Source organism: Buteo buteo, chromosome 5 (genome assembly GCF_964188355.1).
Source record: "Buteo buteo chromosome 5, bButBut1.hap1.1, whole genome shotgun sequence".
Lineage (NCBI taxonomy): Eukaryota > Metazoa > Chordata > Aves > Accipitriformes > Accipitridae > Buteo > Buteo buteo.
Genome location: NC_134175.1, coordinates 10,723,227 through 10,860,067, shown reverse-complemented (window position 1 = coordinate 10,860,067; position 136,841 = coordinate 10,723,227). Strand labels below are relative to the sequence as shown.

The window sequence follows — 136,841 nt, the reverse complement described above, 5'->3', positions numbered from 1 at the left end:
CTGAGCACAGGCTGGACAACAGCCTTCTGGAGCTGACCCACGCGCACCCCCATGACGTGGCGGTGACCCTCCTGCGCTGTGCCCCATCGTGCGACAGGTACAGGGCCCACCTGCCTTTCGAGCCCATCAGGCTGTAGAGCCTGTCGCAGGTGGGCTGTCAGAGAGACGGAGATTTTCAGGACCTTCCGGCCCCTCCGTTTCCCAGCCCTGGCACGACAGCCCCAGAGCCCGCTGCCGTGCTCCCTCCCTGCCCCTCAAGGCACCGTCGCTCGGCTGCCTGCTGCCCGCAGGGGCAGGCCTGCTGGGTGCTGCTGGCGAGGGGCAGTGGGCAGAGGCAAGGCCGGCAGCCAGCCCCAGCCCCCGCGGTTGCCCAGGCCGCGGCGCTGTGGCCAAGACCCCTCTGACACAGAGCTCTGGGCCTGCAGAGCTGCTGCGACCATGTGGAGGGTGATGGTCTCCGGGAGGAGCACTGCAGAGCAGGTGCTGCGGGAGCTGGTCTGCGTGCTGGAGGACTGGCCGCTGCACAGCACGTGCACCTCCGATGGGGACAGCGCAGATGTCTTTGCCCTGGCTGTGAGTTTCTGGCCCAGGCCTTTGCTCGCCCCCAGGGTCGCCTCTCCGGGCGGCTCTCCATCCCCCCCCACCGCTGCATCTCCCTGCCTCACGCGGTGGGCTGGAAACCTGGGTTAGGGGCAGGTGTAGGGGCAGCCAGGGCGGGTGCTCCCCCTGCGTCTCCCGTGGCCCAGGGCAGCGCCTGAGCCTCACCCTCCCGTGCTCGGGCCCTGCCGTGGGGACATCTCGGCACTGAGCGCTGTCTCTGGGCGGTTTGTTTTCTGCAGGCAACCAGGGTGCTGCAGGAGATCCTCCGGCTGCCCAGGCGCCCACGGAGGTTGGACGTGCTTTTCCCCCGCATCTTCCTGGCTCTGCTCTGCCAAATTTTCTTTGCCACAAAGCAGATGCCAGAGGAGGTCGATACCTTCTGGAGGGGATGCCAGCAGGAAGGCTGCCCTCCCACCAACCCCAGCAGGTGCTCCACTCCGGTCCTCCCATCCCTCCCGTGGCCCCGGAGCCAGGGCCTGGGCTCCCAGCGTGACCTGGGCTTTGCTCTGCACACAGATTTGCAATGCTGACTGTGAAAGCACTGCTCTGCCGCCTAGACTATGACGATATGGTGTTTGAAGTTGAATGTAAGCGTGGCTGGGACACCCTCCTCAGCGCTGAGACCCACCATTGTGCAATGGGTCTGCTGGCCAGGTAAGAACCCCCTCGTCCCCGCTCCCCCCGCCATTTCTCCCCCGCACATTCACTGGGGCGCCCCGCACAATCCCCTTGGTCGTGGGTGAGAGGGACTTGTCACCAAGGGATGGCCCAGCAGATTAGAAAAGCCTGGGAGAGGTGGGTGCATACGAGACGCCACCTCCCAGAGCACCAGTGTCCCCTCCCGTGGGGCCTGGGCTGACGGCACAGAGTGGGGGGGGTCTGTCTACAGGCAGCCCTACTGACGGCAGCCCGCCGGGGCAGGGCAGGGTGCACTGAGGGCCAGCGACAGAGCCTGGGGGACACGAGTGCCCTGTGGGCAGGAAAGGGGTCTTCCCAGAAGGGAAGGCTTCAGGGCAGGAAGGGTGTTTTGCCAGTCTCCTCCCCAAAAGGAGCCTGCTGGTGTTGGCCATGCCTTTCTCCTGGCGAGGGGCGGTGGAGAAAGACCAGGCCTCTGTGAGTCAGTCCGGGGAGAGGTTTGCCCACCCTGCTCGGCGTCAACGGTGCCTTCTTCCCCCTGCCAGACAGGTGTGTGGTATCTCGAGGAGGTTGTGTTACAGGATCGCAGGCCACCTTGTCAAGCTGCTCAGGAGGAAGAAGCAACTCTGGGAGGTCCCCGCCATGGCGTTCCTTGTCGAGGTGAGCCTGGTGGCGAGTGCTGCCTCGCTGACCCGGCTCTCACCACTACTCTGCCCTCTCGTAGCCGCAGCTGCGGGGGGAGCCCAGTCAGTGGAGCTGGGGCAGAGGGTGGACTCCGCTGCGTGCCCTCGGCCCCTTGCTGCTGGGGTGACACTTGTCCCCAGCTGTGTTTCGTGCCTGCCTTGTGCCAGCTCTCGCTCTCCCATCGCGGCTCCTCAAAGTCCGAGGAATCAGAGGCTGCTGAGGGCTGGGAGGCACAGCAGAGCACGTGAGCGACCTGCACCGTGTGCCCCGCGGCACAGGGCAGGGAGCCCAGGGGGTCTGCGCAGCCGCTGCTGCCTTTGGGCTCGGCTGACTGGGACGGTACCCGCGCCCTGTGCTGCTGGCTGGACCCAGCCCTGTGCGGTGGTGGAGTCCTGCTGGCCAGGCACCCCTGTCACTGCTCTGTGTCTTTCAGCTCCTGGTCTACCCTAACGTAAGGCGTTGGGGTGACAACATCCTGCAGCTCGTCCCAACGTACCTGCAGAGCAAGTGCAGAGTGATGCGTCGCCTGGTGCTCAGAGGCCTCCTGGCGCTCTGCAAGACACCCTTGATGGTGAGAAGGGGCAGCCGGCTGAAGGTGTGCTGGCAGCGTGGGGCTGGGTAACACAGTAGCTTGGACTTGGCTGGGCTTCGGGAGCTGTGGCAGCTGCTCCCAGCTCTCCTGGCTCCCCGTTCACCTGCCCGAGTCCTTCGGGGCAGGCCTTTGGCTTCTGGGCCCCGAGGCAGTGGTGTGGGGTTGAACCTCTGGAGCGGTTTTGGCAGTGCAGCCATTCATGGATTCACAGCACAGCACTGTGTTCCACACAGGCCAGAAGAATGCAGCCCCTGCTGCAAAGGCTCATAGACTTACTGATGGATGCAGACGGGGAGGTGGTTGGGATGTCCCTCTCCGTGCTCAGCAAGGTGCTCCGGGCCACAGGCATCCCAATTGGCAGCCCCATCACTCTGCAGCTGGCTGATAGGCTCCGGCCACTCTTTGACAGCGTAAGGCTTTGTGCCCCTCACCACGGGCGCTGGGTGCTGCTGGGAAACTTTGCGCCCTGTGGCTTGTCAGACCCGTGCCCAGGTGGGCCGGGAGCAGCCGGTGCTGAGGTCTTGCCCTCGTCCTTTCCACCAGGACACCAACCACGTGCAACTGCTCTCCATGCACCTCTTCCGAGATGTGATGGAGTTTGTAGTGGAAGAGGGAAAAAAGCCGCTGAAGCAGCACGTGCACCGGAGCCTGATCCCGCTGCTTTGCCACTTGCATGATGAGAACCAGCACGTGGCAGAGGTGAGGATTTCCGAGCTGCCGGTGTCCCCGTGGCAGGTGGCTCAGCTGCCTCCTGCCCTGGCGCCTCGCGGACTGCAGCGCTCCAGCCTCCCCCTGTCCTTGACTACAGAGCAGCAGCTCTGGGGGACCTCTGTCCTGCTGCCCTGGCAGCACCAGGTGCCCGAGATGGGGCTTGAGCCACTCCTCTGCCCGGGTGCCAAACCTGTCGACAGACACGTTCCCCAGCTGCTGCATCTTCCCACCAGGGGCCAGGACAGGCCCCGAGCCTTGCCCACGTGCAGGGGACACAGGTCCTGTGTGCGGGGCAGCGGTGCCATCTCCCAGTCTCTGCTGCTCTGCAGGCCTCTCGGGAAACCCTGCTTCAAGCTATCAAGTTCCTGAAGAACAGGAAGCTCCAGCAGCTGCTGGAGAGGGAGCAGACATGGGTGGTTGGCAAGTACCTGGTAAGGATGGCCCCAACGCCCCAGTCCCAGCCTGGAAAAGCCCCCTGCCCCCAGTGCCCAGTGCGTGGGGCTGGCAGCTGTGCCCTGCCCGCTGCTGCAGCCCATCGCCACCAGCCTGCCCCCCACACACGCTCCCTTCCCTCGGGCGTGTGGCCCCGTGGACTCTTCTCCAGGCTCCTCTCCCTCCTCGAGCCCCGGGTGCCGACGACGGAGCCCCAGCCCAGCTGGGCTTTGGCAGCAGGGTGGCACCGCGGCTCCCTGGGCAGCACCCAGCCCTCTGCTCCCTCCAAACCCCGGCACTGGCCGGCTGCTGGCTGGGCGTCAGGGGTGTCCTGGCAGGAAAGGCAGGGTGCAGGGAGCGCCCGACCTGGGGGCAGAGTCTGCACCAACCCTTCCCTCCATCCCCTTGTGCTCTCTCCAGCTGGCAGAGTACAGCAGCAGAGTGGACGAGTACCTGCAGCAGTGCGTGCTGTACCTGCAGAGCCCACAGGCATCCATGCGAGAGGCGGCCATCATGGTCCTTGGTGAGCCACAACTCCCCCGGGGTCCCTCCCTGCCCCACCGCAGCTTGGCCCCAGCCCCGGCTGCTGCACCGGCAGCAGGAATTGGCCCTGTGGCTGTGGAGCCCCGACTCCCCGATGCAGGGCCAGGGCACCCACGGGGCTCCCTGCCGCCCTCTCCCACCCCTGCCCTTGGGCGTCATGCTCTGGGAGGACCCCAGGCTCAGCCCTGCCAAGGGGAGGAGCGCTGCTGGGGCCAGCAGGATTTGTGACGGGCTGCGTGTTCCTAGGGCTTGCCGGGCGGCACGTGGCGCATCAGCAGGTGAAGCTCCAGGTCATCTACAAGGGTGAGTGAGGGCAGCAGGGTGGGTGTCAGTGGGGACTGGCAGGGAGGAGGAAAGACCCTGGGCTGGGAGCTGTGATCCCTGTCCCAGCTGGGGAGAGCTCTGCTCCTTGCACGGATGAGGGGCAGCGTGGGCAGAGCAGAGAGAGCTTTCAGGGGCACGTGGCGTTCGTGGCCAGCACCTTCCGGCTGATCCTGTCGGCCCCTGCTCCCTCCTGGCCATGGGAAGAGCTGGGTGGGGCGGCCCTGGCAGGAGGCGTTCCTGGGGTCCCCGCAGATCCGGGTTCTGACCTCGTCTCTCTTCCTCTCTGTCCCAGCCCTTCAAAGCACGACAAAAGACGTCAGCGACTCCGTCTCAAGCCTGGCAAGTCAAACCCTATTCCTGCTAAGAGCCGCAGAGAGAAATCCCCCCTCCAGATTCAGGCTGCAGGTGCTGCAAGAGCGATTCCGCAGGGCGTGGAGGAGGCGGCCTTCTCTCTGGGACATTGGCTTCCTGTGCTGCTGGAGCTCTGTGCAGAGCTGATCCCGGGAGCTCCGTGTGCTGGGGCCACCTGAGGCTGTGGGGAAGGCTGGGTGGCTCCTGGCCTCTCCCTGCCCAGGGATCAGCTCTTCTCTAAGAGCGCTTTCTTTCACCCCGGCGTGGGAATATGAAATCCATGTCATTCTACGCAGAGGCCCAGGAGCATGAAAGGGAGAGAACAATAAATGGCTTTTAGACCTGCGTAACTTCATACTTTCTGAGGGGAGCTGAACCTAACAGCTGTAGCTGCCAACACTGTGTACAGATGCAGAAACGAACCTCTGGAGGAAGAAAGAAAAAGAACAAAACCAAGCAAGGAAGCGATCGCATTTCTAGGCTGTGCGATCGGCTTTATTTCTGTAGCTTGTCCCAGGTAGTACGTGCTTTCCCAGGGCAGGACTTGGCCATCTTCTGGTGGTGGCGAGCAGCACGTGAATGGCTGTACCGCCAAATCTTGAGCTACTTCTCTTCTGCCCATCTTTTTCCAACCAGTGGGTCTTGCTTTGGTCCCCAGTATCCCCAGGGCATTGGGGAAGAGGAGAAAAAGGGTACTTGTGCTCAGCAACACTTGCCCAGGCATGCAACGTGGTAGGAAAGGTGGCCAGAAAGGCCTTCACCCTTCGGTTCTTCTGCTGAAGCCTCAACGCTTGCAACAAAGCTCACGGGCAGAGCGCCTGAAAAACTCGTCCTTGGAGATGCCCACAAATATTCTCGCAGCCCTGAACCGCCAGTTGTTTCCTGCCCGTGTGTTGCTGGCTGGATCGTTGAGGGGTCCGAGGTGCCTCCTTAGCCGGCGCCTGTGGAGCTCCTTCAGTGCTGTTCTGCTGTGGGGCAGGTTTTGCGGGCTGGGGGAGAGAGACCCTAAGGGGCCAGGGTGGTGGGAGGCCCTGAGAGGATGGGCTGGTGAAAGACCTTGAGGGGCCAGGGCGGTGGAGCGCCTTCAGGTGCATCAGGGCAGCGGGAGGCCCTGAGGGGACGGAGTGGCGGCAGGCCATGAAGGGCTGAGGTGCTGGGGAGGTCCTGAGGTGGCGACAGGAGGCCCTGAGGGCACACGGTGGCGGGAAGCCATGAGGGGACGGAGCGGTGGGAGGCTATGAGGGGACGGGGTGGTGGCACGACTTCAGGTGCATCAGGGCAGCGGGAGGCCCTGGGGGAATGGGGCGGCAGGAGGCCCAGAGGGGACAGGGGTGGCGGGAGGCCCTGAGGAGGCGGGGGGTGGGCAGCCCTGAGAGGACGGGGTGGCGGGAGGCCGTCAGGAGCCCCCACGCAGCCACCTCGTTCCTTGCCACCCTGCTTCCGTGGTGCTTGCCCGCGGCGTCTCCCATCCCTGCGGCTGAAGCCCTCAAGGCTAGGCCTCGGCAGGATGGTGGGGATATCCCCCAACGTGCCTGGGCTGGCCTGGCTGGGGGAGAAGGAGGAGAAGGGGCATCCAGAGGGGCACGTCCGCTGGGTGCTGCCGGCGAGGGGCAGTGGGCAGAGGCAAGGCTGGCGGCCAGCCCGGGCCCCAGGGCTTGCCCAGGCCACGGCGCTGTGGCCGGGACCCTGCTCTGGGCCCGCAGAGCTGGCGTGACCATGTGGAGGGTGACGGTCTCTGAGCACGGGGCGGAGGAGGTGCTGCCTTCTTGCATTGGGTTTGTGTGGCGGGGCTTTCGTCCTGGGGAGGGGCTGCAGGGGTGGTTCCTGTGAGAAGCTGCTAGAAGCTTCCCCGGCTCTGGCCCAGGCCGAGCCCACCAGCGATGGTGGTAGCGCCTCTGGGATAACCAATTTAAGAGGGGAGACCTGCAGCGGGGAGGGGAGCGGGATGTGAGAGAAACCCCTATGCAGACAGCAAGGTTAGTGAAGGAGGAGGGGGAGGAGGTGCACTGGAGGAGGTGATTCACCTGTAGTCATATGTTTGAGTTACAGCGTCACCGTGGTGATACTACTCAATTTAGGGTCAAATACGATGCATTGTCCTTTAAGCAGGACCATTACTGAATAGTTTCACTATGTAGGCCTGGTTGCTTTGTATATACAATGCAGGCTTTGCCAGTGACTATACCCTTGAAGAAGGAACTAGACTGATAAGAAGGAAACATCCTGCTCCAGAAGGCACCGAAGGCTGGATGATTGCCAAAGAAGCATGAACTAGGGAAAAGTAAAGGTGGCAAAGGGAGATCATGACCACCAACTCAATTCAACACCCAAAAGACTTTCCTCCATGCACTCCTTGAGCATGTGCTGTAGAATAAAAGAACACTGTACTTTTAATTCAAAGTGGAGAAAACCTTAGCCCAATAGAAATGGTGGCAGATAAGTAACTAACAAAAATTATTTTGGGGAAGGACTTTGGAAACTAGGTGGGTGAATCTAAAACTATATAAATTGCTTGCTTGTTTAACTGCAGGGTGTGCTAGCTTTGTGGAATTACCATCTAGCACCCATCTTTGCACAAATGTGAAATAAATGATGTCTCTCCCGAGTGTGTGATTACTGGCTCATTGCATACCAGGTGATGAATCTGCTTTTCAGACAACACCTGCAGCCCCTGGTGCAACAGCAGGCTGTCCCCCTGCAGCCCATGGAGGTGAGCGGTGGAGAAGATGCCTATCTGCAGCCCATGGAAGATCCACACCGGAGCAGGTGGGTGCCCCCAAAGATGGCTATGACTCCATGGGAAAGCGTGCGCTACAGCAGTCTGTACCTGAAGGACTGCAGCCCACAGAAGGGACCCATGCTGGAGCAGCTCATGAAGAGCTGTAGCCCGCGGGAAGGACCCAGCGCCAAAGCAGGGGAATAGTGAAGAGTCCCCCCCCTGAGGAGGAAGGAGTGGCAGAGACAATGTGTGATGAACTGACTGCAACCCCCATTCCATGTCCTCCTGTGCCACTGCAGGGGAGGAGGTGGAGAAAATTGGGAGTGGAATTGAGCCCAGGAAGAAGGGAGGGATCGGGAGAAGGTGTTTTAAGGTTTGGTTTTATTTCTCATTATCCTGCTCTGATTTGATTGGTAACAAATTAAATTGATTTTGCTTTTTTTCCCCAAGTTGAGTCTGTTTTGCCCATGACCATAACTGGTGAGTGATCCCTCCCTGTCCTTGTGTCAATCCATGAGCTTTTTGTTATATTTTCTCCTCCCCATCCCACCCGGGGGGAGGAGTGAGCGAGCGGCCTCATGGTGCTTTGTTGCTGGCAGCTTAAACCATGACACTTCTGCATGTCTTTCCTTTGTGGAAACAAAACAGGGGAAAACCCAGGCCCTGAAGCAACCGGGACCCTCAGGAGAGAGTGACCAGCCGTGCCTGCTTTCTAGCAGCTGGCAGCAGTGCTGGACATACCCACACCCCGTGGCCTGGCTGCAGGTGCCAGCTGCTCTGCCAGCCTGCAAGAGCAAGAGGAGAGGAGAGGAAAAGCTTCTGCCTCCTGGGCACCCACTCTGTAGTGCTCACGTGTCATGTGGCAACATGTGGATGTGGTATGGCCCGCAGCTCCAGGCCATTTCTGTCCCCATGGCTGCTGGCGCATAGGCACTGGAGCTGCAAGAGCAGCTGCAAGACTCTTTTGACACAAGCACTGAGGTGAACAAGGGCAGGTCACAGCCAAAAGTCCTCCAGTGGGGTTCATAGAAACATAGAATCATAGAATCATTTAGGTTGGAAAAGACCTTTAAGATCATCAAGTCCAACCATCAACCATGCCCACTAAACCATGTCCTGAAGTGCCTTGTCGACGCGCTTTTTGAATACCTCCAGGGATGGTGACTCAACCGCTTCCCTGGGCAGCCTGTTCCAATGCCTGACAACCCTTTCAATAAAGAAATTTTGCCTAATATCCAATCTAAACCTCCCCTGCCGCAACTTGAGGCCATTTCCTCTCGTCCTACCTTTCTCCATCTGGCCTGGGTCTCAACACTGCAAAGAAAAAGCTGGCAGCAGGTTTTAGGAGAATGACCCTCAGGTAAGCTCCGTTCTCCTTTGAGCACCCTCAGTGCAACTCTTTTCCCACCTTGCAGGATGGGAGCAGCTCCAATCCCCACCATGGGAACACTTATCCCCCCACTTCCCTCCCTGCATGCTCATGCTCCCTCCATGCCGCTCCATCGCCTTACCTGCCTGACTCCTGCACACATCTCCCAGTGCCCGTGGGACGGCTGCAGGCAGGCATGTGCCAGCCCCATGAGCCCCAGCACCCTGCAGGATCAAAGCTCCTCTGAGCTTCTCAGGCTATCGCTTGCCCTGTCCATCCATGGCTGATGCACTCCTCGTGGGACTGCTTTCCCCAAAGAATGGGCAGCGCGTGGCTCTCCCACACGTGGATGGCAAGCCACGATAGGGAAGCATCCCCAGCAGCAGGGCTGGAGCAGACGGTGCTGGAAGGGGAAGGTGATGGTGGCCAGGGGAGCAGGGCTCCTTGTCCATCCTTCCTGGACCCCTCTGCCAGGGCAGATGGAGAAGCTCAGCCCTCACCAGGCAGGCACCATGTCACAGATGCTACACACGGCCTCAGGCACTCATGTTTGTGTGGCACAGTGGAGTGCACGTCCCCATGTGGGGATGTTGACTCTCAGACTGCGGGTCTCCCAGCTGGCCTCTCCTCTCTGGAGAGCTGGCCTGAGTGACTCCTAAAGCACTGCAGGAGCCCACAGCCTCACTGTTCACCCACCAGGTAATTGCCCTATGGAGCCATTTTGTCCCACGAGGTCTCGAGAAAACAACTTGCCATACTCAGAAGCTGGCAGGACCCAGCCTTGCTGTCCTGCAGCCTGCGTGGTGCTGCTGGGAGAGGTAACGGCTCCCATCCAGGCCACCCCCAAAGACTCCTGCACCTCCTGCAAGGCAGGCTGCACCCCTAGGTAGCCATTCCCAGCCCAGCTATGACAGCGGCAACCCATCTTGTTGGAGTAGCAGGATAAGCATCTCTGTTGCTGGTCAGGGTCTGTTGTTGTTTGCCTCCCTGAGATCAAACCTATCTGATTTTCCAGCAAGGCAGCAAGCACCCAGGGAAAAGGGGTCCTTGGCTGTGGAAGTCTGCTTTTACACACAACCACACTGCTGAGCGTGCACAAGACAGGCGAGCAGCTGAGAATGCATCTTGCTTGCCTTCTTCCAGAATATTTACCCCCCAGGCACCTGTAGAGGTTTTCTCCCCTGCATTCATTGCCTGGGAGCCCAGCTCAGCTGCTGGCTGCTGGCCTGTTCCTCAGCTCCTGGCTTGCTGCTGCAAAGATCAGCAGAGGGCAGGGCAATCCCACCAAAGGGTGACCAAGGACAATTCCCAGGAGCCAGGACATCCCACCACAGCGCCACAGAGAGCAGCTGTGGATGAAGAGGAGGCCAGGGTTCCCAGCCAACCTCCTCCTCGAGGAGGGTGCAGCCAGCCGGGCAGGGTCCCTGCCAGAAAATAGGCAGGGTGCCAATGAAGTTGCTCTCGGAGGTGCCAGAGGTCCTACTCTTGGCTTCAAACCTGCATCCTTTGGGGGAAAGGGAACAAGCCCACCTTGGGTAAGAGGCAGGCAGCACAACCCTGCTGTAGCAGCTGGCCCAGCCTGTGTGGAGGCTCCCCAGAGTGAGTGCAAGAGAGCCAGTGCCTCTCATGCTCCAGCCCTGACCTGCTTTGCAGGAGCTCACGCCCAGCTATGCTATGTGCAGGTAACAGGGTCTGTCAGCAGCCACAGCAAGAGGATGGACCAGGGCTGAGGTCCAGACAGGAGCAGCAGGAGAGGGGGCTGGAGGCAACACTGGGAGCAAAGCCGCAGCACGGACCTGAGGGGTCCATCCAGGAGATGGGGCCGGACAGAAAGACTAGCTACCTGCAACTTCTGTCCAAGGGCTATCCAGCAGATGGGCTGAACACAAGCTGTCTACCCCACAAGTATGAGGTACACACAGAAAACAGCACCTGAGATAAGCCACCTGTTACACAGGTCCAAGGTCCATTTGGAGACAGAGGGGTCAATAAACATGCCCTCATAAAGCTCAGGCCAGAACTAGGTGCTCACAGCTGAGCTGAAGTGAGCGCAGGGCCCACGGCTGGAGGATGTGTAGGTGGGGGCCCCAGGTGAGGCTGTTCAGGGTCATCAAGACACATTAGTGCCCTCAGGGGCCTGACACTTAGAACAACCGAAGGTTTGAGCTTGAGGCATGGGCCACCCAGTGCCTGAAGGGTTCAGGTCTGGTTGGGGCTACTCCTCAGGATGTGGGTTGAGGGGAGCTGTATGGCAATGGTGCCCATCCCCGTGTGTGGTCATGGTCAACTGCCTGTAGCCTGTTTCCCTGTACCTTTCTTCCAAAAGTGGAGTTTGTGGATGTTTTCTGGGGGTGATCTGCCGGTTCAGGGAAGGAGGAACAGCCAGGTACCATGTTTGTAGAGATGTTCCATCAGAGCCCAGAGTAGTTCCAACACTTGGTATCTTTGCTTCTGTGAAATCCCAGGTGCATCTGGGTCACCAAGCTTTGGAAAACATCATTGGGTGGCCAAGGCTGACTTGCTCATTTGCTCTCCTAGGTGCTTGGCTTTTAAGGCTCCTTGGCACTCTCCCAGTGAACGCACAGAGGGACCTCATCACCTGGAGATGCTCTTTCACCTTCCCAGCAGAAGGGTAGTAGAAAAAAAGCCAACTTTCCTACCCATGAATTGTAGCCAGAGAAATGAAGCGGATGAGCATCTGTCCAGCTGTGCTGCTGGGGCGATGTGCCAAAAAGCCAACTTCAGGGACTGGAGGCCAGGCGGGGTGGGGGTGGGGGTGCACCTTCTCCAGGGGCCTTGGGGAGGCTGCGGGGCGGGGGGAATGGAAGGCAGAGAAGTTGTGAAACCACACCACAGATAAGCAGCCTTCTTTCCGCAGCCGGCAGCCATGCTCATGCAGACCAGGAACTTCCAGATACCTGGATATGCAGTTTCAACTGCAGTTTCTTTTGCCGCCGGCGGTGGGGGGGGTGGTTTGGTATCCATGCCTGGAGGGTGTGCGGCTTCTCCAGCTTGCCAAGCGTGTCTGTCCTCTGCTGGCCAGGGTGCTCGCCGTGCTCCACAGGGTCCTGTGCCTTGCTGGCAAAAACACTGCAGGACCTGCCGAAAGCACGCCTGTGGGGATACATCTGCAAGGGTCTTTCCATGCCAGGAGGGCTGGGGCTGGGCTTTTATGGGAAAGCCTAGTGTCTCACCTGAGCACGTGAGCCCAACAGCTGGAGCTCTGAGAAGCGAGTTGAGATTAAAGAAAAATAATAACGAAATCACAGGAGGCAACGATACCAGCAAGTGCCCAAGGATCCCCCAGCCCCACGCTGCCCACACATCAGGCGCTTCCTCTCGCCTGCTGCCCACCGCCCAGCAGTGCCAGGCACTGCTTGAGAGCGGAGAGGGGAGCGCGGAGAGCTGCAAACCCACACCTGTGTCTTCTAGCTGCTGCATTTGGGGACAGTTGTGACACCTAAAGGTCTCTCTGGGAGAGATGGGGGCAGGATCAGTCCTTTCCCTGGTGCAGTCAGCCCAGGCATGGGAGGGAAGTGGAGAGGGCCCCTTCTTCCCCAGCTCCAGCAGACGCAAGGGCAGAAGTGGAAGTGCACAGCAAGCCTTCAGTGTCCAAGTTTGCACCTTGTTTCTCTGCGGGGGGGGGGGGGGGGGGGGGCTGGGGGGGGTGGAATTTGGCAGCTTGCCCTCTTTGGAAGGGGTCCAGCTGCCTTAGGAGAGAAATTCCTTACATAGCTTTGCTGTGAAGAAAGTGCTGACCTGTTCAGGGCCGTTTGCTGAGCAAGTGAAGACGAGCCAAAGGCAGCTCCTAAGTGCTGGGAGAAAATGGCCCGTTTTCTCATCACTGGGGTTAGGCAGCAGGTCAGGGGCTTTGGGGAAAGCGGTGCCTGGTGTCAGTTGCTTCATATGCTGTAAGCAACTCCACCTGGATGCCCTGATGCTTGCTGCCTTCACACACTGCTGGGGAGATGCTCCGACTACCATGTGGTAGGTGAGTATCGGAGGGTGAGTTGGCAGCTATGTCCAGGCTGCTTGGCAAGACACTGGTGCCCAGGACCTGCCTGTGGTGCTCTTTGAAACCCTGCCAGTCCCAGGGGTGAGACCCAGGAAACATGCAGAGAGCTGGAGTCTCAGGGTGGGGATGAGACGGTGGGTCAGAGGGGGGGTGTTTAGCTATGGCAGGACTTGGAGCACCTCTAGGGATGCTAGGGACATGCACAGGGCAGAGATGCTCTTCCTTCATCATAACAGAAGCAGGCTACTAGCACTGATAACTGCAGTGCCAGAGAGTATTTAAACCAGAAGCAGGTGGCTGGGGGAAGGCACCTGGTCTGGGCTGACGTGGGGACTGACGTAGGGAATGCGGCTAATGTTCAGTACACTTCTGAAAATGCCAGCAGGAAAATAAACAGAGCAAGTGCAATAAATAAGGAAGGCAAATCAGATCCCCTGCAGTGCCAGGAGAGCAGCCAGCGTGTGTCTGGGCAACAGAGCAAGGGGATACCTACACGTGCTCCCGCACCAATGCCAGACACCTAAAGCCAGATACTTACAGATTTTAGGGGAGACTGTAATAAGGGGGCACTTCAACTACCCACATGCGGACTGGATCAAAGTGTCAGGGGACAAGATATAAGGATAAAACCTTTGAATGCAGTACATGGTGCCATCCCCCCAGAAGCAGTCTGAGAACCACCAGGAGAAGATGCTTTTCTGGATCTGCTCTTGCACAGCACATGGGGCTTAGCTCTAGGCCAGCTGTGATACCACTTGGTTTTAATTTTACGGTAAGGAAGAGCAGGCTGAATAAATCCAGCATGTGGTTATTCAATTTCAAGACAAGAGACTGTGTAAAAATGAGGAAATGTGTCAAAAAAGAAAAAAACCAGGCCAATCCCAAACCTCTCAGCGGTGTGGTCCAGAAAGCCAGGGGCCTCCAAGCTTCCTGGAGGCTGTAGAAACATGCCTGATTAAGAGCCTCAGTAAAACATGGAGCAAAGAGCAAATAGGGCAAACCCGTAAAACCCCCGCACAGCTGATGGGAGAGAACGGGGAGCACAAGAAAAGGGTTGATGCTGAAGAGCAGAAGGCCTGCCAAAAGAACAGGAAAGCTGAAAAAACACAGCAAGTCAGAGACAAACAGGGAAGCAAGAGGGCTGGGAGCAGGCTTGAGGACTCTCCTGACAAATGTGCTCAAACCAGTGGTGAACAGCTCAGCAAATCTACTGCAGGGACCGGGAGGTGAGCAGGGAGCACAGGGATGGGATGGCCACAGGGGCAGGTCTTTGCCCTGGGGGCATTCCCACCCCCACCCATCCCAGTTCATTTTTTTTTCCCAGACAAGTGGGAAGGACTGATAAATTGAAATAAAAATCCTGGCGGGGTTATCCTGGAGAGACAAGCTAAATGTTAGTCAGTCCTGGACAGCTCAGAGGTTGCCAGCACCAGCCAGGCCAGAAAGGGATGGGGCACATTGGCTGTCAGCAGGCGTGTGGTCAGGTCCTAGCACTACCCTATGCAAGGTGGGTACGAGGATCCACGAGCGTGGGGATCTTCACAGGAGCAATCCTTCCCAGTGGCCAGATCCCCTCCCAGGCTGTGGGAAGCCTGGCAGTTCAGTGCATCCTGGCATGGGGAACTGCAGCAGAACCTCAGGGCATCCAGCCACTGAGCAGCTGGGGGCGGTCCAGTCCCGCAGAGCCAGCCAGCACAAGGTCCTCCATGGGGAGCTGGGAATTTCCTCTTTCCAAGGAGGAAACAGCTCCTATTTTGAGTCTTGCTGGAGCAAAAGACAGTCATTTCTTTTTTTTTTTTTTTTTTTTTCTCCCCAGCTGAGTCAAAGTTGACCGTTTCTCTCCAGGGGAGATGCTGAGTGCAGTCTGGGAGAGAAGAGATGGTAACCTCAGGGCTGCTGGGAGACTCCCCAAGGAAGCAGCACTGCCACATGCCAGGACCTTCAGTTTTGGGGCTGTTTGCTCTCAGCGTTACCTCCACACAGGAAAAACGCAGGCATGCTTCACCACTGACACAGCATCCCCAGGGCCCCTCTGGTCCCTCCTCCAGCCACCACCCTGCACTGCGACCCGTGTCCTCCTGCCCGCATCCCGCTCCCTGTGCCTGAGCCAGAGACAGCCATGACTTGCATACGGCCCGTCAGTGTTGTGCCTGGCAAGCCAACGGTGATGCTTATAGGGCTTTCCCTGAAATGGCAGCCTGGGCTCAGCCCCATTACTGTGCCAGACACTGCTCTCTCCTGGAGACCTTGTCTCGCCTGGCCCAATTTCAAGGCTCTCCCTTGAGCAAGCACCTGTCTGTCAATGCAGGAAGGAGGAGGAACGTGCTCTTTTTCTCATGTTAAAAATAAACTGCTTTTCAAGATGTCTCTCTGAAAGGCCTGTGGAAGGGAAGCAGGAATCAGGATCAGTTTGCTTGCTCTGTGGCTGCTGGCCCGGCTCACACCAATCAGGGCAGGCAGCCGTTGATTTGAACTGAACTGCACTTTCTGGGGGAAAACAGGGAGATGGATGTGGGAGCAGAGGTTGCTGGGGCACAGTGCCCACAGGCAGGGCATGCGAGGGGAGGGAGAGCCCAGGGGACTCTCCCAGCTGGGAGCTGGAGGCTGTGGGTGGCCCCTGCCAGCTGTAGGAGGGCCATGGAGGGGCTGGAGCTGGCAGCCAGGGTGTCCCAGTGTGGGAGGACTCCTCCCTTGCATGAGCAATTCAGGCATCACAGCCGACCGGGACTCTGGGGGATGGCTTCGGGACCTCTCCCAGACATGCTGGGTTTGGCAGAGCCGGGGACGACCGGTGTTCCCAGTGAGCCCCAGCCATGCAGAGGGATGGGGGCTTCAAGCAGGGCTCAGAGTGGGAAGGGGCAGAGGGGGAGCCAGTGTCCTCCCCTGGGTGGGTGATGGGAGCACAGGCTGGCATATATCTCCATGGGCAGCGACAAGGGATGCTGCTGGGGGATGCTGTGAGCCTGGCCTCTCTGTGGGCTGGTCCCCTCATACTCCCATAGTGTCTGTAGTCATCACATCAGGGATATTGGTGGGCACATGCCTGTCCAGGCTCTTTAGGACCTGTTCACGACCATAAATTTCTCTCCTCCCTTTCTAGCTGGTCCTATCCACCTTCCCATCCTACCCTGGCAGCAAGCACTGTGGCTGGGGACAGAAATGCCTGCTGGGATCTACTGTCAGCTTGTCTCCGCTGAGCTTCACCCACCAGCTCTGTGAGCGTGTAGCCCCCCATCATCCCTCCCTTCCACCCCCTCCTCCCCTCCCAGAGCCCCCGCCGGGTGGTCTCACTCACTCCTCAGGCAGCTGCTCCATCCTCTCCAGTGTTGCAGATGCTCCTCACCCCAGCTCCAAAGAGGGGTCCCTCTGAAGCTGTGGGGGACCAGCCCTGCACCTCGTACCTGGGATGCAGATGCACCAAGGTTTCACGTGGCTGCAGAGTTCTACCCTTCTTATCTTCCACTGGCGGTGTACAAGCGTGACTGCACAGCGGGAAGGGAAACAAGTGCCATTTCCCACAGCCAGTCAAGAGGCAGAGACCCAAAGGCGAGCTGCCGGGATGAGGCATGCAAGAAGCATCTGCCTCGTCCCCTTTCCCATGAAATGCTTCTCTCAGTCCTTCATCTGATGTGTGCTGAAGTATTGATTTTCCCCTGGAGTGGATGAGTCATGGAGAAGCCAGGAGAGAGCAGGAGCTGCTGGGGCACCCCAGGTGCCCGTGTCCGGTGGGGAGGCTGAGTGGGAGGGAGCAGGCACTGCCCAGGGGTGTGGGCAGGGAGCCGAAAAGATGCACCTGGTCTAAGGGTCTGGGGCTGGCTCTCTTCCTGCCAACACTGCATGGGGCTCCCCAGCCCTGGTGTAGGGAGGGGGATCCCTCCTCTGGTCCCCCTCCTCCTTCCCTGGGGAGGAGGTTACTGTGCGTAGAGGGGTGAGCTCTCAGCTGTGCCTCTGCTGAATTAGTGGCTGTGTATCTGCTGGCTCTGGAGCAAATGCTCTTGCTTGCCCTTCTCTCTCATGCGTCGCTCGGCTCTTTTATTGCTGATATCCAGCCTGGGAACAGGGCAAGCCATCTCCATCATGTTGCGACTCCACCAGATGAGACCTCTTCACAGCCCAGGGCCCAGGGAGAGAGGCAGTAGGTCCAGGACATGACTGGGGCTGGGATCCCCTGCCTGCCCAGCTGTATGTGCAGGGCTCCCGGCTCTGCGGTGGTGGTGGGGCTGCGGTGCCATGTGATGTGGGGGGGCTGCAGACAGGAGTCTGTCCTGTCCCTGCTGAGGTAGGAGGTGATGGTGCGATGGTCCCCTGGCCCCAGCTCACCTCCCTGACAAGCTGCAGCAACCCGCGCTGTCCCATCCTCCTCGCATCTGCAGGAGGGATGCAGGTGGGCTGCAAATCCTGGAGCATTTCTGCTGCCGGCCAGGCCTTTAGCCACCCCTGTGACACCTCTTTCTGCCCTCTGCAGCCCCTTGCTAATGTGTCCACCAGATCTGGCTGCTGGGGCCAGGCATGGTGCTGCTCCACTCCCAGCCTCCCCAACCTGGCTTAGCTCATCCCCCGCCTACATGGGTGGGTAACGCACTCCCCACTCAGCCAAGCTCTTGTGCTTGCCAGCTTTCCTCGTTGGAGGAATATCTGGATTTCCAATTATTCCCACTCCCTGCCTGAGCTCTTTGGGTCCTTCCCAAACGCCCACCTTCGTGGCTGGGCGTGCTTTACCTCCGGAAAGGAGGGATGCCTTTCACAGACCAAGATGCTGTCACATCATCCCTTGCCAGATCCTCACTGAAGGTGTCAGCTGAAGGGAGAGCATGGTGCTGCCCTTTGCTGCGGATAACCCTCCTGGACCAGCTCTTCCACTGCTGTCCTGGTGGGTCTAGGCCATCAGTGGACACGGGCTTCTGAGCCAGAGCAATGGATGTGGCAGAGAGATGCAAAACTGTCTGGTGCCAGTGGTCCTGAGTGCTCACACCCAGGGGCTGCAGCCGGGAGGAGGTGGCTTTAACACAGACAAATGGCACATCAAAAGTGGCAGGACTGGCCATGGCCACCGCTTGGGGATTGGTGCAGATGGGACAGCCCTGCCTGTCGGTGGTTTGCTGCTCCCTCCGCTTGCTGCAGCCTTTGTTTTTCTGCACGGACACTTGCCAAATATTGTCCTTTGCCTTCTTGTCCCTTATTGCCTCTTGGCCCCAGTCCTATGGCTCCGGCTGCTCCCCAGCCTCCTCACTAAGCCCCCTGTGGAAAAGCAAGGTGGCAGCAGGACTAAGCCCCCTGCCTGTATCCCAGCTGCAAGGCACAGGAGCATCTAAAGGCAACTGTGCACAAGCAATGTTTTTTCGGTGGTGGTGACAGTTCACGGTGTCTGCTGGCACCCCCACCTCTCCCACAGCATACAGGTCACAGCTCCTTAGGCCACCCAGCAGCCTGGGGACACGCTGCCCTTCACAGCGCAGGGGCAGCCGTCACGCCGAAGCCACTTCGGAAAGGGGACATGGACGCAGGCCATGCGTGCCAGCCCTGGAGCCCCTGCCAGGGACGTGCCTAGGCCACGGCAGCCAACATTTCCAACCCCTCCCCTCTGCCCAAAGGAGGGAAAAACAGGCCAGCCGTCCCGCAGGGTTGCCAGGGTGACATTTTTTTGGCTGCCGCACTGTCCCAGCCGCTGAGCTGGCAGGGGCTGTGTGCTGGGAGCTGGGGCAGCCCCTCTGTCCCTGCACCAGGGTGCCCCTGCGTGGGGCCACCCAGCAGCATGGGACCACCAGCTGCGGGATGCAGCCGGGAGGGAGTGGGTGGGAGCCAGGCGCAGGGGTGGGGGAACAGCAGGAACCCAGGAGGAGTCGTGCAGAGATGAAAAATGCCAAAACTTTGCTGGAGCTTGAAGCCTGTGGGGCAGGAGGGCCTTTTTGGCTGGGGTTTGGAAAGTCACGGCTGCAAGCGGCAGAGCGACCATCGGAGCACCGCTGGTTTCCATTTGGTCGGCTTTCAAAAGAGCTGCCTCCCTGGCAGCGTGTCCCGCCCTGCGGCGGGCAAAAAGCGTTTGTTTGCTTGGGAAAAGATGAGCCTCATTATCTGTCCTTCGTGGCTCTCAAACTTTAAAGCACAGCGGGAGGAAATTTTACGATGGGAAACTGCCCTGGTGTCAGCCAGGCGCTTTGCACAGAGGTCTGCTGAGGGGAGACAGCCCCACGGCGGTGGGGCCAGCGCTGGGGCACAGACCCACTGGTAGGCACAGGGAAGGCGGGAGGGCTGGCAGAAAGTGATGCACTTGAACCTGCCCCGTTTCCCTCCCTGGTGAACAAGCACAGCGGGAGCTGGGGGAGCACAGCCAGGCCAGGCAGAGCCCGGAGGTGCAGCGAGGAGGAAGTCTGGGCTGTAAAGCAGCTCCACATTCACCTGCACCTCGGTGCTCGCAGCGCCCAGCGATAACATCTCTGCTCTCGGTGAAGCACCGGCTGCATCAGTGTGTGGGAAGGTCCGGGCAGGCGGTCAGGGTAGCCCCGACCAGGTTCGTACCTCCCGGCCCACGCAGCACTGGTAACGATAGGAAGGGCCAGAGCCGCGTTTCCCTGCTGAGCGAGAGCAATCCTCGGAGCAGCCGCCCTGGAGCTGCCCATGGCATCTCTCACCCTGCGGGAACCGGAACGTTTACCCACCCTCTCCCATCAAGCCCATTAAAAGCTGGCTCACTTTGAAGAGACCGCCGCTATCGGGGAGGATCATTTTCTGTTTTCAAGGAGATTTTTCCAAGTACCATCCTTGCCCCAGGACTCTCCTCCCACTTGCTCCATGCTCTCTAGGCCCATCGGGACTCCTCCTGCAGCCCATCCACCCCTCCAAAAACCCTGCATGAAATGGCAGCCCAGTGACTCAGGGCTGCCACGTGTTGCTTTTTGTGTAGCTCAGGTATTTGGGCAATGCACATCAACGTCTACCTGGAGGAAAGGAATCCAGCTGCAGGAGAAGAAAGGGGTGGTAAATCATTCAGCATTCAGCCGGGAACACATAAATTTAACAGTCCCGACCACGTGAAATCATTCTGCACCCAAACAAAAGGCAGCTTCGGTGTCTATTCATCGCCCCCAGACTGGGGTCGTGCCGAGGGGCTGCCTGCCTTTGGCTCCGTGGTGCAAGGCGTGGTTAAAAGATTTATAGTTAAAAGACGGATAGTGATAGCGTGCACCGCTGCGAGCACGGAGCCGAGCAGCTGGATGTCATGGTTTATTCTGCTAGATCCAAACCGTGGCTTAGACTAAACACTGCCTCTGCCATCATCAGTGAATCACTTCTAGATCCCCTGGAAGTTTCCAGGGCTTGGATTTCAGAAGGTTGCTGCCGCGGGGCACTAAAATCCTGTGGAAGACAAAGCAAGGTGTGGCAGGTTTTGTGGGGATTATCCTGCCCTCCACGGGGCTGGGGCTGGAGGGAGATGAAAGGTGGGGTACTGGGAGGAGGTAAAAGCGGGCAGCAGCACCAGCTTTAACTCCTTTCCCTGCGCGGGAGAGGTGAGGTGAGGTCTGCTGCCGCCCGGCCTCTCGCACCAGGAGGGTGCTCCGGGCCCCCCAGGCCCCCCGTCCTGTCGGGGTGGGCTAGGTTCATCGCATGAACAGCCAGAGCGGCAGGGGAGGCTCGTGGGGTTCCCACGCCCCCCCCCCACGCAGTGGGGTGAAGCGAGGGGCCGCTGGGGTAGGGAAGAGCCAGGAGAGGAGGGCATGGGGTGCCCGGGTGGGAGCACCCTTCCCTGCTTGGTGCCCCCGGGGCTGGGATAGGGGAGAGGAGAGGGAATGAGCTCAGGTCGCTGATTCACTCCCGCCTTCAAGACCAGGCCTGGCCCGCCAGCCGAAACCCCTGGGCTTGGTGGAGCAGGAGGTGCCAGGGCAGGGCCGGGCTGCCGGTGCCCTTTGGGGGTGAGGGCGCTCCCCGGCGCCCCGGGGAGAGGATGCTCCTCGGGGAGAGATGCTGGGGGGGGGGGGGGGGAAGCCGTGCCGTGCCCCCCGCACACCGGATGCGCTGGGGCTGGCGCAGAGCCCGGACGCCCCGGGGAGGTGGGGGGGGGGGGGATGTCCCCGACCCCCTCCGTGCCGCAGGAGCCCAGCGGCCGTGCAAGCCCCGGGACCGGGGGGCTGGGGGCGGGCTGAGCCCCGGCCCCCGGCCCCCGCTCCGCCGCCAGCCCGGGGCGGGCCGCCCCTCCCCTCCCGTCCCGTCCCGTCCCTCCCCTCCCCGCCCCCCAGGCCGTGCCGTGCCGAGCCGAGCCCAGCCGAGCCGTGCCGCGCTGCCGGCAGCGAGCGGGCACCATGCGCCCAGGGTGAGCGACGGGGCCGGGGGGGCTGCCGGGGCTGCACCGGGACCCCGGAGCTGCCGGGGCTGGGGGGGGGCGCACCGGTAGCGTGGGAACCCCGGGGCAGCCGGGCTTGGGGCTCAGCGGGACCCCGGAGCTGCCGGGGCTGAGGGGGCACCGGTAGAGCGGGAGCCCCGAAGCCGCCGGGGCTGGGAGGCACCGGGATTTCGGTGCTGCCGAGGCTGGGGGGCACCGGTATACTGTGGGGCGACCCCGGGGGCGCCGGTACCGCAGGGACCCCGGAGCCACAGGTGCCGGGGTTCGCCGAGACTCCGGTGCACCGGTGCCGCCGAGGCGGGGGGGGGGGGGAACCGGTATATGGTGGGGACCCCGGGGGCAGCGGTACCGTGGGAACCCCCGAGCTGCCGGGGCGCCCTGGGGCTGCGGGAGTGGGGGGGCCCACCGGTTCGGCCCGGGGCTGCCGGGAGGGTGGGTAACCTCTTGCTCTCTTCTTCCCTTCCCGCAGGTGCCCCCCGCGGCGGCTGCTGCTGCTTGGGCTCTTTGTCCTGCTGGTCCCCGCCGCTTCCCAGGAGCCCGGTAATGTGGGCGGGATGTTGGGGAGGGGGGTCCCTACCGCCATGCCCGGGGTCTCCCGGACCCGTTTTCTGTCCTGAAGCCCCTCACCCCCTGGGATGCGCTGCGAACGTGGCCCTGCTCCCCGGCAGGCATGGGGTTGTGTGTCCCCTCGGGTTGAATGCTGCGCCCGGTCCGTGGTCCCCAAAGAGAAGGGTGGTGGGGGGAGAATAATGCAATGTTCCTCGTGGTCACTGAGGGTGGCAGGGTTGGGGTCCCGTGTGCCCCTGTCATTAACGGGGCACCGGGGAAGGATGCCAGGGAAATGCTGTGCCGGGCAACCCCTGAGAGATGCCTGGCTGCAGTGTGCTCGGAGGCTTTACTGGGGCGAGAGTGGTTTGCCTGGTCCGTTCTGGTTGTGGGACAGACGGGATGGCATTGCCCCAAAGTGGGCATGCTCCATGTGTTAGTGGTTTCTGCCGTGCCTGAAGAAGTCATCCCGGTGACTGTGTGTCCTTGGAAGCGTTGCGAGCGGTAGGAAGCCTTGAGCGTGTGCCCCAGGGATATGCAACACCTCCCACACTGCTCCCCAGCTTTCCCCTGCCTTTGGGGCTCAGTGAAACAACCCGCTCATCTCAATCTCAAACTGCTGGTGCCTCGGGAGAGGGGAATTCGGTGCTGATTCAGCTTTCCAGCCCTTTTTCCCCCACGGGGCACGTGAGCCGGTTCTCCCACTGCCTGAGCGCACGAGCTGCCTATTCTCCTGGTGAACTTTACCTCCCCGACGGGGAAGCTTCCTCCCGGCTGCCAGACCGGTTGAAAGCCCTCCTCCCCTTGCAGCCGGTCTCTGGATGCGTGCCCAGGATGAGGTGGCAGAGCACGCCACTGCTGACACAGGGACCCCCCGACCCCACTTTGCAGCTCAGGAACCCCATTTGCAAAAGCAGCTGAGCTGCAAGCGACGATCCAAAACCGGGCAAGGATGGCTTTTATCCGGGGTGATGTTCTGGCTGTCTTCTGCTTGTGCTGAGTGTTGTCAGCTTGCCAGCACGTTACGAGGCATGGCTCGTGCCCCCCTCTGTCGTCGTCTGCTGGGCAAGACGTGTTGGTAAGTGGCTGCCCCAGGTACAGGTGAGCTGGAAGTCGGACAGGCGTTGGGCCGTGAAATTGGTGGATCATTTGCTGGAGCAAGGCTTCATGTCATCTAGGAACAGCTCGAGCATGCCTGTGCGGAGGCTGGCTCTGCTGGCAGCTGGGTCACGTCGCGGAAAGGGAGAGAACGGCCTGGGCAGCGGGGATGCCCACCACTCCCAGAGCGTGTCTGGGAACAGTTGGAGAAGCTCTCAAAATGCCCCGAGCTGGCTTTGTGACTTTCCGTGTGTGGGTGCCTCCCTAGGGACCAAAGGAACAAAGCTCCCCTTGGAGCTCTTCAGAGATGGGAATATTATTCCTATGTCAAATCCTGAATTGACTATTTTAGGTCCCTGGAGACCGTCCAGCACGGCCAAACTGAGCTGGAGGGCCGGGAGCTGGTTCAACAGTGGTTACTCAGAGCTATTCATGCCCTTCTCCGCCCCCCCCCCCCCCCCCCCCACCTCCACCGGTGTCCCGGCTCCTGGCATGATATTGGGCATTGGACCCTTTGCCAAGCAGAAGCTGCATCCCCCCCCACCTTTGAGCAGCCAGACCAGGGGACCCCAAGGACACTTCACGTAGTGCGCAGAGGGGTTAAATGGTTAAATGTTGGGGGAGCACCGCTGGTGCCGGTCACCGCTGGCAGGGAGGTGCCCGTTTCACCCAGCTGACTTGGCGGTCTACCAAAGGCAGGCTGCGAATCGGGTTTTAAAAGAATTTGCAAGAGGGTTGGTGTGGCTTTTTTTTCTTTCCTTCTGTGGTTTTTTTGTGGTTTTTTTTGTTTGTTTTTTTTTTCCTTGGTTCAATGTCCAAGGACTGCAGGGCCTGTTCTGCCAGCCCTCCTTTGTGATGGCTCCTGGGACATGTTTGCTCTGAAGGCCGTCCTGGCATGGTGATAACCTTTCTGTTTATCTGCCTGCCTTGTAAATTTGGTGGCTTAGCTGTCCAGAGCTGGTCTTACATCTTATCACCAGATCTCTAGGATTCCTCAGGAAGAGCACGTAGCCACACAGGGGATGGGGATGCTGCAAGAATGCTTTCATGGGTCCAGTCCTGAGAGCGTGGGGGAACTGGGGCACGTGTAGGGCTATGGGTGTCCCCCCACGCACAGGCCAGCAGCCCAGGCTGGGTTGCATGCTGGGGAAATCCCCATTCCCAGGAAGGAGGACAGCCCTGGGACATGTCCCTGGAGATGGGGCATCTTCACCCTTAGGGGTTTACGAAGCTGGCCAGGGTCGCCCCAGTCTGGTGGTGGGGATGGCTACATGAGACAGCCTGACTTCATTCATCTTCTCTTGCATTGAGTTTCTCTGCATCGATTTGGGGCTGGGGAGGGCTGGTACATCAAGGTCTTGGCTAGTGATGATGAGGAGGATGCAGGCAGCACCTGGGAATTCAAGCTGCCTCCTCCCGCTGTTAATTATAGCAGGTGCTGGAGCTGCTTGCTGCCGGCGCAGAGGCTTGTGCCTGATTTTATTTCCATCTTCAATGGCTCGTTGGTCTCAATGGCTGGGATTCCTTGCAAGCACGTGCCTTCAAAGATGAAACAGGTGCTGCGCAAAGTGATTTACAGCCTGTGACATAACTGCTTTGGCATCAGTGCCTGGGGATTTTTGACAGGTGGATCGGAGCTTTCGCAAACATTATTTTAAGAATTTCTTCTAAAGACTAGGAGAAGGGCTGTGGCAAATCGGCCATGGGCAGCACCCACCAGCACGGGTTTGGCTTGGGGAGAGTTGGCACCTCTCAGCTCTGACAGCATCATTTGGCTGCTGAGGCCCCTGGGATGGGCTGGAGCAACTGGGGAGGATGCTGTGCTCGGCAGGCTCTGCGGGCTCTTCATCTCCTTATCAGCTGGTGGGACTTCTGTTTGCAAAACCTTATCTGGGCTGCCGCTCTCTGCCGTGGGAGCTGGTGGGGAGGGAAAGCCGCCCTGGGCTGCTGGCAGCTGGAAGGAGCCAAGCCTGTGGATGTCTTCCTGCAGCACTGCTGGATGCTCCTGGGGCTCTTGATCCATTCCCTGGCAGATGGATCCCATCCCTCCTGCCCGTCCTGAGGAGGAGGCGGCAGTGGAGATGAAGTGGCCCTGCTCGGATGGCACATTGGGACTGGAAACTTGGTTTAAAGAAACCTGAGTAGTCCTACAGAGCGGCTGTGCCCCCAGGCAGTTTTCTTCGCTTCCCTTGGTGCAAGCAACTTTTTCAAGCCCCAGTCCTAATTTTCTCGGTGGTTTTGTAGCTCTGTACCTGCACTCGGTCCGTCCACAGCATCCTTCTCCCAGAGCTCTGACTTGATTTTATGTTTATGTTTCCATGTGGGGAATGGGAGCAGCCCTGGTCTCTCCTGGCCCTGTGGAGCTGTGGGTGCCTGGGAGCTCCCCCCCACCCCGCTGGCCCCTGTCCCTGGGAGGACTGAGAGCTGAGCTGCTTTTCCCTGTGGCCGCTGAAAGATCCTGCACACACACTACCAGATCCCAGAGAAGCGGGGTTTCTGCTCTGAATAACAGCCTTTTTGCAACATGGCTTCTTTTTATTTTGGCCCACAGCTGCAATAACCTCTTCTTACTGTGTTTATGTCAGTACAATTTGGGTGCACTTAAACAGCAAACCTGAGCACTTGGAGAAGACAGAGGAACACATTTTCCAAGACTGTTTCAGGCGTTAATCGCGTGGCTTAAAAAATCCCTACCTAGATAACTGTGCTGCTGGGAAACAGTCTTTTCTCTAGTGGGGGATGTCACCACTTCTTTCTAAGGAGACAGGAGCATGTGGAGCAGGGAGCAAGCACAGGGGGAACGAAGACTGATCCAAAGCTGCATCTGCCCGTGAGCGCGGAGCCTGCAGAGGATGCTGAGGACCCGGGCGCATGGGCGACGTGGCCACCACTGTTTGCAAACCAGCCTCCTGGACAGCCTGGGGGGTGTCTGGTGAAGCTGAGGTCTGTCCTGGGTCATTTGGGATGGTGAGGGAGGGCTGTTCTCACCCCAGCTGGTACCATGGGATGCTACTGTTGTGTCCTGGGGCTTGTTGCAGCGGCTCTGGGAGGAAGGTCCCAAGCATGTGGGGCAACCTGCTCTTCTACGCAAGCCCAAGGTTATCACCCTTGTGCATCTGCAGTCTTACTAACTCACCTGCTCTTGCTTTATCATTATCTTTATCAGAATGGTTTGACTTGGGAAGGATCTCTGAAGATCACCTAGTCCAACCCCCCTGCCCCAGGCAGGGACATCTTTCACTAGGTCAGGTTGCTCAAAGCCCCATCCAACCTGACCTTGAACACTTTCAGTGATGGGGCATCCACAGCTTCTCTGGACAACCTGTTCCAGTGCTTCACCACCCTCATTGTAAAAGAATTTCTTTTTTGTGTCCAATTTAAACCTACCATCTTTGTTTAAAACCATTGCCCCTTGTCACTACAGACCCTGGTAAAAAGTCTCTGTCTTTCTTATAAGTCCCCTTGATATATTGAAAGGCTGCTGTAAGGTCTCCCTGGAGCCTTCTCTTCTCCAGGCTGAACAACCCCAACTCTCTCAGCCTCTCTCCATAGGAGAGGTGTTCTGGCCCTCCTCTGGACCCGCTCCAACAGGTCTGTCTATCTTGTGCTGGGGACCTTGGAGCTGGATGCAGTACGGCAGGTGGGATCTCATGAGTGTGGAGTGGAGGGGGAGAATTGCCTCCCTTGACCTGCTTGTTGTGCTTTCTACCTGCTCCTGCTCTGGTTTGTGCTCTTGGTTTAGGCTACCCTGCCGTGGACATACCCCTTTCCTTCTGAGCACTGCCTAGAGAATGGGCATCTGTTGTTCCCATTCCCCAGCCCCATGGGAAGCCCCATGGTCCATGCTGGTGTGCAACTCAGCAACGCATCCTTCCTGCGCTGGAGTTCTCGTGTTTCTCACCTGGGCTCCCTCCTGCTGCCTGAGGACTCCCTGAGCTCCCGTGACGGTGACAGACAGGCAGCCACCATAACCAGCTCAGTAGGGCCCCAGCAACTCTCCAGTTCAGTAAGGTCCACGCAGAGCCCTTTTCAGCCAGGAGAGATGTACCAGGGAAGTGGGTTCAAGGAGGGGTACTTGTCCTGTGTGTGGAGAGCAGAGGGAGAAGATCCTTCACCCACAGGCAACCTTCCCATGTTATTCCGGCTAATGCTTCCCTGCCTTGAGAGATGCTCTAAGCTTGGGGCTGCTTTGCAGAAGGTGACGTCTCTGGGAGGATGCATGGAGAGGGGGAGCTGGAGGAGACAGAGGAGGGATGGAGACGTGCAAACTGCTCACCTGGGGCTGGCAGGGGCTGCTGCACAGCTTTGCCGGCGAGGGCTTGCCTGCACCTTGCTGCTCCTGCTGTTGTTGGATGTGTGCGGTGCCAGATTCTCTCCTGCACCAGTCTGGTCTGTGGCGACCTTTAGGGATGACGCTCTAAGCCCTGAAATAACAATCCCAGCCAGTGTGCTGTGTCTCTTCCAAACTCTGATAGTTTACCAAGAAGAGAATTAATTCTGGCATTTCAGTAGAGAGTTCAAAGCGCTGAAGGAGACATCTGGGATTAAGTATCGGATGTATATCAGCAGCCCAGAGGTATGGGATTAATAAAGCATTTTAATGATCTGGCATATCTGATGACATTTGAAAAAGCATTGGAGATGAATCCTTTCCCAGAGCGTCCTGCACATCTCTCTGACTGTGTATAACAGCCTGGAGGCAGCATCTTCTGTAATGGATGGGGGGACTAGTGCTGGGCTTCACCTCACCCCATTGCTCCATCTCTTCTCTGCTCTCTGTGAGGTGCTCTCACTGGCTCTCCTGTCCTCCAGCCACGGTCCTCATCCCTCGGGTACCAAAGTGTGTGGAGCAGCGCTGCTGCTGTCCTCTGGGAAGAGGTGCCCTGTCCTGCTGAGTGCTGGTACTCAGAGGAGGCACTGATGGGTGGGAGGTGGTGGAGAAGAAATGTGCAACAGTGTTGGCTGGTACTGAATCTCCTTGAATATTGGGGAGTGGGAGAAAGTCCCTGACTTTGTGGATGGAGGAAGGTATGTGGTAGCAGCACGTGTGGTTTTTGGCTTTTAATGTGGGACTTGATTAGTCTAGAGAGCTTGTTGCAAAGATATAATTGAAGCAAGGAGCTGAACACGATTAGAAAATGGTTTGGACATTTGTACAGCTAATGGGGGCTTCTGGCATTGTGTTAATGTGAGTTTGGAGCCACTGGGAGAAACGTGAAAGTGGAGGCTGTGGGCGTGGGGAGAGCAGGAGTGGGCTTGAGGGCAAAAATGGGTCATGTTGGGTGGGAGCAAGCAGAGTGGAGAGGAAAGGATGTGGCAGAGGGGGAACCAGCAGAACCTGGGAAACTTGTGGCTGATACGGTCTGGGTGCCGTTTGTCCAGATTTGGGTTAATGCAGAGTTGTTCAGACATTTGTAAGGCCAGCTCCTGTGCTTGGAAAGCTCAGCTCTGCTATTAATGAGTGAGAAGCCTTCATTAAAGAGAAAGCCATTGGGTATCTTGTTGTGATATTGCAGCCTGATGTCCTGCATCCCTCCCGGTCACTGGGAGCAGGGTTGCCTGTGGGGTGGGTGGCAGCTCACCGGCACAGCCAGTGGGTTACCTTGGCGGTGCCAGGCACATTTGCCAGCTCTGCCCACGTAATTGCACGTCTCAGTGTTGTTCAGCATGTTTTCTCTTTCTCGTCTCTATTTCCTTCCCCACGGGCCAAAAAACCTCAACAGCCTTGAGGCGTGAGCGCAGTTAATAAACCTTTTGGGGGTGAAGGGATGGTTTCCACAAGCCAAAGGTGGGGTGGCTTTTGCCTTCCAGCAAGTGCTGGGGGCTGGAGGGGAGCAGGAACACCCCCCCACCCCCCCCCCAAAAGGGCTGCAGAATGGGGCTGCTCCGGGGACAAGGCTCCAGAGACTTGCTGTGCTCCCGGCTCTGACCGGCAGCGGCATTTGGCAGGAGCATCCCTGGCGCTGAGGGCTTTCTCAGCAAGCAACATCTGGTCCGGAACATCCCGTGTCTGCTGGTTTTCAGTTGAAAAGGTTGCTTTTGTGGAATTTTTATTGCTTTTTTTGGCATCGCCTCACAACCCTTTTCTAAGATGGAAATTGGTCATTAGTGGATTTTATTGTATTTTTATTTTATTCCCAAGCTCGATCTGCTGGTTTCCTCCTCCTGGGGGACTGGAAGATCTGGCTGTTCCTCTGACCCTGTCCCCAGGTTGTGGGAGGCTGCTCAAACAGCCTGGGGTGGGAATAGCAGCCAGGGCACCTGGAATTTGCAGCTCATCAGCATCACCATCCCCATGCTCTTCCCACCATCACCACTGGCATAAATCTCTGTCAGCCTGACAGCCCTTGAAGCTATCTCTGATTTTATAATTCACAAGTAAGCCACCTGCCTTCCCTCCAGTAAACACTGTAGTCAAACAAATTTATTCTTTTCCACCCTCCTCGTTAGTCTGTAACTTAACTGAGTTGGCAATTGTTGACTTTTGGATAAACTACACCTTTTTGATAACCCCAGATAAGCTGGCGGTGCTCGCTGCCTGCACCCATGCCATGGATGGTGGCCTGGGTCCTGTCCGCCTTCCCTCCAGTCCAGTGGCTTTCCCAGCCAAGGCAGTGCCACACTGGGGTGCATTTCCAGGGGAGGCAGGTCAAGAAGTCCGTGTTTGATGGGTGCACAAGGCTTCAGCCATTGCTCCTGCTGGTGGGTCCCGAGCCACCACTGCAGCTGGTGGTGCCAGATCAGGGGCTCTGTGTTTGTTCTGGTGTACAATAGGCTGTAATTTATTAAACAGGAGGCGATGCGGGATGGGGGAACGCAAGGGGTTGCTGAAATCCAGGGGCCTCCCCTTCTGGTGCCTATGTGGGACCCGTGCCTCTGGTGAGATTGGTCGTGCTGGGGTGTTTCATGTTCGGCCGTGTCTGCCAGCAGCGGAATTAGCAGGGTCCCCAGGGAAGGGGTGATGTGGACCCCTCTCCTAAGCACCTGTGGTCCAGGTTGGAGGGGTGATGCATGCAAGTCAGCGTAGGAAGGCACCCGCCAGCATGTTAGGGCGAAGGTGAAACGACGTCTTGTCTCGCTCTAAACCAACTTCCCAGGGTGGGAAGGCATCTTTTTGGCTTGGTCCTTCCCCTATTGCCCCAAAATGCTCTCCAGAGGGGCCAGGACCCTCATCTTGGGGGCACCTCAGCCCTTGCTGGGTGTGGATGGAGACCCTGGATTCAGCCTCAGTGGTGAGCACTCATGTGGCCAGCCTGGTCGGGGGGTGGCAGTCACTCTCGAGGCTCCTTGCCAAACCCCCGCATGGGGTCATCTCCCCACTCCCTCCTGAGGAGACCCCCTAGGACCTCTGTCCCACTCCCAACATTGTTCCCAGGGATGGGGTGCCCATAGCTGCTGTCCCTCCTTCCCTTTGGGCAGGGGGCTGTGCTGCTGCAAGGGGACGGGCTTGTCTGGACCCAGGACCTGCGGGTGACGTGGAGCCCCGGGACACCTCGTGTTACCCTCTCGCTGATGCCAGCCTCACCCCAGCTGGGTTCTGAAATGGCAGAAGGGCTTGTAGTGCCCACGTGCCCGGACTGTAAGCCTTCAATCCAGCGTTTGTTAGTGCGTGCTTGCAATTAATAACTGCTTGCATTGCTTACAAGATGAATTCACGCCCTGCTATTGAGTGCTGGGTCGTTCCCCCCTGGGAGGGGATGGGCATTCTCGGAGCCAGGAGGCCCCATGTTTTGTAAGGAGATTATGTCCTGCTGCATCATGAGTGGGGTTTCCCTCCCCAGAGTACTGGCATGGAGTACACGGCATGGCATCGCCCTCCTGGGAAATACCAGCACCAACGAGGCTGCTGGAGAGGCCTGATCCAGCACAGGCACAGACCCGATGGCTCAGCTCCCCGCAGCCTTATCAAGGGAGATGGACCCTTTCCAAGAGCATCCTGCGCATCTCTCTGCGTGCAGCCTGGAGGCAGCATCTTCTGCGATGAATGAGGGGCTGGTGCAGGGCTCCATCTCACCCCATCGCTCCATCTGTTCTCTGCTCTCTGTGGGCTGCTCTCACTGGCTCTCCTGTCTTCCAGCCACAGTCCCCATCCCCTGGGTACCAATGTGCGTGGGACCTCAGTGCTGCTGCCCTCTGGGAAGATGTGCCTCATCTTGCTGAAAGCCAGTGCTCAGAGGAGGCACTGATGTGTGCGAGGTGGTGTGAAAGAGATCTGCAACGATTTCAGCTGGTACTAAATCACCTTGAATATCAGGGAGTGGGGAGATAGTCCCAGCCCTTGGCATTGTGGGTGGAGGAAGGTGTGCAGCAGCAGCACGTGCATGGTTTTTGGCTTTTAATGTAGGACTTGATTAACCAGTTGTTATTTCTGCACCTGCTTTGGGGACCTCTGCACCTGGGGCTTGCTGTTAGATCTCTGCACGGGGACAAGCCTAGCACTCTGGCCCCCAAAGGCATCCTTGAGGCATGGGGAAACCTGGGCTGGCTCCTTAGGAGCAAGTGCCGCAGCCATGCTTCACCTGGAAGCCTGGAAAGTGGTGCTCATGGGGCCTCTCCTGGCAGACGGGTAAGCTGTCCCCACGCATCCCCATCCTGTGACCGTGCTTAGGCTGGCCTCTTGACTGCCAAAGTCCCTGGAGGGCTGGAGGCTGGGTCAGGCATTTTCTCTCCAGATAGCTTTTTGCAGGGATGACTTGCATTGGGTGATGTCCATGGGGAAGGGGGACAGTGGCACTGTCAGGGCAAGCTGCTCTCGGTCGGGTGACCCATCCTGGATTTTCTTGGGGTGGGTGGCAAAAGGGAAAGCTGTGTTTTTTAAGTTTTGGCATCAGGAAAAGAAAAGATGCCTGGAGGGAGTTTTCTAACCTCTTCGCACCAGGTAACCAGGGCACCATCTGATAAAAACCTGGTTTTTTTTATTTTGACAAGCTATTGCTTCTTTTTCGTGGGGAGATGAAGACATCAGGCCCTGAAGGTGGAGGATCTGGGGGAGTCCCGTCATCCCCCCGCCACGTGTGGTACCCGGTGGGCTGGGCTTTCTGTCGTATTACTTAGCAACGCAGGAGGCAGGAGAGGTTCAGTGCGTGGAATACCCTGCGGCCGCTCAATGGTTTGAGCAAGGATGCCACTCGCCGAGGTCAGCATTTGACCTCGCAGGGACTCCCCAGGGCTGGGCGGGAGTCTGTGGTAGCTGTAGTGTGGTCCCCTCCCAGCCAGAGATATCACTTGCTGCCGGACTGCCCCAACAGCACCCAAGGGGACGGGTCTCCTCGTGGCATCCTGCGAGGCTGGGATGCCACGCTGGGTCCAGCTGGCCACCGGCTGCTGCTGATGTTGGTGGCTCCTTCCCTACCTTCTCCTTGGGCTCAGCTGAAAGAGTTAAAACCATTTGAGAGGGGCCCCTAGAGGCAACTGCTGGAGGTAATAATCTTCTTTCGGCTCTTTTTTCTTTTCCCCTGCTAATTGCAGAGTTGACATCGTCCCCTCTCATGAAAGGCTCTTTTGTCGGCTGGGTTGCTTGGCAAAGCCTGGGCTTGGCAGCAGGTTGCAAGACCCGGGTCTGTCTCCTGCACATCCCTCTCCAGCAGCAGGTAGTGAAATGGCTCTTTCAGCAACAGTGATGTCCCTCCCTCTCTGGCTCCCATCTACAAAAAAAAAAAACCCCAAACCAAAACTACAAAAACCCCTCCTTTTAGCCAACGGCGCCCGATTTTCGCCCTGGTTCCACCTCGCGAGCGGAGGGAAAGGTCAGCCAGTCTAGACGCTAATCCGTCAAGTGTTGTATTTCTTCGCCCGCGGGTGTCCTAGCAACAGGATTAATGCAGCGGTGTAAGGCGGACATTGGCTGGGTCCTGCTCCATCCCAGGCTGGTGGTCCGGATGCGTGCCGCTCCGCATGGCCAGGCAGGGGGGAGAGGTGGGCTGGGCTCTGGGGGCAGCCCTGGCCCTTCTCCCTGCGCCTGCCCCAGGCTCTGCCGGCAGCTACTGGTGATTAGCTTCGTTCCAGCGGCAGGGAAATTTGGGAGACGGGTGATAAAACAGTCTTACAGATGTTTCGGCTGGCCTGCATCCATCCAGGGATGAGTGGGTCAGTGGTGAAGCATCTCTGCCCCCAGACCGACATCAACCCTGGTTTGGGGAGCACACTGGGATGGGATGCTCTGTGGACAGGTACAGCCCACCCGGTTGCGCCAGCTCCACTGTGGCTGTGCTGGGACCTCCGGACAGCCTGTGTCGCTGTAAATCTGACTCTCACAGTGGAAACAGGTCTCCCGGTACTTTCCCTGTGTCCCAACGCTTGAGTCTCCCACTACATCCCCAATGCGCTGACTGTGCTAACAGTCACTGTGCAGGGGTTGCTGTTAAGCTGCTGACATCCCTCTGGCCTTGGGGTGTTGCTGATGTGGTTTGGATTGATGAGCCAGTTTGGACTGATGAGTAAAAACCAGTTTGCTAGGGGAAGGGAGTAAAAATGTTTTCATTTCTTTCATTTTGCTGTTTAATCTTTTTTGGCACTGTTCAATCCCTTGATGACCCTGGTTTGCTTCCGAGTGTTGCTGGCGATGCTTCATTGCCCGTGCCTGGGTTCAGGGGTGCAGACAGTGCCAGCGTTTGGCACCCGAACATCCGATGGTGTTACCCCAATAGGTGCCATAGTGTGTTGGTGGGTGCTGCGCAGGAAGACCTGGCAGTCAGAGCCCCCCATGTACATGGTGCGGAGACACGGGGTAACTGCCCGCTGATAACATTGTCCCATTTTAATCTTTTTCAGTCCTTCCTCTGCTTCCCCCGCAGCCCCTTCCGGGCTTTTTCCTGCACTCCTTTCCTTGCAGAGGGGCCAGGGAGCATTTTCCCTGTAAGCCGTTCAAGCCTCCATCCCTCCCTTGCTATTCCCCCCATCCCATTGTGCTCCAAAATCCCCGAAAAGAGGGGTGCAAAACAACCCCCTCTGGCCAAAAGCAGTTGAAAGAACAAAATCTGGGTTTATTTAATCTTTGCCCTGCAGCTGTATCACTGCTCTGGCCAAGCAAGCGATGGAGCCGGGGTCAGCCAGGTATCAACACAACCCTGGGAGCTCCTCCAGGCTTCAGCATCCTTAAAAGCGGGGTGCTGGTCTGGTGGTGGGGCTCACCCCTGGAGGCGATGGAGCCTCCTCCATGCTCCGGCTGCTGGCTTTCCGCCCTGCAAGCGGCCACACGCTTTAATTAGGCGAGGGGCTGGCGGGGCTCCAGGGTTGGGAGAAGGGGTGTTCGTTCCCCATAAACCCCAGCCGGGTGCTGCAGGGACAGGCTGAAGCTTGCCCAGAGTCCCATAGCATAGCTCCTCCTGCCTACGTGGGTTTTTTTTTCTGCAGCTGGGGTGGGTTAAGTGGGGTTTTAGGAGCAGTGTCTTTTCTCCTGGGTGCTTAAAACAACAACCAATAAAGACCCACCCCAGCGAAACAGGCCGGTGACACTGTAAGGAAGGAAAGATGTTGCTCTGCTGATTTATGGGGCTTTTTTTATCTTTACAGGTCAGTGCTAGCATTTATGGAATTGGCCTTGCTGCAGGAAAAACTGGTTTCCAGCTTTCCCATTAGGAAGAAACTAATGCGATCGTGTAATTAAAATGCAGGAAAAAAAAAAAAAAAAGAAAAAACAATCCCAGAGCAGCTGGTTGTGGTGTTTAGCCAGGTCTTTGGTGTCTGCGTGTGTCCTCTGCCTTGTTCTGTCCTTGGTTGTGCTGCCTGCAGCCTGTGGTAGAAAATAAATGCATTTTTTTTGCTCTTTCTCTGGTCTTTCTGGCTCATGCGCCAGCCTGCAAAGCAAAAAAAAAAAAGAAATTTTGACCATGGGAGTGTTTTAATCCATCTTGAGGCACTTTCCAGTATTTTTATCACCTTGTCTGAGCTGGTGCCAGCACTGGGCTGGACTCCTGGTGGGCTGGGGAGGTTGGGACCATGGCTCCCCCATCCCATAAATGGGAAGTGATGGGTCCAGCTCATCCCCATTACAGCCCCCTTGCAGCAGGCAGCAGGGCAACGGCTGCCTGCAGGGGCTCATCCCAGGGGTCCAGGGTCCCCAGGGATGCCTGAGCTTTTTAGGAGGGGAGGAAAACCGTGCCTCCATGGGATTATTTCAATTTTTGCAGTTTCCTCTTTGCTGCTAGGCTGAGAAAGGACATGCCGTGTAGACTTGGATATTTGAGAGGTGATTATTTTCTCATCTGGGATGGCAATGGGTACCGCTCACTGGGGATGGGGGAAAGACCCCCTGCTATTTGGGGCACCTTGAACCCCAAGTATAGCTATTGGGAGCAAAATCATCCCAAATAGCTTCATTTTTTAGGGATGACTAAAAGGAGGTCCCTGAATGACGTACCCCGTGAGGCTCGCCCAGCCTTTTCAGCCCGCCCCCCGCTTTGAACCCTGTGGTATGTGAATTTTTGCTGGTGTCAGAGGGTCGGTGGCAGCAAAATCCCTCCCGGTTAAAGGGTGGGAATACCAGTGTGTGCAGCTTGGGATAATTACCAGTTGTCAGCAAAACAATAGTGGCATTGTAGGGCAGGAGCAAAGGGAAAGGGCCCCCGTCTTGCGCGTAATGTTACTTTTCTATTTACGTTGCCATAGTCTTCACTGAGAAATGGCCCTATTCTCTCTAATCCTCCTCTTCAGGCATGCCTGCTGGTTTTTTTTGTGTGGTTTGGGTTTTTTTTTTAACCCTTATCGTCCGGGAAAACAGCTTGTGGGGACCCATCTCCAGGGCACTATGCCGTGTGGCCGTCCTTGGCCGGTGGCACTGTGCCCATGGGCTGGCTGGCTTTGCTTTGGGATGCCGATGCTGGGGACGGTGCCCAGCTGTGGCACTGTACCCATGCTCAGGAGGGAACCAACCTGCTCCTGAATCTTCATCTGCATGCAAGCAGGAACCCAATTTACACCCATCCTTGTTCTTGACATCTGTCACGTTATAGATGGTAAACTCCAGTGCATTAAAGCTATTTATTGACATTTTATTTTGCTTTAAAACCAAGTGATTTGTTGAAAAGGGAATAATTGGTCAACCGATGGCTTTTGATCCCCATCTCCTGCTTGTGCTGAGAACAAGATCTCTCGCCTGGCATGTTTGGTTGTTGGTTGGAAAGGGATGATGTGTTTTATGGCCTCATCCAAGTCCTGTTGGCTTTCCGCAGTGCTGAAGGAAGCTAAAATACCTTCTCTCCACTTGCATGGAGCAGCAAAGTAGCCACTGACAACATTGACCTGTTTGACACCTTTAATATCTGTCTCCAGTGGTTCTTGGACTTTCTCAAAAGATCTAAATTTTGCTGCTTAACTTTCTGTGCCAGTGGAGACACAGACTGTCATCCTGGTAGGGAGTGTGGGATTTCAGCCTTGGCTGATATCAAGTTGTCATTGCTCAACTTAATTTCAAGGCATGCAACAGATTTGTTTTTTCTTTAGCATTGGGACATGTGCAGCTGGGTAGGTTCAAGGGCTGGATGATGCTTTCCCTGTTTAAGTGGCCCCTCATCCAGGCTGCTGACAAAAGCATTAAATAGCTTTGACCCCCAGCATCTACCCCCAAAGGGCCTGCTGGGCATCTCACCCCCTTGTATCCCCACGCTGGGGGACTGAAAGCTGTGGCGAGGTCTGGCATGAAGCGCGGTGCCCAGCAGACAACCCGGCGATGGGATGTGATGCCAAAGCAGGATGGCCAAGCTCAGCTGTCTGGTGCAGAGGAAACTTTGGAAAGAGCAGGGAAGTGATGCCAAAGTCGGCAGCACAGGCAAACTATTGTCTGAGGAGTGCAGAGAGGTGGAAGGACCACAGTGTGGACAAGGAGTCTTATTACGAGCACAGTCAGGGACTTTGAGAGGCTCCAAGTTAAACAAAGTCCCCTGCACTGCAGGAGGGCAGTGCTGACGAGACCGAGGCTGGTTAGATGAGCGGGAGATTGCAGCTGAAGTCCAAAACCAAAACCCCCTCCTGGATCCCTCTTTTCCTTTCCATTCCCTAGCAAAATAGTGTTTCTCGCCACCTGGCCCTGCAGCAACTGCCTGAGCTTGGATTTTGTTTGCCACAAGCCACACTGAGGATGAGGTTAATGAACCGCTGAGTGGGTTTCCCTCACCGTAAAGCTGCAGCGAAGCTCCGTAAAGCATCCACAAGCTGTGGCAGTTGCCTCTTGCAGCAGCATGGACCAGCTAGCACCAGGCATCCCCAGCTTGTGGCGGATGCAGGATGGATGCTGTACCGCTCCATCGTAGCTTCGGGTACTATTTCATTTGGCAGTTCTTCTGTGTTCTGTATGGTGAATTGTTTTTTTTTTTTGCCTGTGCTGGTATTTTCCTCTGCGCTAGAGTCCTGAAAAACAGCTGAGAATGGGCAACTCCCAGCTTTTGTCATGCAGCCTTGAAAGTTGGTGCAGGGTTATCCTCCAGCAGCGCTCCTTGACATTGGCGGCTTAGCATCCTGGGCTTAACATCCTGGCACGGTGCAGCATGCAAGCATGGTCGAGCAGTGTGCAGGGTATCCCTCAGGCCCTTTCCCGGTCCCTCTTGGTGCCCAGCCCTCTCCATGGCTGGGAATATGCTCATGGGAGTCATGTCCTGCTGTTTTGGGTTTCGTTGGCTTCTCTGCTGTGTGATGCTGACAGATTTCATTTGAGCTCTGGGGAAGCATACCACACCTGGGTAGCTTGTCCTCCACTTCTCGGCTTCGCTTTGTGCAAATGAGCAAGTTGCAATGGCATCGAGTCAGCTCGTAAACCCTCCATCCCAGCCCTGATCTCCCCTCATCCTGTGGCACAGCATCCATCCATGAGCCAGGATGCCGGGGTGCACTGGTCTCCCTGTATTTCTAGATAAATAGGTGCCTGGGAATAGGGACGCGCTCCCCAGCTGTGGACCCGCTCAGTCCCTCGCAGAGATGGGAACCGACCCCCAGTCTCCGATAACTGGGATAGGCCCTCCTGCCTGCCTGGACAGTGGTCAGTCATGGGCGCTGCTGGAGCCCCCTCAGCAGCCTGCCGGGGCAGGAATGCCAGGAACGCAATTGAAATTCGGGGCTTCCTGGAATTGTGGCTCCCCGGCTGAGCCAGAACCTTGCAGTGGGGGAAGGGGGGGGGGGGTGAGTCTTGTCTTTCCCCTCCAAGGAGCAATTAGTCTGCAAGGTGATTTATTAACGCGGAGGAGGGTGAGTGAGGGGGTCGCATTCCTTCCCTCCCGTCCCCCCACCTTATCTCTGGGCTGTCGGTCGGCCCCAGAGGGAGGCAAGTGATGGGAAGCAGAGCTGGTGGCCTCTGCGAAGGCAGGGCAGGGGGGGACCGGTGGTGGGGCTGGGGGCTACAGGTCACACCAAGCTCACCTTGCCTTTTAAAGACCTCCTTGCACTTTTAAAGACCTCCCTTGGGTTCCGCTGTACCCAGAGGTTGATGGCCCCTCTCTGCCATCTATCTCTTGAGGTAGCCAGGGCACCTCGCGGGGTGGCCAAAGTCACCCCAGCCCTGATTCCCTGCCCCTGCTGCCTTGTCCTCCTGCCCATGCGGATGGGGAAAAGGGAGACAGCAGCATCTCTTGGCTGTCCCTTCTCCAGCTCGGGGCTCCCGGTCTTTGCCGGAGAGTAATGAGTTACAAGGCAAACTCAAGATGCCTTTGGTGAGCTCTGCCCCTTGGTGCGCCCTTCCCAGGGGGCTCGACCCCCGCAAGTATTTTTAGCCACACTTGGAAGGAAGGCTGTTTGCTTTGCGCTTTGCTCACCCTGCCCGCTGCTATTGCCTGCATAATTTCCCATGAGAGCTGACAAAAATACTCCTTAGATGAGTAGGATGGATGCCCTGGGACAGCGGGTGCCTCTGTCTCTGCTCAGTTTGGGAGCAGGAGGAGGATGCAGGTACCAGCGGGGTCTGGGCATGGCCACTCTTCTTCCCTCCCAGAGTTATTTGATGGCTCCCCCAGGCAGTCGTGACATTTTCACAGTTTATCTTATCAAGGAATTTGCTGGGAGGATGTTTCTGGCTCTTCATGAGTAAATGTTTAGGAACGCTACGGTCCCAGGGGCTCAGCGGTGTTGCACAGCCAGAGGCGGGGGGGAAACGCTGGCCCAGAGGCAGGTCCCAGCAAACTGGCACCTGCATCATTTTTGGGGCCGTGATGGGTGCCGTCACTCATGCTGGCTCAGCTCCCGTGCGTTCTCGTCCCCAGCCCCTGCCTGCCTGTCTTCCTGGCTGAGCACCCGTCCATGGGCCGGGTCCCACCGTCTCTCCTCAGGGGCCGTCTCCGCACGGGACGTCAGCGGCTGAGGATGTGGCAATATCCTCAGCATGTGTCTCGATGAGGGCCTTTTAACTGTTGTTTGGGCTTTTAGATAAAGAACAGATTAAAATCCCAAACATTGGTAGGATTTATAGATACCATCTGCTGCTGACAGTCACTGAATTTTTCTGCTCGATGCATGCATGCTCCTACCTCCAGCATTTTGGCTGTGCCAGTGTCAACGTTTCCTTCCTTCCTCCCTTCCCCAGCAGCATCTGTGGAAGGGGAGATGTACGGATAGGGCATCAGAGGCAGTCCCAAGCAGTTGCTCTGCTGCGGTTTTGTGCCTTTTGGAGGTGGATGCTTTCTCGAGCACGCTACGGCAATGTTGCCATCACTGGTGGAAACCCGGCAAGCTTTCGGCAAGCTGCTGAAGTGCCAGCAGGCTCTGGAAAGGTCGTGGGGCTGTGGTGTGTTTGCATCCTGGGGCTGACCCCAGACATCCTTCCTGCTGGTTCCAGGGGGCCGTTTCATGGAGTACCCCCCCAATGCAATGCTGTGTGTGGGTCAGCGCGGCTGCTCCGAAAGGACTGGGGACATTTTGAGTGGTGGCCAAAAGCAAGAGGCGATTTCAGCCATCCTGTCTGAGGGCTGGGAGAAGTTGAGGCTGGACTCGGCAAACAGAAAATGGATAAATGGGGAAAATGGAGGCCAGTAATGGGCAAATTTGTTAATTAAAGCCCCCAATTGCTAACAGAGGCTCTCTGGGAGCTGTGCCATGGGGATGCTGTGAGCTCCATCCCTCCCCAGGTCCAGGAGCACGCGGCTGAGTAGGGGGTGCCTTGGGGGGTCTTTCCCTCTGACTCAATCTCTTGGCAGCGGGATCCGCTGTCAGCGTTAAAGCCCTTTCTGCAGCTGCACTTAATCTTTTTGGGCTCAAGGCTTTTCACCCCTCGGACCCAGGGTCCCCCACCAGTTTGCGGAGACTTTCCTTTGAGATGCGAGCAGGGGGAAGAAAGAAGCCGCACGTCACGACTCCCTGCCTGCACTCTGTCCGGCTGCACCCTGCAAAAACCGCTGCCGATCCCTGCCCACACCTCAGTGACTTCTGGGCTCATGGCCAGGATAGGAGGGGTCCCCGGTGTAACTGGGATGGATCATCACCCCTGATGGGGTGCAACAAAATGGGTCTCCTGAGGATGCTTCTGCGCTCTGCTCAGCCTGAGGCTCCCTCTGCTGTCCGTCTGCCTGTCCATCTGTCCATCCCTGCCTGCCCGGCTTTTGCTGGGGGGTCCAGCCTTGGACTGTGGAGGTGGAGGGTTTGCTGTGCTGGGCTTGGACAGGGTCCCTGTCCCCTCCCAAAAGGCTATGGGTAGAGCAACCTGGAGCTGCGCCCAGTGAGAGCTGAGGACGCAGGTTGGGGATGCAGCGCGTGCTGCAAAGCCTGGTACAGTCATGGCCAGGTTTGCTGTCCCTGGCCACCGCCATGGGCTGCTCCTATGGCACGGGGACATGCGTGGCCGCGTCACTTGAAACCCGTTTGCTTGGCCCCACTTTTGCCTCCAAAGAATAACATCATTATTCTTTAATTACTGATGGCATGCAGCAGGTCTGAAACCTGGGTGACAGGCTTTTTTCCCTTTTTCTCCCCCCTCTTTCCTCCCCTTTCCCCCCCTTCCTTTATTCTCCCCCCTCCTCCCACTTTTTCCCCCTCCTTTTCTTCTGGGACAGGACCAAGCCTGCAGCGAGCAGGGCAGACTCTTCCCCCTTTTCCAGGGGGACCAGGCTGCACCAGCAGATGCCGGACAGCGGTGGGAAGACACAGCCTGCCTGTTCAGGATAGAATTGGGACCAGATTGAGGGTCCAGTTTTGCTTTGAAAGAAATGCAAGGTCACGATGAGCTTCCGGCAGCATCCCCTGGAGTGTGCAAAGTGCTTTTTGAGAGCCTTTAGCCTAGATGACGCTAAAACAAGGGGTTTCCCCTGCTCTGCCAGCAAGCTGGCTGCTGTGGCTTCTCTTTGGGGAAATACCTCTACCAAAATATTTCACTGGCTGGTACATTCCCTGTCCCTGCCTTGCTGCTTGATCAGTGGCAGAACTGGGCATGCTGGGTCGGGATGGCCACCTGTGCCACCGGGCCAGCCTCCGAGCCCTTATTTTGGAAATCCTGCTGCCGAGAGGGGGTCAGCAGCACAGCCAGGGGACACAGATGCTGTAGCTTGTGGGGATGCCCCAGCCCTGGCTCCTTCCCCAGGAGCCGCCGGCGTGGAGGTGTGCAGTGAAACGAAGATCATTGACTTAACGAGGGCTGGCGGCAGCGGCCCCGCGCACAGGGAGGTCCCACAGGATTGCTGCTTTGCTCTGCTCTGCTATCGTGAGCTCCTAATCCCAGCAGAAGGGAGAAATGGGATTTTTTCCAGCTGGGCATCGTGTCTGCACACGCTTGGGGCACCCCAGCATGGTGCCACCATCGAAACCCTCCTGGCTGAGACGAGGCAGCTCATCGGGGCTCGTGATGCTCCCCCCTGGCTCCAGGAGCTGCCCTGGGGATGCTGCGTGGCTCCACGGGGCTTGGATTGCATCCTTGCCACAGGCTGTCACCCCACTTATCTCCCCCCAGTTTGGGGCAGAGGCCATGGGAACACCAAGCTTTTCCATCTGTCCTCCCCACCAGTGGGAGAGAAGCAGCAGTCACCGGCATCCCTCTCGGACGTGCCAAGGACATGAGGGGCGGTCCCGCACCCTGCCAGGATGCTGCACCCTAGCCCCAGGGGAGCAGAGCCGGGCGCAGCAGGGTCCCGTCCAAACACGCCGGGGCGGGTTGGCAGGCTGGCTCCTTTCATCAGGTTGATGGGAGCACATGAGCTTCGGGGGGGCTATATGGAAACTCTGATATACGGACAAAAATGCGTCCCGCATTCGATTAGTCGTGGGCTGTTCCACAACATGCACCCCTAACAGCATCAGTCATGGGGCAAGCCTATTAGCAACAGCATCCTTGCTGTGCCAACTACCATTTTAAGGGGAAAACTCACCCGTTTCACTTAAAAAGTAGTGTGGGAAATGTTGTGTAAAGCAAAATAGACATCTGAGCATTCGTTTCAGTGCTTTTCCTGAATATTTTCAAGCCAGAGCGTCAGGAGAGTTGCATCCCTTCCCAGTCCACAATGCGGGACCACAGTACTGCAGCCTGTGGCTTTCCCGGTCATGCAGCATCCTGTCTAGGGAGAGACAAAATTGTCACCTACCCGTCAATGTCCCTTCTCGGGGACACTTTTTGAGTCATAAAGGTGACTTGCCCAGTATCACAGCAAGAGCAGAATGGCAGTGCAGGCCATGAGTGTGCTTCATCCCCACAGGGGACTGGGGATGTGGTGGTCCCCAGGAACAGGGGTCATCATCTCCAGAGCACAGCAGCGCTGATGTGGGAAAATAAGCCAGATAAGTGGATTTTGGGGGAATTTTTTTAAGCTGGGGTGAAGAACAATTGAATTCTGGGGGGTATGGGAGAGCACCAGCGCTGCCCGGGGGAGATTTTCATCCCAGGCTTCAGGAAAACTCAAGTGTTCAAGGCTGCAATTGCTCAGACCTCCTGGCTTCGAGGCGTTGCTGGCGCATGATGCTCGCGGTGGGGGGGGGATCACAAGCTTCTCCCCTTGCTGTCCTGCGACAGCACATGGGGGGGTCCTGGCTCCCTAACCGAGCCGGGAAAGCAGCTTAAAAGCACTTGACTTTTGGGACTTGTGTTTCCGGCCGGTGGAAATCTTGGAAATGTTTTCTGGGATTTTTTTTCCCTCCTCGTTCTCATCTGCTCTGAGGTTATAACCTTTCCCTGCGAGCTGGAGCAGGGGTACCTGTGTGTCCCACCAAAACTGGGCATCTGTGGGGACCGTGTCCATGCATGACCCCCCTACGTACAGCTCTCTATGCCAGTAATTTAACCAGAGCCACCAAACAAGGAGAGAGGATTTAGGATTTCCAGGGCAGGAAGGAGTTAAAAAGCTGGTAGCAGCAGCTGGGACAGGGAACAGGGTGCGTCTGAGGACTGGCTCGGCTCCCAGAGGTTTTGGGGGGCTCAGGTGGGTTCCCAGCTGGGCGGCAGGGTCCCCGGGGGGCCGTGCCGGCTGCGGGGAGGCTGGCGCTCGGGAGAGGAGGGTTTGGCAGGGCCGGCGGTGCGGCCACTCCTCCTGCTCTGCTCCGGTTTGAAGGGTCGTGCGCCGGAGCTGGGGAGGAGAGAGCGATGTGAGTGCTCCGGGAGTGCGGCCGGGGCAAAACTCCTGCCTCTTCCCTCCTTTCCTTCCTCCGGCCTCTCCGTTTCAACCTCTGAAGCAACGGGACTCGTTTTGCCTTCCTGATGGCCCCGACGCCACCTCGCTTGGGCTTGCTGCTCCTCCTGGCTTGCTGCTTCTCCCCCTCTGAAATGCAGCTCCTGGACTGGGTTTGGGGCAGCACGAAGACCACGGGAAGCCCAGCGGTACCCAGCAAGGAAACTACAGCACCGGAGCCACTCGCCTCTGCAGCAGCTCCCACCCGCAGCGTGTCCCCAGGGACATGGGATGGCCAGGTGGTGGGGGACGTCACCACCCCACAGCGCCAGGAGCTGGATCCCAGCACAGCAACACCTATGGGCAAGGGGACCGCGGCCGAAAACACCGAGCAGTGGGACTGGAATGCCACGGGGCTGGTGGAGAGCACTGCACGGCCAAGCATTGCTCCTCCCCGCAGCACGTCACTTGCCCCTGACCAGGATGTGGCCAGCAGCTCCACCGATGACCCGCAGCTCTTGGGGACAGGGACCACCAAGGACCCACAGCTCCTGGGGACAGGGACCACCGAGGACCCACAGCTCCTGGGGACAGGGACCACCAAGGATCCACAGCTCCTGGGGACAGGGACCGCCGAGGACCCGCAGCTCCTGGGGACAGGGACCACCGAGGACCCGCAGTTCCTGGGGACGGGGACCCCCGCAGCGACCAGGACACAGGTGTCCTTGCAGAGACCGGCGGGTCCCCGGCCAGGTAGTGCCCCTTTTCCTTTCTCACCAGGTGACAGTACCCGTGATCAGGCGGTGCCATCCCGGGACCCCACGGCGCAACCACCCCGATACCACCATGGAGCATCGCCCGCCCCACCGAACCTGCGGCATGGCACCGGCCGCCGGGGGCTGGTGCTGGCTGGCATGAACGGGAGCCGGAGTCCTTCTTTGCCTAACAGGAGGGTGGCTAACGGTGTGGATCCTTCTCTTGCCAATAACTCCGGTCCTCTCGAGTTTGATTTACTAACCGCCACTATGCAACTCTACGGTAGTAGCGGCACAGGGCTCACATCCTTCTTACCCGGACTGATGCCACCGGCTGGCCGTTGCCTGCCCATCCCAACCCACCTGCCCTTCTGCAGCGTGCTGGGCACCAACCATTTCAGATTACCGAATTACCTCCGCCACAGCAGCGAGGCGGAAATTCGGGCCGCTTTGCATGAGTGGGAGGGGCTGCTTGAGTCGCGGTGCCATCGCTACGTGGAGTGGTTTCTCTGCTTGCTCCTGCTCCCCGGGTGTAGTGCCTCAGTCCCCGTAACCCCCCCGCCGTGCCAGGGCTTCTGCGAGGCCGTCAGAGACCTGTGTTGGATGCACTTGGCTGGCGGGCACCTGCCTCTGCCTTGTGATGCTCTCCCCGAGGAGGACGAAGGGTATTCTTGTGTCTTTATTAATGCTTCTGCAGGTAATGTGGCTGGGTGATGTCCATGTATTTGTGTGTGTGTCTCACCTCCCCAAACTCCCCCAGGTTTTTAGGCGCTGAGGGATGCTTCTGCCTTGTCCCCATGGGATGCTGCTGAGCCCAAAATCGCTTTCCATCCAGCCTCAGCTTCTTCAAACGGGGACCGCCAGCAGGTTTTGGCTCCCTCTGCAAAGCTGAGCACCACCATCCCCTCCTCGGGCTGTTTCACCCCAGGTGAAACACAGTGGCCGGTTAAAAGACAACATCCCGGTGGCCAGGACAAGAGATGCTCCCCACGCGCACCATGCTGGCATTCATGGCCAGTTTGCAGGTGCCGCAGTGCACAGCAAAAGGCTTTGGGGTGTCCATCCTGGGAGGGGGGTGCTTGCAGAGCTGGCAGCTCCCCGCAGGGACAGGGGAAGGACCAAGTCCCCACAGCCGCCTGACTGCAGCAGCATCTGGGGCCATGGCGGTGAGGAGGCTTCAAGGTGACCCGTGGCCATGGCTGCATGCTCCCCTCTCCCAGAGCGGCCCTTTGCCTTGGGGTTAATGATTTACCCAATGGCTAATGTTTGGTCCCCCCCTGCTTGGCAGGCAGGAGAGGTTACTTCGCCTCCAGCTTCATCATTAGGTGGTTGTGACCCTGCTGTACGTCAGCCAGGGATCAAGATGTGCTTCTTTGGCAGAGGGTTGAAAGGAAGGGAGCGGGGGGGCGGGGACTGGTGCTCGGAGAAATGCACATTGGGGTGTAAGAGCAAGAACACAGTTTGGGATGAAAGCAGGAGAGGGAGCTCACCGCTCCCCCCGCCGAGCCCTCTGAATGAGGCTGTGTTCCCGCGCCGGCCCCCCGTGCCCTCGGGTGATGGCCTGGGGCTGCTGGCCAGGAGCGGCGAGACACCCACTGCTGCCAGAGGGGCAATTTAGCAGGGGGCTGGCAGACAAGGGTCACATACATGGTCCTCTTCAGTGTCAAAGCGGCTCTGTTCGCCGGCCGACCCAGGGGGGTGCGGCAGGATCATGGCGATGCTTAGGGAGAAGCCCGCACTCCCAGACAGGCAGCATCGGGAATGGGTGGGGGATGCGGGGACTGTGGTGCACTCCATGGAGTGACTTGAGATGCTCCTGAGTGCCAGGGGTCCCCTGCATCCCAGCTGGGATGGGATGTGCGGGGCCATGCTGGCAGCCCTGGCTTGGGCCAGCCAAGAAGGTCAGGGCAGAGTGGGAAGGTGGCTTGGAACATCCCTGGGGCCTTTCCAATGGCAATGGAAAGGAGTCAATGGCTGGGTCGCTGTGGCCAGAGACATCCCTGCAGCTGTCCCGTGCCAGCACTCATCCCAAAATCGCTGCAGCGTCGACTGTCTCTGGCTCTCCGTGGTGGATGCTGCCGGTTTGCCACAGGGAGGAAGGGGGTGCAATATTTGGGCTTTGGGTGCCATTTGGAAAAAGCAGGCATGGCCTGAAAGGTTTGGGCTTGAGAAGGGGCACTTGGCTTTTGCAGGGGAACAGCCGTTTGAAGGGGTGTCCCCTTACTCCCCCTGCTCCCCAGGCCCCATCCAGCCTCGTAGCCCTGGCCTCCGCCTGCTTTGCACATTGCACAGGGGAAAGATGTGTCCCTGTTTGCTTGGAGAAGCACTGGCACCCAGCTCCCACCCTGGGCTCGGGGGCGAGTGGCATGTTTGGAGAGGAGGGAGGATCCCAGAGCCGTCTGAAATGCCAAGGGGAGCGTGGTTGAAAATTGCATTGCTAACAAAAGGCTCTTTCAGCCTGTCCCCTGTCATCCCAAGCCCTGGGGGCAGACGATGGCTTGTCTGGCTGCAGAAATTGCAGCGTTGGCTCTTACACTCTTACACCGGTGCGGACCCCCCGGCAGGAAGCTCTGGTTTCCTCTTCCCTTAAAGCTGTTGTGAATTTGGCTTCCTCCAGCCCAAGATAAGCTCCTTCCCTGCATCCTGGCGTTTGCAGTTGGCTTGGCCACAGCCGCCTGCTGCAGGGTGGCTGGGGATGACACGGTTGGGGACGGGGCAGTGGGAGCGAGCTTGTGGGGTGCCTGAGCATGGGGTGTCTCAAGGGTGGGTGCCAGGCTGGGGCTCGCTGTGGGCCCAGGGGAGCCCTGCTCGCTCGCCCCATCATTTTTTGTGTAGGGCTGCACACACCTGAGTGCAAAAGGATGCTGGGCTTCCAGGATCCAGATCCCCACAGCCGGTGAGGTAGAGGGGCTGGACTTAGCCCTTCCCCTCCGAGAAGGCTGGGGTTGCCCCATGGGAAGCCCAATCCTGGTGCAGGGCAGATGAGGGGCTTAGGGCTAGTGCAAGGCTGGGAGGGAGGTTTCCTCCCAGCCGGGTGCTCAGTTTTGGCGTGCCAAGCTTGGGATGGACTCGGGGCTTGGGGGAGCAGGATGGGCACTGAGCGGTTTCAGAGCAGCAGGCTCAGGAGAGGATCAGCGTGTCTAGCGTCTGGCAGAGAGAAAACTTGCCCGCACCTCTAATCAGTGGCATTTCTAATGTCCCCGCTGCCTGGGTCCCTGTCATGGGGCTGGTGCTGGCATCAGAGCTTGGCAGTGGGGGGAGGCTGGGGATGCTCCATGTGCACAGATACCCCCAGGCTTTGGAAGAGGCACCCAGGTTTTCATCTCCTCCCACCATCCCGAGAGATGTGTTTTCCTTCCAGGCTGGGCAAGGCTGGGCTGATTTCTTCTTTCTTCTTTTTTTTTCTCTTCTTATTTTTTTTAAGAGCTCTGGAGGAAAATGCCTGGCTCCAGAGCAGGGTGGAGGTTCCTGGCTGGTCCTCCTGGGCTCGGCACACCTCTGATAACCCCCCATTGCTCACCAGAGATGGAGTTGGGGACATTGAATTGTCTCAGCTCCGGCTCCTGACTCAGGATGGAGCTGAAATCGGCACCGAGCATCAGTTCCCAGTGCAGAGCCCTCAGCCATTTTGAAGCTGGGGTGGTTGGGTTTCCTCGCTCCCGGGAAACATGGAGTTAAAAAAAGCACCCGGCGTGCTCGCTCCCATCGAGTTGGCGCTTGCCTGAGTGGTTGACATAGGAGAGGAGGAATCCAGCGCCCGGTGTGTGGGCGATGAGGATGTGCCTGCTGCCAAAACAACGGGAGCTGGCGTACAGAGGGCCGGCTCGCCCCAGCCAGATGTTCAGCTGTGTCGGGTAGGAAAGACCGTCCTGAGCAGAACTTCCCCAAGCGCCTTGAGAAAAAGGAGTCAGGAAAGGAGGCGAGCTCCAAATTGAGATCATCTGGGAAGCTGATGAGGCGCGCCGTCTCGAGCCCCGTTCCCAGGGTGTTGCAAGGGGATGGCTCTGATTTATTCCCAGCCGGGGTGACCCCGTGAGCTTGTGCCAGGATGACGTGGGGGGTCGCCATGACCCTGGAGCGGGTATGGATGCAACACATTTCCTCGCGGCTCCATGGTTGTTCAGCATCCTGGTGCTCCAGCAGCATCCCCTGCATGTTGCTAGCATGGGCAAGATCCCTTTGGTTTTATCCCAACTCAGGGATGTTCCAGCTGTGGTTGGAGGACCAGCAGCAGGGAATGCATGGGATTTTGAGAGTCACATCCAAACAGTGCTGTGGGAGCAGCTTGAGGAGCATTGCTACCTTGGCCAACCCGCAGCCTGAAGGAGAATCCCGGGCCCTGGGGAGGGCGAGTGAAGGAAGCCACTGTAGAGTGGCATTTGGGGGAGGCATGGCCAGTGGTATCCCCCCAAGGCACCTTGATGAGAGTGACCATCCTCGCCAAGCCGGTTGTGACCATCCCCTTTCCCTTCCTTTTGCAGAGAACCTGAGCACCGAGGTCAGCCTCCTGGAGCTGATCGGAGACCCCCCACCGGAAGAGATCCTCAAAATTTATGGCCCTGACAACAACCCCGGCTATGTCTTCGGCCCTAACGCCAACACGGGCCAGGTGGCCCGGTACCACCTGCCAAGCCCTTTCTACCGGGACTTTTCCCTTCTGTTCCACATCCAGCCCACCACCCCCCGGGCTGGTGTGCTTTTTGCCATCACGGACTCCTCGCAGAGCATCATCTATGTGGGCGTCAAGCTCTCGGAGCTACAGGCAGGCAAGCAGAAAATCATCTTCTACTACACAGAGCCGGGCTCGCCAAGCTCATACGCGGCGGCCACCTTCACTGTGCCCACCTTGCTCAACCAGTGGACGCGCTTTGCCATCAGCGTGGAGGAGGATGAAGTAATTCTCTACCTGGACTGTGAGGAGCATGAGCGGGTCCGCTTCGAGCGCTCCCCGGATGAGATGGAGCTGGAAGATGGCTCCGGGCTCTTTGTTGCTCAGGCTGGAGGGGCCGACCCAGATAAATATCAGGTAAGGCCTCAGGTCACCCCAAGGAGCATCTCCAAGAAGGCTGGGTGAGGCTGGCAGGACGTGACACCAGCCTGTGTCTGTTGAACCAACTTCTTTGCCCAGAAGACTAACCAGCAGCCACGCGCCATGCATGGCCCTGGGGAAGGAGACACTTGAGATGGGGGGGAAGGGTGGCTTGAGATGCCACCAACTTTATTGTCTTGGGTCTCACCGAAGCAAAACTCTCAAGGTGGGCTGGCAGGAGGAGGTGGGGTTGCGCTACAGCAGCCACCGTTGCCCATGCCTTTTCCAACAAATGCACGGAGCCTCTTCAAATCTCCCCATAGCTAAAAATACCCAACTCCTTTCGTGGAGGAGCTGGTTTGGCTGGTAAAATGTCTCTCTTAGCTGGAAAAAATGCTTGGGCTGGAGCATATCTTTGTTGGCTGACGTTGGGCGGTATCTGCAGGAAGACTTTGGAGAGCAAGGAGAGAAGGTGATAGCTCAGCCTGTGATTTGAGCGTGACTTATGTTCTAGATAAAGGTTTATGGAAAGTGTGGGGAAAATGCCCAGCTGACATGGAAATCCCCCACGGTGGTTGAGGAGAGGAAAGTTCAGGATTGTACTGCCGGGTTTTGCCTGGGTTGAGCGTGGTTTGCCCAGCAACAGAGGCTCTGCCGAGTGGAACGATGCTTTTCCTGGGGAGCTTTGCAAAGCACATTTCTGAGCTTAAGCATCATCTTGATTAACGAGTGGTGCTGCCGCAGTCCCAGTTAAATGGCTTTGGGCAGGGAAAGCTCCCCCAGGAAGGGGTTAATTATTGATGGGCTGGAGACCGGTTTGCACTGGGATTCGGGTTGGTCCCTTGAGGTCTCAAGAGCAACTTTTTGCTCTTGAATGTACTGGGAGGGCCAGGTCATGGCTGTGGAAGAACTGCTCTCCCCAGCTGGAGAGGGCTTGGCACCATTTGGAAGGCAAAGCAACAGCCCAGAGCAGAGCAAAGCACTCCTGCCTCTCTAGCAGGTGATGCTCCTGAGCTTGCCAAGCACCCGATCCCACCGCCCGCCCCCAGTTTTCCCGTGGGGAATAGATGGCCATCGAGGGAAGGAGGCTGACTGCCTCAGCTGGCTGAGAGGAGAGCGGGGAGCGCAGGCTTGGACGTCTCCTTGGCATCTGACTGCCTCGTGGTATTTCCATTGCTGACCAGCCCTGACTTGCGTTATCTGGAACTAACAGGGCATCAAGCTGATTAAAACCTGGCCCTCAGTCAAGCCGCAAGATGAGCTGCTCGCAGGCAGCTGGAGGGCTGCTGGTGGGGTCTCAGCTGGCATCTGTGCTTCTTCCCGAGTTGCCTTTGTGTCAATGGCATGAAACCTGGAGGGGCAAAGCCTGCAGGTAATGCAGAAGCCCCTGGGACAGCAGATATCAAGGGGGTTACTGTAAATGGGGTCTCAGCTGGGGTCTGGCAGGAGGATTGGTTTGCAGCTGGATGCATGATAAGACCTATGATGCTGCTGCCCGCTTTATTGGGGCAAATGGGCTGCAAAGGGCCCTTATGACCATCCCTCGTGGGGATGCTTCGGTTCAGGGCTGGAACCGGATTATTTCTGATGCCTCTGGCAAGCCCCAGGACCAGGAAGGCCAGGCTGGAGTGTTGCATTTATTAAAGCTTGGGCTTGCTGCTGATGCTCAGCGGGGAGGAGAGGGATGGATTAGAGCTGGCTGTCATGAGGGCAAGCAGCTGGAGGAGGTCACAACCCACCTGGGGGGCATTTGCTTGGGGGGGGGATTTATAAATATTTTATGACTTTTTATATATATAAATATAATATAATATATTATATTTATTATATGCACATAGTATATTTATAATATATTCATATTATAATGCCATAGCCAACCTGGCTGAACTGCAGCTGCCCCTGATTCTTGTTTTCTTAAACCCAACGTGTTTCCTGACCGCAGCTCTCTTTCCTGGACATGGTGCGCTGTGCTTTCAAGTGAGCTCAAATATTATTTTAGGTGTCTTGCCCAGAGAACAGACACTGAGTGGGAGGTATCTGCCCTCTTCAAGCTCACCTCCCAGCATGGTCCCTGGCACCTCCCCGCCGGGATCAGAGGGATGGGCAGCATCCCATCCCAGCAGCATCCCTGCGTCCCATCCCAGCAGCGAGGACCTGGGCTGGGCTCTGAGATGTGCTGGGTGACTCTGCTCACCGTGGGAGCTGCGGGGTTCAGGTTGGTACCCACACACTGTCCCCAGCGAAGATGGAGATGCTGCCCTCCCAGGCAGCGCAGGGCATTTGTCTGGAGGCAGCAGCCTTAGGAAGGAATTTGTGGTGGTTTCTTGTATAAACAAGCAGCTTGGATGCACACAGTGCCTGTAAAACCCAAATAAATGGTAAGGAATTGTGGATTAGCCTGAGAAACACAAAACCGGGGCTGCAGCGGACTGGGACCTGCCAGTGGCCCTTGCTTGGAGCAGAGAAGCCGTCTGCCGCTGGGGAGCTCTCCAGAGAGGGGAATCATGGAGCATGGCCAAAAAGGTTCCTGTAAAAGCATTGTCGGCTGGCTGGCTGGCTGGATCCTGGCTGCTACCTCCGCTCAGCCTGCCTGGTGCCAGAACTGGCACATGGCTTTTTCCATGCCAGTGGTGCTGGGCACTGGGGCAGCAAGGTTGAAACGTCTCTGTGCTGGGTTATGAATGGATCTCAGGTGGAGAGCGCTCTCTGCACCAGGTGAAAGAGCCTCATGGAGCACTCGAGGACATGGTGGCTGAGCAGCCTGGCAGGTCACACCATGCCACAGGGTGGCTTGCGACACACCTCTGTCCATGGCACCCATCCATCCATGGCAGCCCTTGGCGTGGTTTCCTTCCAGGGGGTGATTGCTGATTTGAAGCTGCAAGGGGACCCACGGGCGGCTGAGCGCCAGTGCGAGGAAGAGGATGATGACACCGAGGAGGTGAGTGCTGGCAGCCTGGCTGGGGCAGGCTGGGGGGGGTGCTGCCTCATGCTCCTGGCTCACTCTTTGCCCTTCTCCCCGGGCAAATGCAGGTCTCCGGCGATTTCGGCAGCGGGGCAGAAGGTGGCCACCAACCCTCAGGGAAAGTCGGGGTGAGTTGGTGCCCACGGGTGTTGTGCTCAGTGGCAGGACCCCAAGATTTTAGGGATGCGGAGGACTGAGTGCCCTCCATGGTCGAGGTCCTGGGATGCCCGATGGGGTCCTGGCACCTGCCCCTTTTGGGAGAGTACTGGGAGGTGAACAGCACCGCAGTGTCCCCTTGTTGTTGGCACAGGGTGTCCCGGGGCTGGTGGATGCTGTCCCCGTCACTGCTCCCCCTGTGGTGGCAGGCAGTGGGCCAAGGAGCGGTGGGGGCTCCCCGCAGCAAGCCGAGAGGACCAGAGCAGAGGAGACGCTGCGGGTCTCCGCAGGAGGTAATGAAGGCAGTTTTCCCCTTCCCCACCATGCCAGCCAGCATACCAGTAGGGACATGGTGGGGTGGCCATCCCCAAACACGACCGGGTCCCTTTTCCCTTCCCGCAGGCACTGGCCCCAAAGGTGAAAAGGGAGAGAAGGGCGAACGTGGCCTGAAAGGGGACTCAGGGACCGGAGGCATCGTGGGGATGGGCAGTGTCAAGGGCGAAAAGGTGGGTGAGAGAGTGGACCCCAGGGGCTCAAGGATGCCGGTGACTGTGACGCGTTTGCGTTTGACACCTGCTCCTCTTTGTTTCTGTCCTGCAGGGGGAGAAAGGAGAACTGGGCATTAAGGTGAGCATCACTGGGGGAGCCGGGGCAAAGCCATGCCTGCCTGGGCTGCCACCCCTGGCGATGTACCACCAACCCCCATTTCACTCCCCAGGGCAGTGCTGGATTTGGCTACCCTGGCTCCAAGGGCCAGAAAGGGGAACCGGGTGAACCCGGCCCCCCTGGGACCCTCTCACGGCACGCCGATGGCTCAGTGGTAGAGCAGGTCACCGGTCCCCCAGGGCCACCAGGGAAGGATGGAGCCCCCGGCAGGGACGGCGAGCCCGTGAGTTGAGCCCTCCACCCTTTGGGTTTCCCCTCTCCCCCTACCGCTGCCTGCCTGCACACTGACCTCTCCCCTCTCTGCCATCCCTAGGGCGATCCTGGCGAGGACGGCAAACCTGTAAGTGGGGTGAGGGGGGTGGGGGGTGATGGTTGCCAGCCACCCCCTTGCCTTGCCACCCGCTGACCCCCCCCCTCCCCTTTGCAGGGCGATATGGGGCCCCAGGGGTTCCCCGGGACACCGGGCGAGCCTGGTCTGAAGGGGGAGAAGGTGAGTGCTGGTGCCAGTGTGGGGGGGACGGCACACGCCGCTGCCCCCCCTTCCTCTTGCCATTGATTTGGCTGCACTCGCAAACTGTACTCTCTCTGTGCTAGGGTGACCCAGGTGTGGGACCAAGGGGACCCCCTGGACCACCTGGCCCCCCAGGACCACCAGGACCCTTCTCCAAGCATGACAAGCTGGTGGGTACCCCCTGGGACATAGACATTTGGGGGGGTGATCCACCAAGACACAGAAGTGTGGGATGCTGCCATCATCCCTCAGGCAGAATCCCCGCACTTCTGGGTACCTTGACCCTGGTTGTCGATGCCTGACATCGCCCTCATGCTTCTCTCCCAGACCTTCATCGACATGGAGGGCTCTGGCTTCGGCGGCGACCTGGAGACCCTGCGGGTGAGTGCGGGTGAGTGCCTGTCCTGCTGGCAGGGAGTGGGGGAACACACTCAGCCATCATCCCATCCTTCTCTTCCAGGGTCCACGAGGGCCACCCGGTCCCCCAGGGCCACCCGGTGTGCCCGGTTTGCCAGGGGAGCCAGGACGGTTTGGGATGAACCACACGGACCTGCTGGGACCGCCGGGGCTGCCAGGCAGGGACGGGACCCCCGGGCCCCCAGGGCCAGCGGTATGTGTATGAGGTGTCCAAGGGGACCCATCCCAGGGCCACCCCATAGCAGTGGGGCTGTAACTGCCTCCTGTGGTGGTGGGGACCTCGGTGCCCACCAGCCCCATGGGCTCCCCCTGTGCTGGAGCCAGCTCCTGGGCATCTTGCAGGGTCCTCAGGGTCCTCCTGGAAGAGATGGGGCAGCTGGGCAGCCAGGGCCCAAAGGAGAGCAGGTGAGTGTCCCCTGTCCCCTGTCCTCTGGGAGCACATCACGGCTCCCCCACAGGGCAGCCAGCACCCCTGGCACATCCCCAGGAGGTCCCAGCTCCCTCCATCCCCAGGCTGAGGAGCACCAACCTGCTCCTGCCTGGAGCTGGGCAGCTGCTTCACACCCTCTTCTCCCTCCTTCTCCTCCCCAGGGCGACGTGGGCGACCTTGGCCTCCCCGGTGCACCAGGACCCAAGGTACTGTGCCTGGGGTGGGTTTCTTGGGGGGGTGTCCTATGTGCATTGCAGACTGGAAGCAGGGATGGGGCCTCGGGGGCCACCTCGTGCCGGAGTGGGAAGGGGGATGCTGGGATTTGGGTTCCTCCCAGAGCAGAACAGTGTTGCAGCTCAAGGGCGTGTGAAGCCGCTGACCGCCCACAGGATGCTTGCTGGGCTCCTGCCACCCTAACTTGGCTTTGCTCTGGGCACTGCCACCTTGGGAAATGGGCAGGAAAGGTGAGTGGGGTGTTTCGAGGCACAGAAGAGGGTTTGCTTGGGGGAGGTTGGGGTGTTGGGTGCCCACACCCCACCGGAAAATGCCCCATCTTCTGCGCATCAGTCTCCCTCCTGCCTACTTGAGCTTCTTTCTGCCCTGCATCCCCAAGGGTGGAGGCAGAGGCTTGCTGGGATACACATGCTTGCCCTCCCCTCCCTTGGGGGTCAGGATGCCCCTTGGGATCACCCATGCACCGCAGCCTGAGCCCTGGGCAAGACCCTCAAGAATTAAGGTTTCTTAATGCTGCCAGCACTGAGAGGGTAGATGGAGCAGCAGCGGGCATAAAGACTGATCCTGCCCCTCGGAGACCCGCAGCAAAGCGCAAGGATGCATGCGAGCATTCTCCTTCGGCACTGAGCTCTGCTGCAGCATCGGAGCCAGCGACATGTGCAAAAAAAAATTCGCATTTATGATTTTAGACGAGCCTCTGGTGGCCACCGTGCACATTGCATGGGGAGCTGGGGCCGTCCAAAGACAGCCAGGACCAAGGATGCGTGAGCTGGGCAATGCCCCTTCCTGCAAAGCCCCTCTGCCCTGGAGACAGGGGAACATCCATGTCCTGTCCCAAGGGGCGGTTTGGGGATATGGGAAGGGATGTGCTGCCTCCTGCTTGCAGGCTCCAGGCAGGGACCGTTGCCACCTCGTCTGTCCCCTTGTTTTTCTTGTCCCCTTTGCAGGGCAACAAGGGAGAAATGGGACCAGCAGGAGCCCCGGGAGAAATGGGTTTAGCTGGCCTTCCTGGGCCCATCGGACCCCGAGGGCCTCCAGGGCCCCCCGGTCCCCCAGGACCAGCGGGGAGAGGCTACGAGGCTGGATTTGTAAGTGATCACCCCTGTGATGGAGGGGGGGGATGAACCGGAGTGGGGGGCAGATGTGGCCCAGCCCATTCTCCCTCCCCCACCTAGGGCGACATGGAGGGCTCGGGGCTGCCGTTCACCGCTGGCTCCCCTGGACCACCCGGACCCGAAGGACCACAGGTAGCTCCGCTCTTGCCTCCGTCTTGGGCTGCCGGGGGCATCCCCTGCCATCATGTCCCCTGCCATCACCCGATGCTCATGGCCCCTTCTTGTTGCTTGCAGGGAGTGCCAGGACTGCCGGGGGTGAAGGTGAGGAGCCCTTCAAACACCTTCCTCGCCCTTCAAACACCTTCCTCGCCCTTCAAACACCTTCCTCGCCCTTTGCTCGAGCCAGCCACAGGAGCCTGGCTCCATCCTTGCAGGATGCCCACAGGCAGTCTGTGGGGATGCTCCTGCTCTGACAACTTCTTTCCTTGCAGGGGGAGGTTGGCAGCCCTGGGCAGCCCGGCTTGCCGGGACTGAAGGTAGGAGTGCCGGGAGATTGGGACGGGCTGTGTGCGAGCACCTGTGCTTGCAGGGCGCTGGGCAGGACCCCTGTGCTCCCCAACCTGGGACTGTCGGGAGGATGCTCCATACTGCATCCTGCCCTTTTCCACACCTCGTTGCAGGGAGACGCTGGCGTACCCGGCGTGGATGGCCGGCCCGGCCTGGAGGGCTTCCCCGGACCGCAGGTAGGAGCATCAGCCCCCCTTTTCCAGAAGCCCCCTCGCTCCAGGCACGGCACCCTTGATCGCTGCAGGGCCATTTGCAGCAGCTCCATCCCCAGCAGCCAAAATTCTGCCCCGCCGGTGCCTTCGGTGGTTCCCCTGCTCCAGGACCGGGCTCACCGCGTGCCAGGGGTGCCCACGCCGCTTGGGACCCCGTCCCCATCGGCTTGCCACCCTGCTCGCCACCACCTCCACCCAAAAGCATCCCAACCTGGCTCGCTGCCTGGACCTTGCAGACAGAGGGGGGTGGCCTGAAAGATTTTGCTGAGCCACAGGCAGGAGCGGGTCTCCGCTTGTAAGCCAGGGTCCGGCTGCGTGTGGTGCCAAGCGGGAAGCTCACCCCTCCCTGCTCCTCCTTCCAGGGACCCAAAGGTGACAGAGGCAGCCCCGGCGAGAAGGTAGGTGCCACCAGGCTGGGGATGGGGACTGGCCAGTGGTGGCCCTGGGGCTGATGGCTTGTGTCTTCCAGGGTGAGCGAGGCCAAGATGGTGTGGGGCTGCCCGGGCCCCCTGGTCCACCTGGTCCCCCTGGACAGGTCATTACTGTCTCTAATGAAGATGTAAGTGATGGCACCTGGCTTCACTGCAGCTGGGAGAAGCTAAAATTGGGGGGTTGGCAGGGGGGAGGGCCTGCCCAGCACCCATCCTGTGGAGGGACTGAGGGAGACCTCTCCAGGAGCTCTGACCTCTTCAGAGCAACGATCAGGGTGAAAAACCTCATTTTGTCTCTTTTTCCAGAAGTCTTTGGTGGCTTTGCCCGGTCCAGAGGTAGGTGCCCCCGGCCACCTGTGCCCACTCCTCAGCATTGCTGGGAGGGCATCCAGTTTCTTGGAAAGGAGGGTTTGCTCTTAAAAGCATCTCTGCTTCTCTCCGCAGGGCAGACCGGGTCACGCTGGCTTCCCGGTGAGTCGGTGGCAGGGCTGGGGACCACAGGGGTGGCCCCGGTGAAAGCTCTGGGCACACTTTGGTGAAGCCTCTGGTCACCGGTCCTGCCGCAGCACTACTGGGGTGGTGGTGATGGAGAGGGGGGCTGGGGTCTGCCTTTGGTGGGTCAGGGCTGACATGGGCTCTGTGCTCCTCCTTGCAGGGCCCGGTGGGACCGAAAGGCGACCGGGGGTCATCTGGTCCTCAGGGCTCCCCGGGGTTGAAGGTAACTGCTCTGGGCCACCTCCGCCCCGTGGGGTGGTCACAGTCCTGGTCCCCCGTCCTGACTGGCCACCGGGTCCCAGTGGTGATGCCAGCCCCACCACAGGAGGGAGCCTGGTCCCTCCATCTCCCCTCGTGCCTTCTCTTCTCTTGCAGGGGGAGAAAGGGGAGCCCGGCGTCATCATCAGCCCCGATGGGACCGTGGTCACTGCGAAGGTGAAAGGAGAAAAGGTGGGTGCGCTGCAGGAATGGGGGGCACGTCCCTGTGCAATGGGTGCCGGGTGGTCCCGGTTGTGATGCCCTTTCCCTCTCCGCTGTCCACAGGGGGAGCCGGGGCTGCGGGGACCGATGGGACCCTCGGTAAGTCACCATCAACATCCTCCTCGTATCCCACGGGGAGGAACGGGCCCAGTCCAGGGCAGAGGGGGACAGGGGGGTGCCCCTGCTCTGAGCACCCTCATCTTCATCTTCTCTCCCCTCCAGGGTCCTCATGGACGAGCAGGGATGAAGGGAGAGATCGGCTTTCCGGGCAGACCCGTAAGACCTGCTCCCGGTTTGTTTGTCCCTTCGGTCATCACCTCCTCCACTGCGTCCCCCCACCCCATTTGCGCATCTTGCACCCGCTGAACCCCAAACCCTATCGTGTCCCTGAGGGGCAGGGTGATGCCGAGGTGTTGGAGGTGACGCTGGGGCATCAGAAGTGACACTGGGGTGTCACCCTGGGGTTGGCAGGGGGTTGGGGATGAGGTTCATCTGCGCTGCTCATCCACAGGGACGTCCCGGCATGAATGGGCTGAAGGGTGAGAAGGGCGACCCCGCCGATGTCAGTAGCGTACTGGGCTTGCGGGTGAGCACTGCTGCAGCCCCCCTGGACTGCTGGCCCAGCAGACTGGGGGACCCAAATCCCTTTGGCAAAGGGCACATGCCTCCCTCTCTCAGGGGCTGGTTGACCCTCTGGGGCAGGGCATGGCCCTGTGTTCCCCTCACGGGGACTGTCCACTTTGCAGGACCCTGACACATCTTCTCTCTCCCTGCAGGGTCCCCCAGGGCCCCCAGGTCCCCCAGGGCCCCCTGGGCCACCCGGCAGCATAGTCTATGACAGCAGCAATGTGAGTAACAACACGGTCACCATGATGGGGGTGCTGAGGGCTGGTGACCAGGTCCTCCCGGTTGCCCCCTGCCTGGCTGGAGAGGACGGAGGATGCTCCCGTGGCATCCTGGCCAGGGCTGGCACAGGGGGCTGTCATCAGCATCACGTTGAGTGGAGGTCCTTGAGGATCCTGCTGTCTCTGTAGCCACTTCCTTTGCATCCCCGCAGGCCTTCAGCGACTCCAGCCATCCCGCGCTGCCAGCCTTCCCCGGTAAGGGGGTGTCCCTCTCCCAGCACCATCAGGGCAGTTCAGGGACCCCCAGCAAGGTGGGGTGGCGGGGAACACCCCCTCTGTTACAGCTGGAGCTGGGATGCTGCAGCGCTGAGATGGCATCTCTCTGCTGCTTCCCACAGGTTTCCACCAATTTCCAGGACAAAAGGGAGAGAAAGGTGATGCTGGAGCCCCGGGACCCCCAGGTAGGTGACCAGTCCCCACAGGCAGAGATGGGCAGAGGGTGACTCGTGTGCATCCCAGCTCTCCTCACCCCTCCTCTCCCTCTCCACAGGCCACTTCCCCTACGACCTGAGTCACTTCAGTGCCAGCCTGCGGGTAAGCCCTTTGCCCACTGGTGGTGGCTCATGGGGCTGGCACCTGGCATGATTTGGGGTACTGGGGTGCAGCCTGGCTGCTCGTCTTAAGGCTGTGCCATCCTGCAGGGTGACAAGGGGGATGCAGGTCCCAAGGGTGAGAAAGGCGAGTCAGGCAGCACCCCACTCTACGGTCCCAGCATCTCTGGGCTGCCAGGGCCTCCAGGGCCCCAGGGCTACCCTGGGCTGCCGGTGAGTACCCCATGGCGCAGCGGGTGAGGGGGGAACGGGGGGGTGCAGCATCCCTGGGTGCTTTGCTCCAGGGATGCTCTCTCGCATTGCCTAGGGTCCCAAGGGGGACAGTATCGTTGGGCCGCCAGGGCCTCCCGGACCTCAGGGCCCCCCTGGTATGGGATACGAGGGGCGGCAGGGCCCCCCTGGCCCTCCCGGCCCCCCTGGTCCACCCTCCTTCCCAGGTCCCCACAGACAAGGTGAGTACCTTCCCTATTGCATCCCCCCCGCCACCCTTGCATCCTTCCCTGCAGCCCCTGCTGCAGCCTTCTCCATCTCACCCTTCTTCCCCAGCTATCAGTATCCCTGGACCCCCTGGACCACCGGGACCCCCTGGACCACCAGGCACCAGTGGGATGTCCTTGGGGGTGAGTTGGGGCTCTGGGCAGGGGGTCGCCCACAGGCTGGCCGGCTGAGCCCTGAGCCACCCGCCGGGTTGTGCCTGCAGCTGCGGACCCTGCCGACCTACCAGGCGATGCTGAGCGCTGCGCACGAGCTGCCCGAGGGCGGCCTCGTCTTCCTGACCGACCGGCAAGAGCTCTACGTTCGCCTGCGCGGGGGCTTCCGACGGGTGCTGGTGAGTGGGGTTGGGTGGAGGAGCACCCCATCTTGGGTTGCACTGCCTGGCTCTAGGGGAGTGCAGACAGCATCGCCCTGGGGTTTTGGTGGTGTCTTTTGGCGATGCCCATGGGTCCCCCCAGCCATGCGCGAGGAAGGGGGCGAGGGGGCAGCTGGGATCTGATGTGCCATGCTCTTGCAGCTGGAGGAGCACACCCTGATCCCCAGTTCGGCTCTGGTGAGTTCCCTGTCCCCCGTGCCCATCCTCGTCCCCCGTGCCCATCCTCGTCCCCCGTGCCCATCCCCATCCTCCATCCTCATACATCCTCATCCTATCTCCAACCATCCCCGTCTCCATCCGCATCCCCATCTCCATCCATCTGCAACCATTCCCATCTCCATCCATCCTCAACCGTCTCCACCCCCACCTCCATCCTCATCCCCATTCCCACCTGGGGCAGCACCAACCCCCAGCCTGTCTCCGCCTCCCTCCCCAGGACAACGAGGTGTACGACAAGCCGCCCAGCATCCACTATGCCGGCCCCCAGCCCCCCCTCCAACCCCGCGGACCTCTGCACCCCCTCCACAACCACAGCCCCCCACCCACCGCCCGACCCTGGCACGGGGATGAGGTGGTGGCCAACCAGCACCGCCTGCCCGAGCAACCCCTGCTCCACCACCAGCACGAGCTCCTCAACAGCTACTACATCCACCGCCGGCCGGATCCGGCCCCCGTGGCCGCCCACGTGCACCAGGACTTCCAGCCTGCCGTGAGTGCCACGTGCCGGTTGAGGGGAGGTGGTGATGGTGGCCAAAGCCATGTCCCTCAAGCCCTGTTGTCCTCTCTTGGCAGCTTCACCTGGTGGCCCTGAACGCCCCGCTGAGCGGTGGCATGCGCGGCATCCGGGGCGCCGATTTCCAGTGCTTCCAGCAAGCCCGGCAGGTCGGGCTGGCCGGCACCTTCCGCGCCTTCCTCTCCTCCCGCCTGCAGGACCTCTACAGCATTGTGCGCAGGGCTGACCGCGCCGCCGTGCCCATTGTCAACCTCCGGGTACGTGTGTGTCCCCGTCCCCTTCCTGACACCCCAGGAGCTCCGAGAGCCGCAGAGCATCCCAAAGCCCCCATCCATCCACGTGGCAGTGACCGTGAAGCATCCCCTCCCCAGAGGCTGCTGGGGCTCAGAGCTCCCGTGATGCTCTCAGGGTGCAGGCAGGGCTGACCCTCCCCTCTTTCCACCCCTCCCCACCAGGACGAAGTGCTCTTCAGTAACTGGGAAGCCCTTTTCACGGGCAGCGGGGCCCCACTGCGAGCCGGCGCCCGCATCCTCTCCTTCGACGGCCGGGATGTCCTGCGGGATGTGGGATGGTGAGTGATGGGGAAAGTGGGGAGATGGGGTCCGTACTGGGGTGGGGGGGCAGCGGCATCCCCTCACCTTTCTCCTTTCCAGGCCGCAGAAGAGCATCTGGCACGGCTCGGATGCCAAGGGCCGGCGCTTGCCCGAGAGCTACTGTGAGACGTGGCGGACAGAGGAACGTGCTGTCACCGGCCAGGCTTCCTCGCTGGGCTCTGGCAAGCTGCTGGAGCAGATGGCCAGCAGCTGCCAGCACGCCTTCGTCGTCCTCTGCATCGAGAACAGCTTCATGACTGCCGCCAAAAAGTGACACCCTCCCGTCCCCTGGGTACCCCACATCTCCCTGGGGAGGGTCGGGCCAGCCTGCACCCTGGCACCCCTGTGGTCCTCAGCCCCCCCCCATGCACCTGCCCTCGCCCCGCAGGGTTTTCTTCTCCCGCAGACCTGAAGCCAAAGAGTATCGCCATCACCCCTGCCCTGGGTTGGCAGGGGCTCGCATCCTGCCTGGGGCAGGGCAGCCGTGGGCTGGCTGCCTTCCTCTTCCTCCTCCTCATTTCCCTCCACTTCTCTTCTAACTCCTAATATTTAACCACTTCAGCTTGCGTCTCCCACCTGCCTGGATGCTCTTCTCGGGGTGGCTGGGCGAGAGGATGCTTGGCAGGGAGATTTCAGCGCTGCCATGCGGTGTGCCCTCCTGGAAAGCCTGCGGGGGGGTTCTCTGACACCCCCCCAGCCCTGCACTGTCCTCGCCAGGAGCTCGGGGTTGGACCCAAATCCTTGCTGCTGGGGCCACGGGGTCTTCTCCAGCTGAAACCCAGGCACCCCACCCAAGCAAGGGACTGTCCCGTGGTGGTGCTGGGGCTCCCCCCAGATGGTCTCCACCCTCCCCAGGTAAGGACCATCCCACCCAGTCCCCCATCATCATCCTCACCAGTAGCTCACGAGCCCTGGGGGGGGGGGGGCTGGTCTCCCCAGTTCTCTCCGCACACCCTCGAGACCCCCGGCCGTCCCCCCACATCCCAGGTACAGCCACACTCAGGCCAGTGCACAGACCGGGGCAATGGGGTGGCCCCGACGTGGGGCCAGACGTGCCCTTGGCATGTGTTTACATGCATGTGCGTGTTGAGCATGCATGGTACCGAGGGCAGGCACTCCGCCATCGCCCCCCCCTCCCCGTGCCACCTTTGCTGCACTCCAAGGGCCAAGGGGCAGCAAAGCTAGTTTGAATTGTTGTGGGCAAATCCAAGGTGCTAAAAAACAAAAAAGAAAGAAAAAAAGGTAAATCTGTAACTAGCTTTTTATTATTGTATGGAAATTATTACCATAAAAGCTGTGCGAGTCACATGGTCTCTATTTCTTACAGTCTACTGTATTTTGTGTAATTAATGCAATTTAAAGCCTGTGGATTTTTTTTTTTTTTGGTCAGTTGTGTCCTATGAATCATTTTCTAAAGGCACTGAATAATAAAAAAATGTTATCCTCTTGTAGCCTGGCTCCGCACGATGATGGGGAGCTGGTGGCTGGGAGACCCCCCTGGACCCCATCCGTATCCCTGCGTGGTACCTGGCCATGGCAACCCTGCTCTGGTTGTGTTTGTGGATGGGGAGGGTACAGCCCTGCCCCCATGGAGCAGAAAACAGGTCCTAAGGGGTTACGTCCTCAACGGGCCAGTGCTGAAGACCAGTGGCAGGACAAGAGACTGAGCACACGGTGATGGCGACGCTCACTTACGGAGCTGAGACCTGGCCACTGTGGTCACCGTGCCGGCGCTCAGGCTCACATGGTGCCTGCCTCCAGGCTCTGCTCCTGTGCCGGCACCTCGGTGAGGAGCTGGCACGGCTCCTTGGGCAAGGCCGGCTCTGCCAGCTGCTTGTGGCGGCTGTGCCGGATGCCTACACAGACGGCCGCCACCAGGTAGACCACCGCCAGCAGTGTGAAGTAGCCAAAATACACGTAAAACTGCAAGAGAGTGGGGGGAAGAGAATGACACTTGAGGCCCCCCCCTTCATCCCACATCTTTAGGGGACCACCTCCATCCTCGGTGCCCCCGATCCCTACCTGGGGATGCACGGACAAGCCCAAGCCCCTCTTGTCGGCCACGATGATGGTGATGATGGTCTTCAGCACGATGGCAAAGAAGGTGTTGACTCCAAAGACCAGCGCGCAGAGCTCTTTGGAGAGGGAGGTAGCGATCTGGAAACTGGGAAAGAGGGGGTCACCAGTGAACCCCTGGTACCAGCTTGGCTGCCGGGGTGGGAGCAGGTCCCCAGGGGTACCACGCACATGGCAAGGGGCACCAGGAACTGGTAGGAGCCGCGGAAGAGGACGTAGGCAGCATAGCACAGCCAGATGTTGCTGGTGGTGTTCATGAGCAGGAGCAGCCCCGCCTGGAAAGCTGTCACCACCCCGATCACCAGCTCCGACCACAGCCTCCAGCGGATCTTCACGTAGCCGGCAGCTAAGGAGGCGCCAGCCCCTGGGGAGGGGATGAAGGATATTGTGAACACGTCACCAGCATGGGACCGCTTTGCGTCCCCCAGCCTAGCGACGCTCATCTCATCCACTGACGTTCATCTCATCACCACTGCCAAACCATTCCCTGCATCCCCCCAAATGCCACAAGGACTGCCATTCCCAGGAATGCAGCAGGACAGGGGTGTCCCCCCGCATCCCCGGTGTTCCCAGCCCAGGCGAGCATACCCAGCAGGGTGGAGGCAGCGTCCACCCCTCCATTGTACACCCGGCGGTTGTCCATGGTGGGGTAGATCTCTTTCCAGAGGATCTGCACATAGTACAGCACCAGGTAGTAACCGGCCGAGTTGAAGACCCACCACAAGGACCAGAGCCGGAGCTGGGGTTGCTTGGCCAACGCTCCCACCTCCCGCAGCATACGGCACAGCACCGCCTCCCGCCAGCCCCGCGTCCCCCCACCGCCATCCCCCCCGGCCATCTTGTCGAGCTCGGTGGGCACAGCCCCCTCAGGCCGATTGAAGAAGAGGCTGCGCCGGGGCCGCTCGAGGAAGAGGCTGAGGATGAGGCCGAAGCTGACGAAGCCCAACGAGATGTAGCTGAGGGTGAGGAAGGAGACACCCCCCAAGGTGACACAGAGCTGGCCCAGCACGGAGCTGGTGAAGACGCCCAGGAGGACGGCAGAGCGGGAGTAGCTGGCCATACGCTGGTAGCGGGATGGGGTGACGAGGGAGAAGATGTAGGAGGAGTAGGCGATGCGGGCGGCCATAGTGACGCTGTAGAAGAACTCCATCAGCTGCATGGCCAGGACAGAGGTGCCCAACACCAGCAGCAGCCAGATGGAGATGTGGCTCAGGCTCTGCAGCACCAGCACCGGCTTGTAGCGCAGGTAGTCCGTCAGCAGGAAGATGGGCACAAGCACAGCCATGTAGGAGTAGGTCATCACCGGTATGATCACGTTCGTCACCTGCCGTGCGTGCGAGGAGGTGCTGAGCACGGGACACATCCCTGGGGGATGGCCCCAGCCCAGAGGAATGCGGTTTGGGTGGCCATCAGCCACTGACCCCTGCTGCGGCACCTCGTTGGGGAGGAATGTGGCCCACAGCGCACTCAGCCAGGGGCCTGGCTGAGCCTCAGCCCCCTCCCGTGCCGGGAACACAGCATTCCCACGGATGCAGCAGCCTGCTGGGACCGGGGCCAGCGTCACTTGGTCAGAGGACGACGACATACAGTCCCTCCTCCTCTAACCCCATCGCTGCCAGCAGCCTGGTGGTGCCCAGCCCTGTGCCCCGCACCGTGCACCGTGCCAGCATGGGAGGGTCTCACCGGTGGGATGGGACAGGGCTTCTCCCAGCCTGGCACCCCCCTGCCACCCCACTGGCTGCCCAGGCGGGCAGAGATCAGGCATCGCCCCCCCTAAAGTGGCATCTAGCCTGGGCACAAGGTCTTACACAAGGGAAAGCTGAGCCTGGGGCTGAGGGGACAGGGTGACCTCGCAGCCCAGTGGGACAGGGACACACTGCTGGATGGACACATCCCACCTTCTCCCCCAGCCACCCAAAAAGCACCACCACATCTCACCGCACCCCTCCATACCCCAGGACCGTGAGAGGATGCTCCTGCCAGCCCCAGGGTGGTGACCATGAGCAGAAAGGGGGACACCGTGGGGGGACAGGCCGCCCAGGGCTCACCTCTGCCTGCGTGAAGTTCTTGTCAGCCCCCAGAAGATACGGGGTGACGAAGCTCTCCCCGGGCCGGATCTGTGTCATGAAGCCATAGAAGCAGAGGTAGAAGACTTGTAGCTTCCAGCGCTGGTCCAGCACAGTCTCCGATGCCGGCTTTTTGGCATCATCATCCTTCTCGGTCATGGCTCTGCCGGCTCTGCAGCGGGATGATGGCGTTATCCCGGGGACCGTCAGCTAGATGGGCTTTGCCGGGCCAGGCAGCCCCTCTCTGGCTGCAGGCACTCTCCGAAGCATCGAAAGCCACGTCGCTGCAGTTTCTGGGGAGAAAGCAGCATTTGGCACGGGCTCAAATTCCTCTATAATCGCAAAGCAAATAAATACCACTACCTTCTCCCCAGGAGATGTTCTTGCAAGAAGAAAAGCAGCCGCATGTCTTGCTGTGCAAAAGCAGGGGGGGGCCCATTTCGGGCGACATTTGTAAATCCTGTATAAAAGAGCCTGGATGCACGAAGTGCCCAGCTCTGGAGCGGGGCATTGCTCAGCTCCCATCACCTCCATTTTTCTCCCTTTTAAGAGTCAGTGGGGTTTTATCCCTTCCCCAAAGCAATGCTTCCCTCCAAGCTGAGTCGCTCCACTGCAGACCCAGAGGCAGAGGGATGCAGACGCCCTGTGCCAGGGATGCTCCGGAGGGAGACAGCAGCGGTCGCAGGGACCGTGCCGGTTGTGAAAGCGAGTTAATGTGCACACCGGGCGTGAGGCCACCCGTGTTATACATTAGCTGGGCGGTCAGCGCGACTTTAGCTGAGCCACAGGCGAGCAGCTGCCCATCGGCTGTCCCCTGGCAGGACACGATGCTTGGGTGGCATTGCCTGGCCTGGGGAGAATGCAAAATACCATGAGGTTCACAGTCTGGAGGGGGATTAAATGCTCAGATCCTGAGGTTTGGCCACAGGAAAGCTGGCAGTGCCGGGGAGGCCTGATTAGAGGTCACGGGATGAAGGCAGGGAAGGGAGAAGGCCTGGCCTGGCCGTCCTCCCAGTGTTCCCCTCTCCCACAACAAGTCACTGACAGCACTTTTCGAGCCATAAAAATCCACGTGTGCCAATCCATGGCGGGAGCAAGGTCTAGCAACCCAATTACCCTGCTAATCGCAGAATGACTAATCACGGTCATTAAAAGGAAGTCCACGGTCCCAGTCCGTGCCTCCCCTGGCTGCCATCATCCTGCACAGCGAGACTGGGGGGGCTCACCTCTGAAGAGCACCCCTTCCCAAGATAACGGACGCGGCTAACGGGGAAACGAGCCAGTGCTGGTGCCGGCAGGGGAAAGTCGGTCATGACTGAAACCAAAAGTGGCAGTGGGAATCAGAGTGCCCATTCACCCCAGCAAGTACTCACCGGTCCAGCGGCATTCCTATGGGATTTCAGCGCTGGTGCCTGAGCATCGTCAAAATGCACGCGTCCCGCAGCTCACAGCTGGGCAAACAGACCTTACCTCTTAAATAGGTCCCTGAGGAGCGGGGCAGGGATTCAGTTCCAGCCAGCTATTGCCCAGAGCCAGTGCCGCAGCCCCCCACTGCTGTGCCGGGAAGGACAAGGGTCAAGGAGCGGGGGCTAAACCCTCCCAAACACCCACCCCAGCACCATGCCATGCCCGCCTGCCTCGGGCCCAGCTGCAACTGCGTGGACTATGCCCCATCTCCCGCTCATTCCCAAGCTGGGCTGTGGATGTCAGTGATCGTCCCCTCCGGCAGCCGCTCCCCGTGGGGCAGCCCCCCAGCACATGCACTGGGACCCCGACAGGCTGTTTTCCACCCTCCGCTCCAAACCCATTTGGGAAGCAGATGCTTCCCGTTTCCTTTCGTGTCCATCCAGGATGGCTGCAACTGCTCATCCCTGGCCCAAAGGAAACCATCCACATTAAACCTGGGATAGAGTTCCATGCTGCTGTCCCAGTGCCACCGTCCCTGTCGGCTCCTAACTCCTGGCACGTGTGTCCCCACACATGCAGGGACTCCAGCCCCAAAGCTGTCCGGCCAGACCCAATTCCACCTCTCCAGACCTTCCACAAAGCTGCTACCACTCGAGGGGAGCGGGTGCGATTCCCAAGGGATGTTCCCAGCTCGGTGCTGTCATCCCTCTGCCCTGGTGCAAGCCAGGCAGAGGAGAGGGAGCAGAGCACGGGCGGTTATCACCGTGTGAACCTGGTTATCGCCAGGTTATCACGGCATGACCTTGACAAGGGATCACTCTCATGCTACACAGTTGTCAACCCGGGGCCAGGGGTGATGCAGGTGGCCGAGCTCAGGCACAGCTCCCCGGGGAGCCACGGCCACCGTGGTCCGGAGGGGACAGCCCTAAGGGGGGTGGGGGGGATGCTTTCCCCGCAGCTGCATGTCAGTAGCACAGAAGTAACGCCACGGAAGCATGACACGTTTTGTGGGCAGGTGCCGAGCAGGCGGGGGATGAAGGTGCACAAGTCCCTGAGGGATCTTGCCCAAAACAGGGGGAGGAAGTTCCCGAAAATACACCCTGGCCCACCGTGAGGGCACCTATCTGCCTCCCCCCCGCCCCCAGCACCAAGGGATGGGTGGCTCTTTCAGGTGCTCGGGGGGTGGTTTGGGGTGCGTGTGGCAGAGGAGGGTGTTGGGGGGGGGGGGGGGGTGCGCGGCACCAGCTCTCCCTGAGACAGAGCACGCCGCTTACCCTGGGGGCAACCCACATCCCCAGCATCCCGGACACCCCCAGGAGGGCGGACACCCACATCCCCGGCATCCCGGCCCCCCCCGGGGACACCCCACATCCCCGGTACTCCCGGTACCGCGGGCGGCCCAGCACCGGGGGCAGCCCAGAACCCCCGCAGCCCCGGCCGTACCTGGGGGGCGGTGGGCATGGGGGCGGCGGGCCGTACCCGGCCGGGAGCGGTGGGGGGGGGGGGGGGTCCCGGGGCTCCCCAGGGCGCTGCTGCTGCCGGAGCCGGATCCACAACAAGCTCGGGGGCAGGAGGAGGAGGAGAAGGAGGAGGAGAATGGGGGGGGGGGGGCCCTCGGGAAATGTAGTCGTGCCCCATGTGCGGGGAGGTGGAGGGACTACAAGCTCCACAGTGCAGCGGGCAGGAGGAAGGGGAGGAGGAGGCAGAGGAAGAGGAGGGGGAAGTAGAGAAGCAGAAGGAGAAGAAGGAGAAGCAGAAGGAGAAGAAGGAGAAGCAGAAGGAGAAGCAAAAGGAGAAGCAGAAGCAAAAGGAGAAGCAGAAGCAGAAGGAGGAGCTCGGCCACACCGGGGGGCAGAGCGCCATCGGCAGCTCGTAGTTGCGTGTCCGAGACGGGGGGGGGGGGAATCGCCCCCACCCCGAAAGCTCCTTCTCCGGCTCCTCCCAGCCGGGCTCAGCTCCCCGCCCATCTACCGTGGGCTGCGGGGTCCCGCATACCGCCAGGCTGGCTCGGCAGCACCCCCGGGGAGATGCTGCCCACCGCCTTGGTTCCCCCCCCCCTCCCCTCGCAGTGATTTAAGGCCTGCCCTGCCCGCTCCTCACTGCCCATAGCTGCTTGGATTTATTTCTGCACCCCCGTTTCTTACAGGGAGGGGAAGGGATTCGTTCCAGCCTGGGCCGTGTCCCTGGGGGTCCTGGACGTGCCGCTGCCCACCGGGCTCAGAGCAAAATTGCCGAAGCCTCTCTCCCCTCGGCACAGCCTGGCAGCAGCCCCCAAGATGCGCTTATGGGGTGAGACCCAAATGTCAGGACAAGGGGGACCGCACCAGTCTCAGAGGCGAGAGCATCCTTAGAGGCAAACCAAGCAGAGGTGGAGACCCTCAAGGATCGGGCCCCGGAGCTGGTGCCCCCATCTCCCGGGAGATGATGCATCTTCTGAGAGCATCTTCTCTCCCCCCTTTCCTCCCCCTCTCCCAGCACTTACCCTGCCAGAAGCAAATGCAACCTGACAGGGCTCGGCTACTCCGCTGAAATATTTATATGTTCCCGCCTGGAAGCGCGGCAGCGGGATCCCAGATGTCTGGGGATTGTCACACCCCACACTCCCCCTCCCGGGGCTGTGAGGGGTCCAGGCGGCCGCATCCCAGCCTGGGATCTTCCCACCCAGAGACCTCCCGTCCCATTGAGCGCCCCAACACCCATGCAAAGATGCTCACCGCCAAACCAGCATGGTGGGGGCTGGACCAGCATTTATCTCACTTGGGGTTTTCTCCTGCTTTTCTCAGCCAAAGTGATAGAGCCAGGGTGTGTTATTTAGGTGGGGCACATCCCAGGCCCTTTCTTTAATGACAGCACGTTTCCTTCCTGAAGCAGTTTCCTCTCTAGGGAGGAAACCAGGACAGCTTTGGTGCTGCAGAAGGAGTTGGCTCATGTCCCCTCCTAGGCTGGCACTGGTCCTGGGGACGATGGCAAGACCACAGCAGATGTGTCTGCAGGCCCCCCATGCCCACCATGTACCTCCCCCCAGGCAGGGGCACAGCCTTTGGTAGGACCTGTCTCTCCATCCCCTGATTGCCAGGACGGTGGCAGGGTTGGGTCCCTTCGTTATGTGCAGCAGGACCTGGGGGCAGGAGCACCCCAGGGTGTGGATCCAGGGTGATGCTGTGCACCTGGGCAGTGCTAGCACCCTGGGGGCACTGGTGGGCCTTAATAACCCTGAGCAGTGTCACCTGGACCCCCACCCACCCCAGTGTGTGTCCCTTGGCAAAGTCATGCTGCTGCTACCAGCCCCAGTCGCTGGCCGGACTCCCCCCAGCCCAGGATAGCAGCCAGGGGTGCAAGGGCCGGGCTGGCAGATGCATTTGTGCAAAGAAGACAGGGTGCTGGCAGCACAGGGCACCCCAGCCACCCATCCGATAGGTCAAATGGGGGGGGGGCAACCCCCCAGGCCCAAGGGCTGGCATCCCCCGGCGCCTGGCTGCTGGGGCTTGGAGCCGGGACTTGGCTTCAGCACGAAGGATGGGGCAGGGGCAGAACTGGGGCAGCGGCTCGGGCAGGGGCAGGATCAGGGCAGGGGCAGCGTCAGGGTCTGGTGCCGGCGCTGGGGAAGGGGCAGGCGCCTGAGCAGGGTCTGGGACACGGGCAGGGGCTTGAGCAGGAGCAGGGGCGAGGGCAGCGCAGGGACGGGGGCTGGGAAATGGGCAGTGGCTGGGGCGGAGAAGGTCAGGGGCTGGGAAAGGGACAGGGGCAGGGGTTTGGGTAGGGGTAGGGGTATTAGCTGGGGCCCGGCAGGGGCAACGGCCGGGGTAGGAGAGCGGCTGGGGCAGGCTTAGGGGCAGGAGCTGGGGCTGGGGCAGGGGGCGGCGGGGCGGGGCGGCGGGTGGGCCGGGCAGAGCCGGGGCGGGGAGGGCTGCGGGGACCGGGGCGGGGGGGGCCGGGCAGGGCTGCGGGGGCCGGGCAGAGCCGGGGGGGCCGGGCAGGGCTGCGGGGGCCGGGCAGAGCCGGGGGGGCCGGGCAGGGCTGCGGGGGCCGGGCCGGGCCGGGCACACCCGCTCGGCTCCCGCTGCCACCTCCCCGGGAGCGAGCCCCGCCGCGCCCTCCCGGCCCCCAACTCCGGCGCTCCCCTCCTCCTGCCCAGCCCTGCCTGCCCGTCCCTTCGTCGCTCCGTCCGTCCGTCCGTCCGTCCGGGGGCAGGTAGGGGTTTGCCTTCCCTGGGGCGTTGTTTTCTGGGGGGGGGGCGAGCTCGGGGCAGGGGGGTCCGGGACGGAGCACGCCGGTGCCGGAGGGGCTGCCCCGCACCGGACGGCCGCACGCTGCCCTCGCCCTGCTTCGGCCGGGTCCATCCTTGGGGTGGGGGGGTCACCCACGCGGGGACCCGGGTGGGGGGTGGCGGGACACATACGCACACACGCAACCGGCACCGCTCCGGGAACCGGCCCGGGAGCGGGAGGCGAGCACCCTCCAAACCCAGGGGTGGCTCCGCGGAGCGGTGAGTCCCCGGTGTCCCCGTCCCGAGGGGCTCCACACCCCCCCCCCCGCTATGCCCCGCCACCTCCCCGGGTGTGCATCTCTGCGAGGCTGCCGAGAGTTTTCCGTCCCTGACTCCCAGCCCGGGATGCTGCTTGGCTCGGCAAAGGCTGGCCTCTGCCAAAACAAGCCCCAAAGCGCTGTCCCTGTGGCCCTGGCCCACGAGCGGGGGTCCCCAAGGGAGGCGGCTTGCCAAGCCCCCCCGCCTGCCACTGCAGGAAGAAGCGCATGTGGGGACGGGTGATGGTAGGGATGCTGTGTGGCCAAGCCCTGGGTGGTGGCTTTTGGCTGGTGACTTTTGGGTGCCAGCATCCTGTGGGGTCCCACTGGTGTCGGTCTGGTGGTTGTTTCTGAGCCTGGGCTCCGGGTGTGCTGGTCACCACTGAGCTTCCTCACTGGTGCACCCAGCTGGGGCAGTGCATCCGCCCCAGCATCAGTGCTGGGGGGAGGAAGGGAGCCCAGGCCTTGTTTCTGGAGCACACACCTCGAAGTTTCCGCCGCAGTTAGGCAAATCATCTCCTGGGAGCCCATTTCCCCAGCTGGGACCTTTCTGTCCTTCCTCTGAAATTGGGCTGGTTCATCAGCATGTGCCTCAAGAGAGCACAGGGTGCCCTGTGCTGGGGTTGCTCCTCCATCCCCACATCACATGGAGCCAGATTGAGAGGGGTGGGTTTATTTGGATATCGCCCTTGGGGCAGAGGGCAGCCTTTATTGCCCAGCTCCTCTCGACGAGTCCCCCAGGGACTGGGTGAGGCCTTGCTGACCCGTCCTGGGGAGGGGGTGGCTCACGTCACCCTCCTCGCAGCAGCCCTGCCCTGTGCAGCATCCTCCGGTGGCCGCTGCACTGCAGAGCGTCCCCACCCCAGTGCAGATGCTGCATGGCCCCCCGGGAATGGCGCAGAGCCCCGCGCCGCAGGGCGTCCTCCCCCAGCTTGTGGCATGGCGAGCCTGGGGCAGATGGGGCAGCTCGGGGCTGCGATGCCCCAGGGGCTCCCACGGAGCTGGGGGTGTGGGGCAAAGCCGGGTGCTGTGGCCGCGCAGCGAGGTGCAAGCATCCCAGGCTTTCCTGGCCTGCAGCTGTGGACAGTGCACGCTCTCCATCCTTGCGAGAGGAGAGAGCGTCTGCGCATCCCTCAGGATGTGGTAGCAGGCGAGCGGGTGGTCCTGGTGGGAGATGCACCAGACACTGCTCTGTGCCAGGGTCTTGCGGGGGCTGGGAGGTGGACAGGGGTCCCCGAGAGTGGAGGGGATGGATAGCAGCACCTAATGCAGATCGGCTCCGTCTGTAAGCAAGCAGCATGGGGATGGATGGAGAGCCTCGTGGGAGGTGAAGAAGGCACCCAAAATCTCTGTGACCTGTTCCATGCTTTCTAGGAGCATTTCCATAGTGGCCTCTGGGAGGATGCGAGAGGGAAACCCCTGCCTGAGCTCACTTTAAATGATGGCCGAGGAGGTGTAGCTCTGCCATGGAATTCAGGGCAGGTGCCAAAACCGCTGCCAGACACTCCTGGGGTGGGTTGAGTGATGCTCAGCCCCTGTGCTGCCTCAGCCCCGGGTCCGTGGGGCTGCGCTGGGAGGCTCCAGCCCAGGTTAGTGGGTACAAATGTAACCCCTGGCTCCTTTCCTTTCTCTTTGCAGTGGCCTCAGGAGAGCATGGGCTTGTTTCAGGGCTGGAGCTGGCTTCCACCCAGCCGATGGTCACGCCTGCACGGCGAGGCTGGTGTGCTGCAGCCACCCCTGCATGCACGCTGTTCCTCCCACCGGGCAGAGCCTGGGGAGGGGGAATAAATGTCCCCAGACCCCCCCCCCCACCCCAGCTGCCACAGGGCTGCCCGTGGTGCCCTGATCCAGCCCTATGGGAAGGGGGCACCGTTCAGGCAGCTGCCTGCAGCGCTAATGGCAGCGCTTCCTCCCAGCCTCAGTGCTCTGCTGGAAGCGCTGCTTCTTCACCCTGCTAATTGGGGAGGTGAAATAATGGCACTAAGATGTGGCCAGCATACCCCCTGGTACCTGCTGGCTGCCTTTCCCTGCATGGAGGCTGCAGGGATGCCGGAGATGTGTGCCAGGCTGGGGGACAGCGTTTGTGTCCCTGGGGTGGACCCTTCACTCCCAGCCCTGGGGCAGTGATACCTGGGGCAGAGACAGGGGCATCCTTCATCCTCCTGCCCTGTCCCAGCACAGTGATGCCCATGGCCGTCAGCACAGCCAAGGGTTGAGGCTCTCACCTTTCTATGCTGCAGAAATAGGTCCACCTTTCATCAGGTTGGCAGGCAAGCTGGGTGCTACCCACCTCTCTGACTGCCTGTGGGGAAAACGCAAAGAAGAAAAACTCTTTTTAGCAGAGAAGGTCCCTCCTTTGAGCGTCCCCAAGGGGCTGTTTTGTGTTGAGGAGGGAATACAGGATTTTCCAGCGGGCAGGTTCCCCCCATTTTGGGGAAAGCCCATCAAGACTCGGCACTCCGATTGATGGGGAGCCCTTTACAGGAGCTACGGATGGTTGGCGACTTCCTAAATGAAGCAAGCACTCAGGAGTGCAAAAACTAAATGCTTTCCTCCAAAAATGGTATCATGAAGCGCTTTGAATTTTCCACCTTATTTTTCGGTTGCTTCTTCCCTTTGCCGAACCCCAAACTCTGGCCTGTTTGGACAGGCTTTGCGATGAGACACGCGGAAGAGAAATGCCATTCCCCAGCTGGGGGGAATGTGGTTCCAGCCCCCTTTGGTCTGGCAGCAGCCCATCACCAGGGTCTCATGGCATGTGCCCCCCAGCCCTGCCAGGGGACTGTTGGTATCGCGTCCACCAGCCTGGTGAGTGCACGTTGTGGGGAAACACAGGGTCAACCAGAGAAGGAGAAAGAGGGTCCGCATGCAAAGGCAAGCAGCCAGCCTCTCCCAGGAAGGGGTTAATCCTGGAGCTCCAGATCCAGTATCCTATTGCTGCCTGCTTTGGGTAAAAGCTTTTTTGGCTCCATTTCAAGGGCAGTGGCTGGAGGATGACTCATGCATCCCTGCCACCAAGGAGTAAACCCTCTTGTCCAGACTTTCCCAGCCCAAAGTGATGGTTTCCTGAAAATCCAAGTGCCCTGGAGGGCCCCGGTGTTTGGGAAAAGCTGCTTCCCAGCAGTGCTAGGACCCGCTTGTCCTTAGGGACTTGGGGTGGCAGCATCTCCGGCATGGATGCTGGGTGATGCTGAAGTGCTTGTGTGGGCGTCCCCAGGATGGGGACCTGCTGTGGTGGGCACAGGGTGAGTGACCAGCACAGGCACAGCCTGTCCGCACTCAGCTTGGGGTGGGAAGGGAGTAGGGTCTTTTTCTTAAAAGCCACTAAATGATAATAACTTAAGCAACGTATTTGGAAATGTAAGTGATGTGCTGCTGCAAGTGGAAGTAGCAAATGCTCTGCTTATTCCTGATGTTAGCGGCTGAGCTGCTGCTCACAGAGGGGTTTCTCACCCGGGATGTGTGGCTTTGCCGTGTGTGTGGTTTCGAGCTCCCCCCAACGTGTTCGTAGTGAACGTTGCACAAACACAGGACTCATGGAAACGCCGAACCACAGCCAGAGTGGGGCTAGGGGTGCTGCTGGGGGTCTCTGCCTTGAAAACGCCCACCTTGTGCAAGCACACCATGACATAGGCTCTGCCCCCCAGGTGTCCTCCCCCATGACATGGTTGCACATCTCTGGTTGCGACATCTTTGCCCCATCACCGTTGTGAGGATTTTGGGGGGGTTGCCGCTGAGCAACTGAGTGCCTTGCATTGCACTGGGGCACGTTGTTTGGAGGATGCTTTTGCCCCAGCGCAGCCTGACTCTCATCCCTTTTGTCTGCAGGGCAAGAGCCGCCCTGCCGGCTGCACCGTCACCTTCCCAACGCCGCCAGATGTGCCTCCGAGTCGCACTGAGCAGGAGATCGGCCCAGGGGGTAAGGAGGCAGGAATGGCCCCGACGCATGTCCGGGGCTGCCCAGGGGTCTCCAGGTGTGACGGTGGTATGTCCCCCCACTCCCCGGCACAGGTCACGCTGGCTGGCGGCAAGGCACATCAGACCGGCTCTGTGCTACCGAGGGGTGGTGTGTGGCCGCTCCATCCCTTCTTACCCAGGTGATGTTAGGAAGCTGGGTGATCTATGATGAGGTCCCTGCTGCCCGTTGTGCTCCTGAAATTATAAAAATGAGGACTTTGGGTGATGGCAGTGGATGAGGGCATGCAGGTTTGAGTACCTGAAGTGAACATCTCTCTTTTGTGTGTTTTGGGAAAGCCCACAGGAGAGCCCCTCCTGGTGTGCAGGCAAAAAAATGGAGGGCTTGGAAAAAGTTCTGAGGTTTCAGGGTGAAATTATTTCATGCCAGGCAGCCTAATTCATCTCTGGAGCAACGCTGCTCAGGGCAGGAGCTGGACCAGAGACCTCCAGAAATGCTCACAGCCTGACTCACTCTGTGACTCTAGCCTTCCTTCAACGATTCAGTACTTAAAGGCTTTTATTTGACTGATAACATGAAGGCAATGTTTTGGGGAGCAGAAGAGAGGAGACTCCCAGGGTATCTGTGAAACGAAGCCCTTCTCTGTGACGGTGCAGCTCCATGGGGCAGGCAAGCCTCTCCACTGTGGTTGCCTGTGGCCACTGCATGAAATGCACCTTGGGAATCTTGGGAAGCTGCAAAGCCCAAAGCCAGTGGGCAAAATCCATAGGTTTCAATATCTCATAGCTTTGGGGGAGAATCTCCTGATCTGGCTATGTTGGCTGCTTTGTGTCAGGGGAGGAGGGTGCCTTGGGGACACCCAGGGTGGGCTGCCTGAGCTTGTCAGGGTGAGAGATCTTGCAGGACACATGAGGCTGTGATGGGGAGGACGGTGAGTGCATGGCGAGGTGCAGAGAAGCAGCCCTGTAGCATCATCGGGGTTTTAGTGTCTGCTGAAAAATCCACCTAGGGGGACCTCTTCAGGCAGCTTGCTGGTCTGGACACCTCTGTGACTCAGTTTCCCCACTTGGAAAATGTGTTACCCCTCCAGGGGATTTTGGACACCAGCATATGGCCACGGGATAGATGAGTGAGGGACTTGAAGTTGCCTGGTTTTACTGCACAGCTTGGGTGGCCATGGTCCCCAGGGGCACACGCCGATAGCTCAACTTCTGTCTCCCAGGACATTTCGTTGCACGTGGGCTCTGCGCCGGGGGTCTGGCTCCCCAGGCAAGCAGCGGAAGTGATGCTGTGCCATCTGATGGTTGTTACACCTCAGCCAGGGCTTCACTGGGCTCTGCCAGCCATCCGTGCTCCTCCTTCAGAGGACCAGGGTGCAAACCATGCCCAGATGCCATGCGTCCCAGCCTGCATGGTCTCCATCCTCGCCCTGGATTGCAGCCTCCTCCTTTCAAGCGTTGATGAAAGCTAACGTGCCTGTCAACAACAGCTCTCCCTGCCGTGGCTAGAAAACACCCCAGAGTTTTGCGAGTAGAGCTGACAATATCTGGCGAGACGTTTTTCCCTTGCAAGCACGCAGCAATAGTTTTGCCAGCTCTTAAGCAAGGGAAGAGGGGCAATGATAAAGGATGGAAGGAAAAAAGCGAACCCAGATGAATGGAGGATGGCACCAAATTTGCTGACCTTGCTCTCGGTTGCTTGTGGAGCAGAAGGAAAATGAATAGGAGGGGGTTGGCTGCTTGTGAATGGCCCCGAGAGCAGGACAAGGCTGTGCAGACCCTGGGGTCTCCTTGGGCTGACCTTTGCTCTGGGGTCTTTTGGGCAGAAACACCCTTCTGAAATGCATGGGTGGTCTTGGCCATGGGTGATGTCCCAGGGAGCTGCTGGTGGCATCTGCTGCTGGGGCACGGCTCTGGCTCAAGCGCTTTGACATCGGCATGTTACATCACTCCTAATCCTTTTAGGGATGTCTAGGTTTTGAAGAGAGCATGTCTGGCTTTCCAAATCCCATCCTGAGGACCTAAACTAGCCCACTCCAATGGACCTAATTCCTGTCCTTCCCCAAAGGTGAGGAAGTACCAGGGATTCCACTGCATACGGTCCGTCTCATCCCAGTGATTGCTTCTAAGGCTTCCTAAGCCCACCAAGGACTTCTCATGTGCAGTGAACCCTCAGCCCTTCATGGCCAGGGAGCGCTCTGGAAGTTTTAAAAACTCACCAGTTTTCCCCAAAGAGACACCAGCTGCTGTGTCTCCCTTGGTAGGGCACTTAATGGCTTAGCTTGCTGTGACCTAAATGAAATGTCTGCTTGTGCCAAAACCAAGGTCTCCACTAGGTACCCAAGCCCCCAGCGCTGCCTCCTCCACCCTCAGGGATGCTGGGGTCCCTCCAGGTGCACCGGATGCTGCTGCTGTTTGCAGGAAGAGGGAGGAAAAAGCAAAAGGCCGAGCTTCCCCCTCTCACCAACCGATTTGTCCTCTAGGAGATTAGTCCCCTTCCCTGGCTTACGGGGGGATTTGCAGCCGCTCCATCTGCTCGAGCCCAGCCGGTCAGCGGGTGCCAGGGAGGAGTGGCTGGAGCCCAGCTGCTGTCTCCGCTCCTGGGCATCCCAGGCAAAGCCACCCCTGGGTTTGCACCCCGGGTTAGGCATTTCTGGCTATATCCATCGGAAAGGAGCAAAAACCCCCAGAGCTACACAGGTGAAAATTCCGCTTGCTACGTGGTTTAGACCCAAGGATGTTTGTCGATGAAGCTGTGTGGAGCAATGGCAAGTTTTTTAGGCTGTTGTTGGCTGGTAGAAAGCCTTGAGGATGCTCGAGGACCTCCTTCCACCCAGGATGGTCCCAAGGAGATGATTTCCCTGTAAAACCTGCATGGCTTTTGGGAAAGCAGGCAGGCAGGTGGGAAGGAAAGCATCTCAGTGCACGCTTTCCCAGGTGGACCCACAACCTGCCTACCGGGGTTTTGCGGGTAAATGGGGGGAGTTTGCTGGCTCACAGTGCTTTTAGAGCCAGGTTTTCCAGAGGGGAAAACCAGGAGGTGATAGAGATGATACAGGGCTCTCCTCCTCTCACTCTTTAGCTCCCATCTCATCACCAGGCACTGTTTGAAGATGGTGGGTAGCAAAGAGGCTTGAGCTAAGTTAGGGAAGAGCTGATGACAAGAGGGCTTATGGAGGCTGGATTTATAGGGACTGACTGAACTAGGTTTGTGGAAGCGGTGGGGGGGGCTGCTGGGTGATGCCGGGGGCCTGGGCTTTGCTGAGTGCCATCCTGCTCCCAGGCTGTGGGGACCATGGGACAGGATACCCTTTGCCCATGCCCGGATCCTGGCCGAGAGTGAGTCTGGTCTGCGCTGGACCCAGGAACATGCTCCCCCCACACCACTGCCTTTTCGGCAGGCATGGGGCCATGCAAGACCCAGCCAGACCCCCTCCAGGGATGCTCCTGGTGGGGCAGCTCTCAGAAAGCACTGCGTTTTCTTCTAACGTGGCAGAAAATCACAAAGAAGGGAGCTCCAGGCAGCGGAGATGAGATGCTGAGACACCAATGCCATCCCCATCCTGCTCACCCACTGCTGCAGAGCCCGGGGGGGGACTGGTTTCAGCCCCCCGTCTCCATTCTCCTTCCCTTGCTGTTTCACCAGGAATACCGATGGAGGCTGCCAGGTGTCAGCTCAGAAATCTTTTAACTTTACCTCGTCTCCCCAAATGGACAATGTCTCTGCTCATTAGGTACCCGCCCAGGGGGCAGATGTCAGCTCCGCTCATGGCTTTTCTCAGCTCATCTCTGCCGAGACTCGTGATGACTTCAGAGCGCTCAGGTCCCATCACGTCACGCCGGCTCCTGCCCGCGGGGCTGCCCACTCTGCCTGCCTGGCGGCTGTGCCGTCCCGGTGGCAGTTCACCTACAGCCCCCCCACCTTGGCCTCACCACCTCCCCATCTTGAGGAGTGGGGTTTTGAAGGATGTTTGTTAAAAGGCTGGAAAATAACAGGCACCGGTGGCATACGCGTGGTGTGCGTGTGTGTGTGTGTGTGCAGAGCTGGATTCGGTCTCCCTTGCCCAGGCAGCGCCTGGGAGGAGAAGCCATCTCTGAAGTCTGCCCTTTGAGGCTGATGCGTCCCGACAGCTTGTTCACTGGGACATTAAAATCATTGCCTCTGTCTGCGTAAAACACCCAGTAAGGCGGATGATGGGAACGCAGGTCAGGGGAGGATTGTTCTCTCCCCTGCGTGATGAGCGGCAGCACTGGAAACCCCAAGCAGCAGAACAAAGCAGATCCCAACGGTGCAGGGGCTGCTGCACCCTGACTGGATGGGTGTGGGCTCCCCTCCAACAGGAAGGGAGCCAGCAGCTGGGGGGGACGATGCAGGTGGAGCCATCTTGCTGAGGTTCCTGTCTATAAGCTCAGGGATTTGGTGGTACGGGGGGAGAACATCCCCATCCCATCCCATTCCATCCGGTGCATCCCTCACCAGCTGCACAGCATGTTTTCCCAAAGAGCTTGAGTTTTCCCTGGGGGCTTGCAGCAAAGCAAGAGGACATCTGCAAGCTCTCCGTGCTCTCTGCAGATCTTGGACCCCACACAGGTGCCCCATGGTCCCAAACACAGGGGCAAGCAAGATGCCCTATGGGCACAGACAGCCAAGTACTTGCAGGTGAGGGGAAGCTGAAGCCCACCTTGGCTGGCTGAGTTTGCAGGAGAGGCAGGCTGGGTGTTGGAGCAGGCTTTTTATTTTGGGGGGTGTGGTATGTAGTAGGGGATATGGGAGGACCTGCTGGTATTTGGGATGGTAGGATAGAGCAGCGTGGCAGGGTTCTGAGGGGGCTGCTTCTGCATCTCCAGCCCAGAGTAGGCACAGAGGTGGGGAGTCTCTGGGCAGGGCTGCTGAAAACCTGAGCAAGCCTTGCTTTGAGGGGCCCTTCACAATGATTCCTGGTGTGATCTGCTGGTTTGGGCTGGGCAGCAGGGCAGTGTGTGAGCTGGGGTGCACTGGACACCTACCAAGGCACTGCCAGGGGCATCCCCTGTGCCTAGATGCTGCTTTGGATGCCCACAGATGTGTCCTCAAGAGCAGTGCTCATTGGATCACTCTGCCTGAGCGAAAGCAGGGGAGTTGTCACGGCCCCGCGGGACCAGGCGCAGGACCTGCTGACATGTGGAAGTACCCATCAGCTCCCCTCCGAGGCTGCGCACAAGCAGGGAGCCACACACATTTTGTTCACCTTTGCATCCTATTGATGACACGTGGTCAAACCCTCTTCAGAGAACGTTTGGCCACGTCTCCATGATTCCTCCTTACCCACTCAAGATTAAATGCTGTGAAATTTTGAGTCCTCTGGAATGAGGTGGCTGAGTCCTCCAGTACACGTGGGTGGCATCAAGCTGAGGGTGCTGCTGAGCCCCTGGGGGGTGCTGTCCTGCATGTGGTCCCTGCTGCTCAAGGTGCTTGGTGCCTCTCTGGGATGAGTTAAGGATGTTGAAATGTCGTAGTCTACAAAGGTTGACTTTTGGGGGGACTGGCCACATCAATGTGTTGGAATTCATTGCATCCTGGGGTGCTTTTATCTGGGAGCAATAGGCGTGATTTTGCTGGTATCTGGACATGTCTGCCACTCTGCTGTTCACAGGTGGCTCCTTCAGCATCCTGGGTGACCCCTTGTGAACACTGCTGACCAAATTTGCTAATGGGACCTAGTCCATGAGAGCTAGCAGACGAGCTAGCCATGCAGGGATGGAGCCGTGCTCTCCACTGCCATGGATCAGGAGATAGAAAGCTTTCGGTGTGATAAGCTGGCTGGTGTCTTTCTCACAGCACCAATGCATGTTTCACTGGAGAGAAACAACGAGGAAAAAATATTGACTCCTCTGCTTGTACTGCCAGAGCAGACACAAGGTGCAGGGGCTTTAGCCGTGCTGGAGAGAGGATTTGGGAGATGATGGTGAGGATGATAGTCTACCAGGAGACCAAAAAGTTGCTTGTCCATAGCTTGTGATGCTGCCTTTTAAGACAACTCCTGACTGTCTTGCATTGGTCATTGATGAGCAAGATACCGCTGTTGTGTAATGTGGGGACACAGGCAGCTGCCACAGCCAGTGCCTCTTTGGCCATGGTGGTGCTGCTGGATGGCTGTGCCTGGCAGAGGTCTTCTAGAAACAGCCCCACAGGAGGTGTCAGGGGATGCTTAAAGCAGCATGTGCTTTGCAGTGCTGAGGTTTCTGCTTGGAGGCAGCTTTTTGATTACGTGAGGTGCTCTTGTACCCATGCTGGAACTGAGGTTGCCCCCAGCATGGCACTGGTCCTCTGGGAAATGCAAGTGTGTCCATACCTGGAGGTGACCTGCACCTTAATAGCAGAGAACATGAGTTAGGTGGCTAGAGGAGCATGCAACTCCTCTGTGTGGTTTGCACACCTGCTCTTGTGCATCTCAGGGGGCTGCAAGACATAGAAATAGCAGTTTTAGAGACTGGCTTACAATTCTGCACCAAACATTTAGAGGAAAAAGCTGTGCTAGAAGCAGGAGTTCCTGTGCGTGGGTGTGCATGTGGCACACAGTGCAAGACCATAGGGTTGTGGTTGGGATTTTACCATGCAGCATGTTGGTTTAAGGGTGGAAGGGCTGTAATGTAACAAGAAGCAGAGCTGCTGGGAGATGGACCAATATTTGATTAAGAAAACTGCTGACAAATTCTTTAATGACGCATTTCCTGAATGCTAAGCCTTGTCTTGGAATGAACTCAAACCTATGACCTAGAAGACAAATAAAAGTTTCTTTCCTTGTGAATTCATGGGCTGCGTTGCTGTGGGTCACTGCTCTGCACCCGTGTGGGCAGTGGGGAGGCAGGATGTGCCCATGGGGCTGGGGTGGAGGGTCTTGTGCCTGCACTGGTGCTGGGGAGAAAGAGGGGGGTTTCCTTGCAACCCCTTGTCCTTCCTGCATCCTGAATCCTTGTCTGAGCCCCCTTATTCCTGTGTATTTTGATGAAGCTGGTGCTGTGGTCAGGGTTTTTCCTTCTTTCTCTCAATACTGAAATCAGTGACCAGAAGTTTGTGCTGATTGGCATAAAATATTACCAAGGCTTCCTCTGCTCCGGGCTGTTCTGCCCTTGTGCTTCCTTGGATTGTTCTCGGCCATGGCAGCAGTGTTGGGAGGATGCTTTTGTGGGTTCTCAGGTTGGGGGGCTGACCGGGCATGCCGGGGTGCTGAGATGCCATGCTGTCTTCCAGGTCCTTCCCTGCTGCCTCTGCTGCTGACCCCCAGCCATCTGCCCCGTGGGATCCCCAGCCTGCCCCACTGCTCCTCCAACGGTGAGTCACAGTTCAGGTTTTTCATCTTTTCCAATTTTTTTTGGCTATTTGGGCTTGGTGGGGGTTTTTGTTCCCTCTCTGTCTTTTGAGAGTCCATGGGGAAGGATGTTACTATTGTGACAGTTAATGGGATTTAAAATTTATTTTCCTTGTGTAGGCTCAGTGGAGAGTAGTGAAGTTCCTCAGGGTCTGTTGTAGGACCTGTCCTGCTTGCAGGTGACACCACCTGGGGATGCAGTCGCTACCTTGGAGGACATGGCTGCCATTCAGAGAGGCATATAGGGTATTGTAGGGAAAAAACATTAATTCTGAGGACAGTTGATCGCTGAGAGAGGATGTGTAGTCTCCATCCTTGGAGGTTTACAAGCCCCAAAGGGATAACGTCCTGGGCAACCTGCTCTGATCTTAGGGCTGACACTGCTGTGAGCAGCAGGCAGGACCAAAGACTGACCTCAGGGGGTCCCATGGGCTCCCCCCCACTGATGGGCTCCTTCCCACAGCAGCGGCATCAACCCCTCGAGCCCAAGTCACTGGGGATGAGCACGGTGGTTGCTGAGTCACTAGGAAGAGGAAGGTTTCCCCTTATAACCCACAAACTGCCCTGGCATGTCAAGAGCAGTGCCAAGTCCAAGCAATGAGTGGGGCCTGCAGCTCACCCACCCTGCCACCCAAAGAATATTTTGGGCGACAGAGAGCTTTTTCTGCCCTCTGGCACTCAGCTTATTAACGGCTCAGGCTGCTCGATTGATTTTATTGACGGGTAATGCATGCCCCAGTTAACTTATTGGGAGCAGCAGCAAAAATAAAGCAATAAAAATAACCCAGCACCCATGTCACTGAAACGTGCTGGATTATTTCCATTGTGGTTTGATTTCTGGATGAAGCAGACCCCTGGCTCGTGCTCCCCCCATGGGGGCAGTTCCCACAGCTGGACTGCTGGGCTGTGGTCACCTGGGGGGTCTTGCTGGGGTCACGTCCCGGGGACCCCCTCCTCCACAGCTCAGCTCTTTGGATGACTTCCCTTGGTTCATGGATGCTGGGACAGACCCTGCCCAAACCTGCTCTGAAGGTAGAGAAAAATATAGGCATGGCTTTGCTGCCTGCCCCATAAACAAGCTGGAGGTGATGCTCCTGATCATTTTGACCCGCCCAACCCAACCCACGTTTTATTTCTCTCTGAAATTCACTTTTCCTGGACGGTAAGTGGCCATCAGGTGTCCTTCCTCTGCGCTGTGCCTAACCTCTGCCATGTCCTGGTCTGCAGGCTCGTGCCGCGAACCGCTGGTTTCCGCCCCGCACTCAGCATGCCCTTTTCTAGTGCAACTGGACCCTCCAAGGAATCACTCTGGAGCTCGAGGCCAACCTGCAGGGTAAGGTAAGGCAAGCTCAGTCCTTTCAGCTGCACCAAGGTCTCCCTTAGGCTATAAAATGCCTGCAGGGAGGCTGTGTTTGGGCTCTGCAGAGAGAGGTGCTGTGGCACTGCAGGGACTCGGCTCCCTGTGAGAGGCAATGCTGCAGCCTGGGCAAAAAAGGGAAGGGGTTTTTCTCCCTGCACAGTGCAATCCTGCTAGCAGGGCTTCTATGAGAGGTGTGTTTTGCTGCTGGGGCCTCTCTCTGCAAAGGGGCCAGCGCAGTCGTGCATCCATGCAGGCCTCCCGTCCTGCTGCCTCTGCCCCCGTTGTACTTGGCCGCCTGCTTTCCACCACGGTGGTCACAGGGGTCCATTAAAACCACCTAAAGAGCTAAGCTGGGAAGTGCGTAGACAGGGTCATTTTCATCAGCCACTCTGCTTTTGTTACTAAAATAGATCTGCTTTGGCCTGGGGCCATCGTGTTGTCCCAGGCATTGACTATCACAAATGGACGGCGGGGCAACATTTTCCATTAGTGAAGAGGACGACATGCGTCTCCGAGTGAGAAGACAGCTCCATAAAGCAGAAACGTTGTAGTGACAGACAAATCCACCTCTCTTCTCTCCCTTTCCTTTTAAAAGTGTCGCTAATCCCTGTTTTCTGCACAGAAAACCCTGGGAGAGACCGTCCAGAGCAACACTCTATACCTGCAACAAGATGGTGCATTTTGGATAAGGGGATAGAGGTTTCTCAGAGGAGCTGCAGGTGACCCAGTAAGGTGCAGCAGAGGTAGAACTTGCCCAAAAACCTGCAAGGAGGCTTGTCCATGGTCACTGGTGACGCGGTGGGTACTGGTTACGCCCGTTCTTGAGCATGTATCGTCTGAGGTCCGTGACCATCTGCAGCTCCCACGTGCTATGGGCAGCCTCTTACAAACACATCCATCTGTAGAGGGGCTTTTGCGGGGGTGGAGGGCAGCTTTGTCTTTCCTGCTGGTAGCCTGAAGGCCATGAGCTGAAGGAAGATGCACTTGGGAGTACATCCCTGGAGGCCCCTGCCTCTTCCCAGCTTGCTGTCATCTCCTTGAGCACAGCAGGTCTTGGGGAAGGGATCCCCATTGCCAACCCCAGGAAAACTGGGACATGTCCTTGCTGGGGGAGCTGAGTATCCAGCCTGGGATGAAGTCCCTAAACTGTCCTCCCACAAGTGCTCATAACCTAAATCTGTCCAGGAAGTGCATTCTATTCTCTGGCTTTAGTGAAGATAGTTTTCTGCAGTAAGTGGTTATTAAAGCATCATTTGGATGAACATCACAACATCCCACAGCTCCCACCTCCCTCCAGGAAGGTCTCCGACCTCCTTTCTCTGCCTTCCCATGCTCGCTGTCCAAGATCTCATCCCTTCTCCCAGGCCTGTGCCCCGGCCCCTCTCCCACATCCTCAGGCAGGAGGGAAGCCTGGTGCCCAGCTCTGCGCAAGCCAGCAGCTTCTGGCTCAAAATGCAAAGCAAGGTGTGGTTTTCATTTTAAATGCTAAGCCCTCTTCAAGGCTGTCTTGGACCTCTTGCCCCATGGGATTTCATCCTTTGAACTCAGAGCTGATGCTCTGTGTGCGGTATCATGACTTTTTTATAGAAAAACTATAGGTGCAGGGGACACCTGGAAGAGGACTCTGGTTTTGGAGACCACTTGGCACTGGGAAACTGCTGCTCCTCCATCTCACATCCAGGCAATGCAACGAGTGGTCACTGCTGATGCTGGGGGCTGGAGATGCTGTGGGGTTAGCAAGGTGCTCGGGTGGGAAGTGTCCATGCAGGCAAGGGGAAAAGGCTGTGACACGAGGCTGTGGGGTGGTGGTGGGGACATGCCCGCCAGTGGCAAACGATTTCCCAGTTTGACCCTTCTGCTTAATCTGAACTTGAAGGTGAACGAGCAAAGCTAGCGGCATTGATCTGGGATGCGGCTGATGAGTGCCGTGCCCTGCGGAGAGCTCAGCCCCCAGCGTCAGGTCCCTTTCTCACCATTTTTTTTCCTGCCTCCCCTTCACGCCTTTCCAAAGCGATCAGTCAGAGTGGGGCCTGGCGTGGCACCCCACGCCACTGACCTTGCTGGGGGCCAGGGAGACGCCATATAGGCGCCTGCGGAGAGCTGCCCCACTGTCTGAAGGGCTTCTCCCAGCCCCAGCTGCCTCTCCACTGCCGGTAAGCCTGGCATCTGCCTGCCATCAGCTCAGAGGTGCAGGGAGGCACATTTCTCATAGGTAATGAAGTTGTCTGCCGAGCCGCTTGCTGATTCTCCTGACTCAAGGGGTCCGATGTCTTAATGAGGTGTTTAATTCAGACTCGGCTTGCAGGGCAAAATGTAACTTGAAGCATCTCCACGCTGGTCTTAAATCTTTAGATAAAATGCTGTACGAACTGGCAAATTGTGTTTCTTTTACTCATTGGGAAACAAAACCTGAGGCTGGAAACCTAGAAATTGCCTTGGCTAATGTGTAGAAAGCTTGGTTTTGGGGGAAAGAAAGATGATATGCCTTCCCTCAACATCTTCCGTGCTTTAGCCACAGATTTTCTGCAGCTGAAAATAACAAACCATTTTAATCTAAGTATTGCTTGTTCTGATCTTTTAATCCAGCTTGCTTTCTATCGACAGAGTGGCCTAAAATTATTTCTCCGCCTGCCTCTCTATTATATAATTATTCAGAAGATTACTCGGGAATGAGATTTAACTGGGCATCACTGAGGAAGGATGAGGGGGCTGCAAACGGGGAGCTGCAGGGCTGGAAGGTGGGGCGGGGTTCTTCTCTCCCTTTGCACACCGGCCATCACAAAATGTGGGAGGGGAAAGCAGCGAGCTGAGTGCTTTTGGCTGTGTCCATAGTTTGCATTTGAGTATGGCAGGTTTCTTCCTTAGCTTATATTTGTTGGACTAAAATGCCCCATCATCTGGCTGGTGGCTGGAGAAGTGTGACCCTCCAAGCCAGAGGGGATTTCAGGTGAAGCCCTGCACTTCTCTGCACCATTTGGGGCATTTTATGGCTGTACTTCTGTCTTTGATAACAGCATGGTGAGACAGCGCGGCCTTGGGAAGGACCTGGAAATAGGGACTGTTCTCCTGATGCTTCTGGTCCCTCCCTGTGCAGAGCCATGGGGGGGGGAACAGCTGCAAGGGAGAATCAGCATCCAGGCTGAGTGCCGGGTCGGGATGTCGTGGAGATGCCAAGAAGGCATGGAGGTGGCCAGAGCTGTGCTTTTTCACCAAAGGCCAAGCTCAGCTGGTTCTTCGAGGAGCCTTAGGTGGTTACACTTAGATAAGAAGGGCTCAAGGCCTTGGATGATAGGATGGCTGGGGACAGCTGCTCTGCAGAAGTAACTTCACTGAAATTCAAGGGCAGATGCCAGAGGTAGTTTCACTTGGGGCTTTCCATTGGCAGGGGCGATGAACAGGCATATTGCTGGCACAAGATGGCACAGCCGAGGGATTTGCCAGGTGGAGACTCGGGTTGCCAGAAAAATGCAGCTTCTGACTGGCGTGACCCATGGGCTTGAGCTTTGACAGAAAAAACAAGATGTCTTGGGCTCCAAAAATTCCTTTTCCCTTCCCCAGACTGAGTGTCCTGACACTGATGGGCTGGTACCTGCGGTTACCAAGGGAAGGCCAGGAGCTGCTTGGCCTGTGGACGATGGCTGGCTGGGATGTGGTGGCTCAGAGCTGCTGTCCCCTGGGAAATACAGAGCTGGGGCAAGGAGGGACCCCCAGCGGCAAAGTCAGATGCTGGGAGCTGTGGCTTGTCTTGCCTTGCTGCATGGGGCCTTGGGGACACTTCTGGGGCAGAACATCCCCACAGTTGTGCTGCATTTTAGGTTTGGTGAGTGTTTGTGGGGCGACACTTTGAAATGCCCTTTGAGCCTGGCACGGCCGTGCGGTGGTGGGAGCAGGCACTGCCTGCCTGGAGCATGCCACGCTCCCTCCCTTGCACTAGGTCCTTCTTCTAAGAAAACTGTTTCAGCAGACCCTCTGCCTCCAAGGCAAGAGACTTTTCGTCTCTTGGAGCAGTTGGTTGGTGCAACCGCTGTCCATTAGCTGGGAGGGCTGCAGAGGACGGGATCAGCCTGGGAGGGGTCAGGAGCAACATGGGGGCACAGGATAATCTTTTTTTTTGGTGATGGAGCAGTTGTAGCACATCCCCTTCCTCCGAGGCTCAGGGAGCCAGCTGAGCTCTGGGGTCTGCAGTCAGGGCTTCAGCCTGGTCCTTCCCTCTGCGGCTGCTGCCTCCGAGATGGAGGGTTTAGCACAGCCCATCGCCAGCAGCCAAATGTGTGTTGCGGTACGCCTTTCTCTCCCTCCCGGAGGCTCTGTCCCTGAAGTGGGTGGGCAGGCACGCACCGCTCTGCCGGTACCCTGGTAAAGCATCTTCAAATTTCCCCCTGCACACAGGCAGAGCTCTGGTGCTTATCTCGTACCCGAACTCCTTTCTCCTTTATGTTGAAAGCATTGGCTGGTTCGCCCTCATTGCCTTGAGGCAACCCGATTTGCTCAGTGGCCTTTAAAAAAAAAAAAAAAATAAAAATCAAAGCCCACTGAAATGACAAGAACATCAGCCATGGGTGCATCCCCCTTTCCAGCAAACCGGGGGATTTGGGAGAAAATAGGTCACGTGGTCTTCATCCCATGCCACGTGGTGGACCTCCCAGGGCCAATGAGGTTCAGAGCCCTCTGCGCTGTACGGCGAAAAAAATCACTGGGATTTTTTTTTCCCCCGTAGCATTTTTCATCCTTTCCAAACGTGAAAAGACTGGCCATCTGTCCGGACCCCCCTCACACCAAATCGGCACTAAAGCGGCTCTTTGGGGAAGGTAAGAAGATTTAAAAGATTGTGCTGGTGGAAGACCACCTGCCGCGTGCAACTTTTCTTATCAATAAAAATCAGGGAAGTATCATTAAATGAGTCAGGTCTGGGGCTCCAGTATGAGTTAGAAGAGCTTTGAACGCTTAAGAGCCGTCTTAAGTGAACGTTTTGTAGAGGAAATTTAAGTCTGTGTTGGAGAAAGGTGGGATTATGGGAGAAATAGGTGCGCGAGCAAGGGGGTTAGCTTAAGTTAACATCTGCTCCTTAAGTCTCTCCTATAAGATATTTGAAAAATATTTTTACAAAATTGTTTTGCAAAACATTTTTGCAAATTTGTTTTGAGAAATTGTCGTTCTCTGTTATAGTGTGCATTATGATGATAAAATTCAATTTCACCTGTGTCTTGTGGCTAATGCCAAAGACTGTATCCCTCGGTAGGAAAGCATCCATCTCTGCATTAACCAGAATATTCAGCCATTCCTAATTTGTGTGATTTACAGTTCAGGCTTTGGACAGTGTCATTTATGTATGTGCTCGGGTGGGAATAACACAAATCAAATTGCCTTAAAGAAATTGATAAAAAACTAACATAGATGTTAATCACGTCTTAGTCTGGCAACATAATAAAACCCCCAACCCCATTTGATTTAGTTTTTACCTTTTAGTTCTATTTCCATTATTTTTTTTTCCTTGTGCCAGGGAAATTTGATTTGGAGAGAGGAATACCTTTTATTACGAGGCTCGCTTTGTTTTCTTTTCTGTTGCCTTCAGATACCCATTTTACTCAGGGTGGCTAAATTCTTTCTGATACCGTCGCATTTCTATTTCATTTTCTTTGGTTATACCATTGCTTTATAAGTAGAAAAGTGAAATATTCGTTGCAAAGGTTATAGAGGACTTAAATGCTGTTGAAATCAATCCCAAAATATCATCTCCTTATTATGAAGGGAAAATGTTCTCAGATGTATTTTTCTTGTAATCTGAGTTTTCTGGGATAATGTAATTTTAATGTGAACCATATTAGAAAATCTTATTTTGTTAGTCAGAAGTCACGTCTGGCTTAGAAATAAACCAGAAACAGTGGATCAAGGGCATTGTGTTTAAGTTTCCATAAAATGATTGACCTTTGTTTTGACAGATGCAAAGACAGATGCTAGCCTGCATTTTGATACAGAAACCAAACCCTGAAAAACAGCAGTTTTTCCTAATATCTGGGGATTTGCTTTTAATACAGAATTCCAAAATAAATCAGTAATATTTCTGAAGATCTTAATCTCAGACTTTCCTCCTCTTTTATGGATTGATTTATATAAACATTTTTAGTATTCTCAGATACAAAAGCAAATTTGAAATTCTTTCTTCCTGAGAAATAACTGTAAAAAATGTTCTTTTAATTTTGCTGAATTAAGAGGACATTTCTTTCTGAAGAAAACTGATCATTTTGGGGTGGGGGAAAAAGGCTACTGATCAAGACCAAGGGAAAAAAAACCCTCTTTAAGTGGTTTCAACATTATTTTAATGTTCATATTGCAATAGGTGCAAAATCAGGCTTCAAAATGCATTGGAGAAGCTGTGGGATTTTAGCGCATAGGATCAGAAAATATGAATGCTGTTAGAATCAGTGGCATGGGATGTGCAGAGTGGACCAAGAAAACCACCTCCGCAGTGGAGAGCACTGATTTGAGGTGGAAGCGGAGGGGACCTGGGCGCCTGCATGGGGAGATGCTCACCACCTTGCAAGATGCTCTTTCTTGGTAACTACCAATGATGCTTCTACCATCCCTGGTTTGGTGGTCCCAGGACTGCTTTTCTGAGGCGGTGATTATTTTTTTCCTCCAAGTCAGACACCCACTTGGAAAATGGGCATTCGCTGTGCAGCAAGTGGAGAGGGCACCTTGCCGGTGGCATGCTGTTGGCCAGTGTGGCTCCCTGTGTCAGGGGGGCTCATGCCTGGCACACGGGGACAAACTCGATCCCGCCGGCGGCAGAGCACTTGCAGCCCCAGCTTGGATCTGTAGCGAAGCGACGTGCCTGCTCTTGGTGAAGCAGAGGATGCCTTCCTGGCCCTGGGGCATGCTGTGCAAGGTGGCACCTCTGGCATCGAGCCCCCATTCCTGCAGTGCAAGGGTGGGTGGCAGCCTGCATGACTTGAGTTTGCCAGGCCTCTGCAGCTGCTTTTTGGCCAGCTGAAATGGAAATTGAATTTAAATGCTTTGCCAGTGGGTGAGGGCTGTTCCCATCCCTGTAGTGAGCTTTTTTCAGCTTCCCACTGAGTGCATCCGTCCTGGTGCTGCGATTGTGCACACACACGTATCTGGTTTAATTTCTTTATTTTATTTGGGCTTTGCTAAATGAGCTGGTAGCAGGCAGCGGGCGCCAGTACGGGGCACCCCACTGACACCAGACCTGTTCCACCCCATGGATGCATCGTCCACTGGAGCTGCTGGGGTACCACCCGTGGCAGAGGCAGGTTGGGGTATCGGTGGCGCATCCCACCCTGGATTTCAGCAGAGACCCGCAGCCCCGTGGGGATGGGACCGCTGCAGCAGCCATGCCCTTGCAGCCAGGGCCAGGTTTGAGGACAGGGGTGGCTGTCGCCCCTTCCCCAGCAGCCCTGGTTCCCAGCCAAGCAAATTCACCCATTCCCTTGCCTTTGCATTTTGCTCAGTGTTTAGACCTGAGGTCACAGAGGACCTACCACGGGGAGGAGAGAGGAGAAGGAGGCTTTCCTTGATTTTAATCAGGGTTGAGGTTTAGTTGAAGTGAAAACAGATTGGGAGTGACAGTTTTGGAGCCTGCTGTCAGGGTCTGAGCGTGGCGCGGCGGCAATCCACCCCCGGCCGCTGAGGGCCCCCGTCCTCCTCCTTGCCGGCCGAACCTGGGGAGAGCCACCGCTGCCAACTGCGGGATGGGGGCCGTGCAGCCCGGCTCCACTGCCGGCATGGCCGCCGGACGGCTTTGTCACACGCCGCCCCTGCATCCTCCTTCCTCGCGGTGCTTTCAGCTGCGAGCAGCGTCAGGCAGGACATGGCCTTGCAGTGGCCACCGAGCGTGGACTCACCCCCGCTGCCTTCTCCAGCCCTGTGCAAATGCATGCTTGAAAAAGGAAGGATGGGGTTAGTGCTGCATCCCGACCGATCTGCTCGGTCCTGACTGAGCAATGCCAGGTTCCTTCTCCAGGGCAGGGATATACCCCAAGGGTCTTCCTTCCCATGTCTCCTATCAGTCTCCCATTCCCAAAGAGCATCTATGGCCAGGGTGAAGGTCACGGGTTTAGGCTTGTGGAGAAACAGCACAGGCAGAGCATTGGATCCAGCCCTGAGCCCAGAGGAGCTGGGATTTATGCGGCCAGGCTGGCCAGGGCTCCCCCGCTGGTCTTGCTTGGTCCCTGCGCATTTTGCATGGAGGGGACCAGCAGGATGATGCTGTACCCAGTCTGTCTCTTATGTCCCCAGCATCGTGGGGGGAATGGGAAGACCTGCCTGTTACCCCATTCCTGGATCAGGAGGGGCTAGGACCTGCCCCAGGTGCTTTGAGAAGTCTAGTGGCGTTCATGAGAGCAGCCCCAACCACCCCCATCTTTCATCCTGCATAGCATCTACTTTAAAAAAAAAATAAATCAGCTAAATCAGTTACTTTTTGTAGAGACTGAGCATGGTCAAAATAACAGGCTCCTTGCCTGTCTTGACCTGGCACCTCCTGTTTGCCCCCGTGTGCTCTGGGTCAATCTGTCTGTCTGTCCACCGGCACCTGGACCGACCCCTCCAGGGCAGCTCATGTGCTGTGAGCCTCGTCCCTGTTTCCAGGGATTAGAGAGAGAGAAATGGAGATGGGATGGGATGAGATGAGGCAGTAGATTGCTTCGCTCTCAGGATGAAGGGATTTGTGGACTGCCCCCAGATCAGTAGATTGAAAGCGGAGGGAAATTACTGGGATGATGCTGCCTGTGGGATTAAAGCCAGGGCAGCCAGGAGGCTCTGGAGGAGGGGAATGAGGGGGGTTGTGGATGGGGGGGCCACGGCATGCCTGATCCTCTGAGCTGCGGGGAGATGCTCCTGGTTGCGTCCTTATCTGTTTCGGAGGATGCACTGGAAGCAGATACCTGCCAGCCCCAGCTCTCCAGGATGCCTGAAAGGGTGTGCAGCATGATGAGCCAAGATGGAGAGAGGGATGAGGGGACAGGAGGCCATGTCCCTCATGCCTGGATCAAGAAAAATAGTGGTGGTGGAATTTGGTGCCTGCGCTGCAGGTGTTGTGGCCACACATGCATCCGTGCAGCAGCCGCATAGAAACAGCACAGGCAAAAGTCTTGTGCTGGTTGAGTCCATTCAGCTCTTTTAGGTGAGGACTGAGTTATCCCCTCGAGGTTATGGTTAAGGCTGTGCAGTCTCTGGCACAGCAGCAGTATAAACGTGCCTGTTGCTTTCTGCTTTCCCGAGGCCCCAGAGGTGCTCTCCTCTCAGCTGCCCCCCCAGTTAAAAGGATGCCAGGAGTGTGCCTGGAGCTCTTTGCAGAGCTGTGCCTTCTCGTTTCCAGGCTGCTGGAGGACAAGCCTCTTGTCCTCCAAGGTCCACACAGCTCCCTGTAGTCCCTCCTCCTTTATGAGCAGCTGGCATGGACCTATGGCCATGAGCATCCTTTTTTGGCTGTCCTTTGGCCTTCTGCTGAAAAATGGCATGTAAAAACTGGCACATAGGGAACTGCTATCTGATTATCTCACCCCTTGATCTCCGGAGGCGTGTGCTTCCAAAGCTGGCTGTGCTGGCATCCTTTGGGCAAGACATGGGTCCTTCAGACCTGATACACAGACCCAGCAGAGCATCCCTGGGGCATCTGTCGAGGCATCTCCCAGTGCGAGGTGGCGTCTCCTGGCTCCCATTCCTTAACCTCTGGCTGGGGGGAAAAAGGCTAAATTGAGTGCATCCCTGAAGCATGACCGACCCTAGGCATAGCTCAGTGTCAAGGTTGTAAGTGCAGTTGTCCAACAGAGATCAACTTTATTTGCAAATACGCAAATGTTTGCAAGATTTAAACAATGACGACTGGCAGAATGACACCGTCACCAACAGCACATGGCTGTGGGGAAGCTCTTTTCCAGTGCTTGACCTGGATCTTCTTCACTGCAGTTTAAGCACCTCACTCAGGAACGTTACCCTGTCTCCCACCACCCTCCTGTCCTGCAGAGTCTTGGTTCCTGCAGCCCTTCCCTGTAGGCCCCAGGGATCTGGGGCTGCTCTCTGCTGGCTGGATCTCTCATGAAGACCCACCTTGTCATTCTTGGTTTCCTTCTGCTGATCCTGCAAGTTGAGTTGTCGCTCCCAGCCATTTTCAGGTGGATGGGGAGCTCTTCCTCTGTTTCTGTACACTTAATTGCACACATCCAAGCTCGGTACTTTGCCTTGCTGAATGGCATCTTATTTTCTCCCGTTTGCAAAGCTCGCTTTGGCTTCTTGCTCTGCTCTCCAAGAGCTTCCCCCACCTGGGTTGTCACCTGGCAGTTTAACAGGAGTGCCACCAATAAATGTTCTGGGGGGGTTTTGAGCATTTGCCAGCCATCTTCAAATGGTTTCATCTGCCCCCAGGTTTCTCTGGCTCTTTCTGAACAAAGCCACGTAGGACAGTATTAACAGCCTTGTTACTGCCACCCCTGTACTACCCGTTAGGGTATATCCCCCCTCTGTGAAGGCTTATCCTAGGGGGTGTTTATTGCCAGTGCTTGCAGAAATGCTGGAGGAGCTGCCCTGGCTCCCTTCACGTCACACAAGTTTCTCCATTCTCCATTGGCTCAGTCCAGCTGCCCTCTGCAGCACCACTGGTGGTGTTTCACAATGTCCCACTGCATGTTCAGGGGCGCAGACATGGAGCGTGGCACTGAAGGAGTCATCTTCCCAGTCTCCACAGTGCAAGGCTGTCTCAGCTAATTCATGAAAGCTTTGGGATTTTTTCCTGTCGCTTGCATGCTGCAGCAGAATCCACCCCACTCTGGAGTGCTGAGCCCTGCAGCAGCGTCCAGGCTGGGGGTGCAATGCAGTGCTTCTGGCTCTGCCTTCCTGAGATGACCAGGTCACCCAGGCTGAGCAGAGACCAAGCCAACAGTTGGTCCTTGCTGGTCCATCAGCAGCTCTTCTGGGGCCCTTGCTCCCAGCCTCTCCAAAACATTGACTTGGGCATGGAGGGACAGCCAGTATTTCAGACAAAAACTGTAATGGATCATTTTTATCTGTTCTTTAATCAGCTGGCAGACCAAAGGAGATAGAGCAACCTTCCTTATCACAGGAAATGTTGTTTTCTCAGCACACAGGGTCTTGAGTCCACCCAGCACTTGCTAAAGGCTCACAAACATCTGAGGATGCTCTTGGTCGCTAAGTCGTAATGGACCCAACTGAGCAGGGCAAAGAGTGTTGGCTGTCATCGCCTCATGAGGTGAAATTTCTGACGTACTTAAGCAGTTTGACATTCACCAAAACCACTATTTTTATTTGCAAATTATTCAAACTGGAAGTGGCTGAATTAAAGTGTGTTGTTCTCATCCACCCACTCACGCCAGCCTTCCAAAACGAGCTTTAATTCACTACGAAATTAAACAAATTTAGTGAAGATCCATTATTATTCCAAGCAGGGTTATCTCAGCTTGTCATGGTGGTGGTTTAACAGGTTCAAGTCACTGATTTTGCTCAGTGTCCCACAATCAAAGAGCCCTGAAACCAGCCCAGACAGGGTTTCCTGGCTTGCACATGGGCATCTAATATCCTGCTCTTACTACACTGAATTTCTCTCACTGTTGTGAGTCCAACCTCTGCTTGCAACACAGCAGCAGCTCATGTGAATGAATGGAAATTCTGCATCCCACAGATCTCTGCAGATACATATCTCAGGTACGGCTACATAAATTTCCTCTAAACCTCATAATCAACTTAGGCCTCCAAGTTTTGTCCCCTGCAGATGTATCAGGGCAAGAGGTAGGTGCTATCATCCTGCTGTCCTGTTGCATGGGATGAAATGATGTTCAAGACCTTCATCCTGGGGAGATTGGTAGGGAAAAGCTGCAGCTTTGTTCTCTAGCCTTCACACAAAAGATCGGGTTTATGGCACCACCATTGCGACAAAACCAGTCGTTCTCCTCGGACTGGGCTTGCCTTAGAGATGGTGGAGACTAACACCATCTGACATGCGGGGCCCAATTCTGATTTCATGCGTGATTGCACATCCCTGCACTAGCCATGCCAGGGTTGCACTTCTGTGGGAAGCTGCTGCTGGTCTTGGTTAACTGTTGAGGTGCAGTAGGCTGCGATGAACCACACATTGCTCAGAGGATAAGCAGGGATTCTCACTGAACATCCCTCCCTGGGTTTCCAGTGTCCATGCGCTGGAGCCAGGGGGTTCTGCTACTCTTTGTTGCAGAGACTTGCCAGCTTTCCTGGTCTGTGCTGGAGGTATGTGATGCTGCGTTTCTATTCCTCTTGGTTTATCCATCAGGTCAGAAATAGCTCTGAAATGTGTGAAACCTCACTGAAAACCTACAAATGTTCACCAGAGGCAAACGAGGCTGATATGGTCAAGACCCAAAGCAGGATGAACAGCCTAACAGCTTGTGGGTGTGCCAGATGAAGAAGAAACCCAGGAAAGCAGCTGGGAATTTCCTGGAGTGGAGAGCAGGCTTAGCATGTCTTTGGGCTGGTCTGAGAGCGGAGGTGTGCATTTGGCTGGGATGTGGCTGAGCCCACTGTGGTGTGACAGGGCTAGAGCTATGGGTCATCATACTAGTTGCTCCTGAACTCTAGCCAATACCAGTATCTAGAGCCAGTATTTCTCCCTGGAGGGCCCTGGAAAACCAACCCTGCTCTCTAGAGGGCAAAGAATCTGGGGAGAAAGCCATGCTGACATGAAGAGTGGTAGGAAATGATTGTTCAGGAAATAGAGAAGAGCTCCCAAGACTTGCAGCCAGCAAAGAGGTTGGTGGGAGGAGCAGGAGTTAGAAGACCATCTGAGGCAGGGAGACAGCAAACGAGGCAGCAGGAGAGGTTGCTCTGATGGCCCTGGCACTGAATTTGTGGACAGAGGAGTCAGAAGAGCAGAGAGGGGAAGGGACGGAACAGAGGGTCGAGAGGAAGGCGCATTTGCATCCCCACAATAGTTATTGGGGTAATTGGCATAGAGGTGAGCGAGACTGCAAGAGCCCCATGGTGCACACAAGCAAGGAGAGGAAAGTGGGTTATAATTGCTTGTCAGCCAAGGAGTGACATCCTGGGCCATGAGTGGAGACATCTCACCCAGAAGAGAGCAGGGAAATGGGAGCAGGTGACTGAGAATGAAGCCTCCAGAGATGCCTGCTGTGAGGGCAAGAGCAGGGGCATTTTTCTCTCATGATGCTTGGAAAGATCAAGGGCAGGTTAGAAGCCGGGATATACTGCTGGCTGATGTACCAAGGCAGCACAGGGCATCTTTTTTTTCTTTTTTGGTTAGAGATATCTAAAATATTTCCACTGAAGCTGGAGAGTAAGCGGAGGAAAGGTCAACCAAAATGACTACGGCCTGTGGAAAATAGCAGCAGCTGGAAATGCAGCTTTATTGCAAAATGGCATTTGGTGTCACTCATGTAGGTGGTGCTACTGTCCTCTCACGGCTTCATCTTCTGACAGCCGAAGGCTGCCAGTGGCTGCTGTGTTTCCATTTGCAGCCTGGGTTTAAGGCAATGCTTGACTTTGTTTTTCTGCCATAGCGTTTTTTCTCCTTCCACCCCCGTCCTGACCTGGCCAGACTGCGTTGTCGTCATAATCCTGAGCTGGCTGCATCGCGGTGCTTCCCAGCTGCTAAAACGCAATGCTCAGAATCGCTGGATTAGGTCTTAATGGCAGGATCAAGCCACTGGGAGATGAGTGGGGAGAAAGCTCCTGCTTACGCAGGTGGACAGACAATGCTCCTCGGGAAAGCAAGCTAGAAAGTGTAAAATGTCAGAAAAGCAGCTTCCTTCCTGGATTCCCCTGCTTGTCTCCACATTTATCACATCTTCATTGTTCAAGGGTCAGAAAATGCTGCTCTGAGTTTTCTGAAGGGAGTATTGAGAGGTCAGAGTTCTTTAAATGTTTCCTTCCTCGCAGTGGAAAATGTTGTCTTGAGTGATGGACTTTGTGGCCAAGACCTTAATCCCCAACATGAAAGTCTGCCAACCACATTAGAAATCTGGGCCATGCCATGGTATATTGCGGTGTGCTGAAGGACACTGAAGCTTTGTGGTCGTCTTCAACATCTGGCTTTCTGCTGGTGGGGCTCCTGAAACACCAAAGGGCCTGGGAATTGTGTTGGATGTTTTTCAGGGTGGTATTGCCATTGAGCAACTGCCAGGATGCTCCAGGGTAGAGTCTCGGGGGCGGTCCTCTGTGCAGGTGGCACAGCATCCCCATACAGACCGGTGCCCGGGGCACCCTGCCCTTTACCTGCACAGGTTGGCAAGGGCTCTTGGTCAACAGGGGTCCAAGGTGTTGGAGTTTACCTGCACTGACCAAACCCGTCAAGAACATGTGATTTTCTGGAGACCGTATGATGAGCAAGAGGGGTGACAGACTTTCTTCTTTGAGTTTGCTTGGCAGTGCCTGTGAAGTTCCCACCCAAACCTTTCAGGGAGAGGGTGGGTTTTGCCTGTGGGACATTTTTGCACCAAGTTGTCCTCTCTGTTTATTTTCAGAGAGCTTGAACAAAACATTGCTTTCCCCCAAAACAAATGCTTAGATGAAGCAATGAAATTTGATCTCTGTAACGCTGATGAGAATATTCCACAACAAGATCTACCAAATAAACTCCACCTTGTGTGTCTGTCTTCTGGCAGGACCGTCCGTCCCAAAAACACCAGGGTGACTTTAGTGCAGATAAGGGAGACCGTCCCTCTGGAGTTGGGGTCTGCAGGCAGTAGCAATGCTAGTACCAAAGCAAGACGAACAGTTTTGTGATGGGAGTTCATTTATGAGAGCATCAACCACCTTCTCCGAAACGCAGGCTGCTGCTACTGTGTCCTGGGGCGGTGGGGGCTGTCTCAGGGGAGCTCTCCCCCAGTATCGGCAGCAGATGCCTTGGCTCTCCGATGGGCATTTGCAGAGGAGGCGTAAGCAGCATTTGCTGGAGCTGCGCCGCAGGACTCGCTCACGCGTGGCTAATGTGCCCAGGGAGCCCAATTGGATGCATGGGAAGAGGAAGAGGAGGAGGAGGAGGAGGGCTGGCTTCAGCAAGCATGGAGTCAGCTATGTCTCCCAGCCCCTGCAGGGACACGGGCTCTACCTGAGCTCAGCCGAGCCCCCTGCTATGGGCCTGTCCGGAGGGGGCTGTGGGGTTCCCAGCATCCGCTTTTCCAGCTGCCGTTTGGAAACCAGGCTGGAGAACAAAGTCCAGCCCAGAGCTCGATCTCCCTCCCCTTATTCTGCTTCGCATGCTGTCTCCCATCTGGGAGATGATCATGGTATTAAATTAATTTAATACATGGTGTTCAGAATTCCCCTAATTAGAAGGTTTTGCTCAAATTTTAGGAAAGTGTCAGTATTTGTGAGGTATCAGCAAGCATAAATGCAAAAGCACTAGCTTAGGTAATCGCTCCAACCCAAAAAACTGGAAAGGAGAAAAATCAGAGTGCGTATGTTTGTGCGTGGGGAAGAGGAGTCTTTCTGCTGTTCTGGGTTTCCATTTTCCTTCCTCTTTTCCTTCTCCTTGGTCACTGGTGCCTGAGCTGCATTTTCAGACATAGGGAATTCCTGATAGATTAAGGATATTTTCCAAAATTAAATATATTTAATCTCAAAACCAAGGGAGAAGGAAGAAGCAGATTGCTCTGAGTACTGACAATGCCTTCTCCGAGCACTCTCCCAAAAGGCAGCTGCATTTAAAAGGCCTATTTATTCTGCAACGGGATCATCCTTTGGAAAGATCTTAACTGGCTGTTTTGGGGCAGATCAGAGCCGGGCACCATGCTCCCCACCCTGCAGAGCTCCCCTTGGTGCGGTGCAAAGACATTTGACTGCTCCCCACGATGGCTGCGCGTGGGAGGATGCTGGTCCGGTCCTCTGCCTGCAGTTGCCCAGGCATGACACTCAGCAAAGCCTCACTTGGCTCGCTGTGCAACTTCCATTTTGGGGCCAAACTTGACACTTCTGTCTCCTAATGCTGTGTCTTTGACCTCTGCAGGGCTGCACCTGCTTTGTATTGGGTTGGAGCTGGGCTCTGGATCTACTCTATCAACTGGACTGGATTTAATGGTGTCCTCAGGGCTTTCAAGTAGATGGACAAAGAAGCCATTTCAAAGCTGCTGTGAACTAGGCGGAATACGACGGTGAAGAGGAAGGGTCCGAGATGGGTCTCTCTCCAGGCAGGGAATACTCTGAAATGCTCAAAATGGCGTTTGGGGGATAATTTTTCCCAGCCCTTTGTCCGTGAAGAATGAGGGCTGTGGGGGGAGGCACGCGCCCAGGGTAAATGCCTTGGCTCTATTGTTCCCATCATTTCCATTGAGCTTATGAACCCCCATATAAAAGACTTACCTTTCACTAGTATGATTAAGAAAAGGCCAATGTAGCTCTCCCGCTCACTGGAGCATGAAGCGTGTTTAATTTAATAATGCTGATAAATCTTAAAGCCAGGAGCATTTGACTAACACATGACCCACTTTTTCAATCAATTGGAAACATTTACATAACAGCCTGATGCAGGGTTCCTCCTGTGAGGGATGTGGAGCAAGGGATGGCAGACACCCCTGCCGTAAGCACTGCCACTGTAGGGCATTTGGTGAAAGTAAAACGGCGAATTTGGCCGGTCCTTGGTGGGAAAGTCATGACCCACCTCTTTGGGACTGCCAGCTCTCCCGCGGCCGCAAGGATATGCCTGGGTTTAGAGCACCCCAGCCACCCAGCTGGGCTTTGGGGTCCATCATCCCGGTGGCAAAGCCCAGACCACTCTAGGGTCCCACCCTTGCCTGCCAGCTCCCAGCTGTGGGTCTGGAACCCTGGGCTGTAGCTGCCTGGGCCACCACGCTTGGGCAGCTTGCAAAAGAAAGCCTTTGGGGTGGTACGCGGGGCAGGATGGCTTTGTGAATACTGCCTCTTCAAGTCATGAAAGCCACTGCCCGTGGATACACCTTGACCATCAGCTGTGAAAAGCCTCTACCTTCCTCTGGCTGTGCTGTCAGAGGATGCTTATCAGCCAGGAAGGGGAGCTGCACCTCTGTGTTGGCACGTCCCAGCCTCATGGCTGGCTGCAGTGGTGTCGTGGCTTTGTTTCTTTACCCACAGCAGGGCTAGATTACTCCTGGCACAGGTCATCCCTGGGGATGGTTGTCCCCCTGTACAGTGGGGGCACCTCTTCCGTGCAGGCACTTTATCTCCTGGCACATCAGGAGCACCAGCAACGCTGACCTTCACAAATCAGCACGTTGATCCTTTTCAGCATTGCTTCCCATGCACAGAAATCAGCACAGGGTTAACCAACACAACCAGTTATTTATTTTCCTTTATTGTTTGCTTGCTGTGGGCTCGGTCCTGAAAGAGAAAGTTCCTGATCTTGTACGTTGTGCTATCATGTGTCAGCCCATTCCCATTACTCTGGTCCCTAACATCATCACCGTCTTCCTCTGAAATATTCTCCTCCTCCCCACCCTCAACAGTACCTTTTGGCTTGACATCTTCAACACATTTCATTTTTATCCTCCTTGTGAGGATTTTACTTTTTTTCAGTTGTAACATCCAGCGGCCTCAAGATCAGTGTTTGTAAGTAGGTTATAAGCAACCTCATTCCCAGTGAGCTGGTGTCCTGTTAGCTCAGTGGGAGCACCGCCTCCCTCCCAACTACACAGGTTTTATCCACTTGGGGTTTCATAATAACCTCTTGGAAGAGGTTTTACATCAAACCCATCTCCCAGCCATGATTTGTGCATTGCTGCATGTTTATTCATCCCGACTGCCTCTTTGCACTAAAGTAATACTTGAGAACTGGTTTACTCCCCATTTTTTGGTCACATAAGTCCATAAGTCCTGTCTGAGCAAACGAAAATGCCAGATGCTCGTGACCTGGATGAAAAATCTCCTATCTGATATATACTGAGGGATTAAATAACATGTGGGAGAATTGCTACAAATCTCTCGGCATTGCACATGAAGGATGCTGGCACCTCCCTCTGAGACAGGACTGGTCTCCCCATACAGTAGGCTGCAGAGACATTTCATATGCCGGGTCCTCGCCCAAAGATGCTACTAAGGAGGCATCAGGAAAGAAAAAGGAAGGGTTTGTTGCCGTTCTGTGATTTTTTCTTCCCCTGCCTTCAAAATATCAGTGGCGTTTTTCCCTCTAGAGGGCAGAGGAGGAAAGAAAGAGAATGGGAAGGGAAAGGAACATGACAGCACCGGGAAAACTCGCACGGGTTTTGTAAGATACATGCAAAGCATGAATGGCTGGGAATGGCATGGTCCTGAGACACAGTGCCCAGCTAGGGTGCTCACAAGTCGGGATGAAAACCCAGGTGTGTAGCAACTGGGGCACCAGCTCCACCCTTCCTGCTCTGTGCTCCTGGGGTCAGATAGATGTTTCTTGGTTCCTGAAAAACTGGCTTTTGATTTTCTGAGGGCCCACACTTGAAATGGTGAATTTTGGTTTGCTAGATAGGTGCCCTGAGTCTTTTAAAGTCCCAGTTCAGCCACTGGTCTTTGGCCAGGCTGCTCTGCTGACTCCCTGCTGCTGCGTCCACATGCTCAGCTGGGCACAGCTGCTTTTCAGCTCGTGCAGGTGCGGGCTAGCCGCCTGGCTGTGCCACCTCGGACACTTGAGTCTTTGCTCCCACAACGGCTTTTGCGTAAAGCTGCTGGCAAAGCCATGGCAAAGCTACAGGCTGTTCTCAGGCTGTCACCCAGTACCGTCCCTGTGGCGAGCAGCCAGCCTGATCTGCACCCACTAAGGTGTTCAGCCCATGACATCTCCCCGCTGCTCCTCCAGCCGCATCGAGGAATGCGCCTGCTTTGGGAGAAAACCTTTCTTTCCCCTCTCTGTCCCCAGGTGATACGGCCGTGGTGCTGTCTCCTTCTGCGCCGGGGCTGCCCACCCAGCTAACGCACGTCTCCCATCCCCCAGTAGGAAATGGAGTCCAAGGTCTCCGAAGGCGGCCTGAACGTCACCCTCACCATCCGGCTGCTGATGCACGGCAAGGTAAGGGGCTCCTTGCCGGGGGGTTTCCTCCCAGCTTGCTCTCCTGCCTCCGCTGCAGCTATGCCTGGGTCTGGCCAGCCCCACATGCTGCCTCCACAGCCCCGGGCTGCCAGGAGGAGGTGTCCTTCTGCTGATGGGGAGGGTGGCACGGTGCTCCTGGCCTCTCTCAGGTCTGCCCCCGTCCTTCTGCTGGGGACAGTGTGCACCTGATCTTTGCTTCATTATGGGGTTGGGCTGGATTGTCTTCATGTTTTGTAATGTTGATTCCTTTGTGTTTGGCTTTTTTTTTTTTTTTTTGTAGGAAGTGGGAAGCATCATTGGAAAGGTAAGGACATCTTTTAAATGTGTATTTAATGCTATTGCCTGCATGATTTGCTGCCTGTGGTGTGGTAGATGCCAGTCACCTCTTCCCTGTAATGTCCCTTAAATGTTTGGTGTGCATGAGCTTGTCACTGCGTTTGTGAGACACAAATGATGGGAGACCCACACAGGGATCAAAGACCATTCCCCTACCCCCCCCCCCCCAAGTTTCTAGTGCTGTTTCCAGCTGCTTCATTGTGGTAACAAATGGGTATTTATGATCATGTCACCCTGATGTGTTAATTAAATAGATTCATTAGGAGAGATAAAGGAATGTCATGCAAACCCATTTAAATTCTGCGGCACTTCCCTCTGAGGCCACAAGACACCATTTAGCTTGTGCAGAAAAGCTGTATGAGGTGCTCTTCTCCCTGGTGCTTGCCATGGTGGTTTGGAAAGTCCTGGCTATATAGGATTGGTGTTTCAGTGTTTTTAAAAGGCAGGTTTGTGGTAGTGAAGATTTGCAGTACAAACACCTTCTTCTATATGCTTGCACCTTATTTTTCCATCAACCTGTCCAGCTGTCCTGGTTTCAGCTGGGATAGAGTTAATTGTCTTCCTAGTAGCTGGTACAGTGCTATGTTTTTGAGTTAGGCATGAGAAGAATGTTAGTAACACTGATGTTTTCAGTTGTTGCTAAGTAATGTTTAGTCTAAAGTCAAGGATTTTTCAGCTTCTGATGCTCAGCCAGCGAGAAGGCTGGAGGGACACAAGAAGTTGGGATGGGACACAGCCAGGGCAGCTGACCCAAAGTGGCCAACAGGGTATTCCATACCATGGGACATCACATCTAGTATAGGAACTGGGGGGAGTGGGGGCGGGGGATCGCCACTCGGGGATTAACTGGGCATCAGTTGGCGGGTGGTGAGCAATTGCATTGTGCATCACGTGTATATTCTAATACTTTTATTATTACTATTGTCATTTTATTAGTGTTATCATTATCATTATTAGTTTCTTCTTTTCTGTTCTATTAAACCGTTCTTATCTCAACCCATGAGTTTTACTTCTTTTCCCGATTTTCTCCCCCATCTGACTGGGTGGGGTGGAAGTGAGTGAGTGGCTGCATGGTGCTTAGTTGCTGGCTGGGGATAAACCACAACACCACCCCTGGAAAGATTTACAGTTCTACCTGCTTTATATCTGGATACGAAGAGACTAGATGTCTCTATAGGTGCTAGATAACTGCCCTTCAAAGCCACTCTGAAGTGCCAGATTTTCTCAACAGCTGATGAGTTTCTGAACTTTTTCCATGCATTTTTCCTCCTAATAGGAAATATAGAAAGGGAGGTGGAGGCTGCAGTTGTGTATTCTTAGCTGTTTTGTCTGTCGTGTCTTACAGACACAGGGCACGGGGCTACCATGGCTTACACCCTCAGCTCTTCAGCTGACCATTGCGTGGGGATGGAGGGCCGGGCATCATAGAGCTGTCCAAATGTCTGGCTATGTGTTGCCATGTATTAGAGAGATGTGTGTTTGGAAGGGTTGTTTTGAAGGTGGAAGTCTTGAATTTTTAGTAATAGCCCATGTTTCTGCTTCTTATTTCAGAAAGGAGAGACCGTGAAGAAGATGCGTGAGGAGGTGAGCAACCCTGCTCTGTAGCAGGATTTGTAGGAGGAAGGGAGAGGAGTGGGAAGGGCTGTCAGGCTGTCCTGCCCAGCAGCGTGCAGCACAGCGGCCAGAGCTGCACATTGCCCTGTGTGATACGTGCAGTAACTGGCAGGGTCAGGACACACAAGACAGCTGTGCCAAGAGCTCTTTGGGCCAGTTTTCTCACTCCATACTCAAACAAACTCCTATCACATTTAATGGGAATTTTCCAGAGCCAAGAATTTGCTCTTAATGAAACATTGAAATTAAGTCACTTGTAAAATGCTTGAGTTTGTCCAAGGTCTTTGTGCCTGCAGCTACCAAGGAGTTATCAGATCAGTAAGCAACACTCTTCTTTTTACAAGCGATGATCCCATGAGCTGGTCTTGCCTTGAATGTGTGGGTTTGCATTGCAGTAAAATACCCAAAGTGGATGCTTGGAAACCCTTTCTGAGCGTCAGGGTAAGGGACCGCTGGAAGCACCACAGGGGACAGGGATGGGAGTTTTTAAGGTTAGATGGGATGTCGAGAGGCTGGCACAGAGGATGGTGAGGGATCAGGCTGGGACAGGACCCAACCCAGAGGAAGGGCTGTGCCTCCAGTGCATCCCCATGCATTGCTTGGCTGTGGCTATTCCAGGTCTTCCCTTCTCTTTCCAGAGCGGGGCAAGGATCAACATCTCAGAGGGAAACTGCCCTGAGCGAATCGTGACCATCACTGGCCCCACCGATGCCATCTTCAAGGCTTTTGCCATGATCGCCTACAAATTTGAGGAGGTGAGCAACATGAGCCCTTTTCCCCAGGAGACCAGAGTAAAAGGGTCCACATCCAGACCCATGGGTGGCCCACCGGCCAAGGAGAGCTCTGGTGTGCCCACTGCTGGGCCCAGCAGTGCAGATGGGCCTGGGTACCTCCAACCCATGTGTGCCTGGCTGGACTTGCTTAACTGGTACATGACCTCAGCACAAAACCTTCTGAACATCTCTAAGTAGGCAAGAACTGAGCTTCAGTGAACTGTTCCAGAGGTCTTGCAGTTAATTAACTGCAGGGATGTGCAGTGATGCAGCTGCAGTCAGAGACCAGCCACAGTCTGGGGGACATGACGACTCTTTTCTGGCTCAGGGCAGGTGGGTTGGCCTGGATGGCAAGTGTCTGGTTGGGTACCAAGGGCTGATGCATTGCACTTTTCCTTCCCAAGGACATAACCAACTCAATGAGCAACAGCACTGCTACCAGCAAACCTCCAGTGACGCTGAGACTGGTCGTGCCAGCTAGTCAGTGTGGCTCGCTGATCGGCAAAGGAGGCTCCAAGATCAAGGAAATCAGGGAGGTGAGTCAGACTTGATTTCATTATTGCATGTAGTCGCAGCTCCTCAGAGCTGATCCACGACCAAGGGGGAGCTGCCTTGGAAAAGGGGATCCTTATGCTGCTAGCATTATGCATCATGTTGCTTCCCAGGACAGTCCTGCTGACGTAGGAGTAGCATCCCGTGGGACCTTGCTGGCGTGCTCCTGCGGATGCAGGCAGGATGCCGCACCTGAGCTCATGCGGGGCAGGGCAGCTCTGGGGAGGCGCGTGGTGTCGGAGCTGGAGCTGGCTGCAAGGAAAGGCATTCAGCTGTGGGATTTCTCCTCCTCTGTCTTTCTGTCTCCAGTCAACAGGTGCTCAGGTTCAAGTGGCGGGGGACATGCTGCCCAACTCCACGGAGCGGGCGGTGACAATCTCGGGGACACCCGACGCAATTATCCAGTGTGTCAAACAGATCTGTGTGGTGATGCTGGAGGTACAGTCTGTAACAAAGGGGGTAAAGTACATAGGAAAAAAACCCAGCTGGCACCACAACAGCACTGGGAGCTGTGGAGCGTGTCTCGTCCCCTTCACCACGCGTTGTCGGACCACTCTCATTTCCTGGTACCTCCGTTTGAAACCCACCCAGTGTGTTTTCCCCACCATTGTCTGCTGTTTCTAGAGTGCCACACTGGAAACCTGCCTGGTTGGGTGCCCCAAAGGAGTTGGTTTGTGTCATAGCACAAGGTGGTTTTAGGAGAGAGGGGTGCTGGAGGAGGCCAGGCTGGCTGGGACAGCCGTAGCCAGGTGTCCCAGCAGCACTGAGGGTGCTGTGGGAAGGCGATGGGGGCTGGAGCCACTCCACCAAGCCACTCTGCATGGGGCTTACAGTGCCCCATGAGGACCAGGGCTGGGAGGAGAAGACCAGTGTATCCCCTGCACTGGGGGACCCAGGGCTGGGAGCGCAAAGCCAGGTTCCAATGAGGCACAGCAAGAAAGGTAATTAGGAAGGCTGGTGGAGAGCAGGGCCTGTAGGGTACATGGACGTGTGTCGAGGGTGCTCTTTTCTGGGAGAAATGCTGACAAGCAGAGCTTGAAGATCTCTGCCATGGAGAGATGCCGCTGTACCAATGGCTTATTGCCAGGGATGGCCACAGCCACATGCCCCATGTCCACGCCTGCCACCTCAGATGGGAGAAGCTCCAGCAGGAAACCCCTTGGGACACAGGACGGTGACACCCTCCGCTTCTGGTGCCTCCCAGAGATGGGCAAGCACAGACCAATGTCAGGCCCCTCTGCCTTGCTGCACAGCCCACACATCACTGCCCTTTCATGACAAGGAGGATTACATTTGCTGCTGCAAGAGCTTCAGATGAGGACAGCAAGGCTTGGTGGAGGTGAAGCAAAACCAAATATAAGCAACTTCAGTTTGGCAGCAGCACAGCTAAGGAGGAATTGGCTCGAGCCACATTACCCACCACTGCTGCTAGTGATGCTCAGGTGGGTACACTGTGCTGCCAGAGGAGTGCAGTTTTAGCTGCACAGTGACTCCAAGTTATGCTCTGGACTGTAGCAGAGATGGGCCCGAAGTGATGCTTGCAGGTGTGTTATGAAGTCTTTTGTGGCTGCTGTTCTCACCAACCAAAGCAAGGGGTGCTGCTCCTCTATATGGCTCAGCAATGGGAAAGAGAAAACCTCGTGAGTTTTCTTGCAGTCTGAAATCTGGCAAGTCCCCTGACTTTAACAGTTCACAGAGATGCTCTTTATGACCTTTCAGTTTTAAATTATCTTACCACAGAAATCCTCACTCATCCCCTCCAAGATTTGTAAAGCAATAAAAGAAAAAGCAGGTTTGTGATTATAGAGGCTGTGCTTTGATCATACAGCTTTCCTGCAGACCTGTGCTGAGCAGGAAAATTTGGATATGCCACTTGGCTACAAGTGGACATGTAGAAGAATGTACAGAAAAAAATGAAGAATTTTCCATGAGATGATAGCATAATTTATATTGCCTATCTTTACATAGCAGTAACTGGGTCATTTCACTTTGGGTAGAACCACAAGGCTTTTATCTGAAATCTCTCCTGATCCCTAGAAACCTCCGAAATCTCTTCTATGGCTTGTTATTTATGTTCAAGAGAAAACCAACAGAGATGATAACTTGGGTGAGAAGATCCCGCGCACTGTGCAGTGTAATGCATCAGTACAGCTTCTGCTCGGACCTACCCAGGTACCAGCCAGGCCGCAGCAGGAAGGAGTGAGATGTCCTGGCCAGCTGGAGCAGGGCTGCCCTGGGTCACGCTGCTGCAGGAGGGCTGGGCACAGTCCCTCTGCTGCTGGTGTCTGGCTGGCTGCTCGCAAGGACCGCCACCACCATGCAGCTCTGGTATAAGATCTCTGGAAACTCTGATGTTGCCGTCTGAGAGGGATTTCCAGCCTCTTGCTCCTCCAGAGCTCAGCACTGGCCAAAGTGATCACTGCCACTTGTCCCACCAGGGCATGGGAGGTCTTGACCACAATGAAGGGGCTTTGCAGCATCCACTGCACGGTCAACTATGTCCCAACTTGGATGCCGATAGACCAAACCAAGTCCTGAAGGTGATGCTGTTCCAGCAGTGAGGAAGATGAGAGGGCTCAAAGACCTTGAGAATCGTGCTGGGTTGCTCAGACAGGCTGCTCACTCCTCCTGATGCCTGTGCTCACAACGCCGTATCACAGCTCCTGGTGCTTGCCAGGGCTGGTACGACTCCGGGGCGGGCTGTCACCGTGCAAGAGCTCTCAGGCTGCAAAGGAAGCCACTGCATGAGGGGGCTCCTGGCAGCCAGGGATCAAAAGCCTGGTCTGTGGGTGTACCTACCCATCTTGCTACTTGAGGGTCTCCTCGGGGTGTTTTGAGGAGGGTGCTCTGTTCCAGCATCAGGCTCAAGTCTAGACCAGACGGCACAGTTTGCAGAGAGCACAGTGAAGGCGAGGGAATCAGCGGAGGTCCAGGAAGCGATTTAGGGGCCCATCCCCTGGCAGGGGATCTCCCATACCCCAGGTTGTCCTTGTTGTCCATTAAACACCGATTTCCCCCGTGTCCTCCTGTCCAGAAACGCGGTTTGCCTGGTGCGGGTGTTGCTGGCAGCGGCCCCGGGGGCCGTGCTCCGTCGGGTGCTTTCTAACGCTCTTTTTGCCGCCGTTTCAGGAAAGCTGTTCTAATGTTCTCTCTCCCTCTCCTTGTCCCTTTTCCTAGTCCCCACCAAAAGGTGCCACCATTCCCTACCGCCCAAAGCCCGCCTCCACCCCTGTCATTTTTGCAGGTGGTCAGGTAAGAGCCGACCCGCTTGCAGCCTCCACTGCCAACCTCAGCCTTTTACTGCAGCACCAGCCGCTGCCCGTTAGTGCACTCAGGTTTCTTGCCTTCTGACTTGCATGGTGTCATCCCATCCGTTGCGTGCCACGGCAGATGGACTGAAAGCTCTTTGCAGAACCGCTGGCAGTTTGCAAGCCCAGGCAGATGGCTTAGCTCCTGCTGTGATGGCTGCTGGAGGATAAGGAAAGGGCCAGCCTGGGGAAAGAGGGTGTTAGCACTGCCGGACACTTGTGCACCAAGAAAAGTCTGGAGTTTGCTTCATTAGACCCAAATTCAGTATTTGCCAACAGTTAGCAGTGTGAAGGAGAAAATGAGAAAAGCCTCATTGAACAAGAAGCCGTGACCATGCTCCCACAGTGGCTGCAAGTGTTTATTTTCTGGCATCTCTAGTCCAATTAAAAATAACTTTGTGTAGTTGTAATTGATCTGAGATAGGAAGGGCTCATCCCAGCCACTCCAGGACTGTGCTGAGCCTCTGTTCAGGGCAGTGTCCATGAAAGGGTCATCCCCATTACTGGTGCTGCTCCCCCCCAAAATGCCATAACCTCTGCTGCAGATCTGGGTCTCAGCTCTGCCCATGGGAGAGCCCGCATTGCATTGCCTTCGGTGACATTGCGCAATGCTTGGTCTGCAAGCTTGCAGTCATGATATGGTATTTCTAGTGACCCTTGGGAAGCAATGGCAGATTTTTTCTTTGCAGGATAACCATAGCATGCATGTGCCATGGGAGCTGGTGGTTGTTCTGCAAACACAAATCAGCTCCCGTGGCACATGATTTACAGAACAAGAGCAGTTGAGCAGGTGGCTGCTTTTAAAGAGGGGACTTGAACCACTGCTTTTTCTACCTCATCTACTTATCTCGCTTGGTGACCAAGGACCTGCCTGTAGATGCCACCGTGCCATGGTCCACCAGTATCTAGCAGGAGACGTACTTTCCCAGGACTGCCAGCAGCCAGGTAGAGCCAGCATCATGAAGCTACAGCTAATGCCACCCAGAGCAGCTCCACATGAGTTATTTTGGTTTTCCCCAGCCATAATAAATAGCAGAAGGACAAACTAAGGATGGGAGCAAAGCCCAAAGCACAGGCTATTTCAGGCAGTGTGCTGAATTAGCATCTCTTAGTCATTGCCAGCATCAGCAGGAGTGTGTCGTTTGGTCTGAGCAGCCATCCTGGAAAAGAGCTTTGAGTCCAGCTGCTTGGTGAACTTATCTTCTCAAAAGGGAGAGTAAGATGGAGGTAGTGTTTTGCCTGCTGGTGAATGGTTGATGTCTTGCACAGAAGTGACGTTGTGGGAAGAAGCAACTGTCTCTGAAATGAGAGCTCTTCCCTGCAGCCCCTGAGGGAGCACTGGCAAGCCCCTTGGCTCTGCCTGAGGGGTGGCACGGGGTGCGTTGTCAGAGGACAGCAGGTGACGGGGCTGCGAGGTGCTTGGGGTGGGTTGAACGTGCATGAGCTCAGCAGGCTGAGGGACACGGTGGCTGATGGCAACTGCCGAAGGGATCAGCCCCATCATCCGTGGGCAATGTCAGCCTCTGCAGAAAGCTGGGGGTCACATAGGCGGGTGCTGTCAGAGTTGGGTTGCATCTGTCCAAGACACCTTCCTGCCTTTAATTAGCTTTTTCTAATCAATTTTTCTAACAAAAAAACCAACAACCAAATTAAAGCACCAGGAAAGACTGAACATTTTAGAGCTGCCTCTGCCACATGCCCACAGGCAAACCAGTCCCCATCACGCTGGGATGCCAGCAGGCGCTGGGACTGCGTGGGGCTTTGCCTCCTTCCTCCAGGATTTCAGGGGGTTTCCTCACACAAAGCGCTTTGCTGTTTGCAAATGATGTGGCAAATTTGCAGGAGGTTCAGAGAGGTTTTTTTTTCTTTTTCTTGGCTATCTTTACTCTCCCTTTTTAAAGTGTTATCCATCTCTTTTGCCATTTCTTTCAGAATCGTGTGAATAATGTGTCAACCAGTGAGATACACTTTGCTAGCTGGTTAAGTCCTAAATATTGGGCTCTCTAGTGTCTGGCTCTGTACCCACAGCAGTGCTTATTTTCAGGTTATTTACAAAAGAGAAAGGATTGCTACGAACAATCAGAAAAGCACTAAACAATTTGCCTAGCAGACATCTGCATGGGTTTGTCAACTACAGCTAGTGAAAGGCATTGCAGTGCAGGCACCATGTCCCTGAGCCCTCGCCACGCTTGCTGACACATCAGCACCGTGCTACCCAGCTGGCTTTCTGCACCGCAATGCCTCTCCCCCCAGCAGAGCACTGGAATATACTGGGTAGATGTAAAGCATGTTAAGAGTTGTGCACCTGAAAATACAGAGAGACTGTCTGCACTGGCTTGCTTTCTATGATCACGTTTAGGTGCAAAGGGCAGCAGTGATGTTACTGTGCATTCGCTACACATATAATTCTGGTTTGATGAATATCTTTTGTACAGCGAAGCCCAGTTGTCCCACTCCATGCAATTCTGGCACCTTTAAAGAGCCGTTTCCTTCCTTTTGAAAAAGCCAAACTGAGCCCAAGCCCTTCAAGTTAGGTAGTTCAGCATGATCTGGCTTTCATCAGAGGGGTACGTCTCCCTCCCACCCCAAGCACTCGCTGCCCCAGTGAATTTAATGCAGCACAGGGGGGGCTTTTCCTCTGGGCTAGCCAGGTGGGTGCGCGGGGCAACTGCTCGCTGCATGGAAAGTGCTTCCCTCATCGCCTCCAACTTCAAAATAAAGCCAGTGAAGTCAAAATTCAAGATACTGCACCCCGCTTTCACTAGCAGCTGAGCGAGGGGAGAGGTGTGCCAGTGGCATAATGCTCAGTTCCCCGTACCTGGTTATTTGGGGTAGCACAGTGTCCCAGGCAGAGCAGGCGTGGGGCTGAGCTTCTCTTCAGTCCCTGCATTCACAGCACGTTAGGCAGAAAGGAGCAAAGCCCAGGGATGGCGGTTCCTGCGGAGACATGGGGCTTTGCCGCCGCCTCCTGCCAGCCCTAATAACGTGTTTTTTCTTTTGCAGGCCTATACAATTCAGGGACAATACGCTATTCCACACCCGGATGTGAGTTTTACCCTAATTTTTCTTATACCCTTTTATGTCACCTGCATGCTACTGTTAATTCACATAATATTAATATTAGACAATAATATTAATAGCGTATTTTCAAAGTAACTGGCCGTGTATAGTATCTGTAATACCTTGAATAGCCTTTTAACCTGTTAGCGCTAAACTTCATTAATTCTGAGGACTTGGCCTGACGCTAAATTGTTTGCATTGTTCAGTGCTATCCCTTTGTTCTGAGACAAACCATACTCTATGCATTTTGTGCCTCAAAATGATCAAAATGTGCAAAGAAAGGGGGGGAAAAAAGACCTTCCTCTCTATTTCCCCCTTGTCCCTAAAATGTTGGTAATCCAAGAGTTTATTTAGGTGCTGAGTGCCTTGGTGGGGTGGGGAGAAGCCAGAACTCCAGCAGTGCATGGTTTCTTGCTTGAAGCCTGGGCAGGGGGGGACGAGCCTTTTTGGGGGGTCTTCCTCCACATGACTCAGAAGCAGGCACTGAGGTTGGGCAAAACGCTACCCACATCCCCCGAAGGGATGGAGAGGATGGCCGCCTGCCACACTGCTGGAATCTCACCTTGCTGAGGGCTCTGCGTCTCCCCGCAGAAGCTGGACCCCAGACCAAAGCGGTCACCCTGGGTCTGATGGCTGTCTCACTGGGTTTGGCTCGCTCTTGCCCAGGAGGGGAGCATTGTGGGCACAGACCCCGCTTCATTTCGTGCTCCTTGGTGTGGAAACAGGTGCCATTCAGGCTTGCAGCGCAGATGGGGTTTGCTGGTGCTTGGATTCCCCTGCTCATGCGGGGCTCCTGTGGCTGAGGTGGGTCAGGGAGCCACAGCGTGTTGGCGGGGGGACATGTAGGGAACATCTGCTGACATGTCTGCGTGTAAAAGTACCAAAGGAAATAGTAAACAAGTCTATTTTAAAGGATTTCTCTGTGAAAAGCAGCAGTGAAGCACTGCAATGCCAGCAGCTCCTTGCTGGCAGCAGACAGCTGCTCAGCTTCTGGGGTTGTCATGGCTAACACGTGCTGAGGAGCTCTTGGAAAAAGCTGGGATTTTCTAAACGTGTTTCAGAGGGAATAAAATACCCAGCAAGTGCCACTGCAGAGGCCCCTTCTTGCTGGCACACCTGTGAGTCAAGGGTCCACAGTGGGGGCTGAGCACAAAATGCCACTCTGGGGATGTGGCTTAATTATAAGTGGTGTGGTCTGGGTGGAAAGCCTTCTCCAGCCATCCCACGCACAGGAGGAGTATGATGTAGCTCGGTGTTCCTCCTTGTGATGGGTGCATTGCGTATTAAATCATGGGATTGTTTTTTGCATGACTGAGAACAGAACAAGGCTGTCCGATACCATGAAGGCATGCTCCCCGTGGGAGCGGTTAGGAGCCATAGGCTGGATTTTAGGATCTTAGGAACAGTGATTTCACCCAATTTAGTGGAGGCTTTGGCTTTCCATATGTCACCAGTATGCATGTACTTTGAACAGCCTGATGTGATGGTTGCTTAGAAAAATTCTTAATAGTGTGCGCACTTCACTTTCGCTCCCTAAACGGAATATAAATAAATAAATATGCGTATTTAGTAAGGGTAGATCAATATAGTCTTTGTCTCAGTTTTCCTTTGCAAGTGGTGGTGACAGCTTAATGTTTTCCTTGTTATTATACTCTTCTGTTTGATGGGAATAAAATACATTTAATACATTTGCTGGCTGCACTCTGCCCTACCCCCAGCAGATTTGCTGAGACCTGGAAAAAGTTGTTCGTACAGGGGCCACACACTCCATCCTTACTCTCATAGCTCTCTTGCAAGGATCGGTCATTTTAAACACTGCTCGGCACAGAAACTAGTCTTGAACAAGATTTTAGGGCATTTCCCTTGCTTTCACAGGTGTCTGTGTTTAGTGGATGCCTTTTGCAGACCTGTGGCTGTGGAGCGGGCAGTATTCCAAATGCCAAAGCTAAAATGAGAGCTCCTGCCTTAATTCTTTTCCCTGGGAAAGACCCACCCAGGTCCACAGGAGTTTTAGCTCCCAAAGGGCTTCAGGATTGCCCAGGTACTTGTAAGCCATTCAGGATGTGATGTGTAGCTACCTGCCTTCAGGAAATTTGTGGTGGGAAATGAAAGGACAGCTGTGGCAGCCGGGAGTTGGGGACGCTTGGGAGTGAAATAAATGTCGAGTGCAGGAAAGCTCCCAAACCAGGTCATTGCTCCTGGGTATGCACGAGGCTGGCAGCTGATGAGATGTAACCAGGCATTGCTGTGGGTGCCTAGTGATGCTCAGCATGGCTGTATGTTAGTCCTAGTACTGCCGTCCTTCCCTGTTCTGTCCCTCCCAGCAGCGCTGGTGGGGGAACTCCCCTCTGGTCTGCAGGGAAAACCAGAGTTTGAAGAAATGCTCTCAGGGTTTTGCTTTCCGCTTTTACGAGGAAACAGGAGAAGAGGTGCTTCATGCACCGCAAGTGTTGACATAGCAGCTTTCACGTTAACATCTAGGCATAACTATCTTCTCCTCTTGTATGCTTTTTTATTGGTGTTATTATGGGTGTTTGCTAAATACCACTATCTGAACTATGTCTTAAAAATATGCTAGATCAGTATTAGAAAGGATTTTGGTGTTTCCCCCGTCGGGCGAAGCAGGACCCCTGCCCTGGGGCATAGTTGGAGCCCGAGGGGCTCTGCCTCCCGGGTGCTCCTCGGCAAAGAGGCGGGAGGTTTCATCTAGAGTGCTGCCGGTGGGACCGGTTGTAATGAGGAGCTCCACAACAGGGTGCAACTGGGTGTAATTTGGTAGAAAACAGAAGAGTTCTTAACTTAAAAAGCAGCAGATGCTGATGTCCCTGCTACCTGCAGGAGCGGTGGTGTGCCTGGTCCTATCCGGAGCTGACTGTGTTTCAGCAGGAACCCGCCGTAGAATGTCTTCAGCTTATTTGCCGTGCCGCACAGGGCGAGATGTGCACATGCCTCTTCTCGTGGGGTGGCAAGACCTCTCCCCCGAGCCAGTGGAGGCTGGAAGTCCTCACGCCTCTGCGGGGCAGGGCTCCCTTGGCTACCTCTCCAGGGACTTGCAGGTGTTTTCCCTCCCCGCTGCCTCCCTCCAGCCTCTCCCCCGGTGTGCTCAGCCCTCCGGGTCTGCTCTCTCCAGTGCTTCCCCCTCACCGCTGCCAGCCAGACCTCCCCGTGCTCCCTCCCCAGCCATGCTGCAGGAGCAAGGAGGTTTTTGAGTATTGTTTCCCCCCAAAACGTGGAAATCTTAACTCCTGCCTCTCCCTCAGTGGGGAGGGGATGGGTGCAATGAGGGGTTTGCGTTTGGGGGGTGACGCAATCCTGGCAACCCTCTGAGCGCCTGTGAAATTGCTGAGTGGGAGGTGATAAAGACCCTCCCTCCCGCCGACTGCTAGACTTCAGCCCAGTTTCTTTTGTTTTCTTTTGTTTTATTGTGTTGGTTTTTTTTAATTTGGAGCAGTGAAACAGAGCACAAAATGTATTCCAAACAAAATCCGCTCTATGCAACCGCTTCCTGATGGGGCACGAAAACCTACGCGGCACAACAAGGGATACAAGGATCTGAAATACCTACTGGTCATGGCTGAAGCCCATACTTCCCTGTACTGCTAAGGGGCTTGCGCTCATAACGAGCTGACGTTGAGAGCCACAGTTTGTCCGTCTCCCAGAGGCGTTTCCCATCGGAGGCGCAGCACAAGAGCGTTTGCTGCAGGGGCAAGCAGTCACCATGCAGCTCCAGCAGCGCAAAGAGGGTCTTCTGGCTGCTGGCACATGATGGCCACCAGCCTGGCAGTGCCTTTGAGACGGCTCCTCTGCTCTAAAGCTACCCTGAAGTGAGCAGCAGCTTCTGGTCGCAGGTTGTGAAGCCTGGAAGCTGGGGAAGGCAGCGGCTGGAAGCACCGTAGGCAGCAGCCCTGCTCCTGCTGCTGCAGCAGCCGGCCATGCACCGAGGCGGCCGCTCGCCTGCGGCGAAGGAGCTGAACTGTTTGATGAGGGGTGGAAACTAAGAATGGGCTTCTTGCTGGTATCGTACTTCAGACCCTGACTAAGCACTTCTGCAAAAGATTTGGGCTTTATTGCGTTTTACCCAGGCCAAGTCCTTCTGCTAATGTTTTTGCCATGTCTCACCATGGCTTCCTGGTTTGGTTTTTTTTGTTTTCTTTTCTTTTTTTTCTTCCGTTATAATTTCGTTCTTGATTTTTGGTGTGACTTGTTGTACTCTATGACAATAACCTTCTTAGCTCTAATGTCCCTCCTACCCCTCAGCAGTTGACCAAGCTCCACCAGTTGGCTATGCAGCAAACCCCCTTTACTCCCCTTGGACAGACCACCCCCGCTTTCCCTGGTACGTACCCACACGCCCTTTCTAGATATCCTTCTCTTCTTACCTGTAGAGTTTCTCTCTCTTTCTAAACTCATGCTATTTAATGGAAACAAATAGGGCAAGTAAAACTGAAGTTGCAGTGTCCACGGGGACAGGTTAACAGGGATACTAGATTGATGTTTGGGGGTTACGATCCTCACGGGTGAGCTCTCAGCCATTAACCATGCACGCCCGGACTGATCCTGCAAAGCCACGCTGACCTCGCTCCCAGCTTTGCTGGCTTTCCCAGCGGAAGCGATAAGCGCCAGTCTCCCACCCTTCCCTGCCCAGAGGAGGTAGCATTTCCCGCCGTGCACTGATCTGGACCTTGGTGGGACATCCCTCTTTCCCAGGGGGAATGGCTCAGCACCGGCTGGGGATGCTGCCCCGGCACCTGCGGGGAGCGGTGCCGAGCTGGGCAGGATGGCACCCGAGCACCGGGGAGAGCAATGGGAAGGAGCCGTGGCCGTAGGGAGCCACATTGATGGGAGGACAGCCAGACATGGCGTGGCTCGGCAGCCACGTTCCCAAGGCTGGCGTGGCAGTTAACGCATTTCATGGTGACCTGGGAAGCAGATAGAGAGAGCGCAGGGGACGGAGATACTTAAAGTACCTTTGCTTACTCGGTGGTCAAAGTGCCGTTTGGAAATGCCTTTTCTGACAGTATGTTCATCATATTTTGAGCTTCCTAGATGAAGTGACATTGCTTATCTCCTCGAAGGCAAAAGCATTAAACCTGTTTCTTCTTTGCTCTTCAGGAGAAAAGCTGCCCTTACATTCCTCCGAAGAAGCTCAAAATCTGATGGGCCAGTCATCAGGTAAAACAAAGCTACAGGGAAATAAGCAGGGTTCTGTTGAAATATATTTCTTAAATAGGACTGTGCCATTGTTGTGCTCCTAGATAAATTGCGGTATTTGTGAAGGCGTCAGGTTTTCTTGGTGAGCAGGGAGAGACCAGGCAGCACTGTGCCTGCTGTTCTCCTTTGTACAGCATGTCAAAAGAAAAGTGCCTGGAGTTTATTGCCTAGTTTTCTGATGTTTGCATATAACTGCCTTCTGTGTAATGGAAAGACATCAGAGTTGTCACCCTTATTCTTTCATTTAATTTTGTATAAACTTTGCTCAGAAACAGTAGAAAAATGCCTGTAGGAACAGAAATGACATGCAATTTTAGCCATCTCTAAGCCATTTACGGTAAGCTGCATTTTAGTGGGACAGGACCCTGAGAAGCCAGATCATGGCCATAATCTTGGAGAAATTTTGATGTCAAATGTCCCACACATTCATCCATATGTACCTAACATGCTTGTCTTTTATAACATGCCATTGCTTAGAGGAGTTATCCTGGGGCCTGGAGGCTCATAGGTGATGTGAGCCAGACCTTCCCTGGGAGTACCCAGGGCACACATCTGCTCTGCGGCCAACCAGGGTACCTCACATGCATGCCTCGAAAGAGTCTGGGACATCGCCTAACTAAGAAAACAAATGTAGCCCAAACAAATAGACCCCACGAGACTATAGCAAGCATAGATTTCATGATACCAGCCTGCACAGCCTTGTTTTCCATGTGCCCTGCTTTGCCCTTTGCAAAGGCACTAATCCTGCCCTGACCCCCTCACATTACAGCCATGGGGACTGCATGTGCATATCAGAGAGCAAGGATCTCATATGCTAAAATAAACAGTCTCCAGGTAATGGAGAAGGACTTGGCCATTCCTCGATGGCCGTTGTGATGCAGGGGTGATGCAGTACTATGGCACCATGTTCTCCCAGGGCTTTCAGCAGCACCTGTGCCATTTGAGCATGGGGTGGGGAGCCCTGTCTATGAATCTGAAGAGCCCAGCCTGCATTTCCAAAGACCCCTGGGTACCTCAGTGCTGCTCTGAGCCCATCTTCAGTGCTGTGCTCCCTTCAGAAGGCATTTTCTGCCATACCCACACTGCTATCAAGCTGAGCCTTGTAACGCATGGCCGAGAGACGGGGACACCTGCACCCTGGGGGACGTGTCTTTGTCTTAGGTGCAGTCCATCTGCCCCTAGACTGTGAGAAGACTTGGTGTGAAAGACAGTCCAGGGCTGGTGAAATGTCTCTTTCAGTGCAGTGTGCTTTAAAGTTAGTGTTAAGCATTGCATGCTGTGTAAAACCTGGGCAGAGGCTGTTTTGTGCAGGCATTAGCACACCCAGCAGGGGTGAAGGAGGGCGTAGGGCTGCTGACTGGAGGATTTGCATCCCCATTCCCTGCCTTTCTGTGTGCTCCCGAGTGAAAAACATGGGAGAGATACATCGTGCCAGCGGGTACCTGGGCAGTGTACCCAGGCGTTGCATCTCTGTAAGGGAGGTGCATGTGGGAAAGCGCAGGAAACATGCAAGAGCGAAGCAAGGATAGCTGATATTCTCCTTTCTAGGGGTGATTCTCAAATGGGTTTGCAACCTAAAGCTTCATTTTAGTGTTTTAGAAGTCTTGCTTTGACAGCGCCAGTAGCCAGATAGACATCAGTTCAGACCTGCTGCATTTTAAAACCTGGGCGGCTGTTGCTGGCAAAACTGGTTGGGAGCTCCTCTTCCATGGTGCAGAAGGCCTCGATGGAAATGCAGACCAGAAAAACTTGGCCATTGCTTGGAGGAGTTGCTCAGCATGGTTAAGGCAGTGGCATAGTGCCATGCAGCTTGAGGAAGCCCTGCTGGATTGGGTGACTAGGAATTCGGTGCTGCTGCTGTCTTGTGTTGTAGCAGCTCAGCACTTCCAGTCTCCTTGTGCTTCTTTTCTTTGCACCCCCTTACTCTGCACAAGTGTCTTGGACTCTTGCACATGCTGCTCTTAAAAGCCTTCCTCAGTAGTTCATATCATATGGATAACATTTTTTTTTTGAGGTTACTGCAAATTCCTGTTAGCCACCAGACAGCTTCTGTCTTGCAGATCTGACATAGGACATCCCTGCTTCAGCACTGAGGTGATGTAATATGGAAACCTGTGGGAGAGGCAGACTTCGACCTGGCCTAGGAGCGTTACAGCATGCTGTCCTCTTACCTCTGGAGCTGCACACACAGGGATGCTGGCTCCAGCCTTTACCACCATGGAGGAGAGTGCCCTCCCTGGCCCAGGAGAGGCAGGGAGGAAGCACATTGCTGCCTTCGCTCCTTGCCATGTGATTTTTTAGGGAAGCAGGCTCTAAATCTCCATACTGTTTGCCTTGCTTTCCCTTGGGAGTAAGAGGAACCATCGGTCCTGGGTGCAGCTAGTGTGCATGTCTTAGCATTCTGGCTTAAATTCAGCATGCAAGCCTGTGGGGCTTTAATTTGCAAAGTACTTTGCAGGCTACCCTGTGCTCGTGCCACCGGATTCCCCAGGGAAACCGGTTTTGGGGTGCCAAGCTGCTGTCGTAACCACGCGGCTCTGTGCTGCTGTGTCCGGAGAGGGCTGGAGGGTGCATGGACAACCCTCCTGCTGGCAGGCTGTCTGCCTCTAGGGTTGGGTTTCCCAGCCAGGAGGCTGTCTGCTGCTGTGTGGAGGAGGGCTTTGTGGGAAGGTGCTTTTCCCACCACTCTCCAGCAATGCTGCAACTAGAACACAGCTTCCTGTGAAGCCATTCCCAGTAGGAGGATGGAGGGTGGGAAGCGAGGTACTCATGGGGTAGCACCTGCGAGGCCAACTCGAGGGATGCAGGGGAAGGTTTCACCCAGCTCCAGCAGAGTCAGGTAGCAACCATCTTCCTCCTCCTTGTACCAAAATGTGTGATCCCCTTCCCCTCCCGGCCCCGGAGCAGGATGCAGCCTTTGCAGTGTTGACTGTTGCGGGAAAGCAGCGGAGCTCCACCGCGCTGCCTCTGCAAGCTATAACCATTTTCCCTTGCATATGCCCAGGTTTGGATGCCAGTCCCCCGGCCAGTACTCATGAACTCACCATTCCCAATGATGTAAGTAAATCCAAGTGTTTCCTTGGCATGTGTGTGTGTGTATACACATATATATATGTGTGTGTGTATATATATATATACACACATATATATATATATGTGCCATGTGCAGTCTGTTGGGGATCAGCCTGCAGCATAAAGCACCCATTGGACTTTACCCTGTTGGTAGCTTTCCTAGGTATAATCCTTCTTAATGCTCCTTTTCCCTTTCCAAATGAACTCGGTGCTCATGAAATATGCCCAGTTGACAGCACTGGGAAGGGGAGAGAGCTCCCGAGCCAGCCCTGATTAAACCATAATTGCTTAATCTAGCACTGGCTCAAGCATAGTTACTGGGAGGGTTGGAGAGGAGGTAAGTGTGTGTTTCTAATGCCACAAAGCGTCGCACAAACGTTTGAAGGATGGCGCGTCTCTTCTTAGTACTGGTGGCAGTCAACTTTTGGTTCTGATAGATGGAGGCATTGTGGTAAAGTGGATGCTGGACTGGGATATTTGCTGGGAGGAGGCTGGAGTCATGCTGGGCATGCGGTGCAAGGAGGATGCTTGGGAATGCTCAGGTGCGAGGAGGTGGGATGGAGAGCCCAACACAGCTGGTACTTGGATCCAAGGGTCTCGCTTCTGGACTGGTCCACCGGTTTCCATGGGTTGATAGCCAGGAGGCGCTCGAATCAGAATCAGGGCAAGTGAAGGGATGACTTCAAGTCTTTGTCCCCATCGCCATCACCTACAAGAACCTTCGGCCCATCCTAATCAGGAGTTTCTGGATCGGGTCTGGCAGCTGTTGCTACTTCTTCCTGCTGTTCACCAACTCATGGCAGCGCAAGGGAAGGGCAATGAGCCAGCTGCAGCTGCTGGGCACCTCTGCTCCTTCACTTGCGAGGCCTCCTTCCACCCGAGAGACGTGGCAGTAAAACAGTTTCTGAGCATCTGTTGGCTGAAACCCTTGGAGATGCTTCACCCCGGGGCCAATAGCCATGGGAGAGCTCTGTGGAGGAGCCTGTGGCAGACAGCGGCAGGGCTGATCCTGGATTTGCTTCTGTCTGTCCGGTGAGGAGCTCCCTCTGGAAGGCTGAAGGGAGCTCTGCAAGTGTTCCTGAGGTTGCAGCAGCCACGTCTGTTGAGCATGGGGAACCACAGCCCTGGCAGCAATGAGGGCATCTTCAGGAATATCAAGTGACTCCTTGCAAAAGGACTCACACGGGAGAAAAGGATGCCAGGGAACCTCCCACAGGACCCAGGAGCACTCAGAGCATTCGCTCACCAGAAGCCCAGCTCTCATCAGACCTGCGCAGCATTAAATGTCATCGCCTGCATCTTTCTGCGTGCTGAAAAATGCCTCCTTAGCTCTGCCTCCTGTTGTTTTGAGGGCTTTTAAACACTCACTGCCACCTTCCCTGGAAGCAGAGGGCAGGTTTGGGTTTCTTAAAGCAAAGGGTCTACGGGCATGTTTTAGTGATGTAGATCAGCTTGGGGTTGTGCTGCAGTTCAAGGAAATACGATGATATCCATCTTGTTGCTCCTCTGGCTGTCAGGAGAAACTTGAAAGCTGTTCAGCTTGGATGTTGCTGAACATCTGTCTAAATAGTTCGGCTCCTCAGGTCTCCCCAGCAGGTTCCCATCTGTAAGGGATTTTCATTTGCTGAAGCATCTCTGAGTTATTTCTGCACCATGAAGACCAGGATGGGGGGTTGTTGGGCTGAACACCCCACTGCAGCCCCTGAGATAGTTGATACCCTTCCAGCACTGCAGTGGGGTGTATATTCAGGTCCATATGGGACAAACCACTAAGGTAGCCCCATGATCTGATGAAAGGACCAGTGAACATTTGGAGGAGTAGTTGTCTCCACTTCTACAGTGACAGAAATCCAGCAGCTGCCAAGATGAATGTCCCACATATAAAATTCCCAGGTGCAACCTTGGAAAAGAGCTCAAATGCTGATGGCCAAGAAAGGCACGCAGAAACACCTCATGCCTGTGTTGGTAAAGCTGGACATCACCAAGCTGCAGAGGTGCTTGAGGGAACCATAGTTTGATGCACAAATGAGCAAGAGCAAAGAGAAAGACCGTTGAGGAAATCCAAGCCAGTGAGGACCATTGAGGAAATTCAAGGGATGGGCAACTGAGGAAACTCAAGCCTCCAGCTGGTTCTAATTTTTCACAAGAGTGTGAAAGACATGATTTTGAGTAAGATTCTCCTCTTATGCTGGTGCCACAGCCACATGGTGCTCTCCTGTCAACGGTGTTCATGCTGGCAAGCCCTTGCGTTGCACCGAAATAGCTGAGGGGGTTAACAGAGGCACCAAGAGTGTCCCAGCAGGGTAGAAGAAGTGTGGGATGGGGTGAGCAATGTGAAGCTATCAATGGTGTGTGGCTGCACCAGCTGATGAGGTGGCTCTTGGGGTTGGGCTGTCCCCAGGGAAGGCAGTGGGCTTGTTTTCTTCTAGTAACGCACCCTGTATAACCACCTTCAGGTTCACTGTGATTGACAAGGGGATAAGTGCGGAGCACAGTCTGAAACATGACTCATTCCCATCTTTGTAAAACAATGACCAATTATTAGACCATGAAAATGATTATTACTGAGATGAGCCTGGTATAACACCTCACCCTTCTTGAAGCCCTCTGAGATGCTGGGCATCGTGTGCGGATAATTGAAATTTGCCCCCTCGAGGAGCAGAGCAGGGCAGGCTGCTGGACATGTCCTGGGAGGACTGTGCTTATATGCACGTGGGATTCACCCCCAGGTTGTCCCTCTCCTGTTTTCATGAGCATTAAGGTCACTCATGCCCCAGGGCAGAGGGAGGAAGGCTTCTGGCCAGTGCCGTGCAGTTGTGCTCGCGTCCCACTGGTGACTGCCAGAGCTGCCGCTTCTCAGACGTTCCCTCCATGCTTTTTTTCTAGCTAATAGGCTGCATAATCGGACGCCAAGGGACCAAAATCAATGAAATTCGGCAGATGTCGGGAGCGCAGATCAAAATCGCCAACGCCACGGAAGGGTCATCGGAGCGCCAAATTACCATCACAGGAACCCCTGCAAACATCAGCCTCGCGCAGTACCTCATCAACGCCAGGTGAGACCCCCCCGCCGACCTCCGCCGCCTCCCACCACAGCCGAACCTGTCCTGCCAGCGTGGTGGGAGCAGCACTCGCTCCCGGCACCGCGGGCCAGGAGGGGATTCCTGAGGCCAGCTGGGATGGATGGTGGCTTGCTGAGACCTCTGAGTGGGGACCAGACGTCACCAGTGGGACCTCTTCCCCCAGCTGGCACTTTGGCTGGGGACTGGGAGCCGCTTTGCTGCCGGCAGAGCAGCCACGGGTTGCGCCGGTCACCTGCCCACCTGCCACCCTCACTTGAGGATTTTGCTCGTGGGTGGGCAAAATCACCACCATCTTTCCCTGCGGATGAAGCAGGGGACAGGGACAGGGACAGCGCTGAACCAGTGGTGGGGAGGCATCATTTGGGACTTGCTCGGTGGGATCCCAGCATCGCTTACTGCCACCTCAGAGCCTCTTCCGTGTGCTTCCAGGCCTCCCAAAGGCTTTCCTCCATCCAATGAAAATAATCACTCCAATAAACGCAAGACATGGGAATGGCCTGATTGCTTCCTTTTCATGCTAAAAAGCTTGGTGCAGCAGGACTTTGCAGGGGCCAAGGGATCCCAACGCTGCCTCCAGCCGGGGGGCAATACTGCCTGTGCTGTGGGGGACCAGAGGTCTGGCAAGGGACCGTGAGGGGAATGTATAGGGGAGGTGTAGCTGGAGAAGGGTTGGGGACCAGCTCCGTGCTGGCAGTGAGCCGTGTCCGGGGCGTTCACACAGACCTGTTTGCCTGCGTCTACGGATTCTTGGATGGGGAGCTTAAGGGGAGGCAGGGTCTTTCACTGGATTTGCGCCCGCCTGGCACAGCCGTGCAAGCCAAGGCAGTCCACCCGTCCATGCCTTCCGCCGCGGGCAGAGTTGGTGCCGTGCCAACCCACCGCCAGCCCAGGATGTGCGCGGCTGTGGGATGCTGCCGTCAGGGCCCTGAGGATGGGGGGCTGTTGGCGGCGACTCTGACGTTCTTTGGGATGTGGGCTGGGAGCACCAGTGAGGTCTGTATGTGCTTTCTCCTCCTTGCACCCAACCCACCTCAGCCCCGACCTGCAACAGACCTCCACCATCCCATCCTGCCCCGCTGTCCTGTTGCCCACATCCATGGCACCTCTCCAGCCACTCAGGAGAGGAACGGGGCCAACCCCACACCTGCAGCCATGGCCAGGTGGCTTTCCCTGCAGCTCCTTGCCAATCCCCCCCACCTCTTGAGACAAGAGAGAGAAAGAAAAGAAAAACGAGCAGCTCTTCATTAGTGGGAAGGGCTGGCTGAGGTGCAGCCTGTGCTGTGGCAGAGGCAGAGATGACCTGGCAGGAGGGAGGATGGTGCATAGCTCAGCCTCTCCCATAGTTTCAAAAACCAGAGCAAAACAAAGAAGCCGGGGGAGCTGGGACAGCTGCCTGTCCTCCGTGGGAGGGATGCTGGTAGAAGTGAAGCCGTGTGCTGGGATGTCTTCTGCCAGCACCCCTGGTGGGTGGCACCTCTGCCACCATGCGGTGCCAGGGATGGGCATTACCTGGCAGCAGTGAGGAGAGGGGAAGGCAGCCAGCCATTGAGCTGGCTCTATGCTCCAGCCCACTGTGCCCTCCACAGGAACCCTCAAGGCCCATGAGCTCAAGCCACCCGGGGATGCTCTGCCCCCTGTCTGAGCAAGCCATAGGCAAGAGGAGGAGCGCTGCCCCGCAGGGTCTTCGTTTTCTTTTCTGCTCCGGATATTAAGCGCTTGTTTTTGTCTCCCCCCCACCCCTCTCTCTGCCCCTGTCTATTCTAGGCTGACGTCTGAGGTCACTGGAATGGGCGCACTCTAATTTCCACCCACCATCCTCCACTCCGCACCACCCGACCCTCTCCAGCCACCGGCACTCCACCCAGCCTGTACTGCCTGTACATTTACCGTCTTCCCTTTGCCTCCACAGATACTCTTTTCTTTACTAACGAATATATATATATATATATAAATACACACACATATGCACACACTGGAACGTTTCTTTAAGAGCTCCTTACTGTGCTCCTGAGGCTGCTCCCGAACTCTTTGGTTATGGTCCTTGTTTTCAGCGTATGGTGTTATTACTTCATCTGCTTTTAGGGGTGCGGGGAGGGGGGTTGGTTGTTTTCAGCTGGCGAGATTTCAGAAGATGACAGGGTCTCTAGTGTCAGTCTAGTGTAGCTACTTACACGTTTGAGTTGACGTTGGCGGTACGTGCTGTAGCCTATGGACATGTGACGCCACCCAGAGCTGTGCGTGCTTCAGAGTACTTACTTTTCTCACCCTTCTTCCTTTGATGCTCCCTCTTCATTCGCTTTGCTTGTCCTCGCTCATCTTTGCGACCTTGCATCCCTGCTTGCAGGGTAAGGTGTAGTTTTCACCCCGTGTTACTTGGGAAGCAGAACGTGTGGGAGCCAAACCGACAGGCACACGTGGGTTCACCTACAGACTTCTCTCTTTGCAACGTGGCAGGGTCCAGACAAGCCATTTTCATACTAAATGAAGGGAATCACACATACACACACACAAATGGTCCTCTTTTTTAACTAATGAGCAATTGGAAGTGGGAAGAATTCAGCTGTATGGGATTCACACCCCTAGGGGCCTTTGAAAGCACTCTTTTGACAATCCCCACAAGCAAAACCTTTGGACGATAGCTCAGGAAGCTCTGTGAGCCGGCTGTGTTTGTCGTTGTTTGTGTTCAATAAATGTCTGTGCAGCTCTGCTACTGATGGGCTCCGACTGTTCTTCTCCTGGGTCGCCCCACCATCTCCAGCCCCATCCTTCCCTCTGCATCCTTCCACACCTTTTTAGCTGCTTGGAGGGAAGGTCGTGGTTGTATACAAAACTTCATCATCATCATCATTATTATTATTATCATCATCATCACTATCTTTATATTTTATTTTATTTTATTTAGAGAAGGTCCCCAGGAGTGATGCAGTTCCTGAGTGATCTAGGCTTTCTTTTTTTAAAAGGGAGGGTACCTGGCTTGCATAATGCTTTGGTTTTCGCTAAGATCAATTTACAAGTTATAGTATGACAACAAACATCTCTCACTCCCCCCTTGTCTGGACAGATCTGCCATGTCTGTGCCCCACACCCTTCCCAAAGACCCTCTATGCCCAGCCCTGCCTTCTGCTTCCAGGCTTACTTCTCTCTCCTACCTCTCAAACAGGGAAACAAATATATTTTCCATCTGTTAATTTCCTACTGTATAGAATGTATGGTACATGTTTTTCCTGTATTGCAAATGAGGGGATCATGATGCACCATGTCCCCAGGCAGCTAAAGCGGCCACATGATAAATTTTTGCACCATACCACATGGGAAATATATAGTTTTTCCAGGTGAGCCCCAAGACTTCATGACCTTTCGTTCTCTTCCTCCCGTAGTGCCGGTAGGCACCGCTGCCAGCCCCCCTCCCTTCTGCTGCCAGGATGCTGGACCGATTCTCCTCTTGTCACCAGCGCTGACTGCTCAGCACTCACATGGGGCTGCAGTGGGGACCCCAGATGATGCCACTGCATCAGTGGAGCCAGGATTGGGCAGGGGTTTATGGGCTTCAGCCCCAGCACGGGGGCTAGTGCGGCTGCTTGGCAGCTGGCAGGGATGATGGCACGCCTCAGAGAGGGCAAAGGGGGTAAGTTTGCTTGAGCAAGACAGCACATGCCTGTTATCTGCATGTATCGGGCAGCATTGTCACGTCCCCTTAGAGGTCCATTCCCCCAGCCCAGGAGCCCACCGCTAGCAAAGCTCCAGAAAGGTGGAGGTGGCTGCCAGGCCCTGCTGCTAAGCATCATTTCACTCAGCCTAGGTGTCATAAAACCCATGCGTGCTCAGCTCTCTGGAGTATTTCAAGCCTCTGCATTTAAAGGTGCTTCCAACTCCTTTATAAGATGCTTTGCTGCCCATTCCCAACCCCTTGCTCTGCTCTCCCTGGCAGTTTGGATTCACCTGTGCCTTTCAAGTGGTCCAGCAGCCAAACATGCTCAAGAGCATCCCCTTATTCACGGTCGAGGGGAGCACAGATGCTTTGGGCAGTGCTACGGGGCTCAGGTGAAGCCGGTAACCTCCCCAGCAGCAGCCCTGCCTTTTATTTGTGCTTATGCTGGAGGAGGGAAGGAGCCCAGGCACCAAACGTTGCCTCCTCCCAGTTACCGACTGGCCACAGCAAGCACAGAGCCACCTGCCAAGGTGGTGAGTCAGCCGCGAGCAACCGGCACTCCTCATCCTCTCCTGTTCCTCACTCTGGTCTAGACCAAGTATTTTTCCTGTTGAAAGAACAAAATATCTGTGTGTGAGACCCAGCATGAAAATAACTACCCATCAGTGTGCCAGAGCCACCCCGGCAGCCTGGGTGGTGAGCTGGGGCACATGCCAGCCAGCAAAAGCTCCACATTTCACTGCCACCACCCTCCAAGCGAAGCGATGGCAGCCAGTGGCCTGGGGTGATGCTCCCCTCAGAGAAAGATGATGCACGGAGGGAGCCAGCCCATCCCACCATGGCTCAGCTCTCCCATGGGGCTGTAGGAGAAGCCGGAGCACAAGCAGATCTTGCAGGACATAGAGGCATATGGAAAGCAACGAAGGTGCGTGGCTTGAGCAGCCTGCCTCTTCTTGTGCTGCTTTCTTGGCACACAGGAGCACTTTAAAACTCTGGCACACAGGGTGCGGTCAGAATTCAGCAGCAGCAGCGTGTCAACCGAGACTGAGATATCCATCACAAGCCAAAGTTTTTGTGGGGTTCGTACATCTGTCAGGTGCTTATGCCCTGAGGAAGGCAGGGAATCTTAATAGTGTGCTAATTGCAATGAATGTGGAAATGGCATTGCACAGGGACCTGTGGTTTCTGCACATTGCATCTGCCCTGAATTTCTTTGCTGCGTGTGTGCTGTGCTCCCTGCGCTATTCCCCACCTCCGCTGAGACAGCACTGCCCAAAGTAGCAAATGCCAGATTGGGTCTTCCAGATGCAACCAAGCTCGGAGGCTACTAGAGAGAAGGAGCAGATTGCAGCAATACCTGTACACCCATCCCCATGTCAGTGAACCCACAGCTATCATCCCCCTCTAGGTACCATCCCCACCCCAGCCCTCTGCGTTACATCTGTCACCCAGCGGGACTGTCCCTGCCGGTAAAGCCGCTGCAGGAATCAGTGATGAAGGAGGGGAGGTCAGATACAAGCGTCACTCTGGCATCAGGCGGGTATCGGAGCTGTGGTGTCGAGCCGCACGCTGCAGCAAGGACCTGGGCTCATGGGAGCGCTCTGGGGAACAGTGCGTGTGTCTGTGGGGAGCAAGGGACCATCCCAGTGATAGTGGCCCCCTTACAGGAGCACTGCGTCCTTGCAGCCTCAGCTCTGCGCGGAGCCGCGGGAGAGTCTCACAAATCTTCCAGCACCTTGATAAAAAGCAACGCTACTCAGGACGTGGTTTTTAAGGACTGTTGCTGAAATGTGCTGTCCTGGAAGTCAGAGTTTTGCCTTCTCCCTGTGGCATGTCTGCTCGCTTTATCTGAATGATGTCTGCTTGTGTGATCGTTACATCTTGAGGTATTTCCAAGGAACTTGAGGAGGCAAAGGAGCCTTGATGTACAAAATGGATCACAGTTCTGCTTTTTGCTCTGCTACAGGATGCTTTTTTGTTTTAGCTATCTGGAGCCCATTTATAACAGAAAAAGCCAATTGAGCAACTCTAGCTGGGAAATGCCAGCCCTCTAGCAAATGAAGCCAGGGGTTTCTCAAAGCAGGCATGCAAAAAATGATGAATCTATACTGAGCCCCTGCAAAGCAAATGCTTATTCGCCTCCCATTGTTCAGGAATCCCCTCCTCGGCAGAGGGAGAGATACAACCCAGCCCACTGCCTCTCCCCACTGTGCATTTAGGTTTTAGAGGATGCGGCAGGGAGCTGAGTCCTTTGCTGTAGGGCTGGAGAGAGGGGAGCCTGTGGAAAGCATCAGGTGGGATCCTGCAGGAGAGGGAGCAGTGAAGGATGTGGTCATGCTGGTGTGTCTGAGGCATCCCTCCTTCTGACATTACCTGAGCCTTTGACTTTGCGACTTCTCTTAGGGTTTAGGTTATTTTGCCAAGAAAAAAAAAAAAAAAGAAACAAACTCTAGTGTTACATGGGAATCTAGCAGCTTATCCATCATCATCCAGGCTTGAGCGAGGCGTGGAGAAAGAGGTGTTTAAACAATTGCAGCATCTCCTGGGAACATGTTGATGACAACAATGATAACAACAAAATCACAAGGAATGTGTCATACAGCTTTGATTTCCTTGGTACGGCTCAAAAGGAGATTTGCTGCTTTGTTTGGAAGGAGCCTCAATGTTTTGCTTTTACTTGTGTTATCTCTTGGGTTTGCGTTTTATATGATCTTAAAATGCTCCAGTGATGCATCCACAGCCATGCTTCTGGGAAAAATATATATACACATCTCTAATATTGGAGTGAATATTCAATACAGGGTGAATGTCCCAGTTAATCAACAGAATAGCTTTAGTGCATTGCTTTTCTCTCTCAAAGCAATGCATTTTTTTTCCAGACTTATTCAACATTTCTGGAAGTAACCAACTCAGTATTACTCAGTCAGACTCTTTGGGAATGCGTTATTTTGTGGGAATTTGTTACTTTGGCAGGAAAGTGTCGGTCTGATGCCTCCCCCTGCCCCCGGAGTGCGGTGGCTCTTCATCAGAGAGGGGCCGGCTGAGGACCGTGCTTAGCCCCTTGGGCCTCAGCTGAAGGTCTCTACTCCCCCTCATATCCTTCCTAGGTCACGCTCCCAAAATTAAGTGTTTGGACTATTGTTATGTGCATTTTTTTCCTAGACTGTATTTGCAAATCTAGTACATAATGGGTTGAAACAAAATACATTGTTTCGCCTAAGGGAAAGTGACTTTCACCAGGGACACTCTTTAAATTTAATACTCTCTTTTAGTTGTAGTTCAGGGGTTTTTTTTTTATGTATTCATGCTAGTCACTTTTAATTATGCTAATTCCAAGCTTATGGTCCATTAGCAAGGGTAATTTTACCCCTCCAGTGCCAGCAGATGTAGGGTTTCTGGGGAATCGCTCTGTGCTGTGGGAGGGATAAATCCTTAATCCCATTTTCTCCTTGGCCACAGAGGTGGAAGGATGGCACGGGCTCAGCGCAAACCCTGACACCTTTCTCATGCCGTTTGCAGAAGACGAGAGCCCAGCAGCCCATCCTCCCTAACCCTGCCTGGCTGCAGCCCCCAGCCCCAGGGAGGGTACCCCAATCCCCGGCCCTGTCCCCCCGCCCAGGCTGGTCACTAGGTGTCCCCCTTGACCAGCTTTTTGCATGCATCCTGCTCCAGCCTTTGGATGTAGGGTGCTCCCAGCCTCCGCTTCATCTGCTTGCAGAAGACAGGCCATGCTGCTGGATGTGAGAAGGGAGTGGGTATTTGTGTGTCCCCCACCGGTGACCAACAGTGACATCCACCTCACGGGCGGCTGGCACTGTGTCCCACTGCGGGAAGGGTCCCATCAGTGCTGGGACCTTCATGGAGACACCCTAGCCCATCTGGGCAAGCACACATGGCTAGCAGCTCCCTTGGCCACGGGTGTCCCCGCGCTCTCCAGTTATACCGGTTGCACCAAGGGATGAGGTTGGCGGCACAAGCCCCCACCTTACACCGGCCTGAGCCCATTCAGTCTCACTGGCACGGTGTTTCGCAACAGAAGGACGAGGTTTTGCCTGAAAGGTCCCGAGGGTCTCCAGCCCTTGCTGTCCCCGGGGAGGTCAGCGTGCGCAGGCGGGGAGCACCATGCCTCGGCTTGTGGAAGGAGAATCTGCAGCATCTGGTGCAAGCACAGAGCTCAGGGTGGAATGACTTGCAGAAAGGTCACAGTCTTGGTGCAGTTCCCCTGCTCCCATGTTGGATATCACGGGGATCTGAGGCTCTGCTGAGAGGGTTATTTTTGCTTTCCCTTCAAAAAAAAATGCAGCTGGAGATCTTAATCCTCTGTGCTATGCATCGAGCCCCAGGCCTCCATCCAAAGGGTAACGTGGCAGTGACTTTTAGGAAGTACTGAATGTACCAGATGTGCAACTCCTTCAACTCCAGATGTGCGGCACCCCCCACCCCCGCTCTGCCTCAGCACAGTTTTCCTGCAAAGAGGAACAAGAGACACCAGATTGCTCAGAAAGCATCCCGCAGCCTAAATCTAGCCAAGTGCGAAACCAGACTGGCCCTGGATTCCCACATCCGTGTTTAGGCAGTTTAACCGCAGGGATGTCTCTTCCCAGAAACGGTGCTTGTGTCGGCTCTGCACATGGGGAACAAAACCAGCTAGGAGATGAGTGAGATAAAAATGGAGTGGCAGGAGAAGGCTTCTTTTCTGAGCCCCATGCTGAACCGTGGCCTGTTGCTGATTTAAAACACGCGTGCTGTTTCTAGAAGGAACTGCTTTGATCCCAAAAGGGAAAGCTGGGATGTGCATGAGGACTCCAGTATTCGAAGCACTCCCGGAGCGCTGTATTCTGGTTCCCTGTGGGCAGTGTCTCAGCAGCATTATTTATTTATGGAGGAAATCCTGTGTCTAAAAGCATTTGCGTCTGGACCAAAAAAGGGACAAGTGCTGCTTGGCTCTGGAGCCTCTCTGGGTTTTGATTCTTCAGATGAGACTCTGGACCATGGGATGCTCCAGGGAAGCACAGGCATGGCAGCGCAGCAGTGGCTGGCCACCAGCCAGCTGGCATCACAGCCAAGCATGAAGAGTTTGGGGAGAGCGGGCTGGAGGGATGGAACAGCATTACTCCTGAATTCAGGGTTGCGTGCACGACTTAGGGCCAAACCCCAATGGAAATCCAACAGGATTTCCCAGTGCAAAGGACAGTAAGGTAGTTTTGTGATGTGCTCACCCAAAAGCTCTCATTTAGTGGCGTGGGGGATTTTTTCGTGGGTTCCTTCAGGGAAGAGCTCCCACCTAGACATTGCAATGATGTAACCTGAGGCTAGAGGCTACTGCTGCAGCTGGTGCTATGGTTTTTGCAAGGGATGTTGCTGTGTGCTACTCAGCATGCAGCCATGCTCCCAAATCTCTTATGGGAGTGCTGCAGAGGAACGGTGTGCTGCTTCTCACTGCCTATAAAAAGCCAGTCAAAGATGCAAACCTGACACCCCAGTGAAACCACCATCTCTGTGTTTAAAACAGCTTTTCAGTTGCCTACTAATATTTCTTTTTTTGCCTCAAGTAGATTTCCCCTCCAAACATTTCAGGTTGAAACACAACGATTTCAAGACACACAGGATGGCACAGTGCATCTTTAAACGCAGCAATGCTCGGGTTGGGGGGTTTGGACAGAAAAAAATATTTGCTCATGTGCATGTGCTTATGTACCTGGGTTGTAAGATTCAGCCTGTGATGCTCATTCCCACTCTGCTGGGGCAGCCTGGGGCTGCGTGACCATGGTTCCTTGTTGGCCAGAACATGAGCAGGGTGTGCTTTTTTCCCCTTAGTGCAACACCAAGTACAAAACCTACTCACAAGCTTTCTACTGTCCGCAGGCAGAGGTGGGGCAGGGGTGTGTGTCCTTCCCCAGTGCTCCTCTCCCAGCTGCCGGCTCCTGCCCATCACCCCCAGCCTCTCGATGCACTCGCCCTTGCCCATCACCCCCAAACCTCACTGCCTGGGCTGATGGGGGCCAGCAGCACCAGCTTTCCTTGGTCATCATCCTCGCAGCCACGTTTGTGGGGCAGAGAGAGACAGGCAGGCAGGCAGGAGTGATGCTCAGCCCAGGGAGAGCCTACAGCATGTAGTGTGGGGTCAAGGCATTTTCCCTGCACAAAGCCTGTGGCCTCAATATGATCAGATGGCTCCTCTGGAGCTCCCAAAAAGCCACTCTCAGCACTCAGTGAGAGCCCACAAGGCAAACTCACATCACGCCGGGCAACCACCTCGGCTCACCCGGCAGCCCAGGGTGCTCGTGTAGGATGCGTCCGGGTGCGAGCTCCAGTGGCAAAAGGAGGGTTTTGTTGGTGTGGTAGAGCTCAGCCTGGGCACGGCTCACCCAGGCTTGGCCTTTGGGGTGCAGGTGAATTCAGCATCGTGCTGGAGAGTTGCTCAGGGTGTTGTGCAGGGCCACGCGTCCGCATAGCCCAAGGCACGTCTGGGGCTGGGAGGGGGAGGCACCAGTGTTGGAGCCTTGGCTGAGCCCTGACCATTTCCCTTGATTGACCCCCCAGCTCTCCAGACCCTGATCCCCACGGGAGGAACACCTTCACCACCTGACCGGAGCGCCGCAGTGGACGTGGTGCCAGTGGCTGACGCTTGAGAACCCCCCGAAGACACTGCTGGCTTCCCATGAGCTTCTCCCTCTCCTCCGTGGCACCCTTCGGGCCGGCTGCCCGAAGCCCCCTGCCCGTGGCTGCACAGACACTGCTCCCTCGGCTGTGGTACGGGGCAGCAGCGAGACAGGGGGGCTTGAGCAGCAGCTCGCAGGAGGACAGCAGCTTGCAGCCAGCGTGCAGCAGTACCTGCTTCTGCAAGCAAGCATTTCCCCGTTGCCCCTCTCTGCGCTTCTTTATCACTCTCACTCCCCTGCTGCTTTGCAATGTATTTTGTGGCTTCATTGTGTAATTGCAATAAAGCTTTTGTTGCTTGAGGTACCCTCCATGGTTAGCGGGAGGATGTTGGGGTGAGAGCAAAAAGGGGGTCCCCAGCAGGTGCGCACGCTGCTCAGCCGGCATAGCCATGGCTTGGGCAGTGGGGCATCCACAGGGAGGGTGATGGGGTGCTGTGGGGTGGCCCAGCGGCACAGAAGCCTCTGTCCCCCCAGAAGGGTTAACGGGGAAACTCAGCCCACACAGCCCGCAAAGCAAACCACGACTGGCTGGAAAAAGGGCCTCAGAGCCCTGGCTCCACTCAGCATCAGGAAATGATCCCGCGCGGGAGCGGGGCTGCCAGGAGGGGAGGGGGAGCGGGAGCGGGAAGGGGGGAGCACTGTGAAGAGAATCCAGAGCTTTCCCTGAAGGCGGCGACGGCCGGGATTCATTATCCATCAGGAGACATGTTTATAGCAAGCGTGAGTCACTGCTGGGCCCCCCGATGGGAGCAGCCTACGGTGGGGGCCGCCAGCAATTCGGAGGGGGTACGGGCTGCCCATCCAGCCCTACACAATGGCAGCTCTCAAGCTGCCAATCCCCCGGGCCACCACGCGACAGCCCTGGACTTTGGAGCAGACCCAGTGCTATTTTGGGCTGCGTCAGGGCACATGTTTTCTCTGGGATGCCTAATTTCTCACTCAAGAAGCGATGCCAGAGCACTGCCCCCTCTGCCATGCGACCAGCCCCGGCAGTGCCCCTCCACGCCCGCCCATGCCCACCCGTGCCCATGCCCTGCAGTAAAGTCAGCCTCAAGCAGAGGATATTGCCCCGTGACGATCAGAAGCGGAGCTGCCAGCTTTGTCCCCGGCTCTGCATGTTGCCCCGATGCAGCGGGGGTCTCCATCCCCAGCCGGTCCAGCCCCAAGGCTGAAATGCAGCCAGGCAGCCAGGAGATGCCAGCACTGGCTGCCTGGACCTCTACCCCATAGGGAAACAAAGGCAAAAATGCCCATTTCAACCTTTTTCTCCACTTGGAGTTGTATTTTCTGCAGTGTACATCACCCCTGCTCCCCTTTGGCCCTGCAAAGGGGCTGCAGGCAGGCAGGCAGCCCCTCTGGGTTTTGGCAGCTGGCTGAGCCCAAGCATTGCTGCGTGAGTGTGCTTTTCACCTTTGCTAAACCTGCTCCCCAGGGAGCACTAGTCCCAAATCTGTATGGGCACTGGTGCTTGCCCCAAGTGCCTCCAAGTGGGAAGTCATCCTCCCCTCATGTGTGCCATCCCTTGCACCCACTTCGCTGGGGGCCCAGCCCCACGGTTGATCACACCAGCCCTATATAGGGGTGTCTGCCTGTGGCACCATCTGGGGAGGTCTCGGTCAGCTCGTAGTCAGCATTATGGGTCCACAGGCAAAAAAGGTGCTCATTCCCACCTTATCTGAGCATCTGTACCCCAGAGCAACCCTGGGAAGAAAAGCCACCCTTGCCTGCTTGCAGAAAGCCAGGGAGCTGCCACGGTAAAAAGTCAGCTGGCGCCATCCTTAAAAGCACGCTGTTACCTTGCCAGAGATGGGAATTTGCCTAGAAAAAATCATTTTGCTCCTGCTCTCCTTCACAAATCTCTTTATTTTGGATGAGGTGACACAGCAAGGGCAGCGCTTGCTGGGGACTGGAGATGCACACTGCTACCTGTGCTGGCTCCTGTGGTGTGTCAGTGCCCAGGGTGCCAGCAGCCAGCCCAGCTCGGTGCCTGGATCAGGCAAGCCACAAAGCCGCCCCCAATGTACAGCTCCAGGCCTGGCCCCCACCTTTCCCTAAAAAGCAGGTTTTCTGGGTTTCTCCTGCCCCAGAAGCTGGTCATATGCCTTCGCTTAGAGAAAAACCTGTGTCCCCAGTCCTGTCCCATTTCTCAGAGCAGTGGCACCATGGAGACCCTCTCAAAGTGGGGTATCACCCACTGCGACCGATGCACCAGGAAACGGGCCAACCTGGCTCTGGGCTCCTTTCCCACCTCCCTGCAAGCCATGGGCCATCCATTTGCACCTTGCATGGCCATGCACCCTTGCCAGTGCTAGGAGACTCTGCCA

The 136,841-nt window shown here is 56.4% G+C and overlaps 4 protein-coding genes across 27 annotated transcripts in view; 3 read left to right on the top strand and 1 right to left on the bottom strand.

Annotated features, from left to right (window-relative positions):
• Nucleotides 1-5,020, top strand: part of LOC142031543 (maestro heat-like repeat-containing protein family member 7) — a 6,012-nt gene extending 992 nt beyond the window's left edge. The window contains exons 4-15 of the mRNA XM_075029186.1: nt 1-97; nt 426-573; nt 840-1,027; nt 1,117-1,254; nt 1,782-1,896; nt 2,354-2,491; nt 2,746-2,922; nt 3,056-3,211; nt 3,553-3,654; nt 4,076-4,178; nt 4,445-4,501; nt 4,815-5,020. The exon at nt 1-97 is cut by the window's left edge and continues 58 nt beyond it. Coding sequence (XP_074885287.1) covers nt 1-97; nt 426-573; nt 840-1,027; nt 1,117-1,254; nt 1,782-1,896; nt 2,354-2,491; nt 2,746-2,922; nt 3,056-3,211; nt 3,553-3,654; nt 4,076-4,178; nt 4,445-4,501; nt 4,815-5,020 — 1,625 coding nt within the window. The remainder of the gene's footprint in view (nt 98-425; nt 574-839; nt 1,028-1,116; nt 1,255-1,781; nt 1,897-2,353; nt 2,492-2,745; nt 2,923-3,055; nt 3,212-3,552; nt 3,655-4,075; nt 4,179-4,444; nt 4,502-4,814) is intronic.
• Nucleotides 5,021-21,222: 16,202 nt separating this feature from the next.
• On the top strand, nt 21,223-62,766 carry COL18A1 (collagen type XVIII alpha 1 chain). Of its 3 annotated transcripts, XM_075027771.1 has the most exons (43): nt 21,223-21,281; nt 21,781-21,851; nt 48,690-49,234; nt 52,095-52,178; nt 52,271-52,330; nt 52,513-52,651; nt 52,761-52,864; nt 52,959-52,985; nt 53,077-53,247; nt 53,338-53,364; nt 53,452-53,514; nt 53,619-53,705; nt 53,863-53,916; nt 53,996-54,145; nt 54,295-54,357; nt 54,544-54,588; nt 55,564-55,704; nt 55,792-55,863; nt 55,966-55,992; nt 56,163-56,207; nt 56,352-56,414; nt 56,813-56,848; nt 56,920-57,009; nt 57,188-57,217; nt 57,326-57,352; nt 57,537-57,599; nt 57,752-57,826; nt 57,920-57,955; nt 58,079-58,132; nt 58,368-58,442; nt 58,633-58,704; nt 58,914-58,956; nt 59,100-59,162; nt 59,252-59,295; nt 59,403-59,525; nt 59,620-59,764; nt 59,859-59,932; nt 60,013-60,141; nt 60,325-60,360; nt 60,620-60,892; nt 60,976-61,173; nt 61,372-61,487; nt 61,570-62,766. In XM_075027771.1, exons 1-43 carry the CDS (start codon nt 21,271-21,273, stop codon nt 61,781-61,783), a joined length of 4,065 nt encoding a protein of 1,354 aa, XP_074883872.1. In that variant the 5' UTR covers nt 21,223-21,270; the 3' UTR covers nt 61,784-62,766. The 3 variants fall into 3 exon arrangements, with proteins under 3 accessions (XP_074883872.1, XP_074883871.1, XP_074883873.1); XM_075027770.1 differs by lacking the exons at nt 21,223-21,281; nt 21,781-21,851 and adding an exon at nt 43,342-44,905; XM_075027772.1 differs by lacking the exons at nt 21,223-21,281; nt 21,781-21,851 and adding an exon at nt 44,236-44,416.
• Nucleotides 62,755-69,900, bottom strand: SLC19A1 (solute carrier family 19 member 1). Of its 7 annotated transcripts, none has more exons than XM_075027779.1 (7): nt 69,773-69,883; nt 67,025-67,202; nt 65,634-65,944; nt 64,174-64,909; nt 63,757-63,949; nt 63,532-63,673; nt 62,755-63,432 (listed from the first exon to the last, which is right to left on the bottom strand). In XM_075027779.1, the coding sequence occupies exons 3-7, from the start codon at nt 65,808-65,810 to the stop codon at nt 63,250-63,252; spliced, it is 1,431 nt and encodes a 476-aa protein (XP_074883880.1). In that variant the 5' UTR covers nt 65,811-65,944; nt 67,025-67,202; nt 69,773-69,883; the 3' UTR covers nt 62,755-63,249. The 7 variants fall into 7 exon arrangements, with proteins under 7 accessions (XP_074883880.1, XP_074883877.1, XP_074883882.1 ...); XM_075027776.1 differs by having other exon boundaries at nt 67,025-67,205; nt 69,773-69,875; XM_075027781.1 differs by having other exon boundaries at nt 67,025-67,136; nt 69,773-69,875.
• A 1,146-nt stretch (nt 69,901-71,046) lies between these two features.
• Nucleotides 71,047-134,817, top strand: PCBP3 (poly(rC) binding protein 3). 16 transcript variants are annotated; one of them, XM_075027791.1, is made up of 18 exons: nt 71,136-71,249; nt 75,411-75,501; nt 82,729-82,809; nt 84,074-84,179; nt 88,924-89,014; nt 103,027-103,176; nt 103,478-103,501; nt 105,085-105,117; nt 105,786-105,902; nt 106,325-106,456; nt 106,782-106,910; nt 109,650-109,724; nt 112,784-112,825; nt 117,098-117,176; nt 117,953-118,012; nt 121,056-121,108; nt 124,010-124,179; nt 134,399-134,817. In XM_075027791.1, the coding sequence occupies exons 6-18, from the start codon at nt 103,108-103,110 to the stop codon at nt 134,442-134,444; spliced, it is 1,029 nt and encodes a 342-aa protein (XP_074883892.1). In that variant the 5' UTR covers nt 71,136-71,249; nt 75,411-75,501; nt 82,729-82,809; nt 84,074-84,179; nt 88,924-89,014; nt 103,027-103,107; the 3' UTR covers nt 134,445-134,817. The 16 variants fall into 16 exon arrangements, with proteins under 16 accessions (XP_074883902.1, XP_074883892.1, XP_074883890.1 ...); XM_075027789.1 differs by having other exon boundaries at nt 84,074-84,184; XM_075027786.1 differs by lacking the exon at nt 88,924-89,014 and having other exon boundaries at nt 103,105-103,176; nt 117,101-117,176.
• The last annotated feature ends 2,024 nt before the right edge of the window (nt 134,818-136,841 follow it).

Excerpts from the sequence above, each read along its gene's own strand:
- COL18A1 (XM_075027770.1), top strand. The coding sequence starts at position 43,543 with ATGGCCCCGACGCCACCTCGCTTGGGCTTGCTGCTCCTCCTGGCTTGC. Across the intron at positions 53,515-53,618 it reads CTGGTCTGAAGGGGGAGAAG|GGTGACCCAGGTGTGGGACC; the intron begins GTGAGTGCTGGT and ends TCTCTGTGCTAG. Across the intron at positions 58,705-58,913 it reads TAGTCTATGACAGCAGCAAT|GCCTTCAGCGACTCCAGCCA; the intron begins GTGAGTAACAAC and ends GCATCCCCGCAG.
- SLC19A1 (XM_075027782.1), bottom strand. The coding sequence starts at position 65,810 with ATGACCGAGAAGGATGATGATGCCAAAAAGCCGGCATCGGAGACTGTG. Across the intron at positions 64,910-65,633 it reads AGAACTTCACGCAGGCAGAG|GTGACGAACGTGATCATACC; the intron begins GTGAGCCCTGGG and ends CACGCACGGCAG. Across the intron at positions 63,950-64,173 it reads CGCTGCCTCCACCCTGCTGG|GGGCTGGCGCCTCCTTAGCT; the intron begins GTATGCTCGCCT and ends TCCCCTCCCCAG.
- PCBP3 (XM_075027801.1), top strand. The coding sequence starts at position 84,114 with ATGCCCTTTTCTAGTGCAACTGGACCCTCCAAGGAATCACTCTGGAGC. Across the intron at positions 109,725-112,783 it reads TCATTTTTGCAGGTGGTCAG|GCCTATACAATTCAGGGACA; the intron begins GTAAGAGCCGAC and ends TTTCTTTTGCAG. Across the intron at positions 112,826-117,097 it reads ACGCTATTCCACACCCGGAT|CAGTTGACCAAGCTCCACCA; the intron begins GTGAGTTTTACC and ends CCTACCCCTCAG.